The sequence below is a fragment of the Sarcophilus harrisii genome, chromosome 5 (genome assembly GCF_902635505.1).
Source record: "Sarcophilus harrisii chromosome 5, mSarHar1.11, whole genome shotgun sequence".
NCBI classification, from domain to species: Eukaryota; Metazoa; Chordata; class Mammalia; order Dasyuromorphia; family Dasyuridae; genus Sarcophilus; species Sarcophilus harrisii.
The window spans coordinates 241,378,916-241,503,495 of NC_045430.1; the positions used below are offsets into that span (position 1 = coordinate 241,378,916).

A 124,580-nucleotide genomic window follows, 5' to 3' on the forward strand; every position below is an offset into this window, starting at 1 on the left:
CACTTAGCATAGAGCTTGGAAAGTAACAAGTACTTACTAAATGATTATTTATTTAAATTGACATGACCTGAGATTCTTTTTGTTGTTTTATTTTAACAAAACAGAATAAAAAAGAAAATAGAAAATATTGTATTATTTTTTGAATACAAAACAAAATGAAACAGAACAAAAGAGAACATTGTCATGTGCCCAGCACAACTTCAGGGAGGATTCAAAATATATAATAACAAATTATCAGTTCAAGAAAGTATATGGGTGTATCTATTAGAAGAAATTATATTCATGAGCATCCATCTTTTCTTTACTTCCTTGTAAATTATTATTTTGTTCACTTCTATGCATCTTTTAAATTTTATTCCTTTTTCCCTCTTTTATCCCCCCCATCCCCAAGCAGATATACTATTTTAAGAAAGAATAAATGTTTACATAGACAGATATATACATACACATACATATACATTCCCACACATGTCTTTCCTATCCTTGCTGACCTTTTTCTTTAATTCTGCTCCTAACTTGCCTTGCTATTACTTAACCTCCTTCCACCCATGGATCTCTCCCTTGTCTTCTTCCCACATACCCTTAGCTTCCAGGTCAGTCCATACCTTCCCCCTTTGTTTCTGTATAGTTTTTGGAGGGTACTATATCCTTCTATATGTAATGTTGCCTATTTAACCCATTCTGGATGTAAATAGGTTTTCAGAATTACAAGCCCTCCTCCCCCTTGTTATGTCTCTGTGACTATATTTCCTCTGCACCTCATTTGTATAATTATTTAACTCTGCCCCAATCTTTCTTTTGAGCTGCCCTCTTGTTGATGTCAATCTTAAACATATGGTATTCATTTCCATTTATAAAAAAAATAAACAATTTGCCTGTCTTGAGTTTCTTGAAATTGATCTTTGATATTGACTCATATATTAAATTTTCTATTAAGTTTGGGTTTAATGGATAGAAAGTCCTGAAAATCTGCAAGTTCCCTGAATGTCCATTTTTTCTCATTCAATATTATAGATAATTTTGCTGGATATGATGTTTTTGGTTACTGGCCAAATTGTCAGTCAATATGATTCCAGGAACTGCAGTCTTTTATTGTGGCTGCTGATAAGTCCTGTACAATTCTAATTGTAGCTCAGTGTATTTGAATTTTTTTCCTTGTTTCTTGCAAAATTTTCTCTTTATTCTAGGAGGTTTCAAAGTTTGACAATAATATTCCTTTGTGTTTTCCCCAAAGGATCTTATTGAGGTAGTGAATGGTAGATTTTTTTCTATTTCTACTTCCTTCCCCTCTCCCTCATTCTATCATTCCAGAACAATTTTCTTGCATTATTTCTTACATTACTGTGTCAAGGACCTTGTTTTTTTTATCACAACTTTTGGGCATATAATTATTCGTATATTTTCTCTTCTTGATCTGTTCTCCAAATCTGTTGTTTTTCTTAGAAGATATTTCATATTCTGTTCTATTTTTTTTCATTTTTTATAATGTTTTGTTATTTCTTGGTCTCTCATCACTTCACTGGCTTCCCTTGCCCAATTCTAATTTTTAAAGAGTTGTTTTCATCTTTGAGACTCTGTATCTCCTTTTCTAGTTGATTAACATTTTTTCATAATCTTGTTTTTCCTGGATGATTTGTATATTAAGTTTTTCTTCAGTGTCTCTCATTTGATTTTAAAATTCTTTTTTGACTTCCTCTATAAATTCTCTCTGGGCAGAGAGCCATTTCACATTTACTCTTTGGGGTAGAAGCTTTTTGTACTACAATGAACCCTAATCTTTTTAGGATTCTTCTTAGCTGGTTAATTTTTAAGAGATATTAGTGTAAGTACCTCTAATCCTGGGGTGGAGGCATGGTGCCTCAAGCTTCTCCTCAGCTCTCCTCTCTGACCAGGACCCCCAAAACAAGAACTGTCCCCTTCAGCAAGTGCCCATAGCCAGCAGCATCCCTCCCCCTGCCTTTGCATTTCTGGTGTGCTGGTTCCTTCTTACCCAGGGCCCAGCCCAGCCTGGCATTCCTAGTCAGCACAAAGACTCCAGGAGATAAAAGGTTCTGTGGTTTCTGCTGAGGTTCTGGCCATACCCAGCTCACCCAGGGCTCCCCATTTGGTATTTCTGAGAAACTAGCTTGGAAATGTTTGTACTTCACCTGGATTAATCCCCAGATCTTCTTGGATTGTATCAGGATTCCTGTTCTATCCCGAGTCTTCTTGATTTTTCACCAGTCTATTGTCTCCCTGAGACACAAATCTGTTCTATTTGTGGGGAAAATTTGGAGATCTTGAAATTTACCAGCCTACTCCCTCATCTTCCCAGAATCCTTCCTCTGAGGTTTTATTGCATTGATATAGAACCAGAAAATAGAACATCGGTTCTCCAGTTTGAGTACCTGAATTTGGATCCAGCCTCTAACATTACTTAAACAATCCTAGGCAATTCACATTACTTCTTTGGGCCATCATTTCATCATCTGTAAAATGAAGGGGTCAGATGAAATGAACTTGGAGCAATCTTCTAGCTCTACATCAATCATATAAGGATGCAAGGAACTCCTGATGAGGGAATTCCCTTTGCTAATGTATGTCCTCCACAAGTTTTTTTTTCTTAGAAACCTGCTTGTAGAGGACATTGAGTGATTTAGCCATATAAATTACACAACTAAGGTGTATCAGAGACAGAAATTAAACCCACTTTATAATATTATAAATGTTCACCCGTCCACTAGACCACAGTTATTATCACAAGTAAAAATGGCAGCTAGGTGGAGCCTGAAGTCAAGGAACTCATCTTCCTGAGTTCAAATCCAGCCTCACACACATGGTTGTGTGACTCCAGGCAAGTAACTTAATCTTGGTTTCCTCAACTATAAAATAACCCAGAGAAGGAAATGCCAAACTACTCCAATGTCTTTGCCAAGAAAACCCCAAATGGGCCCATGATATAACTGAAAATGACTGAACAAAAGCAATAAAAATGGGTATAAATTGTTCACATACATGAAAAATTCATTATCTACTGTTTACAGTGTACTATTATGAATAATGGGAATACAAGAACCAAAAGAATAAATAAATAAAAGCCTATCCTACTGGCAAAAAAGCTTAGTAGCCTGCACATAAATATGTGTGACCAAAATTAGAATGTGATGAAAAAAAAGGATAGATGCAGATAATAAACTCAAGGCACATTTGTGGAAGGATAGAACACTGCCATCTTAGAGTTGGGGATGAGGCAGCATGAATCACAGTTGGCTTCTTTGTAGATCATTGGAGACAGGAAAATACAACTTTTGGTTAAAGACTTAGATACAAAAAAGTACATGACTGATCAATTGGTATAGTTGCAATATCCTGTCTTTTGCCTAAGGTCTGACACTTTGCAACATCCAGGAGTCAGTTTCTGAACTCTTTCTTTGAGTTTTTGGTAATTCAGTTTACAGTGGATAGAATACTGCATTCTGAGCAAAACTTTTAGCATCAACTCTTAGCTCCTTCACATCTGATCTCTGTCCACTTTGGCCAAGACTCTCATTCTCAGGGCCTCCATTTCCTCATCTTCAAAATCAGAGTACTGAGACCATATCAGGGGTATTTAACCTAAATTCCACTAAATGGGTATGGGACCTGTCCAGTAGCTTAAAAAGGCCACAATCTCCCATTTCCTTCATGACCATCTCCAATATCCCTGATCCAGGGGTCCTCAAACTTTTTAAATAGGGGCCAGTTCACTGTCCCTCAGACTGTTGGAGGGCCAGACTATAGTAAAAACAAAAACTTTGTTTTGTGGGCCTTTAAATAAAGAAACTGCATAGCCCTGGGTGAGGGGGATAAACATCCTCAGCTGCCGCATCTGGCCTGGGGGCCATAGTTTGAGGACCCTTGCCCTGATTTATATTTTGCTACTGGCTCTGGAGGGGAAAATGAGGCAGACAACCTTGCCTAGCCTTTCTTCACGTAAATCCAATTTACTTTCATGTCATAGCATCACCTTCCTGATGTCATGATCCCCTTGGAGAAGGAAGGACAAACAATAATAACTGAGATCTGTGAGCCTGAATAGGGGAAAAACTACATCTTTAATTCCATTAACCTTTAATTAAAGCTTCGTGTTTCATTCAATTTAAAATATATATATATATATATTTATGAGAATGGGCCCAAAGGTTTCACTAGTTCCAGAGAAGAAACTCTTTCACACATACATACACACACTATTTAAGAACCCCTAGCCTACATGACCTCTGTGGCTTCTTCCAACTCCAAAATACTTTAGACTTTTAACTACTCTACAGATATTGCCTGGCTCCTTGCTACCAACTTTCTTCTGATTCCCATTATCCTTTTGCAAATATTTCAGACATTTTATAGCTTATTCACTTTTGAGGACAGATGAGAATAGAATATATTTTTTCCTCTATGTTTATTGGCTCCATCAAATGTTAATTGAAACTATCACTCTTAAAATCTCCAAATTGATAAATCAGCTTTTAATTTGGGCTCCCAATTAAATTGAATTCCCCTTGATGACTTTACCTACCACTGTTTTCATAAGGGAGCACAACTAAGAGCAGGAAGCTTTGGAAAGGTGGGAGAACGTTAATTTTGACACTGGTTTTGAACCTGAAATAGCCTGGGAAGATCGGGCAAATGTGATTCATGTTTGTGAAGCATCCCTTAATGCCCTTCATCTTTCCTTATCTCTCTTGCTACTCTGGCACTTTTCAAGTTCAACTGCTTGCTCTTGGACTATATATCTCTGCCCCTTGCCTTAAGGGGTGCAGAATCTGAAAAGCGCTCCTTCCTTGGGGAGTCACACAGTCAAATTGTGCCCAGTGGGGTCCTACCTCCAAATGACTCGCCTTCAGGCTAAGACATTTTGAGGATGTAGGTTTTTTTTCTTTGCATTTTTGGCTGTCTGTGACTTTACTTCGGATATATTCTCTTGGATAGCTAGGAAATGTGGGGTTCAGCAAAAATCCTTCTACCTGCAGTCCTCAGTCTGCATTAATACTGAGTGAGTAAAAAGATGAAAACTCAGGAAGACTGGCTCCTTAAGAGCAAGGTGTCTTTTAAGAAATACTAAATAAACTATTTGATCAAATGTTTTCATCTAATAATAATTAAATTACTCCTATTTAGAAAAGCTTTAAGCCTTATGACAAAGTTTCTTTAACAACTTAGCAATTATGAATAATCCCATTTTTAAAATGAGAAAAATAAATGCAGAGAATTTAAGCACTTTCTTAATGATTATTCAGCTGCTTAGTATTTGATGTAGAATTCAAACCCTGCTCTCCTAATTCTAAATGCAGTGTTAAGGAATTATAATTTTTACAAGGTTATCAAAGGAAATGATTGATTGAATAGATGCACCCAACCAAATAATGGTATTGTAATGGGCCTCTATTTCCTCATCTTCAAAATCAGACTATTGAGACTATATCAGGGGGATTTAACCTAAATTCCACTGAATGGATGTGGGAACTATTGAATATCTTAGCTTAAAAAGGTCACAATCTCCCATTTTCATTTGGGCATACAAAACTGGATATTGTGGGAATATGTGGTGAATAGCATTATTAATAACATTGTCAATATTATCATAGGCTGGGTGTATATATACTAAGGTAAAAAAAATCCTTAGTCCTGGGGGACTCAGAGAGTAGAATCATGGTTGTTAAATACTTTTGTGAATAATCAACTATTAAATTACATATGGTAAACTTTAAAGATCCTTCCCACCTTGAAATGTTGTGATAGCAAGAGATTTTTTTAAAATTTCAATATTATATAATTGAATAATAAAATTCAACTTAACAAGCATTTATTAAGGCCCTACTGCATACCTGCCATTATGCTAAGCACTAGAAATACAAAAATGAAAAAAAAAGTTCCTGTCATCAAGAAGCATGTATTGTGTTGGTAGGGAGGATGAAACATATACAAAGCTTTAAAAAGTGAGCAATAAAAAGAAAATACAAAATGTGTGTGGTTGAGTGTAGTGCTATTACTAGGGGGACTACGAAAGGTTTCGTTAATGAGCTGGCACTTGAATTGAAGGATTCTGAGAAGTAGTGTTGAGGAGGAGAGCACTGGGGTGGGCATGAAGTGTGAGAGTCTCTGCAGAGGCACTGATGTGGGTGATGAACTCTCGTGTACCAGGACCGGCAAATAGGCAGGTTAAGCGAAACATGGTGGGAATAGTAGAGGAGGGTAATTTGAAGTAAGTTAAAAAGATAGATTAGAGGTAAATTTTGAAAAATTTCAAATGCCAGAGTTTGTATGTTGTAAAGGTGAGAGGGATCCCATGAAGCATTTTGCACTATAAAGTGAGCATATATTTTATGAAATTGATTTTTTTTTAAAGGTTGAGAAAAAAATAGTGAGTAAACACACAAACTAAGTATAAAGGATATATAAAGAAATATACTATCTGCATCCAGAGAAAAAATTGATAAATAGAATTGTGTATGAAATGATTTTACATATATTTACCCAATTGTGTCTAATGGTAGCCATCTCTAAGGTGGGGAGGGTTCTAGAAAAAAGAAATTTATATGATAACTTTATTATATATTTAAAGAGATGGCAAGCTGTACAAAATTGATTTGTAGTTTCATGCACAATCATTTTTTTATTATACTATGGAAATACTTGTTTTATTCCCTAGATTAAAAACAAAATACATTTTTTGAAAATTAAAAAAAAATTCATTTAGCAGCTAGGAGGAGGACAAATTGGAAAGAAGGGAAACTAGAAGCTATTGAAGTAGTCCAAGTGAGGTTATGGGATCATGAAGAAGGGAGGAGGTCATCAGAGTAGAGACAATGGGACAGATATGCAGTTTGTTATGAAGGTAAAGTCAACAAGACTTAGAGAGTACTTAAACATGGAGGATGATGGATAGAAAAGATTAAGATATAATTTCCAGGTTTAAAACCTGAGGGATGATTAAATTGTCCCTGATCTTTTATACTTCTGAATAAGCCTGCTTTTTTAATTTTTGAACCTTTGAGTTAGAATTTTGAATTTTAGAGCTAGAAAAGATGGTCCTAAATCTCACAAGGTTAAGATACTAGTGAGATGAAAGAAAGCAAAACTTTTCTATTCCCACAGTCGAACACTAGAATTTGTTGTTGTTTGGTAGTTTGGGGGATTTTTCAAATGGAGCTGCAGTCAGGTTTATTAAGACCAGGGATATTTTAACCATCACTCGGGTTTTAAAGCTGGAAGTTAAGGCATCACTATCTCCCCCCTAGAAAAGAGTTTCTGAAGCTTCTTTCTACTCATAGCCCCTTTTTACCCTAGAAATATTTAATGATCTCAGGTATATAAGTATATAAGATAGGCATACAAATCAAATGTTTACTGATTAACTCATAATTTCATGACCCCCACATTCAGTTTTGTGAACCCATATTGGGTAGTGACCCACAGCTGAAGAAACTTTGCTCTAGACTTTCTGACTTAGATGAACTTTTTGATGAACTACTTTGCTCATTTGATTCTGTATTATACCTAATCTGTTGCAGTGATCAACACCCCTGTTTCTTAAACCCAGTATAATTTGGGATCTAGCACTGCTGAGCCTTCTTCCTTCCCTTCTCCTTTTTTTCTTCTAATAAGTCCCTTATATATTCTTAATCTTATCTTCATCCAGAAGAATTACGTCATTATTTTTTCTTACTCTATGAAATAATTCTCTGATAGTTTGATTGATCTGGTACTGAGTATATAAATTTATATGACAGCAAGGGCTGTTTTTGCCTTTCTTTTGTTCTTATGGTTTAGTACAATATCTGTAACATATTGAATACATAATTATTTTCTTAGAAAATGTTGAATTGAATCCTATTGGAATCTCTCTGTCTCTCTCTCTGTCTCTTTGTGCCTCTCTGACTGTGTGTACATGTATGCACACATACGTGTGTGTGCCTTTTGGATTCTGTGTGTCTCTCTTTTCAGAGGAAAAAAAAAACATGTCAGATTACTTTGCTATCAAATGACTTTTCTTTTGAAAGTGAATTTCCTGTGAAGATTCTGAGTTTTTGTTTGGGTTTAAGGAAGAAGACACCTGGTGTAAGAATTGGGCTTTTCATTACCTTAGCTAATATCTTTAAGAACATATATCATAAAATCTGTCTGGTTTTCTTCCTTCCAAACATACTTATCTCAAAGTAGGAACTGAAAGTTCGTGCAGGAAAAAAATCTTGGTATTATAGAAGAAAATGCCCAAAGTCAAATACCCTGTAACAAATACTGACCAATTTTCTCCTTTCCTTTGAATTTTTGAGTTTTAAAAGACTTGGTTCATTTATTTCTGTGTTATGTGCTAAGACAAATTGCATCATTTGCTTTTGGGAAGAATTCATGTAAATCGTATGCTAGTTATCCTATCTTGGAACACACAGCTTTCTTACCCATTTCTCATAATTAGTGATCTCTAGTGAAAACAGTAAGGTGTTTAATGGAGACTAAGGCAATCAGAAACACCAGTGAGGAACTGGATTGTTTTATTTCATCAATAAACACATCTTTTGAGAACTCAGAAAATCCCTTTTTTAAAACTGCATTTTGAAAATAATAAGAACTCTTGCAAAATGATCTCTAAGGAATCAATCAGCCCAAGAACCTTGATAGGTAAGCAAAACCTGCAACCCATTGCCTTTCTTATTTAGGTCTTTTAGTAAAGATCTGATAGATTCTGTCAACCTTGATGACTGTCTCAGAATGTAATTCCAAAGTCACTTGTAGCATTTTATTTGCACAAGCACAAATCCCAAAGTCCTTTGATTAAAAAACAAAACAAAACCAAAACCAAAACCAAACAGCCATGAACTCTGTGCTTGACTTTGTTGTGGTGTGGTTGGGACCCCCATTTGAAATGCAAAGGCGTATAATCTCCAATCACCACATTCAATGGGAGCTTGACAGGGAATTAACCTCACCTCTAAGAGTTTAGAATTGATCTTCTCAATTTCCAACTCTTTTAAAAAAAAAAAAAAAAAAAAAAAAAAAAGTCCTAATTTGGGGACATAGGTTTTCACAAACCAGAAAAAGAATCTATTTTCTACCTTAAATTTTCCAAAGGATCATGTGCATCTCACCAGCAGATTGCAAATGTGACAGTGCATTATCTCAATTATTGCTTTTCTTTACTTTGGAGATGCTCTGGGCTGAGAAGGAAGCAAGACAGACTAGACAGACTCATTTTCAGACACTTAAAATGATATCCAGTAGTCTGATTCATTCACTCTGCAAGAGATGCTTAGTTCTTTGGTGGTTATGAATACATTCACTAACAGGATTATGTTCAAAATGTGCTCCACGCCAAAGCCATTGTTTGATGCTTTGCTATGGCATAAAGGGAATCTTGACCTTTTAAGTTTATATGCCAAGTGCAGCAAAAATACTGCAGAATTTACCATGATGGGAAGGCTTTGACTACAGCTTCAGTGATGGTCATTATCTCTGTAATCTTAATAAAAGTGCCTAATCAGTAGTTTATCAGCCTATCATTTCATAAGCATTTTTTCCAGCATCCACTTGTTCTAAGTACTGAGCTAATTGTCAGGGATGCAAAGATAAAAAGTCCGTACCCTCAACAAGCTTATATATTATTAAAGGAGACCATATATCCATGCATGGGAATAAGTGTTACACATATAAAACAAATAGGAGGGAATAGGGATGATGAGGTGGGGGAAGGATCAAGCTGCTGAGAGACAAGAAAAGACTTCCAGGTCATTTTAACAAGATGGCAAATACAATAGGGGCATCTTCTTCCTCCATCTCCCACTGGAAGCTTGGACTCTTCCCTTGGTACTTTGGCCTTTGGTAGGATATTTTTAACCTCATCATTCTCGAAACAAGGCTTTTTGGTTATTTCCTAGACATATCTATATCATATCTCTGCCCCCCCACTTCTCATTCTCCCTCATTTATGGACTTTCACTTTTAGAATATGTCTTTGAAGGCAGTGATTGTTTACTTGCTTATTTTTGTAACTCAATGGTAACTCACACATAGGAAGCACTTAGTGAATATTTTATTATTTATGTAATTGATACTGTTTGAGTCTTGGACAAAAACAGAATCCTGAATGATGGTGGTGAGCACCAGATGATTTTTTGTTATTTCTTTGCACTGGTGGGCCATTGAGCCTCCTTTTCACCCACCTGATTTCTAAATCAGGCATTCACTTCTACAAATCAATAAATAAATTTATATTATGCACTTACTGTATACCAGGCCCTGTGCTGAGCACTGGGGATAAAAAAAAAAAAGAGGCAAAAGATAATCCTTTTTCTCAGTTTATAATCTAATGTGGGATATGACATGCAAACCAATCCATACAAAGTGAAACATCTGTAGGATAAATAGAAGGTAATTATAAAGGGAAAGCACTGGAATTAAGAGAGGTTGGGAAAGACTTTCTATAGAAGGAGGGATTTTTGAGGGAACTTTAAGGGAAACCTGGGAAGTGAGTAATCAGAGTAGAGGAGCTATAGCATTCCAGAGGTAGACTACCAGAAAAGTTGCCCAAAGCTGAGAGGGAGAGAGTTCTTATTCGTTAATCAGGATAAAAGAATATGGGTTGGAAGGGTAAAGTGTGTCAGAGGGCAGGCAAGGAGTCCAGGCTAGGAAGGACTTTGAATGCCAAACGGTTTTGCATTTCGACCTAGAAGCAATAAAAACCCACTGGAGTTCATTGAATAGTGGGGAGGGGGTGTCACGTGATCAGAGCTATCCTAAAGAAAATCACTCGAGTGGCTGAATGAGGGATAGAGGCAGTGAGGAGAGACTGGAGCTGGACAGAGCTCCCTCCCTCTCCTCTAGACTTTTGCCTTAGTCCAGGTGTGAATCAGCTTGCACCAGGAAGCTAGTAATCTCAAAGGAGAGAAGGATTCATATTTGAGAGATGTTGCAAAAGTAAAATTGAAATGCTAGATAGCAGCTTGAATATGGGGGTGTTGGAGACAGTGAAGAATCCAGGATGAGACCTACTATGTGAACCTGAGGGATTGAGAGGATTATACTGTATTCTACAATAAAGAAAGGGAGGGGAAGAGAGGAAGTTACATAAAGGTAATGAGTTTCATGTTGGGTAGACTGAATTTAAGACTTTAACCTCCAGATTTTGTTTTAATTATAGTAAGTTTAATACACATTGTCTTATGAATCATGTTAGGAGAGAAAAATCATAGCGAAAAGAAAAAAAAATACGGGAGAGATTAAACAACAACAACAACAGAAAAAAGAAGTGAACATAGTATGTATTTCCTTATATTTTTTTCTGGATTCAGATTTAGCTCTAGATTTCTAAATGACAACTGGAGATATGAGATTGCAGGTCAGTGGAGAAGTTGGAGCAGGATACAAGTATTTTTGGCAGTTATCATCATGGTAATTAAATCCTTGAGAGCTGATGAGGTGAAGTAGTTTAGAAAGGAGAAGAATAGAAGGTCCAGGAAGAGCAGGAGCAGGCAGGTAGGAAGGGAACCAGGGGAGAGCAGTGTCCTGAAAATATGAAGAGAAGGAAGAGAGAGTCACCATCAATGGCAAAGGCTGCAGAGAGACCAAGGGAAGATAGAACCTAGAACAGAATAAGGGAAACTCAGGGGATACTCAAAGAACTGAAAAACAGAGGAAAACTCATAACGAGAAAAAAAAAAAAGTAAAATTTTGCAATGATTTGTCAGTGAAAGCTGTTAGGAAAGCAAAAGGGTGTGTTTTTTTTTTTTTAATGCCCTGATATATTCATTATCAATCAGTAAAGGAAACTGCTTTATTATTAAACCATTTTGTAAATCATTTTTGATTATCCAGGTTGCAAAAGGTCCACTCTGAAGAGGATCTAGGGCACAAATAAGTACCTCTCCTCTCACAGGGATGTCATATGAACATGTTTAGTCCCTCATCAATGCTGATAAAGTGGGAGCAATTGTCCTCCAAATTAGGAGAGTTTCACCTGAATGCAGAGCACCTCATCAGGTGTCAGAACAATGCCTGCAGGGTATAAATTAACTATCTCATCAACAGCAAAGCTTTTGGGGCTCTTTAGGAAGATTCTAAAGTGGGATGTAGGAAATGAATGAAATTGTTTACCAGAAAAAAACACACACATACACACACACCCCCAGCAACTTCCACTCAGTTACATGAATAAAATTAAGTGGCATTAACATCAACCATTTAAACATTCTCCACTATCTCCAGAAAGATAGATTGAAATGAACAGGCAGCATAAACAGCCCTGCGTGGTACAAGAGAAGAAAGTGCTTGAGGACATTATGCAGATGGCAGAAATTCAAAGAATTGTAACAAGGTGGCAGGAGAAAAATTCTGAAATAAGTGTTCTAAGGATTGCACATAACAACCAGGGGAAAGAACACAGCATGTTTTCTGTATGAAATCTTACCTCCCTCTTGGAAAAGCTTTTCCTGATGTGATTGAAACTTTATCTACAAAATTATTATCTTGAGTTTCCATAAAGTTATGCAGAAGAGATTCATCAGCTGGAGTGGAAAATGAATCTACTTGAAGGAAATAGGAATGGTGTTCTGTGTGAGTCTAATGCCTGTCCAGAGACCTCTCCAAAAAGATGAGAGAGTTAAGGTGTTCATTAGAAGGAAAGGGTGGAATTTGAAAGACAATTCCAATTAGAAAGGTGATTGATCACACCAGGAGTTAATAATGATTATGACAAATCCTTTGTGAAACTATATGCCCCAAGGTTTGTTTCAAAAAATACAATCTTTATAAGAAGAGAATATAGATTAGAAAATCTCAGACATTAAAGTCTGATTAGATTATTTTACAATAACAAATTGTTCATGTAAGAAAGCAGTTTGAATGTTTCCAGTTGTGAGAAATAGGACAATTGATTAAATTTTACTAACCACATCAAATTCCTTGGTTATTATAACATACTGTGAGGAATTGAGCCCACCTATGTAAGCTAAACTGAGAAAGACAGTGAACAGTAGTATAGTGTAGGTAACCCTTGACATAGAACCACAATTCTTTATTCACATAATTGTTTTAATCCTGAAGTTTCTCAGTAAAGACACAATAAAGAATAGATCTCCTCTAAGAGAGGGGTAGTCCTTTCCCTACCCAAGTTTAAAAGAAAAAAAAATCACAAAATTAAAAAGTTTATCTATTTTAATTACTAATCAAATCTGCTGATTGATGAGTACTTTTATGATTTTATCCAAGTCACTGATAAAAATGATTAATCCCTGAGGTATTCCACAGGAGACATCCCACCATGGTAACACTAAACTATTGGCAGTGACCCTTTAATTGCAGGAATACAACCAGTTCTGAATTCTTATGTTTGTATTATGTGAACTTAGGTCACTTCTATTCCACTGCAAAGAGTACTCAGTTCCAGTTCAAGTACTACTCTAACAGGAAGTATTTAAATACAGAACAGGTTTATTAAAACATAAAGGACAGAAATGAGATGCAAATTTGAGCTTGCTAGCCAGGGAAGTTATAGACTTCCTTCTTTAATGCATTCTTGAATGCATTTTCCTTTTTTCTCCCTGCCTTGAGAGGTTCCATTATACTTGCCATCAAACTCAAGGTACCAGGTAATCAAGTCTTTAGTTATAAACCAGTAATCAATGAAGTGATAGTTGCCTGCCTCCTCCTTTCTGAGATCTGGAATGCCCCTTGCTTTTAAGCTTAGTATCCCTTCAAGATAGCTCTCAGTGAAGTTCTTTTTTATCGTATGGGTAGAATACCAGCCATCACAAAAAAATAAGAAAGAAAGAAAGGAAGGAAGGAGGGGAAGGAAGGAAAAAGGGAGGAAGGAAGGAAGGGAGGGAGGGAGGAGGGGTGCACAACAGAGCACCAGCCCTGAAGTCAGGAGGACCTAAGTTCAAATCTAGTCTCAGGAATGTAACACTTCCTAGCTGTGTGACCCCGGGCAAGTCACTTAACCTCATTGCCTCAGGGGACGGAAAAAGAAAAAGAGAATATCAGCCATCATTATATCTGCTACTTCCATAGGTGTCTCCTGTTAACCTCTTAACTTTTCTTGAATCAGAAAAAATGTCCCTCCCTGACCTTTTATTGGCTCTGTCACTCCAACATTGGATTTTAAAATTGTTTGGAAGGAGATATTAAAAGAGTTCAGCCTGGTCGACTTTTCCTAATATTCCATCTTGGCTCCTAGAGCTCTTTTCACTATAAAAATTGTTCTCAATGTGTGATATGTGTGATAGTACTAAGGGTCTTCAGGATCAAAATGTTTTTCGTAAAAATATCAAAATTTTTCATTTTTAATATGATGCATTTATGATAAATACTGATAATATGATCAATATAAATGACAATCTGATAAAACCCACATAAAAATGTTTTAGGAGGGTCGTTAATAATTTTCCAAAAATTTAAAGGGATCCTGTCCTGAGACCAAAAATTTGAAAACTGCTATTCTACACTATACTACTGTTCACTGTCTTTCTCAGTTTAGCTTTAATTTAGTATCAGTGAAACTTAATTCAAATTTACACAAATGGACAGTTCCCCACAGGATTGTATGAAACTCCATAACAGATTTTTAAAAGAAAGTCAAAGGCATTAAAAAATGTCATTTATTCTCAATTTTGTAAATGGTTCTGGACACAGATGGCTATTTTTTTTAGTGTGTCCATGGTATCACTTTCTCTTGTTGAAGTCATGCAAATAAATTTAGACTATGGAAAAGGACAGGCTAGACTGGCTCTACATCTGGTTTGCTGCCATAATAGAGCATTTTAAGAGTTTATTCCATGTATTTGAGCTGCTTGGTGTAGTTTTCTGTTAGATGAAAATCCAAGGTCATTTACATTTGAAGGAATTAGTTGCTAGTTATTGGTCCCTCTCTACAGGTCTACTCACATCATGAACAAAAATCTGAATAATCATCTTTTTTTCTCTCCCTTTTCCTATTACCTTCTGTGAACAGCCACATTTTCAAGAGTTTTCTATTTTATATAACTCTCACAAAGACTAAAAAGAATACTCCAGAAGCATTTAGAGTTTTAATTGCAAAGAAATGGAAATCTGGTCATCTTCAAACCAGTGTATTTGATCACTTGCACATTCATTTGTATTCATAAAGGCATTCAAAGAGGCATTAGCTTAGAACTTTGGTTTTTTGTTCAATAGACCTGTTTCTGAATAGATTATTGAAGCTGGCTTTAATTTAACTAAATGAAAGCATATTTAACTAAATGAAAGCATAAATACTGAGGAAAAATAATGAGGAACCCTCATTTTGCAGGGGTTCAATCAATCGATTTTTCTTAAGAACCTACTGTGTGCCAGGTATCTTGCCTAGCATTAGAGATACAACTGCAATGAATAAAACAATTCCTACTTACATTCTAAGTTTGATACAACAAACATATATAAATGTATACAAAATAAATATAAAAAGAATAAGTACTAAGTGTTTAATTTCAAACTAGTTTTTAGAGAAAACATTAACAATTAGAGGGATAACCTATACTGATACCTAAAGTAGTGTTTCAGTTCCATGAAAACATGTAAATTCTTTATTACACTTATAGTAAAGATCATTCAACAGTGTTAATGAAGAACAGTGCTGTTTGAAATATACAGTACTATCAAGGAAATGTGAGTTTCTATACTACCTCTGATAATTGCTAACTGTGTGACTCTAGGTAAGTATCTTAATTTATCTCAATGTCACTGTGTTTATGTAGAAAGTTCTCATTTTTTTGGTATAGGATTGCAAATATGCTTGTTATAGATCATAATTGGAAGTGTCAATACCCTTGCTAATCATCTACCATCTTTTGCAATTTGCCAATCCTGAGTGGGAAAACAGACATATCTGATTCACTTCAAAAATTCAGTTAAGAATTATTTAGTGCTTTCTCTGTATTCTGGGTTAGGGACTAAGAAAGGAATAAAGATGAGAATTCATGAGCCTGTCCTATTTATGAGTTTCTGTACAATACATAGATAAATTTTTATTTGGATTCTGGTTTGCATTAGGTTTTAATTCTTCATGGAATTAAAGTACCCATTAGTTCTTGAAGGGTGTGAGGGTGAAGTTCAGTCACATATACCCAACCAGACTAATAAAACATTTTCAGGATGGACCTAGTGATTGACTTTTTGTCTCCTATCTAAGAACCAGCTTGGATAAGATATTAAAGATCTGATACCAGGTTGAGTACAAGATTTTGTCCATAGAAGCTCTTAAAGACTACAGCTCCATAGAAGATTATGGACCCCTTTGTATGTTTGGGGAAGCTTGGGAACTGCTTCTCAAATAATCCTTTTTTTCCTTTAATAGTACTTTTTCAATACATGTAAAGATAATTTTCAACATCATTTTTGTAAGATTTTGAGTTCCAAATTTTCCTCCCTCTCTTCTTTCATTACCCAAAAAGCAAGCAATATAATATAGGTCATACTTGTGCAGTCATGTATATCACTCTTAAATGTATGAAATGATACTTGTAAATGCCTAAAACATATACAAATTTAAAGAAACAAAGCAGGTTAAAATACAATTATAAAAAAAAAAAAGGTTTTTTGTATTTTAGGTTAGAAGGCCCAAGCAGGGAAGAATTGCATTGTGCTCCAATAAAAAGAACATATACACCAAAAACAAAAATCAGATTCTTGAAATCTTGAAGTAAATAAGTATATAAGGGTGTAAGTTTTATGGGAATTTAGAGAATGGAAAATCATTTCCAGGAAGGGGAATGGCAGAACACTTCAAGAAATAAATTATATTTTGCTTGAGTTTTGAAGGATGATCAAATTGTAATAGGTCAGTAAAAAATTGTAAAAGAAAATGTATAGGGTACCTAGTTAGTGTAGTGGATAGGGTACCAGCCCTGAAATCAGGAGGACCCGAATTCAAATTTGACCTCAGTCACTTAACGCTTCCTGGCTGTGTGACCCTGGGCAAGTCACTTAACCCCAATTGCCTCAGCAAAAAAAAAAAAAAAAAAGGAGATGCTTTAAATCACTATTGATCAGAGAAATGTAAAATAAGATAACTCTGAGGTACTACTACACACCTCTCAGATTGGCTAAGAGGATAGAAGGGATAATGAATGTTGGAGGGGAAGTGGGAAATGCAGGACACTAATACATTGTTGGTGGAGTTGTGAAGTGATCCAAACATTCTGGAGAACAATTTGGAACTACACCCAAAGGACTATCAAACTGAGCAGTGTCTTTGCTGGGCTTATATCCCAAAGAGATCTTAAAGGAGGAAAGGGGACCCACATGTGCAAAAATGTTTGTTGCAGCCTTTTGTGTAGTGGCAAAGAACTGAGTGGATGCCCATCAATTGGAGAATGGCTGAATAAATTACAGTATATGAATGTTATGGAATATTATTGCTCTGCAACAAATGACCAACAGGAACTGATGCTAAGTGAAATGAGCAGAACCAGGAGATGACTGTACACAGCAACAATAAGACCATAAAATGATCAGTTCTGATGGACAGGGCTCTCTTCAACAATGAGGTGATTAAACCATTTCCAATGATCTTGTGATGAAGAGAGCCATCTACACTAAGAGAGATGACTGTAGGAACTGAGGGTGGATCACAACATAGCAGTTTCACTCTTTTTGTTGTTGTTTCCTTACATTTTGTTTTTTTCTCATTTTTTCCTTTTTGATTTGATTTTTTTGTGTGTTTAGCAAGATAATTATATAAACATGTATGCATATATTAGATTTAACATATATTTTTGCCATGCTTAACATATATTGCATTACTTGCCATCTAGGGGAGGGGGGAAAAGAGAGGGGAGGAAATTGGAACATAAGGTTTAGCAGGGGGTAATTTGAAAAATTATCCATGCATATGTTTTGAAAATTAAAAAGCTTTAAGAAATAAATAAATAGAAACTTTTAGAATAGATTGATTGCATCAGTTTCAGGACTAATACAATAAGATGAATAATGATATACACAAAATAGTTTTTTTAATGCTTTATGGAAACATTATATATATTTGCTGTATTTTATAACTCTTGAGAACATGAGACTCTCCTCTGAGCCATGGCAGAGAAATGAGATTTTTAGATCCATTCAGCAATTACTCAAAGAATGGTTATAATGCACAACTTAATTTATTGCTGGAAATCATGTTGTGTGTTGAGCAAACATTTTCATCAAGCAGCTAGACACTGCAAATTCTAAGAGAGAAGAATATGCTTTTCATCAATAGCTATTAATTGTTAATTTAAGAAAAAGTAGAAGAGGAAAAGTTATTTCTGATAATGAAAGTGCCATTTTGACATTAACTCTTGTGTATGGTAACTTAAGGCATTAAGCTCGGGAAAAGGCATGTCAGGAGGTAGTAGATTCGTTCTATGTGTTAGAAAGCAGAGCCTGTTTATAAAAGTGGAAATGTATGTGTAACATAAGGGGCATTATTTCTAACAAGCATACTTATACCGTGTATGGCACCATGGAGAGTTGGAAAATAAAGGAGTCAGCAGTAAAGGGCACTGGTGCCCTCCTAGTGCTGTGATTAAGTGCCTGGCTGAGGCTTCCACTTGTTTCTGTAGTTGGATTTTTTTTTTTTTTTTGATTCAGTTTGCAACAAAAGACTGGTCCCACAAGAATAAAATCTTGTCAGCTGCCTAGTGTATCACTCAGTTGGACGCAGAAAACTACATCTCTTCCCTGTGGGGAGAAATCTAATAGTATGTGACTTTTTCTAGTTATCTTTTTTTCTTTTTTTTTTTTGCTCATAGTGCATGTTTGCATGTATGGAGGAAAATTTGTTTTTCTGGTGATGATCAGATGAAATTTAAATTCAAATGCCTGGCATTTAAGGTCCTTTCTTAATTTTTCAAATGTTCCCTTCTCCTTCCTTTTCCCCTTCCCTTCTTCCCTAATGCAAATATATTATTAGATATTCTCCATGTGGCCCTTCTGTCTTAACCTAGCTGATTTTTATATTCCCTTTATACTTTTAGTTTACCTCTGCTCCTGTTTTTTTGCTCATGTTGCTAAATATATCTTGAACATTGTCTTGGTATTCCAATAAACATTCATAATCAATCTTTAGTCAACAAGCATTTATTAGGCAGCTATTGTATATCAGACACTGTACAAAGTGTTTAGAATATGAAGAAAAGCAAAATTAAAACAAAAGAAAAACAATCAACAACAAAAAGAATACACAACGTACTCATCCATGCTTTTTTCAGTATCCACTTGCTGATATCATCCCTGATAGTTCTGTTGACAATATTGAGAGGTATGGATGGAATGAGAACATTCATAAGCGATTTATAAATTGATTAACTGGCTAGATTCAAATAATTTTGATTAAAGAATTAATATAAAATGGGAGCCATCTCCCAGGCTTATGAACTTGTCTTACATGACATTTTCTGATGAAGGCATTGTGGTATTACCAAATTTTGGATCTGCAAGAAAGTGAAAATGGAAGCTATAGAGTAGGTGATGGAATTTACATCTAGAAATCTGATTTATCAAAACAATGAAATAAATCTTATAAAACGAAATTAAAAGGAATGAATTTCAAGAACCTCTATTCATTGAAGGATAAGCATTTTTAAATTCTACAAGAATCATAACATGTCCACATTCTTAAAAGTTTTCCCAGAAGGTAATAGTCACTGCCATATGTATGTGTGTGTATACACATATGCATACATACATATTATATATATATATATGCATATACATATACATATATACACACATACACACTATATATATATATATATATGTATATATATATAATGTGTGTTTATGGCTTTGCCAATCTAGGTTAATTTTAACCTTTTTGTATCCTCAATGTTTAGCAAAAATCTCTGACAGTCAATAATTAACAAATGCTTGTTGATTGAGTTTGGAGAGATTTTTAAACCTGGCATAAAAATATTATAAGGAATCATTATATTTATTATTATTGTAAGGATTATAAGGAATATTTATTATTATTATAAGAATTATAAGGAATTTATAGAGTGTCTGTTGTGTGCTAGGCACTGGGAATAAAAATTAAAAGAAGGAAACAAGCCTTATTATGAAGGAGTTTACATTTTCATAGGGAATGGCACTAGAGCTACTGCTCACACATCCAGTTGTCATAAGTAATCCTTTGCCCAGAAACACAGAGCTGGATTTCTGTAGCTCCTGCTTGGGTTCAGTCTCTCAATAATCTCTCTTTGACTTGTGCCTAGATGAATGGCATAATTTGATAAATGTATATTTTAAATTATCTTGAGGGCAAGAATAAGACCAAAAAAAAAAAAAGAATTTCCTTATGATCATGGAAAAATTTTAAAGGTGACTTTAAGGAGGGTGAAGGATTTGGGGCATGTAATATTAAATTGTGTTATAAAATATAAACTTCCCAATAGCTTTTATTATTTTTTCATGTTTATTTTTGTACCTCCAAGAATTAACACAGTGCCTTATTTATAGTATATAGTATATAGTAAATATTTAATAAATAGTTGCTAAGTAGGAAGATATCTTTCAAAATTTTCTAACTGTGATGGACATGATGTCACTAAAAATGACAAAAAAGGCAGAGAGATGGTTATAGAAGAGTAAGAATCAATCAATCAGTTAACAAATATTTGCTAAGCATTTACTGTGTGTTTAGAGCAGGTGTACAAAGAAAAAGAATAATCAGTTAGCAATTAACTTAAGGAATTGACATTTTAATGGGGAGGGAACATGCAAATAAATATCTAGATGTAAGAAATATAGAAAGCAGATGGAAGATAACCTTAGATAGTTAGCTTCTGTAGAAAGTGGCATTTGAACTAAGCCTAGAAGAAAGCCAGGGAAAGCCAAAAGTCAATTGATTATGAAAAAATCAAGATCAAGAAAACAGTGCCATGTTTGTACAGGGGACTTTTAATGGGCTCAAATTTAAAATAAACACAGAAAAAGAAGAGTAAATAACCCAGGTAAAATGTATGATGTGCCTCATGACAGTTAAAAAAAAATCAGCATGACAGAGACTGCAAAAACCAATGGGAACCCAGAGGTATTTTTAAGATACATAATCTCCAAATAATAAGGTAGACTAATATGTTAATATATATTGAATTACTTACCATCTAGGTGGAAGGCTGGAGGGAAAGGAGGGAGAAAAAAATTTGGAATGCAAGGTTTTGCAAGGATGAATGCTGAAAACTATCTATGTGTGTGTTTTGAAAATAAAAAGCTTTATCAATTAATTAATTACAAAAATTTAAAAGGGTAGAGATGGCTTCTGTTTCTCCAGGAGGGCATGACTCTTCAGCAGGAATGGAGGCTCTTTCCCAACATTGTCGTGACCATCTGACTGGCTTGCTGTTTACGGCCACAATCTATTCATCAGTCAAAAAGTATTTGTTAAATGTCGGTTATTTGCCAGGCTTCCCTGTGTCATGATAGTCATGTGGGAAAGGGAGATGCGTTAGCAACTGCTCATGGTCCCTGAAGTGTTCCCTCTTCCTAATCAAGGTTGTGTGACAGCCTTTGATCTCATTTTGGTACCATAGCATAGGCTAACTGGGTAAGTTAGCTGTGAGCAGGGCTGGGCTTCCTTCCTTCTTCACTTCTCACAGTTCCTACCAGCCAACTTCTACCTGTCTCAGAGAAGCCCTACAAGATCATCAGGCTTTTTCTTCAGTCATAATCTACTCCTGTTTCTTCTACTCTCATCTTTTTACTAGTGACACAGGATTATCTCAACTCCCAACACAGATCCAGGGCCATCATATTCTTATCAGAAGAATAATGTTGGTTTCTGAATATCTCTTAATATCTCCCAAATTTCCTGTCCCTGAGGGAATTTTCCTTCCAAAGACAAGACTCCTTATACTATGGTTATGGCTTTAAGTTATGGCTCTCAGAGAAGCATAGTGATAGTCCCATATTACTCTGTCCTAGCCATAAATATTTGGAGCTTTATGCTCAATTGTGGTGCTATTTTAGGTTATACTTTGGGACAGATCCAGAGGAACTAAAGATACTGCATGAAGACTGGCTGAAGTGGAGATAAATTAGCCTGTATTAGTCTAGTTATCTTAATCACTGAGAGAGAGATTGGATTCATTAAGCAACAATTAAGTCTGATCAAACCTATTCTAGCACTTAGCACAGTCCCCGTAACATAAGAGGAATTTAATAAATGGTTATCAATTGATTGATTAACTAACCTTATTTTCTCTTTTAGATGAGATTCTTAGATTGCCACCAGGGGAATGCCTATATGGATTTTAGCAAGGCATTAGATAAAATCTTTCATCATATCCTTATGTAATAAGTTCAGAAATTTATATGAAATAACAGACAGTTGAAAAGTTATTATAAAAAGAATAATGGTTAATGAATCACCATCAACTGTGAGGTGGGTTTCTGAAGGATAGTGAGAAGATGTTAAAAACAGAATCAGGGAAATGTAAATTGAGATCCTGATTTTGAAACTTATTGGCTGCATAACAAGCACCGTTCACTCATCTGTAAAATGAGCATAAGGTATTTATAAAACTTACATTATGTGGTTGTTGTGAAACTTAATTGATATACATAAAAGTGCTTTGTTTCCATTAAAGTGCTATGATATAAATATTAATTATTTCTAATAGTAGTAGTAATAATGATAGAAGTTTATAAGACTCTTCTCATGGTTTTATCCTCCTTGAAAGTTTTATCAAAGTATTCTGATATACAGATATAATCAGTGATGCTGATGAAGGTGAATCATTAGAGCTCAAGAATTCTGAGCTGCAGTGGATTAAAGCCAGGCAGGTATCTGCACTAAATCTGGCACCACTTTGGGTGATCCTAGGGAAAAGGATCATCAATATACCTTACAGATACAAAGCAGCCTAGGTCCAAAATAGAGCAGTTCCCATGATGATCAATAATTAGGTTGGCTTATGAGTGGTGACTTCCATTCCTTCCTGGATTAGTTAGAAAACTACAATATCAATTTCCTCTCCAAAACAAACAAAACAATGACTTAAATGAAAAATGATCATTAAATTTGTGGTTTGAAGCAAGGAAGAATAGTTAATAGATTTATATAGCTAAAATCAGAATTGGTTGAAATGTTGGGTCATGTATAAAAAGATACACTTTAAAAATGATTTTGGTTCTTAAAACTATACAAGCATAGGATAGAAGAGAAATTTAAGTAAATGGCTCTTCATCTAATGAAGTTTGAAGGATTTGATTGATTATAATTTCAATAAGAGTCAATGATGTGATATTTCCATGACTTCAGTCCCCTCCCCAGTGATATAGATGGTCACTCATCCATATCTTTTCTTTCTGTAAGACTCTTGTCCACATCCTTATAGAGATCCTCCACTGGGGATCCACCAACCATCCTGAGGGCCATCCTCCACTTCTCTGGGATACTGAAAAATACAGTTGAGATCTGTCTTTTGTCTATCATTTTTTCTATATGAATTCTTTTTGCTTTTTCCACTCAATTTATATTTGTGATCAAATACCTTTAAGCTAACAAGAAACTTTTTCATTAGAAATATGATGCATCCTAGTTATGTTCATCATGTACCTTATTATTATCCTTCCAGTCCTTCACAACTTCTCATCCACAATTTCAATTCTTCAGAAACAATGGAATTCCATGATTTGTAGCTTTATGATCATTGGAAAATTGCAAATGTAATTAAGATTAGCTTTTTATTTTTAGGGAATTTGGCATTTTTATGGGTTGGTCTTGAAGCCAGGAAGACCTGAAAAATGTGGATATATGATCTTGAACAAGACCCCTAACTTTCTTGGCAGGCTATTCAACTCTTTGTATAAGTTATAGAGAAGCTGACAACTCATATGGGTAGAGAGAATTTCTGCAACATTGAATTGCTTATATCAATAAAATGATAGGTCTAATCCCCTTCATTGTCAATATGCTATTTCTTAAAATTATAAGCAGCATAATCCCTTCCCAAAGGCAATCCATCTTGTTTTTTATTCATTCCAATTCACTGTCCATGCCTAGTGTTGACATGCACAAATGGACTAGTTTTGTAAGTTATCTATGAAAAGGAGGACTTGTCTGGCTTTTCTCATACAGATAAAGTTAGACTGGACTTTTGGAGTAATAAAAAACTCTGTAATGTTCTTGGGCTTGATGCAAGCAGCACAATATTAAAAGGAGCATATGGGGAACCTCACCATCTATAGGGGATCTCTCTCTGACATTTTCTGTCCTGAACATCCTACTTGAGAACAGAAAATGTCTATGTTGAGCATCATTCTCTTTGTGTAATAAAAATCATATTGAAGAAAGATAATTAAAGAAAGAGCTTAAATTGAAGTTTTTGAGGAATTCTTTTTGATTTTAGCATAAGCATGGAAGACATTTTAGTAGAGGACAGTTCTTAAGACTTCTACTTCAAAATTAGTAAGCAATAATAATAAATAATAATTCAAATGTTTTTCATAGTCATCAAATAAAAAGCACATTAAGGTTTTGTATTTATGTAACCTTTAGCTAATTATATTTCTCTGAATATGTACTATGTTTCCATAAATATGACTGAGTAGGGTTTCTTAACCTCAGTCCCTTGTGTTGTCTGATGGAGGTTCCAGGACCTCTTCTCAGAATAATGCTTTGAAAAGCATTAAACTATAGGGCAGTTAGATGGCACAGTGGAAAGAGTGACCTCAGGATCAGGAGGATTTGAGTTCAAATCTGGCCTCAGACACAACACTTTCTAGGCAAGTCATTTAACCCAAATTCCTCAGGAAAAAAAATCAACTATAGTTGAGGAATTAATTCCATCTGCAATACAAGTTAAAGAGAGCTCAGTTATTTAGAGCTGGACAAGATGATAAGCTGGGTTTTAGAAATTTAAGGATGATCTATTTTTTTCTAAATCTTTATATTGCTGCATTATGAATGGAATTTTTAAATTTTAATTTTAAAGAGATGAACTACAGTTTCAAGTTGGATGTACTTATGAATAATTACTGATATCAAAGCCTACATGACTGTAGTGGATTTTGATGTGTAATTGATTTTCTCTTAACTCCAGTATTCTCAGTTGTAGCATGGGAACAGGGGAATAGCTTATATGTTCTCTAGCATTTCCCCTAGCATTATTCTCTAATGTCCCAATAATTTCTCTCTAATTGCTCTCAACTTGGGTATTAAGTATATATAGCTTATAGCTAGTGTGTGGGAAGATAGAAAAAACAAAAACATACCTTACTTAATGAGTAGATTGGACGGATTTTTAGGTGTTGATATAAACTGTTGCAATAGCTATAGAAACATATTTCCCTTATAGATTTGAAGCAGCCATCCATGGGGATTATTTTGGATTTTTCTCTTTACAGCAGTCTTGTGGACTGGGTCTTGTCTCTTTTTCCACTACTAAAACAGTTGGTCTGACATGTCTCCACCTTTTTTTCCTCCATAAGAGATACTTATAAATCTTCAAGACCGACATGCTTTCTACGAGGTCCTCCTATTATAGTAACAGGCTTTTAAAGGACCTACTAGCAATGTGAATAGCTTATGGATGAAGGATAGGTAATACATGTTTTCATTAGGTAACATCAAAATGGGGTCAAGACCTTGAAATGGAGATCATGGAATTGATAGTTTTCATTTTTGCCCCTAGGAATGTCTTTCTGAACAAATAAAGCTCCTACTTTAAATAGGCTTACCCTATTTGGATCCATTTTCTCAGCATGAAGTTAATATTTCAAGATCTGAACCATAGCACTTGCATAGAACACATTTCTTCTACAATTGCTAGTTTTCTCTAAGTCTGAAAGTAAATTACCTATTAGAATTTCAATTGATAGAAGCCTGGAACAGCCAATTAGAAATAATGGGGTGCCTTTGTGAGCACAATAACTTTTTAAACATCCCTTGTTATAGAACAAGCAGACCAAATATAGTGTCTTTATTCTCAGGTCTGATAACCAGCATTCAGGAGAAAAGAGGGAATGCCTGCCCTTGTTTGGCCTTTATCTGTCTTGCCCTTCTCTAAAAGTAAAATCATTGGCTTTTAACTATTTTAACTCATCCGTCACCATAGGGATCTACAACTCATGCTTTGCGTGTTTGACACTGGAAATATAACTCTATAGAAATATAAGAAAATACACATACACATAAATGGAGAATATATTTTCAGTCACTTTTTTCCGACAAAAATTGAACAATGTGTAGGTCAGCTTCCCTAATGGCCACCTGCTCTATTAGATAACTCTTACAAATGTTGGATATAATAAATGGCTCCTAATTGAGTAAGTGTCATCAGTAAGTTTCTTGAAAACTTAGCTGCATGACATTTTTCATTGATTTCCCTTATATTAGAAAATGAAATGTCAGGTACTATTAATTGCATTTTCACAATAAGCAGTTACAGCAGGAGTAACAGCTAAATGAAAGCACTTCCTGTCTAATGCACAATGGATGTATTCATTTAAATGTATTCAATTTAGATGAATGTAACATGTCTATATTCATTACCATTATACAGATCTGTAGGCTGAATTGATGGGGTGGTAATTGCCATCTTTATAAATGAGACAGTATTGCAGGTTTCCGGAAGAAAACCCATTTTGGTTTCACATCTCTCACTCCCACACAGTAGCATATTCTATAAGCTCCCTTTTTTTGCACAGACATTTACCTTGAATTTCTTATTGGCCAAAGCACTGAGGATAGCATCTCTTCACCAGCCCAATATATCGGGTGCATAATTTTGAACAGCAATTTGTTTCTTAAGGCCAGAGAGGAAGTAAAAGGAGAGAGGCTGAATAGTTCCATAACCAATATTTTCTTTGCCAAGGGCAAGTAGTAGATAATTCCTAACACAGTAACTTGTACATAGTAATCAGTAAATAAATATTTGTGGATTATTGAAGTGGAAGTAGTAAGACGTATTTCTGGGATGAAACTGCTATGGAGGGCAAGGAAAGGAGTCCTGAGACACTTGTTGAAGCTCTTGCCATGACTAAAGAGTGGGCAAGATAGGAAATGTTACTGGAGGGATGCTATCAATGAACTTGAAATTATCTGCCATAATCAAAGTTCTGATTGTCCCACCCTAGTTATTCCTCTGTTGCTGAGAGTCTTCACTTCATTCCATCCACTACCTACAGGCTCAGGCTTTTCCTTTAGCCTTCCTGTATTCCAGCTCCTAAGAGTAATCAATTTATTATGGAGCACATTTTCCCAAGCCTGAGACGTTCTTTACCCCCTTGCTACTAATGAAAGAGAATAGAAACTGTCCTCTGATAGGTGAAGTCTCTATCCTGATTAAAAAGTAAAATTGTAAACCAGCTCAAAGCATTTCTGCTCTTTCACTACAAAGTGTGTAATTCAAACCTTCTAAGAGCAGCTCCAATGGAGTGAATCTAACAGCTTTTAACAGAAATCTCAGTTATTCTTTGCAGCTCAAAGGAGATGGTCCTAGTGCCATGGACATGGAAGTTCATTTGCCTATCTACAAGTTATTGTTACATTGCCTGTTAAACAACTTCGGGAAGCAATCCTTGACTTGATAAACTTGTATGATGCAGCATCTGTATTTGATCGATAAGCAAGCAGGAAATTATATCTTTCTCCCCACCCCACATCCACCATGGCAGACAAGCATAATTAAGCAATAAAGCAATAGCTGCTTCTGTGATTATCTTAAAGTACACCTGGGAACTGCCTCACGCCTTTTCTAAAGTGTCTTTCTGGTGGAGGAGCTGCATATTAATTTATGCTGAGGAAGATGATGTTGGTAGGAGAGAATGCTGATGAACAGCGGTTTCAGAGCAATGTATATTTCTCAAAAATAATCTCCTATGTTCACTCTCCACCAATTAGAGAGTACCTCTGATTTATGTGGTTACATAAGCAAATGTTAAGCATTTAATTGTCAGTTCATGGGCAGGGGGTTAAAAAACCAAAGCCCTGGACACTTGCCGAAAAGTCAGCGATCACACTTTCAGTCTCAGAAGGAAAAATAAACTGCCACTAAATCCTGCTATCCACAGAAATCTTCACCTATTCATTATGTGTGTATGTACAATATATATATATATATATATATATATATATAATTGTATTGTATGTATGTAGGTTCAGATTTAGGTATCATGATTTCCCCTACTGTTTAGGGAATCATTATTGCCAGGACAAAGGATTTGTCCCTTTCAAGGCCAGAAAGTCTAGTCAAAGGGGCAAAAGGTAGACCTGGAATAAGTTAGAAAATTAGTGAGTAGTTTCCAGTTCTGTGTCCTCAATTCAAAGCACAAGCAAAGAAGGGAATGTGTGGTTAGAGAAAGAATGCTAAACTGGGAGAAATCTGAAGTCTAACCTTGACCCTATTATTTACTAGCTGTATTCTAATGGCCAAAACCCTTTAGATCTCAAGTTCTGATGTTCCTCATCTATAAAATAAGAGGATTGGTCAGATGTTTTTTAAAATCCCTTCTGGATCTAAAGTTTTATGAATCTGTTGGTTTGAGGGGAAAGCTGCTCATCTGAACAGAGGTTCACCTTCTACCTTGGATGATGGATGGCAACTATAGTCAAGGTAACTTGGGCACCATCATATCAGAGTCAGAAGTAGAAGGAGCTTAGCAATCATGCAGTTCACCCCTTCCAATCGACAGAGACAGTGATATTGAGACTGCAGTAGGGGTGGGACAGTAAATGTTTAACAAGTGACTTTCTGGGGGGGGGGAGTTCAAACAATTTAAAATTTAATTTGAATTATTAACATTTTCATAAGTCTAAGAAGTTTCTTAAGTCTAAGAACTCAATAAAGCAATAAATCAGCCCAGATTTGTAGTGCTTGCCAATTTCTATGGTATAAACACTTATGCTAAAAATTTAACAATGTGTTTTCTGACCCAGCTCCAGTATCCTATTGCTTTAGGTCACAAAGGTAATTAGTTGTAGATTTTAACCTAGTTCTTTTCATCTTCCCCCTCACCAACTTAGACATATCTTATTAGAAATGCACTATTACTTAGTTATGAATATAATATTTTTATTTCAAAACACATGAAAATCATGACAATGTTTCTTAAATTCTTTGAACATTGTTGCATTTTGCTTCTTTTATGACAAATTTTCTTCAGGGTCTGTAGTTTTATGTTCCAAATATTATTTCCAATTTTAAAACTACCATACCCTTGGTGAGAATGTCATAAATTCAAAGTTCTGCCTTCTGTGGTCTTTATTTTTTTAAATAATGCATTGGTTGAGAGCTGTAATTTCCAATTTATTTGATTCCTTATATCTTCTTTTGATTCCTTTCTTTGTTCTTTTATTCTCCCTCCCTTCCTCCTTTTATTCTCCTTTCCTTCCTCTTATTCTCCTTCCTTCCTTCCTTCTTTCTTCTGGAGTTACTTGCTGCTGCTGTCCTACAAGCCTTAGATTACTTAGAATTATTTATTTGATCAGGATATTTGGGTTCATTTTTCTCCTTTTTTCCTTCTAGATTAATGAGTTTGTTTCTCAATTTATCTTCTGATGAGCTAGAATTGTACTTTTTTTTTGCTTGATCTTTAGAACCTTTTCCCAGTTTCCATTGTTTTTCTCTTAGTTTCCTCCAAAATCTTTGACCCCTCCCCTCTGTTCATTGTTGCACTGAGCTCCCTGGGTAGACTTCCTTAGTCTTCTTGAGCTAGTCCCTTCCCAGAGTAAAATGTTGCAGAAGAGAAATTGGTTCTAATTCTAAATTTCTCTCTCTCTCTCTCTCTCTCTCTCTCTCTCTCTCTCTCTCTCTCTCTCTCTCTCTCTCTCTCTCTCTCTCTCTCTCTCCTCCCCCACCTCTGTGTGTATAAGATCAAGCAGTTTTATTGGAGAGCCAAGATAATAGACTAAATTAGATTATGCTCCAATTCTTGAAGTAGTCCCTTGAATATAAGAGTAAAAGGTCAAATTTGGGCTTTTATGTAAGAAATATGAATTCAATCCTCAAAGCTCTGAGCTGGTATTACTATCAAAGAAATATGAAGTACAGAAATTGATTTCCAGTTACTTCAGTTTCATAATCTAAGCACATATTCAGTATCACTGGAAATGATAACTCCACCTTCTATCTCTGAAGGCTCCAAGGGACTCAGGATTTTATAGATTTCATAATTGTTTAGAACAATGTGATTATTCCTCTTTTTCTCTGTGTAAAGAGAAAGGTTGAATCGTATTTATCCTGTTACATACTGAAGAGGCTGAAAAACAGCATTGCAAAGGGGCTTCTGGAGGTCATTCAATGAAATGAGTAGATGGAACAACCCCAAACTAAAACCTGATACTTGGAGCAGTATCAAGACTGTCAGAAATTCTTTCTTTGTTTATGTGACTTGATACTTTGAAGAAAATGTGAATAATTCAGTCAAAGTTCTGTTTACTCAATTAACATGAATTTCTGGTAACAGTTTTTTGTTTCTGTGAGACTGTGGGACAAAAGACTAAATCTTAACTCCATTGATACTGGTCTCAATTTCTTTACCCATTAATTGATAGGATTGTACTAGATGTCTTCTAAGATTCTTTCTCTTTCCGAATGTATGATTGTATAAATATCAAAACCCCTGCATAGAAAAACATACTTTTTCTCTAACCCTACTCTCCCAAACATTAATTGCAAAATATAATGACTAGAGAATTCACACAAAATTGCAATAATGAAAAAGAATCACTATTAACAAATCATTTAAAATTAATTTTATTAAGAAAACTATCAAACTAATTGAATAATCCATTTTTCAACCATTTTATGAGTCATTGAGAATGGTTAACAAGAAATTTTAATTTTAAATGATTTACTTATATTAATATAAGCTACTAAAATTGCTTTTTTAGCAATTAGTGAGAAGAATTATCTAAAAAGAGTAGATTGAAAACAACTCATAGGTTATTAAAATATCAGAGGAATACATGTAAAAATCTCATATTTGTAAAGCATTATTTTATCACTTTGTTTTATATTTTTCAAATAAATGATACAGCCAAAAATTATCATACCCACATCATGATCAAAGCACCATACTAGATATTAATCATGTAGAGGCAAAAATAAAATGATAAAATCATATATTTATGAGAGAACTAAAAGGAACATTTTGTCCAACCCATACATCAAAAGAATTAACAATGATAGTGGTCACCCTTGCCTTATTCTACTGGTAAGGAAAAGGTCAGAGACTTAGATTTTATTTGGGAATATGAAATTCTCTCTCTTTGTTTTTATCACCTTGGAGGTGATAAAAGTCTATCAAAGTCTATCAACGATTGAATATCAGAGTAGGAATTTGTCCACAGAAGAAATATTCTTTTAATTTTTCTAAGATGGGTACCCTAGGGATGAGAAAGACTTGATTCACCAAATATATACTGGTCATGTTACAATGCCAGAGAAACTGAGGCAAGATAGAGATTAGAGAGTTTTTAATATTTTATTTAGAGGGAGATATTGGATCGGAGGCAAAACAGGATCCATGTTACCCCCAGTGGCTAAATTGGTCTCTTGTTTCAAAGTATTCAGCAGGAAGTGAAGAATTCCAGAGATTCTTATAGGGCTCCAGCGATCAGGAGAACAAAGACAGACAGGGGTTGAGCACTGGTGAGCGGGAACTTCCAGGAACAGACCATAAATTCAGTTCTGACAGGTTGGGGGAAAGGAAGGTTCATAAGTTCTGATAAGTTGGGAGACTAGGAACCACTGAGTCTGAGACAGAAGATATACCCTCAGATCTGACATTAACCATCTGCATTTTATGGCTCCATGGAACGTTAATGTTCAGGGTTCCCAGCCCTAATTATATCAGTTCTAATGGTCAGGAAGGGGGGTTGCCATCAGGAAGATCGAGGCAGAACAATTCAGAAAACTGAGGCAGAACAATGTGATCACATGTCAGGTTTACAGTGATCTCTCAGTGGCTGAGAGCATTCTCTGTGAGTCTAAGTTTTAGATGAATTGGCAATATTCATGGGAGAAATGATTCTCAACACAGAGAGTTTTTTATGTTGATAAAATCATAGATACAAATTAAAGCAGATAAATAAATGGATGGATAGACAGATTAGATAGAAACATTAAATAGATGGGTAGATAGAAAGTTAAACAGATATGGACCTGGACAGATTAATGGATGTTTCCTTGCCCTGGTTATCTTGTAAGGCCAGAATACACTTTTTTTCCCTTTGTTTTTCTTAAAATCCTTAGTTCTACCTTTTGTATCAGGGCTGTCTTAATCCTTATCATATAACATCAAATCCTTGTATCTTGTATATAGTTCTAATATTCTTCTACATGAAAATATTTGTCTCCCAATAGAATGTATGCTCTTTGGGGGCAGGAACAATTCCTCGACCCCCCCCCCTTTTTTTTTATTTCCAGTCCCTAACACACTGTCTGGAACAAAGTAGGTACTTAATAAATATAGATAGTCTATTAGAATCTATATTCCAAAAAGTCAGTATGGTATAAAACATCAAAAATTAGCCTTGAGCTAGCTATGTGACCCTGGGCAAGTTACTTAACCCCAATTGCCTCAGCAAAAATAAATAAATAAAATAAAATAAATAAAATTAGCCTTGAACCTAAGACCTGGATTCAAGAGTTACCTTTATTAAATACTGACTATATAAGCCTGGTCAATATTTTCTATTTGTCCTAGCACCTCTGATCTGTATTAATAGAGAGAGGTTCTTTATATTACAGTTTTCTATATTGAATTAACTTGTTAAAATATAGGGGTGAGGGTGGTAAATCAGGTAAAGACTGATCAAAGCATATATATCCTGGAAAGTACAAGTCAAGTATAGAAGCATCATTAAGTGTTTTTACCTATCATATACTGTCATTGGGAATACAAAGGCAAACACCCAATCCCTGCTCCCAAGAAGCTCACAGTCTCACAAAGAAGACTACCTTTAAATAATTAAGACCGATACAGGATAAAGTGGGCAGCCAGGTAGTGCCATAGTGCATAGAGTGGCCAGATCTGGAGATCCACTTTCCTATGTTCAAATCTGGCTTCAGACACTAACTAGCTTTGTGATCCTGGGTAAGTTTAGTCCTCTCTGTCTCAGTTTCCTCATCTGAAAAATGAGCTGGAGAAGTAAATGGCCAGGATCTGTGCAAGGAAAACCTCAAATGGAATCATGAGTAATTGGGCACAACTGAAAAACAACTCAACAACAAATTATGTTTTGGAGATAATCTCAGAGAAAAGATACTTAGATTAAAAAAAAAAAGTAAAAAGACATCTTGCAGAAGGTAGAACTTATCTGAGACTTAAGAAAGCCAGGAGGCAGACATGACAAGGGAGAAAGTTCCAGGAATGATGGATAGCCAATGAATATGCACGGTGACAGAAGAAAAAATATCCTGGGAGAGGAAGAGCAAGTGAGTCAGTGTTACTGACTGGATCATAGGCAAGTAAAGTGTAAGGAGATTGAAAAGCTAGGAGGGAACCAAATTATGGAAAAATTTCAAACTTTATAAAGAACTTTATATTTGATCCTGGAGAAGGTAGGGAGACACTGGATTTTGTTTAATAAGAAGGTAATATGTTTAGATTTGTGTTTTAGGATTATCGATTTGATTGCTAAGTGGGAGATGGAGTGGGATGGATGGAGACTTTAGCTTATTCCACGTGTGAGGAATGGGACCCTTCGTGAGGGTAGAGTCATGCCAGAGAAGAGAAGGGGGCACACAGAAGCAGTGGGACCAAGTGGTGTGAGATAGCTGATTAAGGTGATGATGCGATCTGACCCATTGTCCTGGATTTCCAGAAAAGTGAACTCCAGAAGGTGATTCTCAGGATCCATTGCTTCTCACCACTGTACAAATCCTTATTACAGCTGTTACCCTTCAGCTAATTCATCTGAGATGGGGCTTGTATAAAACTCTATCGAGAACTCTAAGCAGAACCTCTGTCTTTGCAGGATGATGCAGAAAAGGAGAAGACCACGGCCAAAGCTCTGGAAGATGTCAAAGCCAACTTCTACTGTGAGTTGTGTGACAAGCAATACCACAAACACCAGGAGTTTGATAATCACATTAATTCTTACGACCATGCCCACAAGCAGGTAAATTGAAATGGAGTATAACTGTCATGTTTTACTAACCAGGTCAGGCCACCAAAAAAGCCGCCTAACTTTTTAATTACTTGAAAATCTGTGAAGAAAATACTGTCTTTGGGTTTGATTTTTCTAATTGCATGTCAAATGTCTTCAAATAGGTGCTTTTGCTATAAGGTGTGATGTGTGCATAAGAACTCAACAGACCCTATTAAAGAAGTTTAAAAGTTTAAGGGAAGTAGGATTATATTTTAGAACTCTTCTTTAAATCTTGTGAAGCTTTATAACCTGGGTTCATAGCCACATAATGGCTATAAAATATAAGAAAACATGAAATATAAAATATAAGAAAAATCAAATGTTATTATCAAATTATTAAATATGCTAATTGCTTAAAGCAAAAGCTAGAACTTCCAAAAATAAAAATGGTTTCTATGTAACCTCTCCATAATTATTATAAATATATATTACATATAATAAATGCATATATGGTATGTAATATATATAATCCTATATAATATAATGCAAATTATATAATATAAAATTATTTTACACACACACATATATATAATAGCAATTTTGAAGTAAAATCCTTGGAACCCTTGTGCTTAATATGAGTTTATATCCCATTTCTGCCACTACAATTCAATAAATATTTATTAAGTGCCTACTATATGCCAGGCACTGTGCCTGAACCAAAGGAAACAAAATAGTTAAAATTAGTCCCTGACCTCAAGGTGTTTACAATCTACTGGAGGAGATAACATACAAACAAATGTATACAAAGCAAGCTATAAGTGGGATAAACAGGGAAAGCACTAGAATTAAGAGTGTTTAGGGAAAGCTTCCTATGGAAAATGGGATTTTAGTTAGGACTTTAAGGAAACTAGGAAAGTCAGTACTTGGAATGGAGGAGAGAAAACATTCAAAGCATGGGAAACAGCCAGAGAGATGCCCAGAGCTGAGAGATTGAGAGTCTTGTTCATGGAATAGTTAGGAGGCTTTTGTCACTGGATTGAAAAGTATGTATTTGTCTGGGCTGTGAGGGAGTGGGGTCAGAGGTCTAGAAAGGTAGGAGGGGACTAGGTTTGAAAGTCTTTGACGTTCAAGCAGACATTCCAGGAGCATTTATTTGCTCCTGGAGGCAATATTTATTTTATTGAGTTTATTGGGTAGAGAATGATATGATCAAATCTGTGTTTTAGGGAAATCACTTTACCCAGTGAATAGAGGAAGAATTAGAATGGGGAGAGATTTGAGGCAGGCAAACCTATTATCAGATTCTTGTGGTAATTGATACATGAGATGATGAGGGGCTGTATTAAAGGTGTGGAAGTGTCAGAGGAGAAAAGAGAGGAGCATATTTGAGAAAATAATATTATGCTACCTACCTCACACAATTTTAAGTATAACACTTATACTACTGTACTCAAGATGGGCAGAAGTCCCTCATTGCCCTGTACAAAGCCTGGTTCATCTCAAATTAGAAAAACAACTGTCTCAGCTCCCCATTCAATTAGTATATAAAACTGTCTGTCATAATACAAAAGCCATTTGCTTTCAGCTTCTCCACATATGAGGCTAATCCCTATAATCTCCATTTGTCTCACAAAAGGATTTGTTTTCCCCCTCCAGTAGTTCATTTCTGTGTCAGGACTCTCTCAGAATTCAAACAGGTCCATTCTAAAAAATATGTGATTGTGTACTCCCCATGCTGGTCTGCTTGGGATGATTTAGTCTTGTTTCAATGTACTGAATCTAGGGGGCAGTGACCTGTGATCTATAGAAGGAATTCAGTTCCACTAATAGGGATAAGCTGGGTGGGTTGGTTTCAGGTCATGCTTTCTGCTATTATTTATTATAATTTTCTACTGTTCCAGTCATGGCCACATATGGCCATGGGTTGGTGTATGGTTGAGTGTTTGGATCAGAGAGAAATATGAAAAAAAAAATGATATGAACAGACTGGACTATCTTGTCTTTGAATTTCCATTTAAAACATTGGCAGAGGATGAACAATGCCCACTGATACTCAGGTGCCAGATAATGGTTCTGCTTCTAACCTGCTTCCCGGCTCCACATCAGAAACTCACGTTTAATGGCATGTGAAACACAGGACTCTAACAAATCAGAAGTGATGGAGCCATATTCCTTAACTCTACTTTGGGATGCCTCAATTTGTATAATTTTTCTGGTCTTGTGTCTCTATGGCCTCTTAGAGTGAAAGGAAAGAAAGCTTCATCCTAGAAGAAATAAGAACACAAATGGTCTTCTGTCTAAGTTTAGAATGGAATTTCATAAAGGAAATATCTCTACCTGGTACTGTGATTCTTGTTTTTATTCATTCAACAAATATTTATTGATTGGCTACTGAGATCAAGGCACTATAATAAGCAAAGTAAAAATATCTTCTTACATTTGGCTTCTCTTGTACTTTCACATTTGTTGAGTTTTATTGACTTTCATGTAGTTCAAGCTGATAACATGAGTTGAATTATTATTTGTACTAATTGGGTGAAAACCAATCAATGGAATTTTGACATTAAAGATGATCCTTGTGGTTGTAGGAGATAAACTCTCACCTGATACAGGGATTTCCTGTACATCATTTAATTCTGCTTGAATAACTTTCAGCAATGGGCACCTTATCATTTGAAAGCCTAATCCATCTCATTACTGGAATGCTCTAAGCAATATAGGGAATAATTTGTAACTACAAGAAATGCAAATAGAAGGAATAGAGGAAGAAAAAAGGAAGGAAGGAATGAGGAAGTCAAGAAGGGAGAAAGATATGAAGTTCTTTATTTTTATTACTTTAAATAGGGAACCAGTTGAACTTTATTTGATGATTTTTAAAGCCAGTTGTTAAATATCAGATCAACCCAACCAAAATGTTCTCTTAGACAGCAACCTGGAACAGCAATGAAATGACAGATAACAAAAGTAATAACTTACTTTTGTAATGTGTTTTAAGATTTATAAAAGATATATTACAGTAGGATGGAGATAGATGGTGCAAATATTAGTGGCACCATTTTGTAGTTATGGCAATGGAGATTTCAAGAGATGAAATGATTTTTTCAGTGTTACAGGGTTTCTAAGTGTCAGAGCTTGGATTCTAAAGCAGGAGTCCTGACTGCAAATAAAGGGATTTTAGGTGCTTGAGTGGAAAAAGTGTCAGGTCTGGAGTTAGGAAGACTTATCTTCTTCCATTCAAAACCAATCTCAGATACTTACTAGCTTACTGAGCAAGTCACTTCACCCTGTTTACCTCAGTTTCCTCATCTGTAAAATGAACTGGAGAAGGAAATGACAAACTAGTATCTTCTCCACAATGAGGGTCAAAAAGAGTCAAACAACTGAAACACAACTGAACAGCAACATAGATAAAATAGTCTGGAAAGCTCAAAGAAGTTGTGAAGTTTTTATTTTACTTAGCTTACTGTTTTGCAAAAAACTTATACATAGTTATTGATGAAGAAATGAATGAATCGCAATATTAGTTATCAAATCTACTTAGCCTTAAACTAGATTTAGTAGTACTAAATACTATGATTTAAAAGCAGTGGAAATAAGAATCTGCTACTGATATTTGGCCCAGAGTCTATGAACATGTTTCTATTCCCTAACAATTTGGATTTGTTAATTTTAGTTTCTTCTTTATGATTCCTGAGAAATTACCCAATCTAGTTATAAAAATTATAATAAGATCTGTTATTTTTGCTCATGCCCTGAACAATTTATTCTTGTACATAGATAGTTTTACATAAGTTCAGTTTCTTAAAAAAAAAATTCCCCTACATTTTTCTAGGTATAAAAGATGCCATACTGCCATGTTATCTTTGTATTTTATTAGTTTTCTTCTTTTAGTAGCCCAATTCCATCATTAATATCTGCTATATACTTGAACACTTATTATTTTAATTTTTCCCTGATAAAAATTATATAATATCAGTTAGTGACCCTATTGACTTATTTATACAGCATTTTGAATATATTCTCTTTTCCTGTATTCTGAAGATGTTTAAAAAAAAGATCTTTGCCTATGTTTTTTTTTTCTTTCTCTATTCCATTCACCATTGTTTTTAACCCATGCCCAGTTCTCATACCATGATGACTTATATTTTGTTACAGTTCCACAATGCCTGAGTTGAATATTATACCAATCCTTTACCATATAGCAATAGTATTTCTCCTACCATTATTTAAGATTAGTTACTTTTGTATTCTACTTCTAAGATCTTGGTTTCTAACATTTAAATTTTTTGAGTACCTATAGGTGTAAGGATCTGGAAAAGGCCCATGACAATCTATATAAAGTTTAATTAGGGTAATAAATTTATAACAAGGGAATGAACAGAGCCCATATATTAAAAGCCATGGACTTTGCATAAGCTCTTCAGTGATATGCTTTGGTGATAAAAGTGGATGAGGTAATAATAAATGTATTAACACCCAATCACAGAATCTCAGATTCAAAGGGACCAGAGAAACCATTTAACCTGTGACCTACATAGAATCCTTTCTCCAATATCTTCAACAAGCTATCTTCTAATTTAGGTTGAGAGTTTAGTAGAAATTCACTGAATAGTAAGATAGCAATATACTGAGGCCATTTATATGTCATTTCCAAGTCAGTAAGACAATTAATGAGTGACTTTAGTTGAGAGAAATAACAGATCATTGTTGGCTGAAGTAGCATTGGATGACTTCACGGAAAAGATAGAAGTTGAACTCAACTTTGAAGGATGAGTATGATCTGGACAGGTGAAGATTTGGGAAAGAATTCCAGACAGAAAGCAAAATGAACATGCTTCTGACTTCAATATTATAAGCACATCTCTAAGATTAAAGAAATAAATCATCAGTGGATTATTAATAGTATTTTACATTTGATCATCTATTCCTAATTCTGTAGTCATACTCACTTCATTCTCCTGTTGCTTCTGCTGTAAATGGATACATTTTAGGTTCTGATTTTGACTTGCCTTTATAGTAGGTACATTTCTACTGGTTTTTCTGAATTCAGATTCATTTTCTTTCAACTTTAGTATAGATTCACCTGCTTTGGACATCCCTCTAATTTCTTACTATATGATACTCTTGGGAGATGGAGGGCAGTGGCAAAAAAAAAAAAAATAATAATTTCTTGCTTGAATCTTTAAATTTCTGTACTTTGTCCCTCACTGTGGATAGTTTTATCCCACTGGATTTCAGGAAGATAAGTTTTCAGTCTTCTGAAATGCACTTGACAGAATTGCTTTATAGCAAATAATGGGTTTTCCTTTGTTTTGTCCATTTGGATTAGTAACTTTATCTTGATGACAAGTTTGCTTAAATTGCCATTCCTGATCCAGAATGTCATCTTTTTTTTTCCCTTTTCATCAGTTGCCTTTATCTGAGAAGACAATACTAAATTAAAAAACATTCCTTAGTTTATATTTGATTCTTTGATGAGAAAAAGGAAATAAAGTGCTGTGCATTCCCTTCTGCTAAGGATTCATTCCTGAGATAAATTAACTTTACCAAGCTAATCATTCAGTGCCAGGTGAGGGAAAGGAGAAATTATCTTTTGAAGGTAAGTAATTTTCTCTCAGGAGGATTTTCATCTTTTAGCACTAAAAAATTAAGTATTTTTTGACAGCATAGAGGAAAAAGTGTTGGATCTGGAGGCAAGAAGGTATGGGTTTTAGTCTCACCTCAGATGTTTGATAACTATGTGAGTTCAAGAAAGTAATTTAACTTGTTCCTTGCCTCATTTCCTCATATGTAATATGAGGGATCTGAATTCACTGACCTCTAATGCTACTTATAGTTTTGATTATCTGATCCTAAGATTCTAAGTTCCTTTAGGGATTCTTGCACACCCAAAATATATCTTAATCAGTGATTCCTGAAATTCCACAATCAAAGATCCACTTATTGGTGGTCAACCTTTCTACAAAGTTCTTTTAAATAGCCCTGTTGCCCATTCCTCCCTCTACTGGCTTCTGAGACACCACATTCTCCTGATTTTCCTCCTGTTACTTGAACTCCCTCTTTTAGTGTCACCTTTTACAATTCATTTCTTCCTGATTCCATTACAGGGAGACAGCCAAATCTTTGCAGACCCTGGTTGAGTGCATCTTTGTCTACTGAAATAAAATGGCAACTGTAATTGATGAGGCACCTTCAAGGGATCAGACAGAATCAAGAGGTCACATTCCAAAAAAAGACTAAGAGAGAAAGGGATATTTCCATGTCATATTTAAAAATAAATATTTTGTGTTCATGTAAATTAGGATTCCTTCCAAGGCCATTGTTTTCCCTTTTATCCCCATTTATTCTTAGCTTTATTCCATTTTCCTGTATGGGGAAGATTCTCAGTACTATCAGAAAAACTTGAGCCTCAGCTAGAAATAACTTTCTGTAACTTTTTTATCCTCAGAATATAATGTTACCAACTTTACTCCATTCACCCAAATAAAGAAGGTAAATAAGGTTTATTACAGTTAGAGAATATAAGTATAGATTGGGATATTCTACGGTTAGAAAGACAAACTTTAGTTATTTTTTTAATAGTGAGGATGGATTATGCTGCGTCATTCTTTCTCCCACCCGTATCTCTAATGACTGAGGCTTTCTATTGTAAAGAGAAGGGAGTGTGCAGTATATGGTTGGGAAATAGAGTGTGCAGTTTCCTCAACAACAGACCCCTTCTGAGCCTTCATACATCGATTGTCATTATTGAATGACACAGTGATAGCCACTGTAAAAAATATTGTCATCTATACAACTTTTGTGGTAGCTGAGGGGAATCATATAAATTTTTTATCTTTTCATAGCCCTATGTTGCTTGCTGATGTAAATCCAATAACTATATTCGTATATGGACAAGAAGGGGGGAAAAAACCCACTGTTGATGATGCTCTAGTTTTAGTAGCCTGTGAACATAAGCTTTGGTAGTTTTATCTCTGAAAATGAAGAATAGGAGCCTATGCTCCAGATAATGTCAAATCATTGACTAGTGATCAGAATTAACCATTCCTCCTCCAAAATTGTAATGTTCAATGGGAAGAAACATGTGAGAAAACATCCACCTCCAAATATCCTAACTGATTTTTTGATCGTCTCTAGAATCACTGCTTTGATCAATTTTTAAACTGTTTGCATTTCAAGAGAAATTTTCCTGTGTTCTTGACACTCAATATTTGAGTGATAATTAGACATCAACCCATTGTAAAACAATTCTCAGACATATATGCAAATGCCCAGTCATGCATCTCTTTGTGTGTAATATAGTCCTATTGCAATGAGTTCCAAGGCATTTTCCAGATTCTGTAATAGAATGAACATTTACTCTAGACATGTAATATTCAATTAAAGGGGTGATCAGTTGGAGTTTAGATATCTTTTCCCATACAAAGCTTTTAAAAAGTGTATGCTGATAATTTTTGCAATATTATGAATTATACATTAACAAATACATGCTACATTTACATATATGATACACATAAATTAATACCTACCAATTAATTGTATTAATGCACATATATTAAGTTTTAAATACTTTACCATCTTACCACCTCAGATTATTGGAATAATTACACTACAATATATTTATATTTAGGATATTTTAGATAATGAAAGACTACCCTCAATTCCAGTCAAAGGACATCAGAAATTGTCCAACACTGGAAACATTTTCTCTTTGCAATTAGAACAATTATCAACACATAGGAAACCAGAAGACATCAACTGCAGATTGACTATTATCATTCTAGCGCACATTTGTATGTCACTTAAGTGTTTTCCTTGTGAGATGAGATGTAATGATAGAAACTCTGAGGTATTACTCTGATTTACAGAAAAGGAAACTGAGGCATTATTAATATATATATATATTATCATAGAATAATATATAGTTAATAGACAACTTCTCAAAAGTTGAAAGTGGCTTAATAATAATGTCATAATTAGCATGTATATGGCACCTAGTATATGCCAGTCATTCTGCCAAGTACTTTACCAATATTGTTTCTTTTGATCCTCACAATAACCTTGAGATGTAGATGCCATTATGATGTCCAATTTATGATTGAGAAAACTAAAGCATAGATTAAGTGACTTGCCTAGGCCATTCAGCAAGTGAGTATAGAAGGCAGGTTTGAACTCAGGTATTGCTGACTCCAGCCCTGGCTTTCTAGCCACCTCACCTCCCTCTAGATCTGTGTTGTTCAGTCTCTACGTGAACAAGAGTCTTCTTCATGATCTACTTGACCAGTCTTTGCCTGAAGACTTCCCATGAGAACAAAGTCACCACCTGTCCCATAGTGAGCTGACTGACTCCTTTCCAGACTGCACACCCTACTTCCCCCCATTTGGGGTTTTCTTGGCAACAATATTAGAGTGGTTTGCCATTTTCTTCTCCTGCTCATTTTACACCTAAGAAACTGAGGCAAACAGAGATAAATGACTTGCCTGGCAATTAAATTTCTGAACCCAGATTTGGATTTAGGTCTTCCTTACTTCAGATCTGGCACTTTATGCCCTATGTGGTCTGGCTGCTCAAATCCTACTCTTGGACATTACTAGGAAGTTTTTTCTGATACCAAGTTCAGTTTTTCCTATAGTTAAAGCATCAGTATGAATGACTGGTCTTCTCATAGCCCTATACAGTTTGCAAGTAAAATCAAATAATCTTCATATAAGCACAGTGTAGAAAGGGACTATATAAAACACTGACAAAAGTCATTGCCTTGGTGAATAAAGCACAGACTCCAGAGTCAGGAGACCTGGCCTGAATTTTGGCTTTGACGTTTACTAGTCGCATAGCTATGGACAGCTCACTTAAATTCTGTCTCAGTTTCCCCTTATGAAAATCGGAAAAATCTCAAAGTTTCCATTATTATTATCATCACCATTTAAATGACATGCAAATGTGAGATAGGATGATAATATTTAACCTGCAGCTGGTTTCTTCTTGTGTCCTATACATTGCTAATATTACACTTATCCTGGTTGCAAAGAGAAAGTATTGCCAATGCAAGACAATTTCTGACTTCTTTTGACCAAAATTGTGGGTAGAGTCTTTTACTTATCTTAAATAACCCAAACATAAACACACTGTAATGAAAATGTTCCAATATTCCGAGGTAGTTAGATGGTGCAATATTTAGAACACTGGACCCAGAATCAGGAATATATCTGAGTTCAAATCTAGTGTCAGACACTTACTAATTGTGTGACAGGTCATTGACCTCCTTTTGCTTCAGTCTCCTTATCTATAAAATAGAGATAATAACTCCTACCTCACAAGTTGTTATGAGGATTAAATGAGATAGTTGTAAAAGAGTTCTAGCACATATGAGACAAGGTACAAAAACTTATTCCCCTTCCTTTTCCTAGCCCAATAATCCAGTGCATATGTAATTTCATCAGCGTGAGCATTCCTTTCAGTGATACCAATTTCAATCCAACTATTCTTTTCCTGTGAACTCTCCATAATCACCCATGTCTTCTCCACAGGGCTCTGTCCAACGGGCTGTAGAGCTTCCTTGAATTCTCCTCCATCAAAAAGATAGCAATAAAATACGAACACTATGCATCCTCTTTCTCTCTCAACATGACTGGATCATCATCTTTTTCAATCATAAATTTTTTTGATGACATCTTTTTGTAATACTTTTCTGGAGTAATTCTTTTCTTTGTGATATAGTGATGTCTGCTTATGCTTATTTATATGCTCTGTCTTCACCCTTTGGGTGATCCTCAACTGTAGTACTATCCATGAAATTATAACAAATTCAATTTTTAATTAATTCAGTCTTGAAATTAGATTGTATCTCTGTTTAAGGAAAAGGCCCCAAATCACCATATTAGAGGAAAAATCGCTATAGATGTTCTTGCCAAAGCATCTATGATAGGAATTTTGTCATTCTTTTTCTCTTCCCAAGTTATAAAATGTTTGATAGTTTTCTAATATAAGGTACTAATATTCTGAATGTTTGAACTGCAGCTTATTAATTTGATGGTGTTACCTGATGATTTGCTTTCCCATGAAATAATTGTATGTAATATAGCCATGTTTCAGTAGGAGAAACTGAATTATCAAATGCCATTGAACACAGGCTTATGTCTTAAGGCAACAAATTCCAATTTTAAATGTCAACCCAAACAATTCTTTATTTTAATGGCACAAGTCTATGAAGTCCAGTGGGCTTCATTAAAAACTGATAGACCAGGTGCCCCACTGCAGTCTTACTTTCTGATCTCAGTAAGCAAAGATAAATTAGCAGTATTCATCTTTAGAAATTGCATGTTGTTTAGAATAATGAGATTCCTTTAATCATTAGTACTTAAGAAATCTCTAGGAAATAATGTGGAGATTCCTTTAAATTTAATGGTGAGATAAGCTAAATTTGTCATTAAATGTTAGTAGCAAAAGACTTACACTTGCTATTCTTTAAAGTGAATGATAATTAACATGCAAATGAGCAATTTAACCCCCTTTAAATTGGAAAAACCCAGGGGACACTTAATTTCATAGTTGTTAATGATGGCCAAATGATTGTAAGACAATTCTTACCATTTCATTATGCAAGGAATTACAGAAATGTAGGATCAGATTGGAACATTTAAAATAGAGCCTCAATCAGACAGTTCTGTCAGAAGAAAGAATATTTTCTGTTAGTCTTTTTTTTTTCTGCAACAACTTTCTGCTCTGCTCAGAGCCCACCAAGGGCTAGGTTAAGCTGGTGAATTTCTACATCATGGGTATATCATAAGATCCTGCTGGCAGGCTGGGCCTGGTCACAGATTATAATTTTGTTCTCTTTGATAGGTAGAAAGGCAGATAAAGATCATGTCTAGTGTTCTATATACTTGACCAGTTAATTTCTGTTTCAGACCCCATTTCCCTCTTGCCTTGGCCCTGTTCCAGTGATTATAAATCCTAGGATTTAGACCTGGAAGGGCCTTTGGTTCAATTCAAACCAACAAACATTTAACCATTATTATATTATTAAAATAAATGAATACATTTTGTAGATGAATATATAATCCATACATATCATCTATGAATATGTAATTTACACAGTTATTATAATTATCTATATATTATATTAGCTATATAATATATAGATAGTTATAATAATATATAATAATTGCAATTAATTAGAATTTACAATATTACATTATGTTGATTATATATATGTAAGATATTCTGACATAGAAGATAGACAGTTGACCTCAGAGTCAAGATAAAGGAAGTCTTTGAGACAATTACTTTGTGACTGAGGGTTGGTTGAACCCTCAGTACACCCAGATAATGCTACAATATTACATGTTTTAGAAAAGGTACTGAATTGGAATGGTAGAGAGAATTTTCTCACTGAGAGTTCCCTATTCCATTATTGTTCGGTAAGAAATGACCAACAGGATGATTTCAGAAAGGCCTGGAGAGACTTACACGAACTGATGCTGAGTGAAACAAGCAGGACCAGGAGATCATTGTATACTTCAACAACAATACTATATGATGACCAGTTCTGATGGACCTGGCCATCCTCAGCAATGAGATCAACCAAATCATTTCCAATGGAGCAGTAATGAACTGAACCAGCGACGCCCAGAGAAAGAACTCTGGGAAATGACTAAAAACCATTACATTGAATTCCCAATCCCCATATTTATGCCCACCTGCATTTTTGATTTCCTTCACAGGCTAATTGTACAACATTTCAGAGTCCGATTCTTTTTGTACAGCAAAATAACGGTTTGGTCATGTATACTTATTGTGTATCTAATTTATATTTTAATATATTTAACATCTATTGATCATCCTGCCATCTCAGGGAGGGGGTGAGGGGAAGGAGGGGAAAAATTGGAACAAGAGGTTTGGCAATTGTCAGTGCTGTAAAGTTACTCATACATATAACCTGTAAATAAAAAAACTATTAAAAAAAAAAAAAAGAGTGAGTTCCCTATTCCACTGAAATCACAGTTTTTTATAATAATATTTTATTTTTCTCAATTACTGTTATGCCATAGCCTCCTTGAAATCATCCTACCTCAGTTACTCTGCCCCAAAACCCCAGGCTATAATCATTCCTTATTAATGTTTGATGGGATAAAAGTCTATCCATTTTAGACATCATTAAAATAAGAGGAGCCTCTCCTGTACCTCCCTCCATTATATCATCCTAGGTACCTCTCCCCATTAGGTCATCCTCATTAGAAGTACTTCCCCCACTATGTCATTGTTCTTGTTACCCTATAAAAGAGTCTTGTATCAGACATTCTATGTGAGATACTTTGAGATGAGAGTCCAATCCAGTCAATTGATTTACTCTCCAATAAATTAATAATTAAGTTGTTCTCCAATCTCTATCCTGTCTCAGTTTCTCTGGCATTACATTTTGGAGGCTATGGCATAACATTACATGAAAAGACAATTTTTTTTTAACATCCATTTAAAAAAAAAACCCTTAAGTTTTCTGAAACAGTAACAATTTTGATAGAGGTTATACATGTACAATCATGCAAAATATATTTCTATATTATCAATATTAACAGATGTAAAAAAAAAAACAGCATAGTACTGTATTATATGAGGCCCTAGGTTTAAAGTGTTGAAGATATAGTAATTGTCTGCCTTTAGGATGTTATATTCTACCCAGAGAATATGACATATACACAAAAAGGCATTTGTTATTGTTGCTATTCAGTAATGTCAGACTCTTCCTGACCCCATTGGTGCTTTTTTTTTTAGCAGAGATAACAGAATGGTGTCCTTCTCCCACTCAGTTTTATTTATTTATTTTATAGATAATGGAGAAATAGGTTCAAGTGGCTTGAATAGTCACATAACAAGTAAGTATCTGAGGCTGAATCTGAACTTCCTTATTCCTCAGCCTGGTGCTCTTTCCACTGCACAACCTGGCTACTTTCACACACAAAAAAACATAATACGTGGAAAATGGTGATTGGGAAAGAACACTAATGATTGGGGGATGGAGCATTAGGAGTTGAAACTTGAATTAAATTTTGAAGGAAAAAAAATATTTCTGAAGTTCAAGGTCAGGAGAGAACAGATATTTGGCAAGTGCATAGCTCCTGGGAGAGGATACACATGACATTTGTGTGGTTCTGTATAGAGATGGTCCCACAGATCAGCATGCACTTTGGGTGATGAGGAGATAATGTACCCCTCACTGTAGAACTATCCTAGGAGGAAGCCCTATAATATATTGAAAGAATCCCTTTACATTAATATAGAGAGAAATTAAATTGGCCAGAGTCCCATGGCATCTCAGATCTGGGACCATTTCCTCCCTACCCTTCTTGTGGATGAACAGAAAAAAGTGTGAGAATTGTATTTTCAGCTGGCATGGCAGAGGGAAGTCTAGTAATTATTCTCCTCATCATTAATCCCCTTATGTAAACACCTGCTCTTCCACAAAATCCTATATTAACTAATTAGGGCATTTTATCTCATTACTTATAATAAAGTAGAGATTGGTAACACAAGAATAAAAATATTCACTATGAAAGTTAATTGATTTCTACAAGATAAATTTAAGTTAGGAAACACTAAAATTTACTAGTGGTTGCTTTGTAGACTTTTAAAGAATATGTTGGGTGCTTTAAATATCTAGGTTTATCAGACAATTAAGAAACAACAAGAAAAAAAATAAAATTTGTAAGTGAATACAAAATGGTGAGAAGCAGAGTGGTACAGGACAGAGGGTCGATTTTGGTGTGGAGAAAGAGAACCAGGAGGAAAGTCTGAGTTCAAACCCTAGTTCTGATGCAGACTGGGTACAAGCAAGTCACAAATAGTTTCTCAATGCCCCTTGTTGTTAGTCATTTTTTCAGTCATGTCTGACTCTTCATGACCCTCATTTGGGGTTTTCTTGGCAAAAACACTGGAGCAGCTCGTCATTTCTTTCTCCAGCTTATTTTACAAATGGGAACTGAGGCAAACAGGATAAGGGACTTATCCAGGATCACACAATCGTGCTTTTCCCATTGTGCTATCTAGTTGTCCCTCAATTCCCCAAGCAACTTTTTAAGATTATGTGTGATGACTTAGTAGGAGGAAATGGAACACAAGGGAAAGGGTATTCAAAACCTGCCTTTGATGCTATTTGTCTGAACTTGGGAAATCAGTTACCAGTCCTTCATTTCCTTTTTCATAAAATGAGGAGTTAGATGAGATAAACTCTTGGGTCTCTTCCAGTGGTGGATCTAGGATACTAGAATATCCATTGATGGAGTCTCCATAACTGGAGTTCCTCATATTGATTAAAGCAGAAATCTAATCTCTCTTCTCCCTAGAGGAAAAAAAAAAGGGGGGGGGAGAAGAATTATTATAAATAATGTATAAGCAAGCACAATGGGGTGGGGCAATGTGAAATGAAAACATAGGGACTTTTTCTGCTGATCTCCCATTTTCCTACAATCGAAGACAAGGGGCCAAAGTGGAGGGAGGAGATGTCTTTCTGATAATGCTTGCCTGGGGCCTGGGCTCAGTACTGGTCAGTGGGTTAAGCAGATCAGTCCTTAATGCCTTCAAAATAAAAAAATATAATGTACTTGACTTGAGTACCCTAAATTCATAGAGCAACCTTTCCCGTCTGTGTTTATAAACTAAGTTTCAAGAGTTCAAAGTCAAGTTTATTCAGTGTAAAGTGTTATGGGTGCTTTTCATACCATTGAGTTTAAGAGAAATAATTTAGAAAATTTTTCATTTTAACCAGACCCTAGTATGTAATTTCTTTATGTGGAAACATCTCTTGTACTTCTTTTTAATTGCCTCAGTGCATTTTTTAAAATGTATTTGAAATCAGAAAAGGAAAAAAAAGTATTGACAATGATGTCTAGTCAAATCATTTTAATCTGATTGGAAATCTGTAACATTTCCAGATAACTAAACAGCCTACCATACTTGGGAAGGTTGGAGACCAATACATAGCCATATTCCATAACGTACAACATGCCTTGGATCATTACACAGTTTATTTTGCACACAGAATTTTTTTTAATTTAAATTTATTTATTTATTTTTATTATTTTATTTTATTTTTATTTTTATTATACTGCTATAGAAATACTTCTTTTATTCCATGAAATAAAATAATTTTTTTAAAAAAAGACATATGTTGATGTCAAGAAAAAATGTCACTGATGGCCAGATGAATCTGTTTAAGAAGTCGTTGTGATGCATGGCTTAACAATATTTTTAGTGAGGGTTTTGACCACAGAATTCTTTAAGGCAGCTAGGGGGTAGGGTGGATAGAGTTTAAATTTGACCTTAAATACTTGCTAGCTGTGTGACCCAGACAAGTCCCTTACTCTTGTTTGTCTCAGTTTCCTCAACTGTAAAATGAGCTGGAGAAGGAAATGGCAAACTATTCTAATATCTTTACCAAGAAAACCTTAAATGGCATCTTGAAGAATTCAACTGAATTGAACAACAAAATTCTGTCCTCTTCTCTTGCTCCTTGGAAACATATTGAGTTGTCAACAAAGGAATCTGTCTTATTGTAGGAAAGTTTTAGTTATAATAAAGCACTTATTTAATTTGGGATCCCAATGATCTCCCCAAAGTCACAATTTGGTATATCCTGTAATGTGGGAAATTTTGATTTGTGTGTGTGTGTGTGTGTATGTGTTATAGGGTCAGTCCAGAGAAGTTTAAGTACTCCCAGAACAATTTTTAATGCATAAAAGAAAAATAGGATTAGAAAGGAAACTTTTTTTAAAGTTGTAATTTTTTTCCTAAATAAGTTTGTGTGTCATTTTCAGTCATGTCTGACCCTTCCAGAGCCATTTAGGATTTTCTTGGTAAAGGTACTGGAGTGATATTCCATTTCTATCTCTAGCTCATTTTACAGATGAGGAAACTGAGGCAAACAGGTTAAAGAACTTACCCACAGCTAATAAGTGTCTAAGGCTGGATTTTAACTTCAGTCTTCCTGATTCTAGACCTCATATACCCCCTGAAATTCATCACCAAAACCTTGGGAGTATTTGATCTCAAGTTAAATACCTCTGTTCTGATGGATGTAAACACACACACACATACACACACATATATATTTATAAATTCCATCCACCTAGAATAAGATTGTTTTTCAATTGGTGTCTTTTATATTGAATCTTTCTTTCTCATTATCTTTGCCAATTTGTTGTTTTGATTATCATTCCTCCTATTAATAGAGATTTGGTAGGATTAGTAATGCTTCACTGTTCCTGAGAACTTTATTCATATCCTTTGTCTATGACAAGTAATAGAGAAGGGTTCTTGTTCATACATATACACATGTATATATGTATATTGTGTGTGTGTATGTGTGTGTGTGTGTGTGTATGCATTCAAATTCCCTTTGTATCTGGCATATATGCAAAGATTTCTCAGCATTTGACAATTTTCTTTCTTATCATAGATATTTCACTTTTATATGTGCAAAAATACCCTTTTCAATTTCTTGTGATTGAAATGATCTATTTTAACTTTTGTAATTTACTCTGTCCTTTGCTTAAGAAGTTTCCCCCACACGACAGGTATGAAGATTCCTATATTCCTTTTGAGAAATTTCCCCGGCATCTTGTCAACAAAACTCTCCTTCTAAAAGGTTTTTATTCTTCTTACTAGCAAACTAGACTATTGATTTCAATGCTTAGAATGATACTTTCAGAGGAACCTTAGAGAGCATATAGTTCTAAGGTATCAAACACATTGCTCCATATCCCACATTCTTGCCTGGGCCCAAACTAGATTCAGATGTTACAGGGAAATATTGACCAAAACTAATAAAAATACAATAAAATGAATAGTGTGTGTTAAAACTAAGTCAATATGCAGCCTTCAGGGATCCTTCCATATGAAATAATGGCACAGTTTCTGTTTGCCAGCACTGATCCGGTCCAACTGTCTCTATTTACAAATAATAATGACTGGTCTGTCATAGTCTATATAATAAAGAGCCTTTACCCAATGAATTTTTCCTTTGTTGAGCCAAATTCTCTTGAGTGATCCTAGATCTCTTTTTAGAGTACTTGAGTTTGATCCAACTGTTATCTTACACAGAGACATGTAGAGACCCACACCATCTTCATTGGCTTTAATGTGCTTTGTAAATGTCAAAGAATACTTCCATTACATTTGAAGTAATTGTTAACATTTGCATAACACTTTAAAGTTTCCAAAGTTATTTGCATAGATTCTCACAATGAGCGTCTCAGAGAAGCACTACCAATATTTACTGTCCCCATTTAACAAATGAAAAAAATAGGCCCAGAGAGTTTAATTAAACAATTTGCTAATGATAACACAGAACCAGAATCTAATGAGATAACCTATTCAAAGCACCTTACAGAATACTATATAAATATTATTATGATTAGTGACTATCAAGAGGCAATATTCAAATTCTGGCTTCTTCTGACCCTGTTTTCCTACTGAAGGAATACTTAGAGGCCTTTGAGTCTGTAGATATAAAGTAGCTTTCCTATAGTCACATAATGTAGTAAGTATCTGAACCAAGATTCTAATCCAAGTCTTTTGCCCCCCAAATCCTACATAATAGAAGCTTACAAAGTTGATAAGTTGTTTAAAAAAACAAAGTACCATTTAAAAATATTAATTTCGGACTTTCAATGCAGTGCAAGAAACAATAGAGTTCTAGATAACTGAAGCTAAGAGATGCTCCTAGGATTATAGGTAGTTGAGGAAATTTTGGTGTAAAATAGAAGAAAATATGACTATTTTGTGCCAAAAATTTGCTACACAAAATACAAGTTTTTGATGCTTATTCTGAATTTTGTAATAACTATTTTAATATGTAATTCCATATTATTTTAGGGAGAAAAAGAACATTGAAATAGCCTTATGGTTCTATTAGTCATAGTTTACAAAATATTCAACAAAGTTTAAGAAAGGCTAACATAGGTGAAATTGGTCTCTTATCACTGTCCCTTTGTGGTACCTATTCTCTCTTTCTGTTCTGTGTTAACTATTCCAGGGATCTGGTATCTTTATGCTATAGTATTCTAACAAAGTTTGTCCACTTTGGATAATATCAAGTTCCAAGCTTTTCCTCATATCAATTAAACAGTTCTTTGTATCAATATGTAAAAATCTCAATGAGGGGAATGAGGGGAAAAGGGAGGAGATTATGTCTATTCTGATATGCTAATTCAAGCTAAAATGCAAATGAATGCTAACCCTATATAATATATTTTCCCTACAAATCTCCTCTAGGAGTTAATACTGGAAATTTCAGACAGGAGGGTAGGCATATAGATTTCTGTACTAAAAAGACAATTTTTGTTTCTTTTCAGTAACAACATGTAGGCTAGCCCTGGAGGAATGGCAAAAGATAAGGAAAATATCTCTAGAGATTCTTTTGAGTCCAGTAATTATATTCAGTTTAGATTTGAGGGGAAAAAAACATTTTTATCTTATTTTCATTGATGTATTTTGTTTTTGAATATATTTCTGCCCTGTCTCCTCCCAAGGGAGCTGTCTCATAGCAAAGATTAGTCACCATATCAACAGCATCTAAGAGAATATTTGGTATTCCACAACCATAAGGAGCCATAATTCTATACTTGTATAATGATAGGAGAGAGCCTATTTTCTTAACTGTTCTTTGCCTTTTTAATTATCTAGCCTTAAGCTTTTTTTTCTTTTTTGTGGTTATTCTTTCCATTTACAGTATTGTATTCATTGCATGCTTTATTTTCCTGTCTCTGTTTAATTCATCCTGTATTAGTTTGTATTGATCGTCCTAAGCTATTGTGTTATATTAAAATGCCACAGTTTACTTAGCCATTTCTTGACTAATTCATAACTATATTGTTTCCTTTTGTTGTTGTTGTTACTACCAAAAGACCTGCCATGAATATTTTGTTATATGTAGTACCTTGTTTTCCACATTTGACCTCCTTGGAATCTATAAATTACAGTGGGTTCTCTGGGTCATAAAATATAAATATTTGAGTCACTTTTTTTTTTTTTTTTTTTGTTTTTTTTTGTTTTTTTTTCATAAGCAAACACAAATATATTTTTTAATATTTAAAAATCAAAATGCTAAGATTATACAATGGTCAATCCTAATGGACATAGCTATTTTCTTTTTTTTTTTTTTTTTTTTTTTTTTTTTTTATTTAATAGCCTTTAATTTACAGGATATATACATGGGTAACTTTACAGCATTAACAATTGCCAAACCTCTTGTTCCAATTTTTCACCTCTTACCCCCCCTGAGTCACTTTTTTTAAAAGCATTATTTCTGATTATATTTAAATTCTTATATCCGGCCCAAGATAAAGAAAATTTAAGTAAAGTCCAATAATTGAGGATAAAAATGCAACAGAAGAACACACTGGATTCCCTCTTATGACTTCTACCAGATTCTCATATCCAGCACCTCTCTAGTTACCCTGCTACTCATAGGTCTCCAATCCTTTTCCCTGAAATTTCCTCTCCCCAAAAGACACATGCAGGACAATGACAGGTCCCAGGCTTTACTCAAAACTGCATATCTAGCTAAGTAATGTAGAACAATAAAATTTGTCGACAGGACATTACTAAAATACAGGACCTTGCAAAAATCTTCATTCTGTCTCCTTACCTGGTTGGCATCCTGACTCCTTAATTGGTCTTGGTAATTAATATTATGCCACAGTTTCCCTGAATTGTTCTGCCTCAGTCTCCCTGGTTGCAACCCCCCTTCCTGATCATTAGGACTGATATAAATTATGGCTAGGAGGCCTGACCATTAGCATTCCATGGAATTATAAAATTGCATATGGTTAATCTCAGATGGGGGAGATATATCCTATCTCAGACTGAGTGGCTCCTAGCCCTTCCAACTTATCAGGATTTATGTTCCTTCCTTATTCCCAACTTGGCAGAACCGATTTATGGTCTGTTCCTGGAAGTTCCCACTCACCAGAGCTCTAACCCCACCATAGTTTATTCTCCTGATTGCTGGAGCCCCCTAAGAATCCCTGGAACCCATTATTTGCTGCTATTTGCTTTGAGAGAAGAGTCCAATCCAGCCCTGGGGCCAATATGGATCTGATTTTGCCCCCAGCACAATCTCTCCCTGTCAAATAAAATATTAAGAACTCTCTAATCTCTATCTTGCCTCAGTTTCTCCAGAATTACAGTAAAAGCCACATCCTGAAACTTTCACTTGATGACATCCTATCTGGAAGACTACACCCTGATGTATCTATCTCTCTTCTGTACTTGACAATCTTGTGCTTCCACAGATGCTATTATTTTTCCAACAAAAGTCCCAAATTCCACTCTATAAGCTCTCCCAATTTTCTTATATCTTACTAGACTCTCTTAAAATCTAGTCCATTGACTTTTATGTTAATAAAGTCTTTTGTGACTATGATAGAATTTCCTTGAATTCTTTCAAACTTACTGTGAATGGTGATTTTCAGACACTTAGCTACCACCTCAGTTCAGACCCCTGGCCCTTTTATCTCTCATAACTTCCAAAATGGTCTCTTTGCTTTAACTTCTTTCTTTATTGCAGTCCATCCTTCGCATAGCTTCTGGTGAGATTATCCTTATGCACAGATCTGACCCTGCCATTCCTGTAGTTAATACATTCTTGTGGTCCTTCTTGCTTCTACAGAAGCTACGTGATGCAGAGGATAGAGTGCCAGAAGAAGACTCAACTTCAGGAATCCAATCTGGCCTCTGACACTTACTAGCTGGGTGACCCTGGCTAAGTCACTTAAACCTGTTTATCTTAGTTCCTCCTCTGTAAAATGAACTGAAGAAGGAAGTGACAAATCACTTCAGTATTTTTGGGAAAAAAAATTGCCTCATGAATAGTCAGAAATTCCCTCTCTTGTGACTTCTATTACATTTTCATATACAACACTTCTCTATTTACCCTGCTACTGATAGATCTCAGTAGCAATTTGCCTCTGAGATAAAATATAAATGTCTCTGTGTTCCTTTTATAGATTTTTACAGCTCATTCCCAATTTTTTTTCCAATCTTATTATATATTGATTTCATTCATGTATGCTATGATCAAGCAAAATGTGCCTTTTCTGTAGTCTTTAGAACTTTTCACTGGATGTCCATCATTCCTGAAATGTACTTTTTCACCTCTACCCCATAGAACACTTCTCTTCCTTCATGGTTCATTTTAGACACCATCTCCTCCATGAAGCTGTTCCTGACCTTTACAACTGCTACTGTCTTCCTCTCTAGTTATTATATTTCTTTAAATTTATTCTCTATGTACTTAGATATAGACTTATTCCCTCCCTCCCCAATTAAAACATAAGCATTTTGAGAGTAGAGATAATTTCATTCTTTGTATTTGTATTCCCAGGAGCTGGCACATAGTTGGCATTTAATGCTTGTTGGTTAATTGATGATTTTCTCTGAACTCTATTCTCTGTTTCTTTATGAACATTCTTCTCTTATTCCCATGCCTATGGATTCATTTGGCAAATGTTTGCTGTTTGGCCTTGTGCTAGGTCCTGGGGATACAAAAACCAAACATGACAATTTCCTGCTCACAAGAAGCTTCTACAAAGTCGCCTTAAAAACAGGTGTAGGATAATTACCAACTATTGAGCATTTTACAACTGCAATGAAAGTATTAAATCAAGTTAAAATAAATTTTAAACCATTAGCCTATGGTGTCCCTTCTTCCTTGTCATACCTACCTGAATTAGGAAATTAATAGAAAGTTGGGGTGGGGAAAGGTTTATGTCCTATTCAGTCAAATCTCATCAGTCAGATAAATTCCCAGGAGATAAATGGCGTGGATTTTTTTGTATTGTTCCTCCTAATTAGAATGCAAGCTCTTTGAGAGCAAGAATGGGATTGATTACTTTTCTTTTTGTCATTCCTAGGAATTAGCCCAGTTCTTGGTATATAACACAGTACATTTCCTAAATGTTTTCCCATTTTTCATTGCTAAGTAGTAAGAGAGAAAGGAAGAGAAATTCAGCTTTTTAAAAATTAAGAGAAAGCTGAATTTTGGGCTAAGACAATGGAGTTAGGGCCTGAAGCAATATTAAAGATCATTTTACAGCTGGAAAAACTGAGACCAGAAAAATTAAGTCCTTGAAGACCACATAACTGGTAAGCAGAATAGATGAGATTCAAACATAACTCCTCTGATTCCTAATCTTTTTTTTTTTTCCCTTGGAATTCCCATGCAGATTTATATACTTTTTATTTTCTGATTTTTTTTTTTAATTTTGTTTTTTCTCTCTAGGTCAAACTGGAAAGTCAGGTTCGAACTTCTAAACTTCTTTCGCACAAATTACTGTCAGCTTTTCACAATGATTCTTATAGAGTGAAAGGGAGGACTAAAATGCATTAAGTACTAAGTGATAATAGCTGTATGCATAAAAAGATTTTATGAAAACTTGAGCTTATAAAATAAAAGAGGTTCTAAATACTTCTCTCTAGTCCTTTATAGGGACTAGGCTCTATCATACTTCACCAAACTTTTAAAAAGCAATTTGAAATCTCTGACCTGTGAAATGTAACATCTAAATGAACATTCTGAATCTATGTATGTGTGATAAAAAAGAGAGATGAACCCCTTTGGTGATCTGGTCAATCCTGGGTCTTCTGGCTCTTCGAAGAATCTCCTCAACTGACTTACTTCACTTACTCCTTGGAATAATGTTATTAAATGCAAAAATATAATATATCAGATTACAAAGGAAATCAATTATACTGAAATAAAGATGTAATTATTTCTTCTAGTTTAAATTCATGGGCCCCCCAAATCTATCCAAAGAGCCTTGGGGAGTCCTATGGACCACAGGTTAAGAATTGATAATTTAATTGAAGGGTATTATATTTCCTATAATAAAGTTATTGGGGAAAGTCAATCTGCTTCATAAATATAAATCCAGTCCTTGGGGGTGGGGTGGGGAAGGAAAGTGTGTGATGCTGTTGAATGCTGTTTTTGTTTCTAGTGGTTTTAACTAGTTTTCTTTGTTAAAAGAGAGAATTGTGTGTTTGTGTGTATTGTGAGAAAAAGGAGGGAAGAGAGAATGTCATTGTCTATTTATACAGGATAAAAGTAAGAGCCATTATAAAATAAATAAATAAGAAAAATAAAGCTTATGGGGAAGAAATGATATTCAAAGAAATACTTAAAAATTACAAACTAGTGAAGTATCCAGGGAACGTGTTCCTATTCCTATTAAGGATAAGTAAGTTGGAGTTCGTTCAGGTGGTTACTTGCCATACAACTTGTAGGCGGCACCACTGGGAATAGAATACACACTGGAAGGCTTAGTCCAATACACTTGTTACCTCTCCAAGAACAAGAGTTCCTGAAAACTGCCTTCCATCACAATGGCATAATCTCTTCCATTTCATCACTGCTAAGGAAAAAGAAATGGCAGTGATGGAGTGGGGGGAAATGGCAGCATCTCAGATCTGATTGCTCTCTGCAGTATCTCCCTATAACTCATTCCTATAATCGCTGCTGCTGCTGGGGGAAAAATGCTGCTTTTGGAAACTGCGGTTGGTCTAGCATCCCTCAGCCTTAATTATGAAATTGTCGTAGAAGCAGCGATGCATCTTCTGTCTGCAGTGCCATCCACCATCTGTTTGTACGTTGACCTCTGGCAATGGCTACTGGCAAAGACTGAGAAGTCAGCCCCGAAGTGGGAACAGACGCAGTGAATTCTCAGTAGTGCCGAAAACTCAAGTTCTTCCCTTAAGATGCTTTTAGGCAAACGCTGGCTTTCTTTCTGGTCACATCCTGCACAGGAGATTGTGAATCAAGGAAGGGAAGCCACCCAAATCATTACTAACAGGAGGTAATTTAGACATTTTCACCATTGGTTTGTTTTACTCATCTAGCTATTTGTTAGAGATTTGAATTTTTAAAATAGCTTCTTGGTAGTGTCCTTCATAGCATCAATTGATTTCTGGACCAGTATGAATTATGCACCTTATCTGTCAGCCTCCAATGAAGAGGACTGAGATTCTGGGGACTTGCTGCTGCTTTTGTAGTTGTTGTTATTCCAGGGGGCAGCTATTGACATTTTTCCATAAGCTAGGGAAAGGAAACAGCAGGGAAGAAAAGGATTTCCACACCTAAATTGGGACCTTCGCGTTCACTTTTCTTCTAAAGAGGAGGAAAGTTTAGATGCAGAACAGTTAAATGTCCTCAAAATCCCACAGTTCAGAAGTAATATAATTGGCTTATTTGGGTTGTCTTTGAGCTTGAATCCAGTTGGATTTTTGAATTATCATTTGATTCCTGATATATTTTTTTTAACGTTACTAATCTAACATCTTCTGGTGCTGGTTGTTCTCCAAACCTTTATCTTGCCCTCTTCTCTTTCCCATTCTTCAGCTAAGTGTCACAGATGCTAGTCAGGAAGACCTGAGTTCAAATTCCACTCCAAACACTTACTAGCTATGTGACCCTAGACAAATTGCTTAATTTCTGCCTCAGTTTCTTCAGTTGTAAAATGAAGATAGTAACAGTGCTTACCTTCAAGAGTTGTTTGATGAAAAATGAGGTAATATTGCTTACTTGGTACATTTGTTTATCATAATAAAAGGAAATTTTCATTAGATTTTAAAAAAAAGAGTTGTTTGGATCTTATGAGATATTTGTAAAGTGCCTGATACATGTTAAGTACTTTATAGAGATTTCCTTCATTTCTTCTTAATATAATCTTTGCTTTGGCTATCTTTTTCATGTCTGTGCCTTTAATGATCACTTCTATGTACATTTCTTCCAAATCTAAATATTCAGCTCCAAATTTGCTCCTGAGTCCCAATTTTATGTCTCCTATTACCCACTGGACATAGGAGCAAATGCTTAGAGATGTAGGAGACTTCAGCAGTTATTCACTTTAAAGTTCTCATTTAACAGATGAGGAAATTGTAGCTCAGAAAAGTAAAATTACTTGTCCAGTGTCATATAGATAGAAAGCAAGAGAGTCAGGATTCTTGAAAAGGTTAGGTTCTCTGCCTTCAAATTCATCACTCTTGTATTAGCGATTAAATGTCTTATTGAACTTCAAACATAAAAACTAACTTCCCCATTCTCCCTTCCCCCATTCAGAAACAAACCTTCTACCTCTGTCTTTCCAACTTTTACTGTTCTATAGATGAACAACTATAGTACTTAATGCCATTTTATCAGTCTCCTTGGTTTTCAAAGGAGTCATCTTTAATTCTTCCTTCTCCCTCCTGCCATCTCCCTCCTGCCATCCTGCCCAGTCATATTAATCTTATGTTAATACTTACTTGACATCTCTTCTATCCTTTACTCACAAGGTTACCAGCTAACCTCAAGCCCTTATCACCTCTTACCTGTATCCTCACCAAGTCTCATTGACCCTAGGCTCTCTACCCCATTCTTCACAGAGCCCCTCAATGAATTTACCTGGTGCACAGGTGTGAACATATCCTTCCTCTGCTCAAAAAATTCATCGACTCTTGCAGAAAAAAAATACAAAATATTCAGCTTAGCACTTGGAGTTCTCGGCAGTTTGGCTCCAACTTACATCGCTAGTATTATTTCACACTCCTTCTGGAAGTGATTCTATACTGTCTTACAGGACATGTTTACAGATAGTCACCTAGGCTAGGATATGTCCCATTCGCATCCAGGTCTGTTGCAATTCATTTTATCCATCAATAATCAGTACAGGTATCTCATCCTCAGTGAGACTTTCTATTCTTCTGGCAAAAAGTTCTCTCTCTTTCCTTAATTTTTCATAGAAAAATTTTGAAGTTGAATCTTATTCTGCCTTCTACCAAACTTACTTGTGCCTATATTTCCACCCAATGAATTGAAAATGATTTGAGGGCATTGACTGCATAATTTTTCATCTTTTGGTCTGCCATATGGTTCACAGTACTTTATACTTGATAGGTGTTTAATCAATTTTTATTAGATTTCAATTTAATCAATTAGTTATATTTTTAAAAATTAAAATTTTGATTAAATTGTATCTAGTTCAGAAATCAACACTTCCTGTTTCTCACCACTGCTCATCTTTCAATAACAAACACAATTATGGTTATTCTCTCTGATAAGGTTATTTATAAGTCTAGGAACATTTATTGACTGCCTAATGTCAGCATCTGTTGCAATAAGGAAATAGAATTCCCAGGTGGAAAGGAAAAAAAATAAGAAAGAACATGTAGAATCATGAACCCAAGAGCAGGCTATGAAGGTCAGAAACATTGGTAAATACAGACCAAGTCAGAAGATGTTGTTGCTTCTGTTGCAGCCAGTCATGTAACTGTGGCTCATTTTTACATGGTAGTTAAAGGTTTGTGAAACACTTTATTTACAACCTCTCATGATATGTAGGAAAAATAGAGTGTGGGGAATTCTATGGGCATGTGAATTGGCACTTTTTGGAAGGCTCTGGAAACCAGAAGTCTATGATCTCCTTCCATCATAAAGAACCTCATCAGTATGAATGATTTTGACTGCCACCTTTGTAAAGAAAGAAATACCGAAAATGGATCTATAGGTCCGCAGAATTCCATAATCAAAGTGATTGTAGTAAAGAAAAGAAAAAAACCCACAAAAGAACAAAATACCTTTCTAATGTCAACTGTAATTTTACTCATATCCCTATGTTGTCATAGTGGGAGAAATTGGAATACTCTTTGCTCCCCACTGCGACTTTCAGACTTTCTCTCTACTAAAATTATTCAGTAACTCTCCCCTTTCTATAGATAGGTTTAAAAACTATAGTAATAGAATGTTGACTATATGGCCATTACTGTGATAATTGGTTTATCTGTTTTTCTTTTTTTTACAAAGGAGGACTTATGGTAGAAGCTAATGTAGTTGGGGATGGGAAACTTTATATTAAAACATTTGTCACCAATAATTTTTTTTTTAACTCAGAGTCCCTACCAACGTTTCTTTTACCAAACCAACCAGAGGATTCAGCTGTCCAAGCAAAAGACATATAATAGCTTAGAAGTCATCATAATAGAATAAACGAAAAGGAACATTCCTTTCATTGAATTAGTGGATCTGCTATCCCTAGAGATAATCACTCTACTGGTAGGAAAGGGACATTTTTTTAAGAGTAAAAAATGTATGGCAAGAGCAACACATATTCCAAGGAAGTATCACCCCTGGAACATTTCAGTGCTTTTAAAGCTGACGCTGATGTCATCTGCTCCTCTAGTAATGGATGCAAGTTGCTTTCTTCATTGTTATACAATGCAGATTCTCTGCTAGTCTATCCTCTACTCTGCATTTCCATCTGCTGGCACTGGGTATAATTTGTCCTTTTCTATATCTCCTGCTTTCTGCTAGTCCTCCCCTGAATTGTAGCTGCTTGATAGTAATAGGTAGCAGTAATAATTAGCATGCTAATAACACCTACTATGTATCATTTATTCTCTCAACAATCCTCAGAAACAGATGCTTTTAATATCCCATTTTACAGTTGAGGAAATAATGTTAAGTGATTTGCCCAAAGTCACACAACAATGAAGCGCTTGAGGTCAGATTGAGCTCAGGTTTTTCTGACTCCAAGCTTAGGACTCTTGTCTATCTGTCTTATAGACTCTTAAAAAAAAAAAAAAATCATAGCTCCAGAGACTATCTCAGCACTTTTGTCATTTGGCCCCCCAAAGTAATCCAGCCAGAAAAGCCCTTTGAGAACCAGAGCTGGCTTTCATAGAGTCTGGTTTCCAATCCTTGAATTCAGTTAAAATAGAATAAAAAAATTCCTTTCAACCTTTTCCAGCTCCCATGATGCCTTTAGCTATTCCCTGAAAATTATCCTTCAGGAGTGTCATCTAACAAGCTGTCAGTAACTTTTATCCTTCCTGCCAGCCCCAAACTTGATGTAATCACTACACCTTATCCAGTGGTAATCCTGGGAAAAATTAAAAAAAAATGGCATCTTCAATCTGAATTCAAATTTGTATTTAAGCTTTTTTTTTCCCCCAAGAGTTCAATTTGCATTATTCCTGTTTTGCCTGTCAGAAGAGTGACTGTCTGTGTGATTGTGAGCAAATCAAGTAAATTCTTTGCTCATTTGCATCACCATTATACAAGCCTTATGGGAGAAACTACATTATCAGGATACACTAAAATGTAGAAGTTCCCCTGATTCTTACATGACAGGATTGCACCAGCAGTTATGTGAACTACATACTAACATGGTCATATATTCACTTTTGAAAGAGCACAGGGATTCAAGTATCAAAAATAGTTGCAAAATACTTATTTTCTAAGTTGGCATAGAACTATTGGTCAAAGACCCTATAGAAAGATGATAGGAATTAAAATAAATCAGTCTATGTATATGTATTTTTATGTATTGGGAGTGTAGAGATAGCTATTGAGGGAAAATGATAAATGTGATCTACCACACCAGTTCCTACACTTCTTTTTTTATAGCTAACATTTATATGTTTTTTGCTTTTTGCTGAGGCAATTGGGGTTAAGTGATTTGCCCAGGGTCACACAGCTAGGAAGCATTAAGTGTCTGAGGCCAGATTTGATCTCAGGTCCTCCTGACTTGAGGGTTGGTACTCTATCCACTTGGCCAAATAGCTGCCCCTCCTACACTTCTATAATCCTAAATAGAATTATATTAATAACTAACATAGCTATGGCACTTATAATAAGTGCCTTGTGTTATGCTAAACACTTTGCAATTATTTCGTTTGATCCTGACAATCCTGGGAGATAGGTAATGTTTGTACTTCCATTTTATAGATAAGGAAACTGAGGCAGACAAAAATAAAGTGACTTGCCAAGAGTCAAACAGCTAGTAAGTATTTGAAACTAGGTTTAAGATCTATGCTTTTTGTCTCTGGGCCCCATGCTCTCACCACTGTGCCATCTAATTCCTTTACTATCTTCCTCGAGACTCTGTCAAGATTTGTTGACAATTTTATTTTTTCATGAAAAATAATTTTCCAAGCCATTATACTTTATAATTTTATCTCAATGGCTTTTTAAATCACTGCTGGCTGTTGGTATTATTTAGTTTATTAATAATTTATTATTAATAATTAATCTGCTGTACTGATTACAAAGGATTGGTTAAAAGAATTGACATTAACTGCAAATATGAAACCTCCCCACATCTATGCACACATTAGCAATAGGCAATCATAGCCTATTTGGTAGAAGTAAATTTGACTTAATATTTATGAATCCAGGTACTAAAAGTTGTGTATAGAATATATAAAAATCTATATATTCTCTGGGAACACAGTGTGATGTAAAAAAAAAAAAAACAGATTTGTTAGATAAAACCTCAATATGAGTTCTAATTCTGGTGCTTGTTAGCCATCTGTCCACAAGAAGGTCACTTAATTCCTATGAATCTCAGCTTCTTCAATAGTAGGTAACCAGAATTGTGTGCATGGAATAATAAAAAATATAAATAGTCTTCAGTTGATCATTTGTTGATCAACTTTGGCCCAATTTTTTGGCCCCTTTCCTGTCTTTTAAGTGATAGAGGAAGTGATTGTTAAAGTGGGGCTATGTGAGGCAAGATCATCAAATTCTTAGAATTTGTAATATTCATTTCATTGTAAGCATTTTAGTGTAGAATATTTGTCCAATAGCCAATGAGTTGGTAAACTATTTGAGAAGATGGATCTTTCTCATACATATATCTATATATCGATATATTTATATATATATATAGTCACACAAATACATATATATGTGTGTATGTGTCTGTGTTATGTGTGTACATGTTCACATGTATTAAGGAATCAAAGAGCCCTTTGATTGATTTACAGATTTTTTCCTCTCTATTCTCACTGAGTCATCAGCCAGCATGGGTTTCCTTATCACCTTTATGCAGACAATATAGCCAATCCTTGCCTTTCTGCTGAGCCATAATTCCAGATCACTCACTGCCTATTCGACATTTCAAACTGGATTCCTCATAGGAATGTAATAGAATATTATTGTTCTATAAGAAACAATCAGCAAGATGATTTTAGATAGGCCTGGGCAGACTTACGTGAACTAATGCTGAGTGAAACAAGTAGAACCAAGAAAGTATTGTACAACAATAACAAGATTATGCAATAATCAATTCTGATGAACTTGGCTTTTTGCAGCAATGGGGTGATTTAGGCCAATTCCAATAGACTTGTGAAGAAGAAAGCCATCTTCCTCCAGAGAGAGGACGATGGGGACACAATGTGGATCACAACATAGTCTTTTCACCCTTTTCATTATTGTGTGCTTGATTCTTTTTTTTTCTTGTTTTTTCCCCTTTTAAGATGTTTTTTCTTGTGCAGCATGATACATGTAGAAATATGTTTAGGAGAATTTCACATGTTTAACCTATATTGTATTATGTGTTTTATAAGGGGGGGGAGGAGGTAGAAAAATTTGGAACTCAAGGGCTTGCAAGAGTGAATGTTGAAAGCTATCTTTGCATATATTTTCAAAATTAAAAGTCATTATTAAAAATTTAAAAATTAAATATTATCATATGCTACTATATAATCTACTTAGCCAAACTGATTACCATCCATGTATGATATGATCCAGTTAAATTGATCTTCATACTATTTCTCATGTGTGGCCCTCCATCCCATCGCCATACCTTTTTATTGGTTATGCTCCACTCTAGAATGTATTTTCTCCCCATCTCTATGTTTTAGAAAAATTAAATATTATCATATGCTACTATATAATCTACTTAGCCAAGCTGATTACCATCCATGTATGATATGATCCAGTTAAATTGATCTTCATACTATTTCTCATGTGTGGCCCTCCATCCCATCGCCATACCTTTTTATTGGTTATGCTCCACTCTAGAATGTATTTTCTCCCCATCTCTATGTTTTAGAATCTCTACCTTTCTTCAAGAGTCAGTGCAAGCAATCACCATCCTCTTTGTGAAGTCTTTTCTGGTGTCCCTCTCTAACTGATAATATATAACTTATATATGCATAGGCTCATCTGGCTAGATTATAAGGGCAGGTATCATTTGATTTTAGTACTTACATACCTAATGCCTAATATAATGAATTCATAGTTAGCACCTAATAGATACTTGTTGATTGTTTGAATAAAAATTTCACATTTTTATTGCATGCATTCTTGCTTCAGGGAAAGATTCAGAATGTGTTACATATAAAAAGGACAAAACAACATTATAAAAATAATATAAACAATCTCTTAGAAAATGGCTGGTTACTGATGTGAGAAATATCTTAGAATCTATTGACAATCAGATCATTGACTATTTAGAGTAAAGGTCAAAACTAATATAAAACTTGAAGAAAAGATAAAGATGAGGAAAAACATTTTATGCAATTATTGCAGCCCCAAACTGATCTGTTACAAAAGTTATTGACTTCAAGAAAATGGAAAATGGCAAAATTAAAGTCATTGAACCTGACTATTTTATCTCAGAGGCAAAGGGGGCATGGTGGAATATGTGAATAAGAAGATTATTTGGAAATGTGTGTAAGATAGATTCAAGAAGGAAGAAAGTCCAATTAAAAGGCTTTGCAGTTGCGTAGGCAAGCGGTGATGAGGGACCCAACCTCAGTATTGTTGACTATGAAAAAAAGGAAAAAGAGGCCAGATGTAAGATCAGAAAAAATATATACTGTATTGATTAAGGAATGAATTTGGAGGAAAAGCAGTTTGACAAAAAATAGTTTAAACTAAGAGTTGGCAAAGAATGGCCCACTGTCTGTTTTTGCATTGCTTGGAAACTAAGAAAGTTTGTGAGTGTGTGTGTGTGTGTGTCTGTGTGTGCTGATAAATATAAATGTGGAAGGTGGCCTGATTTTTTCTGTGGACAATAGTTTACTGATCCCTGGTTTAAATCATCAATGTATGTGTATAAGTAACAAGAATATAAAAAAGTTATATCTTAAATTAATAGTAGAGAATTTGATCAGGTACTTTTTGCAGCTTGAACTAGGAAGGCAGTTCTTAATCAAAGAAGGCATAGAAGTAATCATTTTGAATTCATGAAATCAAAAACTTTTGCATGAGCAAAATTAATATACACAATTGATGAGAAGGGAAACTATTGTTAAGTAGTGGAGACCTCTTGGTACAAATTACTTCTAATAAGGTCCTGTTATCTAAGATCTATAGTGAATTTGCAGAAACATATAAGACCAAATGTCATCTCTTAATAGATAACAATCAGTTTCTTACACACAAACTCACACACACACATACACACATACATATATGTGATCAGCCTGTTCTCTATTTTATGTATAAATATCCTAGAAAGTTTCTTATCATTATCCTTAAGTAAGTCATCATTGGTAATATGCTTAAAATTATGTGTTGGAATTGCATTGACCATTAGGATGCCAGAACTTTTGATTCTTCTAAGATAATAGTGTTGCCTGACTGTAACCATATAACACACATACACACATATACAGATAAATTCAAAAGAGTTTGGGAGAGCAGGCACTAGCACTAAGGAAGATCAGGAAAAGCTTTGTGTAGAAGATGTTGATTGGGTTATGCCTCGAAAGAAGAGAGGGATTCTGAATGTAAATAAATAAAGTTTTCAAAAGAAGATTTATATTCAAAAAATGATATATATATCAACAACAAAATGGAAAATGCTCCATGTCATTAATAATAAAGGTAAGATAGACAAAACAATGCTAAGGTTTAGATGGCATATGTATTAAATTAGGAAAGAGGACCTAATGTTGGACTTGAGAGTTGGTTCCACTATTCTGAACTCCAATTGTGATTTTGTAAAGAAAGTAACTAAGGTATTCATGCCTTTGACCCAAAGATATCCACGTTAGATATATTCCCAAAGGAAGTCACTGACAAAAAGTCCATTTATACTCCATTTACACCAAAATACTGATGAAGATACATTGGTTATAGCAAAGTATTGAAAACAAAGAATATGTCCATCAATTGGGAGGATAACTAAAGAACTTGGGGTCCATTATGGAATGGATTACTCTGCTAGAAGAATGAATTGAAGAATACAGTAAAATATGGGTAATTTTCACTAAGTGATGAAAAGTAAAGTAAGAATCAGGAAAACAATATAAATGTTGACTATAATTAACATAAATGGAAGCCATCTCCCCATAAAATAATGTATAAGTATATGAACAAGTTTGGGACTAGAGAAGAGTTTAGAAAAAGCCTATTCTTTGTAGAAATGGGACAGTGCTTTTAACCTGTATATTCTGTCAGTGTTGGTTGATGTATTGGCTAGTTGTGCTGAACTGCTTTTATTCAAGTTTCTGTCTGTGTATATGTGTGTGTGTGTGTGTGTGTGTCTTTTTCTCTCTCTTCCTTTCTCCTTTATTCCCTTTCCTTTTTGTTACAAGGTATAGCTCTCAGATAGGAGGATGAAGCACATATTCGGAAATGAAAATGATGAAAAAATATTAATAGAAATTAATATTTAAAAAGAAATTCACTTGAGTATATAAAAAAGAGGACTGGATAAAAGAAAACATTCAGGATAGATTATTATTTGGGAATTTTTGCAACGCTTTCAATGATTTTTTTAAGGTGCTCTCTACTATAAAATCCCATATTTTTAATATTGGTATTCCCTGAATAATTTTATATGGTTACAGTCAGGCAACACTATTATCTTAGAAGAATCAAAAGTTCTGGCATCCTAATGGTCAATGCAATCCCAACATATAATTTTAAGCATATTACCAATGATGGCTTACTTAAGGATAATGATAAGAAACTTTCTAGGATATTTATGCATAAAATAGACAACAGGCTAATCATCTGCTAAGAACAAGGAGGAAAGCCCCAACATCTCATTTGGTATCCCCAAATCGAAAATAGTAGATGGTTTCTAGTGCAATATGTCAGGTGAAAAATTTATGGAAAAGTAAGGACAAGAATCTCTGTTTGGGATAGCCAACGTAGAGGGCTTACAATACATCACAGTGATAGGATACTTACATTTTTTATTAAATCTCAGGTCTTTAAAGTACCAAACTAATTATTCTAACAGTCTGGCTTTTGCCCAAAGTACAAATGACCTAGTTGAATTTTTAAGTTAGTATTCAATGTAGTCATTAATTTGGGAAATGATTCTTTAATCGAATTATTTTCACCATCCGATAGCTAAGGGAGAAGGAAAAGAAGCCTACTTACTCTTTCTATAACCTCTGCATTTTGTTTTTTTAATTTATAAGAAAAAGAATTGTTTCTATGTAGGAGACTTGAAGGCAAATAGCCTGAACCATCATCAGAAAGAACTAATAAGTAGAACCCATGATATAATCAACTTAGACTCTACTTAAACCTCTCTAATATTAGGACCAAATTTCTCTGGCATGTTTTCTGATCATGTTTTAAATGAAATTCTGATAACATTAATAAAGGAAATGAATGCTTTTAGTTGATTCCCAAAGGTTTATATATTCTGCAGCTTTTCAAACCTCTGCTAATCTCATATGAGTCTGGAAAATGGTTTAATGGTTAAATAGACCTCTTCCATGTAAATAATGGCAAAGATGTTCATCACATTTCATTACAATCCTGAAGCCAAGAGTAAACACAAGCTTTTCTATTCCTAGTTCAGTTTAGGAAGAAGTTTTGATTGAAAATAGAGTTTAAAAAGAAAATGTCAGCTTCAAAGGGCACACACTAAAGCAGTGACCCTGAGCTACACAATTACAAATCAGTGCTGTTTCACAAGCAAGCCATCACAGAGCAAATCATGCCATGACTAATGAAAGGAAAGTACGAAGTCTCTTCTCTCTTGGTCAAAGAATGCTTTCATCTGGATTTTTAATGACATCTCCTGGGTTACAGATGAAAGCCAAATATAATCAGCTAGGTGGAGTGAGTGGTTAAAGGCTTTTCTTTGCTATAACCAAAGATCTCCATTTGAACAGCAAGGAGTTTTCAAGCTAGCTTAAAATTATTTAAGGTGGCTGAATAATAATGTTGACTACACAGTATGTTAGAGTTGAAACTATTGTAAAGGGTTTCAGTTAGGACTTTGCTCTTAATTAAGAGTGTGATCTTGGTTAAACTTCAATTTACTCCTCTGGAAATTAAGGCATTTGAACTAAGGATGTCTAAGGTTCCTTCCAGCTCTCACCTTCCCTGATTCTGAGGGACCTAAGGGACAGAGGAATACCAGAATCAAAATTTTGCCTTAGACATTTAATAGTTTAACGGCCATTTGATGACCTTGGATAAGTCTCTTGACCTTTCCAATCATTATAAAATGGGGACAGTAATAACATCTTTCAGAGTTGTGAGGATCAAATCAGATAAGAAAGAAGTGCTTTGTAAATCACAAAGTACTATACAATTGCTAGCTTTGGGGACAGTGATGGTTGATGATGATCATAATTCTATGAACTAAGAAGGTACATTTTCTATTTATTCAATATGGGAACTTTTTTCTTTTTTCTTTTTCTTTTTCTTTTTTTTTAAATATCAGTAACATTAAAGACAATGGTGTTCATTTACAAAAAGAGGGAAGAAAAATACCGATCAGTTATACCTGTCAGAGCAGTAAGATAATTTGAAAGCTTTTATATTGTCAATTCTTGATTGTTGGATATTCATATCATAGAATAAGTCCCATTTGAAAATACCATTGTGTATACAGAGAATGATAAAGTTGCATTAAGTACAATTTATATCAATTATAGTTTGTCAAGATATTTCAAGTATGTATCATGAAAATCCTTGTACATGTGATGAGTTCATCCCTATGGGAAACCCTCAGGGTAGAAACTCCCTCAACTCATATACATTCCCTCAATCCATCTAAGACTAAGTAGTTTGTCCTACAAAGTTGCTTGAGAGGCAGAGTTTAGCGACTTCTTTAGGATCATTTAATTATATAGATGTTGGTATTTTAAATTAGATCTTTTTGAATCCAAGTCCATTCCTCTAACCAGTATGCTCTACTGCCAGAATGGAACTCAATGCATGACTTAGCTATAACTACTTAGTTCAGTCCTGGCTAGAGACCTACCCTTAGTAAGTTATGGAGTCTGTCAATGTGTAGGTAGGTAAGTTAATCTGTATTTTGAACAAAGATTCTATTACCCTTATTGCTGGCTAGGTATTTTCCAGATGTCACAGACTGAGCATCACTAAGACTTGTCAGGAGATCATGGATGACTCAATGTATGCATATATTACCACTCTGATGACCAGGTAATGGTACCTCAATGTTGTCATCTATTTAAAAAAAAAATCTCTCTATATATGTACATACCCATGTATAAAATTTACAATATGATATATATGTGGATAGAGAAATGTACTGCTATCAGGTATGTTTATATCTCTTAACTGTCTCAAACTGCCATCTATGTATCTATTTTTCTATCTATTTCTAGGCACTTTCTCTACCAATACAAGTGTCATGTCTTCTATGCTTTAGTAAGCAGTCATCACAAGTTTCTAAATCCTGAAACTTCATCCTAGGTGCTAGTCTTCCATGATGATTATCTCTTTACTTTGCTAAGCTGTTATTTAGTTAACAAATATATCATCTATCAAGAGCCTGTGGAGCCGTTATTCTTCCTTCTTTCCTAGATAGTCTGATACCTAGTATGTAGTCTTTTTTTTTTTTTTTAAACAGCTCAACCCCATCCCTTATGTTATTTGTGTTCAGTATACATATTGAAATTCTCTTAAGTATTCTGGACACCCAGGTCATGAATTTCAATGACTCCTTTGACTTCCTCTTTCATTTCACTTCAGCCATCAAGGATAGTTACATTCTTGGTCTCACTATTACTTGCAAGTGTTCTACTTCCTTGATCATGAATTTTAATATTCCTCTGCCAACATGAACCTCCCCTCATTCCTCTTTTCCCCATGGCCCAATCATCTTAATTCTAATTCCTCAGTCCCACCATGATCTCCAAGACTTCAATCACTCTTACTTCGGCTTTAATTTCTTATATTCTCTATCTCAGCTATATTCTAATCACTTCAACTTTACACTGCCTTAAATTCTCTAATCCTTTGCTTTGTTGTCCTAACTCTGATCATTGATGCGGATTGTGGTCCCTTTAAGAAACTAGATTGATTTATTCCTTTCTGATGTCCAACCCCTCCTAACTCATGCATTATCAATCCAGGAAGCTAGGACTTTTTGATTCACAAATCCTGGGCAAAAGCACCTCTTTGAATCCCCATAGAAGATCCGGGCCTGTCCCAGCCCCCATCCAGATCTGAGCCAACTTGGGCTGTCCCAGCCCCCCATTCTAATGATCTGCTCAGGTTTCCCAACCCCCACCAAGCAAACTCAAGCCCCCACTGAAACCCAGGGAGGAGCCAATTTGGACTCTACCCACAGGCCCCTTTAGCTGAAACTTTCCTTATAAAAGAATCAAACTGGAGCCCTCTCTTTGCAGAGGGTTGAAACATGCTGCACCCCAAGGACCCTCTGTCCACTGGAATCCTGTTTCCCATGTCCTCTTATCTCTACCTTTACCTATTTCCTTAACTATACTTTAACCTTATTTCCAAACCCCATAATAAACCTCTTTTATCAGTATAGCTTTTCAGGCCTGTAAATTCCTTTACAGGGAACTTTTATACCGCCACTAGACCTCATTTAACTCCATATCCTTGAGCCGAATCCAAAGGAGTTGCAGGGGAGCTCTATTTGACTCCCTGTACCCCAAACCTGCCACTAGACCTCAATTAAACCCTAATTTCATTTAGGTACCCCAGATCTAGACCTCAACATCATGACTTGATAAAATTCAAACCCTGGAGAAAATCAAACAACTGTGTTGATTAGGCCCATTTCTTAATTTAGTTATTGATTATACAATTTCAATTTCACCTATTTTGAGACAATCTTTTTACTGGTCCCTATTTGACTTTATCTTATTTTTCCACTGAAGCTGTTATAAACTTTTTAAAAACTTTCCTTCTCAAAGTTTCTACAAGACCCCATCTCTGCTTTCCTCTGCCAAGGGTTTCATTCCATACTCAACTGAGAAAATAGAGGCCATTTGCCTTGAATTCCCTTTAACTTAACATCTCAAAATACATAATCAACATCTCTAATTCCCTACTCTATTTCTCTAGTGTCAAATGAAAAAGTGACCTTTTTCCTCATCAAGGTCAATCCCATGATTTCCTCTTTTCCCATTCCAATGAGAAATTGCCCATATAATCATTTCTTTCTCTATTATTTTCAACTTTCCCTCTAACTGCTGGCTGTATCCATGCTGCCTGTCTTCATGTCCAGTTATTTTCCATTCTTAAGAAACTTTCACTTGACCCTATTATTTACTCAATCTCTCACCAACCGACAGTTGGTCATTTGCAACTGAATATTACCTACATATCTCAAACTCAGGATGTTCAAAATTGTATAAATTATTCCACAAAAACTCACCCTTTTACCTATCTTTGATTTTTCTATTAAGACAATCACCATCCTTTCAATTACCTACTTTGCAATCTCAGTGTCATTGTCAAGTCTCTACCTGTTCTGATTGAGCTTCATTTCATATCCAATCACTTTCAAGCCTTACAGACACTACCTCCATAAATCTCTCACACTGGTGCCATTCTCTTTACTCACCTAGCCAACCTTAGTTTAGGCCCTCAACTCTCATCTATAAAACTGTAGTAGTTCTCTAACTGGTTTTCCTGTTGCAAATATTTCCCCTCTCCAAACCCTAATCACTATTCATGTCACTAAAAGTTCCAGTGACTCACTTTTGTCTCTAGGATCAAATACATACACTAATGTTTGGCATTTAAATTCCTTACCTTACCCTTCTTTATAAACTCTTTCAAGTGTGATCAAAATGGTTGTCTTGCTGTTTTACATAAATGCTGGTTTTCTTCTATTCATGGCTTTGCATGGGTCATACTGCAGTCCTAAAACACACTCCAACTTTATCTGGTAAACATGTCTTTTCCCTCCAAAGCTCATCTCAAACACCATATCCAGCATGAGGCCTTTTCTCATCACTTCCAATGCTGCTGCTATTTTCCAAATTATTTGACCGCACTTTGCATTTATTTCTATATGTACATATTATTTCCTCTCATGGAATATAAGGTCCTTAAAAGCAAGAATTGACTTGTTTTTGTCTTTATAACACTTTGTCCAATGCCTGGAACCTAGATGGTCTTGGTTGTCTGACTTGATTCTATATAAAAATAACATTTTGGGAGGGAGAAAGTGAGAGCAGAGTATAAGTATACAAGTAAGATCATCCTATAGTTCTCTCTGTGTGTATAAAACTGTTTTCAAATGCTAGTTCCCAGAGAACAGAAATTGTATTGTGTTCATGTTTCATAGAGAATAGAGCACATCACAAACACTCTAAATTTTGGATTCCTATAAGCTTTTATAAAATCATGTATAGTACATGTATAGTTAATTATCTTCAGTTGTTATAAAAGTATGTGCTTTGTGAGTTATTTAAAGGATTTCTCTTTTTTCAAGCATTGTTTCATCTTACTCATGAAATTAACGAAATAATGAAAAAGAATAGAGAAAAGAAAGGAGAAAGGAAAGAAAAGCTTGACAAAGGAAGAGAAAGAAAGAGGGAAAGAGTAAGAAAGGAAGGAAGGAAGGAAGGAGGAAAAGAGGGAAGAAGGGAGAGAAATTGGAAAGAAAAGGAATAGACATTAAAAATACCTGCAAATGGTTTTGCAAATGAAATCACAGCACCCTAATTTTAAATAAATAAATAAATATCTAGAACATTAACTAACCTTACAAAAATAATCAGAAGTAATATTCCACTGGTCATCTGATCATTATTTAAATGCTTTAGGATTTCAGATCCCCAAATAGTTTTGGTATACAAAGGCTGATATGCTCCTAAGGACAAAGTTTTGATTTCAGTATTTTGTTCTTCAACTCTTTAGGTTCAGACATAAGTTCCTGCTTTTTCCTTTCTGGAGCTACATCAGTTCATCATGGTTATTTTTAGGGAAATGGACTGATTCTATGATGAACTGAGGTGTTTATTTTTTTTCTTGTTCAAAGTTTACACAAGTACATGATTGCAAATACAAGTACCTAAGTTCATTTGTCAAAGTCATTGGTGACTTTGGTTTTGCATTTCTTAGGGACAATTTATGAATGAATCCAAGTACATCAAATTCCAGTCATTACTATTGGTTTACATCAGCATTTTCTGTCGTAGACTTCTAATAGGGCCAACTTTAGAGTCACAGGCTACCTTTGACTATATGTGATATATCTAATTTGCCCCCTGCAACTATTGGTGTTTTGTTATTAACTTGAAATAAACCATGTCCAGATGTATCTTTCATCTAGTGATTAATGTTGAAAAGCTGCATAATTGAGTCCTATGGAGCTTTCAAGTAATGCTGATCATAAATCCAGTTCTTGGAAAAATGCTCTCCCTGCTATATTTCTTGTAAGAAGGGTCCCTCATCATTGCCCCACCCCTCCATCTGTCTTATCAAGGTGACTATTAACTATTGGCTTGGTTAGATTTTTTAAAGTTGTTTGCAAATGTTAATAATCATTTAGTTGCCTCCCAGGAATAGCGAGACAACTCAGGACTAATTTTTATTTTACTATGCTAGCAATTTCTGAAAAATTGAATCTCAACAATTCTTATTTCAAATCAGTTGATAATTCATTATGTTGTTCCCAAACTAATACCAAATGACAGTAAGAACACCTAAGGAAATCTAGGCACCATCTATATAAATACCCAGTGATTTCATTATAGCCAAGACTATTTTGGTGGATGGAAGATGAATATATAATGAAGAGACTTCATTCATTAATGTGCCTCTCCCCCCCTTCCCCTTTTAGCAGACCATCAGAAATTTTATACCATGGTAAGAAATACAGCTGTACTAACTGAGTTACTGTAAATATATTAAGACATTATATGGTATTCTGCTCTGGTAATGACTATTTTACCCTTTTTGTGATATTACAGGGATTTTATTTGGGATGAATACTACAATTAGAGGGCTGCAAGGAAGATATATGAGGAATTCCAAGTTAATTCCTATCCCTTTCCTTTCTTTCTGCACCTTCCACTATTGCTGAAGCCAAAAAAAGGACATTTCCATTTGTCTTTGTACTATTAGTAATAAAATGGGTGTTTCTAATACTTGTCACAGGCATTGACTCTCTCCTTGAAGCCTGAAAATAGGCTAGAAATAAATTTTCTTCATTTCAGTCCTGTGTGAGTCTTCATGACCCCATTTGGGGTTTTCTTGGCAAAGATACTGAAGTATTTTGTCATTTCCTTCTCCAGCTCATTTTACAGATGAGGAAATGGCTTGCTAAGAGTTACACACCTATTAAGTGTCAAATTTGAACTCAGGTCCTCCTAATTCCAGGCCCAGCACTGTATCTGCTATGCTACCCAGCTGTTCCATGTGGAGACATAGGAGCATAATTTCCTTTTTGAGTCCATCATGGCTTGCACTAGAGCTTCTTCGTTAAGTGAAACTCCTCCCCAGACTAATGTTCTTTTCCACTCTATTTCTTCTTCAAACTGCTTTGACACAGGTTAAGTTAATCAACATATCTTTGTCTGACATGATTCCTCCAACATGGGGTCCAATGGGAGAGAAGATGCATTTTCTATATATGGAGAAACAATGGAAACAGAAAGAGCCAACGTTTTGCTTAGCAACCAGTCAGGAATTCTAAGTTCTAATTTTGACTTTTGCTATTGATTGGGTCAAATATGTATGTGAAGTTTAAAAAAAAAAAATTATTATTTCTAGACTCCTGACATTTTCATGGTACGTCCAACCATTTGTAAATAATGACATTCACAAGTAATCAGTCAAGGATTTATTAGGCATATATACCAGGCAATATGATATGTGCCTGAGGATACTATTGTACTGATTGCATTATGCCTGGGAGTCTCCTAAATGAGATTCACAATCACTCAAGAGTTAACTATCCACAGAGGGGAAAAATAGAAATAAGTAGATAAAAATATTTTTTTATTGCCGCTAGATGGATAGCACTTAAAATTGGACCATTATTACATATGTCTTGGATAGAAAATGAATTGGAACTAAAATTTAATAGGAGAAAGTGAATATGATAGATGGTTTGGGGCATTTTTTTCTAGCACTTTCAGTGATCTTAACATAGAGCCTGTTATCACAAAAACAATAGCACAGATATTTTTATAACAAAATTCTATGGATGTGGACCGTGGAACATCACAACTTCAAAACATAAAAAAATAAAAATGTGATTCACTTCCAAAGCAGTAGAAAGTTGTATTGTGGATCCAAATAGATTATAGTATATTGTGAATTTTGAACTATAAATGTGCAAAAAAAGGATGAAAACAAGTGTTAATTGAGCATTTACCCTATGTCAGGCACTGTGCTGCTAAACAGGTTTACAAATATTATATCATTTGATCCTCATGACAACCCTGAGAAGTAGGTGCTATTAATATCTCCAGTTTACAATTGAGGAAACTGAGGCATATAACAATTAAATGACTTGCCCATAATTATATAGTTAATACGTTTCTATGACTGAATTTGAACTCACTACTACTCTGCCCACTGTACTATTTCTTGAAAAAGGAAGGGGGCCAGTCACACAATCAGAAAGATAGATGATGGAGAAACTGTCTGTATAGGCATTAATATATTCAGAGGCTGCTCATATGGAAAATTCGTTTGAGACCATGTCAAAAAAATTAAATTAGGTTGAGAAGATAGATATGAGTGGTTTTAACATTTACCAGCTACATGGCCTTCAATAAGTAATTTCAAATCTTTAGACTTGCTTCCTTATTTTTAAAATAAAGGATTTAGACTAAATGACCTTTAAAGTCGCTTTCATCTCTAAGCCATTGATCATGTGATCCCTTATTGTTATTAACCAGGAATATCAAGGACAGATCTACATATTTGTAAACTCAAGATGGAAGTTACGTGAAGGATGGATTAGCAAGCAGTGAGAAAATACTTATGTGAGAAGTGTAGGTTCAGGTGATCCCAGAACTTGTGGTCCAGAAAAGTCATGGCTGCCTCAGCTAAGTAGCCATGTGTTGTGAAAAGGAGGGCAGAAATGCAAGAAATAAGTAGGAGACAGAACAGAAGTGAAGGCTAGATAGAGAGATTTGGAAGTCATCTACTGTGAAGTAGGGGTTGAAGCTATAAGAGTGAATGATATTTCTAAGTGAGGGAAGAGATAAGGAGCCAGCCATTTGGCATTTGGAAGAGGGATTAAACTTGTAAACCTAAAGGCAGAATTCATAAGAAAATTAGACTTGATGTTAAGAAATATTTCTTAACCATTAAATTTGTCAATAATTGGGATGCACTTTCCTAGAGGAAGGTGGATACCTCCTTTTTGAAGGCTAGATTATGGGCATTGGATATACTACTGAGTGATTATCTGAGGGATATTTAGTCTAAATAGTCACTGCCATCTCTTTCACATCTGAATTTCTCTGATTCAGCCATTCTTTGAAAAAGGAGAAGGAAGAATTTGGGTAGGGAGAGAACAACAAAAGTGCTGTTTCTGAAGTCCAGAGATAAAGTATTTCATTAAAAAGAAAAAGAAAGAAAAGAAAAAGTCAACAACATTAAATAGTGGTCTAGGAGGATGAGCACTCAAAAAAAGCAAACAAACAAACATTTCAAACTATTTATGTCTATATTCACTATGAACTCTAGCTAAACTAGCCTAATTCCAGTATGCCATCTCCCATCTACAAGCTTTCCATTGCTCCTGAGGCCAAAAATAAATTATCTCTTTATCTCTATTCTTGTAGAAGTATGTGGCTCTACCTTCCTTCAAGGATTAGTCAATATAACATCTGATCCAGGAAGTTTTTCATGATCTTTTAAATTATTAATCCTTCCTTTTTCTCACATTTTATACACATTGTTTTTCTTTCCACACCCTTCTCATCTTTAAAATGTAAGTCCATGGAAGCCATGGCTCATTTTCTTTTATCTATGCATATTCAGCTTTTAACACACTGCCCTGCACATTATAGGTATAGATAGATAGATGATAGACAGGATAGACAGATACATAGATAGATAGATAGATGGATGATAGACAGACATATAATAAACAGGATAGATAGATAAATAGATAGATACCAATATTCATTGAATGTTGTTGTTTTTTCCCCAAATGAGGGGACTAAAGGTAATGAAGAAAAAGTAGGCAATGAGAAAATAGAGGCAATGAGTATAGACAACTTTTTCAAGATATTTAGCTATGATGAAAAGTAGGATACTGTAATGAAAATGGGCTAAAGGGGAGTTAAGATTCAGTTCTTTTAAAGGCTTTACATTTATATCTTTTTTCTTAATGGTTTAAGATGATCATATTTCAGCAATGCCTGTCACTCTCAGACACTCTACAATAAGAATGTATTGGAATATTGGTCCTGGAAGACTTTCCAGCTGATGGCTTTTGGTTTGATAGTGCTACAGAGAGATCTAATATTTGAAGCACAGCCCACAGAATCCAGATCCCAATTCTCATCAACTATTGACTCTTAGTGTGACATTTGACAAAAGACATGCTCTTCCTTGGGTCTCATTTTCCAGTTTGCAAAATGAAGGAAAAATCATTTTTTGACAAATATTTTAAAAACAGCATTTCAGAGACAGAAAAAAGGGGGAAAAGTCTCCAGTTAGGAGAAAAATTCTGTATCTTTTCTACAGAATAGTCCTATGATTAAATTAGAGGATGAAAGAGAGATTAATGTTTGACTCTGGTGAACAGAGTGGTAACAAGCTGGTAAACATGGACTTGAGAAGAAATCTCTTTATGTTTTGTTTTGTTTTTTTCTGGCTAAATTGAGGCATCTGTTTGCTTTCCCTTGAAATTATAGTAGGATGTGTACGTTATTAATGCAAAAAGTCAAACTGTAGTATTCAGAGAGTATTGGGATGAAGAGATTATACTGATAAGGCTTCTTCAGTCCCCACTTGCTCTGACAGCTCCAAGCTCATTTGGATAATGAAAAATTTTTTTAAAATGCATGTGTATATATCTGTGCCTGTTTGTGTGTGTGTGTGTGTGTGTGTGTGTGTGTGTGTCTGCACATTCCATGTGCACCTGTAATATTCCCCTAATATTGATGGATTTGTATTTGACAATGGATTGATTCCTGTTTAGCTTTCTAACCTTCATGAAGTTTTTATGCCCTTTCTCAAGATGGAGCTGATACTTTGGCATATATTGAAGTTCACTTCATAGCTCAGAGTAGTTTTCAAGCTCTGATATGCAGACGAGGGCAGAGGAACCTTTTTGGGACTTCGTGGCATTGCAGGAGCATCATTCACTCTAAGTGAGAGATGGATTTTTAAAAGATTCCTTAAAAGTCCCAGATCAGGTATAATATTTCACTGGTTTACATATTTCCTAACTTTTTTTCCTGTTTTATTAGATCTAAAGTAGTGATAGTAAGCGAATCTGGCCCTGAGAAAAAGAAATAATGGCATTGCTAATTCTAAGTTCAAAGGAAATCTGTTGTGCAACGTATTGAAATATGCTTCGTTGAAAAAGAGAAGGAGAGAGAGAGAGGAAAGGAAAGGAAATAAGGGTATAGAAACAAGTTTCCAAGATTATTCTACTTCTGATTTAAGACAAGGTTCATTTTAGGGAGAAGGAAGAATTGAGGGAAAGAGAATAATGATAATGAAAAGGAAAAAAAATGACAACTTATAAAAGTAGATGGACTAATTGATAATTAAAAATTTTAATTAAATAACACTATATATGGATCATCTTCTTTGGACCACAGGAAATAAGGACTACAACAGACCCAAGCTATATAGAAATCTAAGTTTTTATTGGGACTAGTGAAGAGTCCTGAGATGGAATCTTCCTTCTGACATTTACTAAGTGAATAACACTGTCACTTGAGCTCCTTGAAATTCATTTTGCTTATGTGTAAAATGTAGTATATCCAGTCAACAAGGATTTATTAAACCCTTATTGAATTCTAGGCAGTAGAAAAGGTTCCTGTAGCAACTCTGATAGATTTCTTTTAGTGTAGGAAGAGCTCAGTGGTATGGTTATTCACATATAAACCTGGATATCCTTGTTTTCAGTTAATAAACACTGAAGAGAACTTGTTCATAACTCCCATTCCTCTGCTGCAGTGCAGAGCAGTGTGAGAAGAAGAAGAAAAACCAAATCTTTGTATCAGACATACATAGTCAAATAAAAGAAATTCCTATATTGGTCAGATCAAAAAATTAATTTCATTTTGAGTCCATTGCCTCCCTGTATCTCTTCATCAATAGCCCTCTAGAATCATTATATGATATATTTCTGCAGGTAGATATCTAATTGTTCACTAACAACCTCTAAAATGATTCAGTCATATACCACTGCCAGGCTTTTTCTCAAAAGAAATCAAAGAAAGAGAAAAAAGGTCCTATCTGTACAAATATTTGTAATAGCTGTTTTTGTGCTGGTGAAATCTGGAAAATAAAAGATACCAATCAATTGAGGAATAGCTGAATAAGTTGTGGTATATGGAAGAGATTATGTAATACTATTATGATATTAGAAAAATGACAGCGTCAAAGAGATGGAAAAATATATATGAGCTGAGGAGAGAGAAGGGAACAGAAATTGAATTACTTATACAAAGCAACTATACCATAAAAACTAAATAAAAATGATCTGTGAAAGAAGTATGAAGTATGATCAATATAAGGATCATTTGTGATTCCAGAGGACTAATTATGAACTTACAATGCAAAGAAAATAGGCATATATAGTGACACATACAAATGTGTAAACACAACTACATGTGCATAAAACACATATACATACATGTGTGTATTTATATGAGCATGTACATATGCAAACATGTATATGTACACAGTCTTCCACAGAGGGATTTTTTCCCCTTAATTACAATGCACGTTTATTACAATTTTTCTGTGGGTTGTTTTTTTTTTATGAAAATGGATAAAAAGAACAAATAATTCTGTTAACTAAACAAAATAGTGTGGAAAGAGACTTCTGGAAGCCAAGATGGCAGAGTAAGCATGTTCACCTCTGGACAACCATAAAACAGTCCTCTAAGACAATTCCTGGAGTAATGGGACCGGATGGTTACATAAATGGAATGAAATGAAACCCAGAAATTTGGCATCCTCCAGCAGCCAGACCTCAAGGAGACTCAGCATAGTCATGGGCAAGTAGGCATCCTCCAGTGGCCAGAATAGCATGTGCTTCAATATAGCACTGAAGAAACTCAGAAACACCCCACTTAGTTTAAGCACATGCCAGATACCACCATTAGTACCCTACCTCAACATTAGGCTAGCTGCCAGAGCCCCAAAGACTCCAGCAGTGCCAGCCACATCCCACCTTCCCCCTAAGGCAGCACCAGACCTGAGGGTCCCTTATGGGTCTCAGGTAACATCAGTGTAGCACCCAACAGTCAGGACCTCCAGGCATTGGAACAAGAAGCCTGTGACAGTATACCTTCTAACTGGGGAACAAAACCAAATTTAAAAGAAAAGCATGAGGCACTAGGGGAGGAAGAGGGGGAAAGAAAAACAAACAACAACATAAAGAGTTTGACCATAGAAAATTATTATGGTGACAGAGAAGACAAAGATACAAACTCAAAAAAAGATAACAATATCAAAACACCTCTGGGCAAAAACCTAAAGATAAATGGAAAGGGATTCTCAAACTCAGAAAGAACTCATGGAAGAATTCAAAATAGAGTAAAAAGTCTTGGAAGATATGTAGAAGAAAGATTGGGAAGAGAAATGAGAGCATCACAAAAAAAATCATGAACAAAAGATTGGACAGATGGAAAAGAGTTACAAAAATCCACTGAAGAAAATAACTTCTTAAAAAAGGCCAAATGAAAAAGAAAGTGCAAAAGCTAATTGATAAAAACAACACCTGAAAAGCAAGAATTGATCAAGTGGAAGCTAATGACTCTATGAGACATCAAGAATCAATCAAACAAATTCAAAAAATTGAAAAATATAAAGAAGCAAATATAAAGTACCTCATAGGAAAAACAATCAGCCTGGAAAAGAGCTCTTGGAGAAACAATATCAGAATAATTGGACAATCTGAAAGTTATAATCATAGGAGAGCATGAACAATACCTTTCAAGAAATTACCAAGGAAAACTGCCTTGATTTCCTGGAACTAAAAGAGGAAATGGGCAATAAAAAAATCCATCTTTCACCTCAGGAAAGAAATCCCAAAAGAAGGACTCCAAGAAACACAATGGCCAAATTTCAGAATGATCAGGTCAAGGGAAAAAAATACAAATGGCTAGAAAGAATTCAAATATTGTAGAGTCACATTCAGGGATTACATAAGATCATCTGACAGTCATAATATTAAAGGACAGGAAATCATGGAACATGATATTTCAGAAGGCAAAGGAGGAATAGAACTATAATCAACTCTCACCCACCTAGTGAAAATAAGCATAATATATTAAGGGGGGAAATGATCATTCAATGAAATAGAAGGATTTCTAAGTTTCATAAAAAAACTGGAAGTAAATAAAAAAAAAAACTGACCTCTAAAAATCTGAACCAAGAGAAGCATAAATAGTTAAAAGGGAAAGGAATAAATAAGGGAATCAACAGAACTAAACTGTTTATATCCCTACAGGGGAAAATGACACTTTTAACCCTTAATAATTGTATCACTATTAGTACAACTAGAAGAAATACACACTGAGAGTAAAATGTGAATATTAGGGAATGACATAAAAGTCAAGTGATGAGAAAGAGGAGTACACTGGTTGCAGAAGGAAGGGAGAGATAGAATGGTATAAAATATTTCACATGAAGAGTTGTAAAAAGCTTATTATAGTGGAAGGAAAGATGGGACAGTGGACAATGGGGATCGATTGAACTATATTCTCATCTGCATTGGTTCACAGAGGGTGTAATCAGTTGAATGTAAATTAGTTAAATGTAAAAATTTACCTTACTCAAGAGGGAAGTAAGAAGGGACAGGGCAGACAGGGAAAAAAATAACACTGATGAAGATGGAAAGGGGAAAGGGAGAAACAGGAAGAAGAATAGGGTAGAGGGAAATATACAGGTAGCATTTATAAAAAGTGAAAATGAATGGGACAAACATAAAATGGAAGTGGATAGCAGAGTGGATCAAAAACTAGAATCCTACAACATATTAGGTTTATAGGAAATACACTTGAAGATAAGACACTGAATAAAAATAAGGAGCCAGAGCAGAATATCTTATGATTCAACTGAAGTTTTTTTTTTTTTTTTTTTTTTTTTTTTTTTTTAAAGCAAGAATAGGAATCTTGATCTCAGACAAAGAAAAAGCAAAAATAGACCTGACCAAACAGATAAGGAAGGAAACTACATCTTGCTAAAATGTACCATGGACACTGAAGTGATATCAATACTAAATATATATGCACCAAGTAGCACAGCATCCAATTTCCTAAAAGAGAAGTTAAGTGAATTATAGGAATAGATTGATAGCTAAACAATACTAGTGGGATACCTCAACTGTCTGCTCTCAAAACTCAATAAATCCAACAGGATAAATAAACAGGAAAAAAACCAAAGAGGTAAATAGAATATTAGAAAAGGTAGATATGATAGACTTTTGGAAGAAATTGAATGAAAACCAAAAGAAATATATCTTTTTGTCAGCAGCATATAGCACCTACACAAAAACTGATCATCTAATAGCACACAGAAACTTCAAAATCAGATGTAAAAAGGCAGAAATATTAAACATATTCCTTTCAGATCATAATGCAACAAAATTTATATTTATCAAAGGAAGTGAAAGGATAGATTTAAAGCTAATCTGAAGCTATCCTAAAAAATCCTAAAGAATAAATGGATTAAAATTGGACAAATCATAGAAATAATCAATAATGTAATTAAAGATAATGACATGAAACAATAGCCCAAAATGTATGGGATGTAGGCAAAGCAGTGTTTAGAGGAAAAATTATTTTTCTGAATCCTTATATCAACAAAATGGGAAAAGAACAGATCAATAAATTAAGCATACACAATCCCCAATTGAGCACCAAATTAGAAATTCTGAAAATGAAAGATGAGATTAATAAGACTGAAAGTTAAAAAAATCAACAAAAATCTATTGAGCTAATAAATGAATCTAGGACCTAATTTTATGAAAAAGCAAATAAGATACATAAGTCATTGACTAATTTCATTTAAAAGAAAAAGAAAACCAAATATCCAGTACCAAAAATAAAAAGGTTGAAATCACTATCAATGAAGAAAATATTAAAGCAATCATTAGGAAATATTTTGTCCAATTACATGCTATTAAATTTGACAATCTGAGCAAAATCAGTGAATATTTACAAAAAATATAAATTAATAATTTAGCAGATCAAGAAATAGCCTAAATAACCCCATCTTGGAAAAGGAAATTGAACAAGCCATTAATGAATCCTCTAGGAAAAAATCCCCAGAGCCAGATAGGTTCATAAGTGAATTTTATCAAGCATTTATAGATCAATTTATTCCAACACTATATGATTATTTGGAAAAATAGGTGAATAAGTCCTACCAAAATCTTTTTATAATATGATGATAATATCCAAAATGGTAGCAGCTAAAACAGAAAGAAAATTATACTTCTATTCCACAAATGAATATTAATGCAAAAATTTCAAACAAAATATCAGCAAGGTGATTACAACAATGTATCACAAAGATTATACACCATGACCAGGTGAGATTTATACCAGGAATGCAGGGTTGGTACAATATTAGGAAAACCATCAACACAATTGACCATATAAATAAGAAAACAGAAATCATATGATTATCTGTACTATAACTGCTAAAAAAAAAAAAAAAAAAAAAAAAGCTTTTTACTGATGCAATACCCATTCTTATTAAAAACAACAACAACAACAACATTAGAAAGCTTAGGAATAAAGGAAATGTTACTTAAAATGATAAGCAGTATCTATCTAAAACCACTAACAAGCATTATCTATAATCTTATTACAAGAAACTGATGACTGAAGTTCAAGTGTTCTATAAATGTTTGTAATGTTAAACACACACACACACACACATACAAATCAAATCAATAAAACATTTTTAAAAATTCAACCAGAACTCATTCAGAGTACCAAAGAGTATTGCTTCATGCAGAATAATTTTCCACTTAAACCAAGAAGCCTCCTTTGAGGAGAGGGCCATGGAGATGAAAGGAAGACATGTTTTCTCCCCTTTCGGAATTTCCTTGTGTGTTCTTCCTTCTATTGCCAGAGAGAATCCTGACACCTTTATATCATTGAGAAAGGGGATATTTAAAACATTGTTTCTAAAAACCAGAACCAATAAAATCATAAGAATAATTCAATGATTTGAATAGTTGGGATTGAGAGAGAGAGAGAGTGTGTGTGTGTGGAATGTTGTGCCACAGTTCCTTTTTGGTGTTCTGACCTAGTTTCCCTAATTGTCCTATTTAGTTATAGGATCTCAGGTTATAACCATTCCTTCTCAATGTTGGACAGGATAAAGGTCTTTATCCATTTTAGACATCATTAGATTATCAGGAGCCTCTCCAGTACCTCCCTCTATTATGTTATCCTAGGTGCCTCCCCCCATTAGATCATCCCCATCTAGGTACTTCCCCCATTATGTCATTGTTCTTGTTACTTTATAAAAGAATCTTGTATTGGACATTCACTGCTGGATTATTAGAGACGATAGTCTCATTCAGCCCTGGGACCAAACCATGGATCCATTTGGTCACAGTAAATCTCTCTCTTTCAAATAAATTATTAAATTGTTCTCTAATCTCTATCTTGCTCAGTTTCTCCAGCATTACATTCAACTGATAAAGTTTACAGTTAGCTTTATGGGATGATAAGATTATTCAGCTACTTTTAATAGGTTCTCAGACTTCCCAAGCCCTTTGTCTTATCCCCATCTTTTGGTTCTTTATTCAGCAGCTCTATTAGACATGGAAAGAAGATGCCATAAAAGTCAAAATCTACCTAATTCTGTTCCAAATGTGATTTACAAATTTAGTCTTGCATTGTTTTTATTTACTTATTTTGGTCTGGATTTACATTTTATTGGTATTGTATTCCTAGTATAGAAAATCCATCCACTGACATGTCAGCAACTGGACTTGATTGCAATTGATTGTACTAAGGAGTTGGAAGTCAGAGCTTGTGATTTGCTCTTGATCATGCAAACGATTACATTACAGAGGCAGAATTTGAAGCCAGTTCTTCCTGTCTCTGTGATTCAGACTTGTGTATCAGCTATCTAATTCTGCATTCAATAAATTTTTGTAACTTCTTGTTTTTATGGATATTTAGTGTTCTGTTTCATTCAATGAAAAAAAAAATCTGACTCAATGACAATTCTGTAACTTAACCAAACATCCTAATATTATTATAATTTTTCCCATTATTGTTGTCCTCAAGCATTAATCATCTAAGAAGGAAAACAAGTGCCAGAAAAGTTGTTTCTAGTAAGTAGATAAAAGGTTTATTTTATCTTCATGTCTCTCCCACACACACACATACACATAGGCATACTTTTCTCCACTCACTAGTCCTCCCCAATCTGTTATCTCTGATGCTTTTTTTTTTTTTTTTGACTCTTCAAGGAAAAGGAGCCATTAGGTGAAGAAACACCAAATGAAGTGCCCACCCCAGGGAGGACAGGAACTATTCTCTGATACTTTGTTTTTCAGCAAATTGTCTGTCTCCATTGATTGTCTGAGAGAAAGGATTTTAATTAAACCATCCATGAAGGTACAGCTAGAAACCATCTGGAACCTCCCCTATGTTGGGCCAAATAGTTGCTTTCTATTTTACAACCCAGTGATTCAGTGATTGTAGAGAGGAGATTTCATCTCTGAAGAAAACCATGAATTTGGGGGAGTAGCAATATCTGCCTTTTCACTACTGGCAAGACCAGCAAGTTTTATGTTTGTTTGTTTTTAAATTTTATTTCTTGACTGTATCAGATTTTTTTCTCTTATTATAATCATTTCATTAATTCTAAGTCCCATTGCTATGCTAGGATCATAATACTTATCTCTCAGAGAATGTGATTTTTTTTTTTTTAAATTGGGTTTCCCATGCAGGGAGAAATTGATGAAATGCCAAGAACGCTTTCACTTCAGCATTGAGTCTTCATTAGTAGGCATGGTTCAGATTAAATACCTTTGCCTGTGATATTCTCAGCAGGTAATACTGACCCTAAACTAGGGCATGAAAGACTGGGAGGATGAAGTAGAAATTGAAAGAGCTTTTAAAAATCAATATAATATTAGACTGTGTGAGAAACTGAAATACAAGAAATTGCTCTTAAAGAAACAGTTGGATAGCTGGGTCAAGGGTGTAGGAGGTCGAGTTCTGTTTTATGGACTGAATGTGGAGGGTGTGTCTATCAAGATCCCTTAGCCTAGCAAGAAAAGTTGCAGAGCAGATAATAACCTTCTAAATATAACTAGCATCATGACAAGAGCTACAAAATCTCCTGGGAGCAAGAGGGATTTTTTTCTAGAATGATTTTTTTTCTTTCTCTCTCTTAAATTTTTGTTCTTAGTGATCACATCTTTCCTATGACTTTTTTCATAAAAGATTGGGGGAGATTACTTTCATTTATACTCTATATATCTTTTATGAACATAATCATTTGTGTGATAGTGATGTCTTGACTTGCAAATGAATTGGATTTAAGTGAGACAACATCAATGACTTAGAGAATCCTAGGAAAAAAACATTAGTTTTAGACTTTTTTTGGGTTCTGAGAGTTGCCTTTTTAATGTAAAACAAATGAAGTCTGCTTAGAAAGATTTAGGACTCAGGAGATGAAATCTTAGTGAATGGAGATAAATTTAGATTCAATATAAAGATGAATTTCCAAACAATAAGAGTGTAACCAAAAGTTCCAGCCAAGACATTTGCATAAAACTCTCCTCTTTAATGAAGAGAATGATTATTCAGTGCTTTATGGTGGATCTAGTAAAAGTTTGAAAGAGGAGAGTCTTTTTCTTCTGTTTTTTCCCCCTGAGGCAATAGGGTTAAGTGACTTGTCCAGGGTCACACAGCTAGAAAGTATTTAGTATCTGAGGCCAGGTTTGAAAACTCAGGTCCTTCTGACTTCAGGGCTAGTGCTTTATCCACTGCACCACCCAGCTGTCCCTTCTGAGTTTTGTGTTTAAAAGAAGACACATGTAAATTCAGGTTCTCAGAAAAGAGTCTCTAGAAAGAGTAAAAGTAAGAAAGCCTTTGGGAAGAAGCCATCATGTAGAGAGTATCTAAAAAGCCTCTCCAAAAAGGAATGGTCTACCTGTGAAAGGAATAACATCCCTGTCACTGGAAATCTTCAAGCATAGGTTAGTAAATGATCATATGCAAAGGGTGCTTAAATGACAGGATTCATGCTTTATATAGATATAAGTTTAAGGGATTGCTCAGGTTCCTCCTAAATCTGCAGCACTGTGATTCTTGGAATCTTGTTTTCCTAGAGACAAGAATTCAATGACAACAGGAAGTGAATATTTTTTTCCCCTAAGGCCTTAAAAATAATGATGTATTTATATGTACTCAAATATTTCTAAGAGTTGGATGACAAACTGTACTTGTTAAAGCATAATTTGTAAAATTTGAGAATGATGACTTATTGATTTATAAATATAATTTTTAGAAGTCATTTCGAGGGACATATATTAGACAAGACATTTTTGATTCAGAAAATAAAAGTCTTTTCAATGTTTGTGCCCTCCAACTCTTTCTTTCCCCTGTTTCAGGATTGGGTTCCTGATTTCATATCAGCTCCCTTGGAGATCTGCCATGTGGCAGTGGACAAATCACTTAACTTTCACATGTTTATTTCCTCATCTATAAAATGGGGTTAATAATACTGACCCCCATCCCCATCAGTGTCCTTTTTTGGTGTGAGAATCAATTAATGCCTGCAAAGCAACTTGAGACCTTTGAAGAAAAGATACAGAGATGGAAACAGTGATTAATTTTAAGAGGTAAGAAATGGATCAGGTGGAGGAAACCCTTTCCACGTGTGCTTTCAGCTTCAGTGATACCAAGCAGAGAAGACAGTATGTGGGCTAGACAGCAGTTCAAGCACTTCCTTGTTCCTAGTAATAAAAATATCAGGAATGCTGCTATTCTAAACACATAGAGACTGAGTGATCCACTCAATTTCCTTTTTTATTTATTCTGAGTTGGATCAGACTTGCAAAATACATGTCATACTTTCTTACTTGAAGGTAATATATTTTTTCTTTAAAATAAAATTTTAGTGTAGCTTCACCTTTCTGATCAGAAACATGGGCAAGGTATAATTCTGCATGAATGATTTTGAAAAATAAAATCAGCAATTTATCATGTAACTTAAGACTACCCTGACTGCTTAGACATATTTTACAAATGTCTGCAATCAAATAGTTTTGCTTTTAAAATTTAATTTAAAAAAATTGATTTGGTGGGGGTTTTTGGCTTTGTGATCTAGAGGTATGATCCTGCTTTTTCAAAGGGATATATCAGCAAGACACAATCGCTGATCTTGCTAATGAGTCAGATTTGGGGCTTTGTGATAGATTCCATATCTGATGTCAGAGGGACCAGTCCAGGAAAAGTCGGAGAAGATCTTCACCAAGGTATGTCCTAGGTCAGGAATCTCATCATAACAAAGACTAACACTATCCTGAATTAAGAATTAATAGGATCAGAAGATCATAGATTTGGAACTAGAAGGAATCTTGGAGATCAATGAGTCCAACCTTCTTATTTTACAGTTGAGATAACTAAGTTCCTCTAAAAGTCACATAGCTAACACTGGGGCAATATTCAAACTCTTGCTAACTCTAAATCCTTCCCTCTATTCCTTAATAATGCTGAATTTTAACACATTGTAAGAAGGAAAGTGGATAGTGAAGAAATTATATATTAGAAGCATTTAAGAAATATCTTCTCATTTCTAACCTTATTACTACATTGATCTTTCGCTGTGTTGACTTTCCCAGATATAGAACAAATGTTTTGCCTCTTGTCTTTGCCAATTTTATCCATCTTTTAGTGTTCAACTGTTTGTTAAACACCTATTATGCCTGCCATAGTGCTTGGTTTGGGGTCTACAAAGAAACAAAATTTAATGGCCCCTGCCCTTAAAAGACTTATATTCCATTAATCTATCTTGCCGCTTTCTTTGAGTTTACTTGAAAAAACAATGGGAAATAGATACCTAATTACTTCAATTAACATGCCAGAACTGGTGTATAAGGTCTCTTTTACTCTTTATTACCATATGATCTGTTTCCACAAAACAGCTCTGATACTGACTACTTTAGTCTTATACCCCTGGGGAAAAAAAGACCCTTTGATATCAATTGTATAAAATCAATTGTCTTCCTGACAAAAAAGGCCTTTATAACATAACTTTACCTTAGTCTTACAAATTTCTCCTATTACTCCCCAATGTAAAAATCTTTGTTTTTCTGGTATCCTATTCTGGTATTCCATTGCAATCAGGTATAACCATTTTTTCTTGGGATTACTTATGATCTACATAATGTCCATGCTTGAAATTGGTTCTTGTCATTATCACAGGAAATATATGGAAAAGCTTTCACAAAGCTATTGAAGAAAATATTGGAATTATTTATTAATAATTATATCTTACATTTACACAGTACTTTACAAATTGTTCATTATGTCCTCATAACAATCCTGGGAGATAGATGTTTTTATTTTCCTCATTTTAAAGGTCATCATTGAACCACACTGTTTCACATTCCATCATGCACTCTGTTCTGGATCCTGATCAATATGTTTGTAGTGGAAACTTCAAGGCAAAAGTTTTCAAGTATTGGTTTTAAAAGATGCCATGAAAAAAGGAGCAAGAAATTGTTATAGGAAACTGAGTCAAGCATATGTAAAGTAACTTTCCCAGGGTCATGCAGCTAATAAAGTGTTTGAGATTTCAACTCAAGTCTTCCTGACTTCAAATCTACCCTATTTCAATTGCCCTACCAATAAAGAAATATTAAAGATTTCTCTTCTACTATATTGCAATAAAAAATAGTTGAGGACACAAGTATGACCATGCAAATCCAGATCTTACGTTTCTAGTGCATAATCTAGAGTTTTATTGATTATAATGTGAAATTTGAGCTACACTTGACAAATTCAAAACCTGAAGTCAGGATAAACTTTTCAGATCCCTGTTTTTGTTTTTGCCCATACTCTTGATAGTCTTTCCCCCAATGTTGTATCTATATCATACTATATTCCAAGTTTTCCATCGGCAAAGAATCCCTAAATATCACAGGATTTTAGAATCTAAAGTTGGAAGGACCTAAGAAATTATCTAGGTTATCACATTTTATTGATGAAGAAATTAATCCCATCCAATTCATGTCCAATAAATAGTACCAATATCAACTTTAGAGTTCAAGGCTAGTGATCATTGGACCACACTGTTTCACATTCCATCATGCCCTCTGTTCTGGATCCTGATCAATATACTGATAGTGGAAACTTCAAGGCAAAAGTTTCCAAGTATTGCTTTTAAAAGATGCCATGAAAAAAGGAGCAAAAAAAATGTTGTTATTTTTAGTTGTATCCAACTCTTTGTGACACCATTTAAGGTTTTCTTGACAAAGATAATAAAGTAGTTTGCCATTTCCTTCTCCAGTTCATATTATAGGTGAGGAAACTGAGGAAATGTATCCAAGGTCAAACAGCCAGTAAGTGTCTGAGGCCACATTTGAACCCAGGAAAGTAAGTCTTCCTGACTCCAAGCTTATTACTCTACCACTATGCCACTTAGCTGACTCATGTAAAAATATTGGTCACCAAGTAGGACTAGATTCCCAAGTTCCCTCTCCCAACTCATATTATACCATATAAGTTAGTTATGTACCATATCTTAAGGGAGCCAGTCTGTAATTTAACTCCCCCATTTCATAGGCTTGAAGGATGGTTCTTATAAGAACCCACTGGGGTCATTCATTTAACGAAGTCTACTAATCAATCTGCATTTGAACAGATGTTTCTTCACTGCTATGCAATTTCTCCTTGCTCCTAGGCTTATCTTCTTGGACCAGGAAGAATGGTTAATCTTGTTTCCATATAATAGCTCTTCAGAATCCTAAAGGCAGATGTCATTGACCTTCCTCTTTTTTGTATGTTAAATATCCTTAAATCTATCATGGTACCAAAGCCCCTTAGCAACCTGATAATTTTGCTGTGAACATGTTATTTCAATGTTCTCCCTAAAATATAGCCCTCCAATTTCAACACCATTGTGGATATGGGATCTGACCAGGGTCCAGGACAACCAGGCAATTATTTTCTTTTTCATGCATAATATTCCTTGTAAGATCATAGTAGCTTTTTGTGATTCCCATGTGATGATTTTGACTGGTTGCAATCCACTAAAATCATGAGGTGTGTGAGTTATTGTGTGTATGTGTTTTATGTCAGGAATACTATCTAAGTAGTCCTCCCTCATATTTGTATTGGGGAGATTTTTTTTTAACCCATGCATAAAATATTATATTTCTTTTTATTACATAGAGATTTATATTTGCCCTATATAAGAAATGGCAGATGAATTGAGCTTTGAGAAAAGAAAGATATTGAGATAAAAAAGTGAGAAGGCATTTTAAGCCTGGGGCATGCTAGGGACACCTTATGTGGACTTTATATTTTAAAATGCAGAGTTTATAGCTAATCTAGAAGAAATGGAATTTAGGGGAAGTAATGTGATTGGACAAAAGATTTAGAAATTGTCTTCTGGGGGAATAAATTGGACCCATGAGGTAGATAGGCAGATTAATTAGGAGGCGATTGCAATATTCTAGGAGAGAAGTAATGAAGATTTCACTTGGATAGTGACTATTTCAAAGGAGAGAAAAGGATGGGATATGAGAAATAGAGTGGAATTTGAACTGACAAATCCTTGACAACATATTGGATATGACATGTAGGTTGAGGCAATTGAAGATGGTTTTGAGTTTGAAATCTGGATAACAGAAGGGAAATAAAAGTAAAAAAGTTGGGCCTTCTCTCCATTGCTCAATATCTATCTCACTCGTCTTAAGGAGTGAGCTTCTTCTAAAAAGCTTCTTCTAACTTTCCACATTACAATAAAATAATTGTAATTTTCTTTATGCTGATGAAAATAACAACTCTCCTAAAAAGAGTGGTAATTTCTAAATGAATTTGGTAAAATGTCAAAATTCAGTTGTTGCATCCACTAATGAAACACTACCATAAGGTCCCATGTTAAGTCAACAAAAGCCAAAGAACCTTCCTACAAGCTGGACATTAGTGGAGTTTTGTCAGATGGGGCAATCGTCCCTGGCCCAACCTTTATTGCCAATAATAGGCCCTGTATAAGAAAACTTTATCAACTCATTACCTCTCTCCACAGTTTCTTTGTGCTTGGGGCAAGCAATAAGATTCCTGAGAGAGCTGGCTAAATTAGCATTTAGACCTTTGGTATTTGAGACTGTGTCTAAACAAAGATGGAGAAGGGATTTAGCCTAAAGGTTTTTGTTTGTTTCTTTTAAAACAGTTTTTTTTTTTAAACTCCCACACATTTGTGTGCCTGCCAAACAAAACTAAGCTAAGTATGATGTGAACCTATAAATCAGTCCTATAAAATTAATCTCTGTTGTTTGTCATTACTTACTTTTTGAGCCACTGACCATAGATGGTCCCAGTGTGACCAAAGTGGTTATGGATAGGGCACTGTAAGATTCATGGCTGGAGACGGCTATTAAAATGTAAAAACTGTATTCCATAACAGCATATTTCAACACTAATAGAACTTTAATAGAATCATCTCTCAATGTTTGTTCTACTCACCTTATTCCAGGAAGTTGGAATGTATCACCTTTATATTTAAAAGAAAAGGAGACAATTTTATATCATTTGGCTTATAATTTCCAATCTCCATGCCTTTGCATCTTCATATTACTTGATCCACTTCTCTACATTTTTTTTTTCTGCCTGGAATATACGTCCTTCTTATCTTTACCACATAAAATCCCTGGTTCCCTTCAAAGATCGTTCAATGTCACCTCCTCCATGAGGTCTTTCTTAACCTTCTCTGTTATTTGTGTTTCTCCCAAAAATATATCTATTTTACTTTGTATATCTTTTTACTTTTATGTGTTCGTGTTTCTTCCTTGAATAGAATGTTTCCTGAGAGCAAGGATTATTTTGCTTTTTACTTTGTATCCAAGTGCCACATAGTAGACATTTAATTAAATATTTGATTGACATTTAGACAGGCTTTGATTGGGAAAGTAAGGAATGGTAAATTTTACATAAAGTTATTCTGTCAGCTATTGAGAATCCACAAGAGGGAATATATATACTAGAAACTAGACACTTTCAAGAATTACTTTTGGCCAGAGTTGGGAATGACTTGGGGGAGTTCTCATAAGGATAACAAAAGTATACACACAGATTATTTGTGGTTTCCCATAACCATGCGATAACATAAAGAAACATTTAGCTATTTCAGGTATAGTTGGTCCTTTGGTTACTAAGTTTTTATTATTATTATTATTTTTTATTTAATAGCCTTTTATTTACAGGTTATATGTATGGGTAACTTTACAGCATTGACAATTGCCAAACCTCTTGTTCCAGTTTTTCCCCTCCTTCCCTCCACCCCATGCCCCAGATGGCAGGATGACCAGTAGATGTTAAATATATTAAAATATAAATTAGATACACAATAAGTATACATGACCAAACCGTTATTTTGCTGTACAAAAAGAATCAGACTCTGAAATATTGTACAATTAGCCTGTGAAGGAAATAAAAAATGTAGGTGGGCAAAAATATAGGGATTGGGAATTCAATGTAATGGTTTTTAGTCATCTCCCAGAATTCTTTCACTGGGCAGTTACTAAGTTTTTAACTCAGACTAGACAATATTATTTTTAATGGTTAACATGGTAGAGTAAAAAAAGCCCAGACTTTGGAGTACAGAGATCTGGGCTTGAGTCAGCACTACATTGGATTATAGATTTAGAGGTAAAAGGAATATTCAAGACCATCTACTCTAATTTAATTTTATAGTCATGTAAGAAAACTGAGACTCATCAAAGTTAAGTAATTGATTCAAGATCTGGATTCTAATTTTAACTCTATCACTACTTAGAATATAAAAGAGGTTGACTAAATGAACACTAAAGGCTCTTATGATTCTGAGAGGCTATGATTCTGGCTTGGTAAAACCTTCCATTTCTGAGATTCTGGATTCTGAACCAATATAAAAATTCACAGAATGGATGATGAGTTTAAACACATAGATCTGTTTCTAGCCTCACAGAATGAATTTGACTTTTTCATCTTTTCCTGGTACATTGTGCCTACTGCTTCTTCCAATTCAAAAACCATATTCCTAGAATGAATGATGAGGATAAGCATGTCGATCTGTTTTTAAACTCATAGAAAGAATGAATTTGACTTTTCCATTTCTTTCCTGGTACATTGTGTCCATTGTTTTTTCTAGCTGATTGGTGTATTTCCATGAGAGTAAGATGTGAAATTGGTGTTAATTTGTAAAGACATGGGGAGAAATTTGGCCTGCCAACAGACTTATTATTTATTAGTTAGGTATTTTTAGCTTGTGAGGAAATGTGGAGAAAGCAAAGCTGCCAATGGGATGTTTTAGAGGGAGAAATTGGAGCTGGCAGGAAATTTATTTACTTTTCATGGGGGATAGTTGAAGAGGAACTGAAGCTTCTCAACGAAACAAGGACAGATATTTCAACTGGGGAAAGTCATAGGGACAAAAAAGATGTTATCAGAATCACCAAAAGTTTTAGTAACTGTTCAAAGAGAGAGAAAGGTATAGAGGAACATGAAGTAGAAGAAGTAGTCAGGTGCTCTGTAGGAGGAAAAGGCAGACATAGATCAGAATAGAGACAAAGCTGACCAAAGGCTGGCATTTGGGCCTAATGTAGTCACAATTGGGATCACAATTTCTGAACTGGAGGGAATTGCCATGACCATTTAGTCAAAAAACTCTCTCCACAAAATGCTTGCTAAGTCTCATCTAACCTTTGCTCAAAGACCTCCAGTGAGGAGGAAATCAATACTCACTACCCTTCCCACTCCTCTCTAGCATGGCACCTTTTAATTTTGAACAATTGTGAAGAAATTTGGTGTTTACTCTTCTACCATCTTTTAAACTTTCATGGTTTGCTTATAGTTCTGTCTTGTGGGGTCAAATCAAATGATGCTGTGATAGCATCATAGATCTCATAATATCAGATCATAGTGTCATGCATTTAGGGCTGAAAGCAATCCTACAAGCCATTGAGACCTCATAAAATAGCTCACTGGTAGAGTACTAGAATGGAGTCTAATCTCAGTTATTTACCAAGCTATATGACCTCAAGCAAATCAGTTAATCTCTTTCATATTCAGTTTCCTTATCAGTAAAATAGAGATAATATTAGCACCTATTCACAGACTATTATCATAAAATGAGGTTCATGTATGTAAAAAATGTACTGAAAATATCTTAAAATGGCATATGTATTATTATTTATTAATATTATTATTCCAAACCCACTCATTTTATAGATAAGACAGTTAAGATGGGAAAGAATAAATGCCTTGCCTAGTCCTTTTATTAATTTACATTTCTGACTTCATTCAGTAGCATCAGATGTATTTTTATTTTTTTAAAATAAGAGAATTAAAATAAAAAAAAAAACCATTTAGTTAGCATTTAACTCATAGGGTTTTTTTTCATTATTTTTATTAATAGTAATTATTGTGCCAGGCATTATACTAGAAAAGGAGGGGGAATGGGGTAGAGGAGAAGGTGTGTATATAGATTAGCCTTCGTTCTTAGAAGGAAACCTAAACAAAGTTTCCAAAGATATAATTGATGTTTCCATTTCTCTTAGAAAAAAAAATGCATGAGGTGTCAAAATGAAAAATGCTACCGAAAGATCCTAGGTAAGGTCTGCCCTCTGGAAAGCTATTTTTGAAGAAAGCATTTAGTTTCTTGGCCTGTTCATAGCTGCCAGTTGTTAAAGAAGAGCCTGCTTCCTCCCTTTCTCCCCCATTAGATAATTAGAACCAAACTGGTGAGGAGTCCTTTGACAGTTTATTTCAAGAAAGTATTAAGGTCATAAAGAAGTAGTCTTGGGGCCAAGAAAAGAGGATTCAATGAAAGAATGCTGGATATAAAGCCATTGGAGTTAGGTTCAAATTCTATATCTATATCTGTGTAGATCTAGATCTCTCTATATTTGGGTCAGTCCCACCCCACTGGTTGGACTCTGGGAGGGGCAGCTGGCAGAGAACAAGAGGAAAGATATACCGTCAACCTGGGTGATCCTCAGCAAATCATCCCATTTTTCCAGGTGTTCTATTTTTCTCAACCCTAAAATGCTAAAATGCGACTATCAGTTATCAAACTCCCTGTTGTTATCACTGGCAAAACTCAAGAGAGCAACCTGAACCAGATCAAAACATAATTGGAAAATGCTTAACAAAATTAAAAAATATATATGCAATATGATATAGCTAATGTGGATTTGTGATTTTCTACATTAATGTTCTCCCTGAAGGATTTTGTTTCTATGTGAATTTGACACCATTGGCTGTATGATTTGAGGGTCTCTTCCATAACTATATCTATCAAGCTGTGTGAAGATACCAACTGTTTTCTGACACTCTTACAGATCAAGTCAAGCCTAGAAAACAGAAGCATGCTTTTCTTTGTTTCTTACATGTTTTACAAGGTTACAGATTGAAGGATTCTAGAGGATATTTAGTCTTATTTAACAGATAAGAAAATTAAGACCCAGTGAATTTACAGACTTGCCCTAAGTCACACAAGTGTTTAGTGGTTATGTTCTTTTCAGCTTCAAGTCCACCATTATCTGTTTGTGAACTTCTGAGTATGATAATTTTTTGGCATTTTTTGGTTCCATTTACTCCTTTAGCATCTTTCCTACATGATTAGAAGAGAGAATGCAGAAGAGAGAATGTTTTTTTCTTTCTATTCTTAAAACAGTTCCCTTTGCTTTGTTGATTACCATTCAAACTGTCAAAAGAAGAAAAGGCATACTTCTTCATGCCCTGCCTCCCCCAATACCCTGCTTACTTTCTACCCTGCTCTCCACAATAAGTAGAAATGCTTTTTCCCTAATGAATGTATGCCCCATAGTACTTCCTGGTGATTACTGATAAGTGTCAATAAATTACATGTTTAAGTCTATGTATTTTTTTTTTAATTGAATGTTTTTGCAAAAAAATTAAATCTTCTTCTAATGGGAAAGAGGTTGCCATCATCATTGTTAAGCAATGGAGTTTTACAGAATCCTGTTTCTGGGCTCAGGTCCGAGTTCTCCTACTTCCTACTTATGTGACCTTGAAAAATTCAATTAAAAAGGTTTTTAAATTTAGACTTAGAGTTGAAAGGGACCTTACAGGCCACCTGTTCTAATACCTTCATTTTATAGATGACAAAAATAAAAAGCAGAAAAGTTAAATGGCTTGCTCAGTTACATAAGTTTGAATACAGGTTGGCTAAGGGATAGGAAGCAGAGAATATCAGATTATGAGTACAATTGCCCTAGATTAAGCGGTCAGTCCAACATTTAATTACCATTAATGATTGGGTGAGGGATGTTACCCTGAAGCAGAACTGACACTCAGCAAGGGAATAATTCCTCTGGGCCTATCCCAGAAGAACACCAGCTCTCCATGTTGGTAGCAATGGAGAGCAAGGGGTCCTCTTAGTGGTCCACTACATGGCTCTAGGTCCACCTACAGATAATAGAATAATGAAATATGCTTTTTAGGCTTTAGATCATATGTGTAGGCAAACTTTTTATTTCTACAAGTTCTCTTTTTCCTGAAGGAGGTGCTAGTATATTTTGTGTTTATATTATACCATTAGGTTGACACCACCATTTCCCCTGTGGCTACTTTCTATTCTCTGTAAACCCTCTTGTCATGAATTCCTACTACCCTTCTCACTTTAAAAGGTTCATATTTATACCTTATTCTTTCCGCTGCTTTAGTAGCAGTCTGGGATTCGGGGCATAATCATTTGACAACAATTCTCCATGAGTTAACTCTCTCAAGGAAGAAGCTAATGTTCTTTAAAGGTTTTGACCTTTGTCCTCCAGGTAGGGAATAAGGCATAGCATGATTATTTCACTTGACAGCCAGGGGATTCTGCTATATCTGGATGCTGTCTATTTTCTTTAAATTTGCCCTTGGAAATGAAGACAGAGTAAATGCTTACAGATTGCAGTGAGAGTTTGAAACCTCTCTGTTTGGGTTAAGATCGACTGACCTTCAAATGCGCTACAAATCTAGGCCTGAGCTCAGAGCTCAGGGGATGTTCATTTGATCTTTGATGGAAACCTGGTGACATTTGGGGTTAAACATGATTATCTATGCTTAGTAGAGGACCAAAAGGTGGAGAGCTGAGCAGGCAAGGAGTGCCCTGGAATGTAAATACCAAGCCATCTTAGCATTACAGAGGAAACAAATCACTTTAAATACTTAGGGGGCTATTTTAACTTGAGCACTGTACAAAGGCCTGTTACCTGGGTTCTGCCACTCAGCTCTACATTTTTTCCTTTCTTAAATCTAGCAATTTATGTTTCTTCCTTTGGCAAAAAGGATTAGAAGGAAGTAGGAAAATATGAGTCCACTGAAGGCAAGAATTATTTTTGGTTTTACTGTTATACCCTTAGCATTTCCTGATAGTTCATATAGAACAATACACTATATACATAATTACACATATATATGCATGTGAAAATACATGTGTATATATAGATTATGTAGCTTATATAATAGATATAGACATAGATATATCTCTATCCATTTACATATAAAATCTATGCTTTTACATGTATGTGTATATATTTGTACTTCATCTGGACCTGTGATTTTATTACTCAGGGAAATAACTGAGTATTTCTTCTAAATTTCTTCTAAAAATGGAAATTAGTATAGATTCTCTGCTCTTAGTTTCCTAAGGCCTTGAGAGGTTAAATGACTTGTTCAGGATAATACAGCTAATATGTCAGAAATGGAATGTGAGCCTGGGCCTTCCTGGCCCTGATGCTGATCAGCTTTCTATCCATTGTTCCACACACCAACCCTCATATAGTACCTTGAACACCAAAGGCACTGTATACATGCTTTCTTAGATTGCTACTTATTGAGAAATGAGGGCTTGTATGAAATTTCATACTTTATTAGAAAACCTTGGTTGCTATCTTTAATGTGAGAGGATTCATATGAAAGAAGGCCAGAATGAAGGAAGGAGGAAGGAGGAAGACAGAGCCCTGAGCTCTTTATAGAGAAAGTTCTTTTGGGTTTCTGGCCAAAGCAGAAATGACTGCTATTTACATTCAATCTGAGTCTAGCAGAACTCAAACAACGACCAAATGGGGCTTGCTTGGCCTAGGACGTATTGGTGACCAATTAGAATCAGATTGGTTTTGATTTAAGGCCTGGTCCTTATGAAAGAAATCTTTTCTTTTTCTTTTCTTTTTCTTTTTTTTTTTTGGCTGAGGCAGTTGGGGTTAAGTGACTTGCCTAGGGTCCACAGCTAGGAAGTATTAAGTGTCTGCGGGTAGATTTGAACTCAGGTCCTCCTGACTTCAGGGTTGGTGCTCTATCCACTGCACCACCTAGCTGCCCCCCTTACGAAAGAAATCTAGCCAGTAAAGTCCAAGATAAATTAAGAGAGTTCAGACATGCAAAAAATACGTGCTTTTAAGAGCATCTGTAGGTCAAGGTATAATACCCTATCTGGACAGAAGGAGAGAAAGAGGCAAGGAAGGAAGAAGGGAAGGAAGGAAGGAAGGGAAGGAGGGAGGGAGGGAAGGGAAGGAGAAAAGGGAGGAAGGGAGGGAGGAGTCTTCTGACTAGTTCTAGACCCACACAAGTGGTTGTTTGTCTTTTGTTCTCCAAGAGGACCATGACATCAGGACACTTACATGATATGCAAGTGTATTGGATTTAAGTGAGAAAGGGCTCAGTAGAGCAAGGGAGATTGGTCTATTAACCTCTGTCTGTACTTGAGAGAGAGGTACTTTCTACTGGAAATAGGAAGAAGGAAAAAACATTGAGAAGAAAGGACAAAAGAAAAACTTTCATCTTCTTCATTCCAAGAAGGCTACAACACATTCGGGTCAAAATGAAGGAGAACAAGACTTTCAGGTTGAAGAACTCACATTATGGTCCTAAATATTTACTCCTTTCATTTTAACTTTTCTTCCCAGAGACTGAAAGAATTGAAACAACGGGAATTTGCTCGAAATGTAGCTTCTAAATCATGGAAAGATGAGAAGAAACAAGAAAAAGCCCTCAAGCGGCTACATCAGCTGGCTGAATTAAGACAGCAGTCTGAATGGTGAGAATGAGAAGCTCATATGATACTTTAGAGAGCTTTGGTTTTCCTTAATGACAACATTATTCAACCCAATATATTTTTTTTATATATTATTCAATATATTTTATATATTATTCAAACCCATATAAAATAATAACAAATAATGAATGCTTCGTGTATATGTATGTGTATGTGTAATAGTCAAGATTTATGTAATATTGATATGCTTACAGGTTTACAGTGCTTTTCAAATATAATTTCACCTTCAAAACAACCCTGAGAAATGTATTATCCCCATTTTATAGATGGGTAAACTGAGGTAGATAGTGGTGAGGTAACTTTCTCAGGATAAAGTAGCGGGTAAGTATCTGAGGCTAGATTTAATTCAGATTTCCCTGATTCCAGGGGTTATATTCACTATATCTCCTAGCCACCTCAAACCTAGTCATCCATTCACATCCATCCATACACACATATGTATATACATGTAAACATCTGTGTGTGTCAATCTTTTGTTTTTATCTCACGTTCATTTTTTTTTTGCTAAGGCAATTGGGGTTAAGTGTCTTGCCCAGGGTCACACAGCTAAGAAGTGTCTGAGGTCACCTCACCTTCATTTCCAATTAGATTGTTCCTATTCCCTTCTTCAGAGATCTCAACAGTATGTGAAGTCTCTTATGCTCACAGACCACTAGCTTTGCAAAAAAGATAGGGAAGAATAATAAATACTTCTAATATTTAAAGTCCCTAAATTAATTACTTGTCATTTTAGGTTTTTCTCTTCTAAAACTATTCATTTGATCCACCCTTTAAGAAGGAACCAAAGAATGATTCTGAAACAACAGCATTTAGCTTATTAATCTGACCTAAATTTATATTTTCTTACTATAAATTGAATACTATAATTTACTTGATTTATTTTATGTCATCAGAAGAAAATTGAATGGTAATATCTCTTTGATTACTCTGTAAATTCTTTAACATCACTTTGTATTCATTCAAACCCTTGAATAAATGTCATTATCAATAGCTGGATGACAAACAGATATGTAATTACTTCATTTACATTTTCTTCTTAGTGCTGGCTAAATTAATAGTTATAAGGAAACAAGAGTTATACTAATAAAACATTGCTACTAAGAAATAGAGATTTTATGACACATGCACTGAATATTTCAGAAGAGGAAGTTGTTCCTCCAAACCCATTTTAATTTACAAGCTGATATGTGTGTACCTATAAATCATTATGCAGAACACTAATGCAGCTAATTAATTTACTGCTATCAGCCTGATAAATTGTAAAATGTATGGCGCTTTCCCAGTAAAAAGTGTTAGTTGCTTAAATGAATGGTAGGCAATCTTTGTAGTAAGTGACTTAATTACATCACCACTAATGAGTAGTCAGATTTCTTTCATAGGAAAAATATCTCTGTTTTGAGGCACTCATTCTATGTGAAATTGTAGTTAGCTTATGCAATGTGTCAACACAATCTGGAACTTTTAGTCAACTTTTTATACACAGGTGTTCATTTCTATTGCCACATATTTAAATGGATCTGGCCTGCATACCAATTTTCAACCAATATCATTAATGGGTTTTGTTTAAATTTTTATTACCCATGCCTTGTTTCATGGTCCTTAACCAGATACATTTCTTTCAACATGATAAAAGCTTAAACGAGACCAACCACTCAATAAAAACAACTGGGGATTTGGGAGAAATGTCCATTTGTAAGATATTGTATAAAAGCAGTGGTATGCTTGTTTCTGGATAGCTAGGAAGAATGATGGTAGATAGAGAGCCCTGAACTTGGACTCAGGAGTGTTCATCTTTATGAGTTCAAATATAGTCTCAGACACTTACTAGCTTGTGACTTCTGAGCAAGTCACTTAATTGTGCTTGCCTCAATTTCCTTATTTGCCAAATGAACTGGAGAAGATATTTGCAAACCCTGCTGGTATCTTTCCTGACAAACATTTCCCCCTTTAGACCAAAAAATAGAATTACATTGAATCAATTGAAACAATTATAAAACAAAACACAAAAAATATGATTGCTTCTATGATGATTATGTATATAACAGTTATATGACCAGATCCAGTTAGTTTTTTCAAGCTAATGTTTCATTTATTGTGGTTCACGTTTTTAAATTCATTCTTTCTTTCAACAACCATTTATTAACCTATGCCAGGAACCATTCTAGGCTCCAGGTACAAAACTAAAAACAAAACAAAACACAAGATAGTATTTTAGTGCTAATACCATCCCTCTAGAAATTACTTTATAATTATTTTGCATATATTTTATTTATTTATATTTATATTCATATTTAACTTTTGTTTACATTGTTTCCTCCCATTAGATAATAAATTCCTCAAGTCCAACGTTTCTAGAGGAAGTAAAATTTGAACTGAGATTTGAATGGAAATTCTAAACAGCAAAGTTTAGGAGGGAGTACTTTATAGGGCTACCTAGGAGGACAGCATATACAAAAGCTTGTAAAAAGAAAATTGAAAGTTTTGAAGGACATAGCAAGCCTGCAAATTTGGACAGATTATAATAATAGTAATAGTCAATAAATATTTAAGTATCAACTGTGGGCTGGACACTGTGCTAAGAGCTAGGGATACAAAAAGAGGGAAAAGACAATAGCAGTAAGAATGACAGTAGGAGTAGTAGTAGGAGTAGTAGTAATAGTAGTAATAGCAGCAGCAGTAGTAGTAGTAGTAGTAATAGCAGCAGCAGCAGTAGTAGTAGTAGCAGCAGCAGCAGCATTTATATCAATTTAAGATTTGCAAAGTACTTTACAAATATCATTTCATTCCATTCTTACAACAACTCTAGGAGAAAGAGAGCATTCTGACATTAAATGGCTTACTCAGAATTGCATAAACAATTTCTAAGTGTCTCAGGGGGAATTTGAACTCCGCTTTTCCTGATTCCAGGTTCAATACTCTATCCACTGAGCCACTTAACTGTCTTGGAGAGTATGGAGAAGTATGTGAAGGATTATGTTCAGTACATCTAGAAAGGAAGGCCTGAATTAAATAATTTGAATCAAGTGAACTAAAGAAATGACTAGGAAGGTAAGACTTGGCAGTTAACAAGCACTGGAGTACATACTATACTCCAGGCACTATGCTAAAGTCTGGGGCAGTAAAGGCCAAGGTACATTTAAATAATGCATCATTTCAAGAGAAAGAACACTGGAATGAACATTTAACATTTAACAAGTGGAAATATTCCAGAAAGAGATATTTCAGATACTGAGATTCCCTCCAGTAGAAGAATATAAGCTTCCTGAAGGCAAAGCATTTGTTATATTTGTGATCTTTGTATTCTCAGGTCCTTATTGGATTTTACCACTATTAGATGGACAATATAATTTCTATTATTTGATTCCCTGGCATGTAAGAAGAAAAGAAAAACATCATCAAAAATGAATCAAAAAAAAAGGGGGGGGGGAAGAAATAGAACTGAGATGCCCCCAAACTTCAAGTTAATGAAATAAGTAGAAAAGAAAAATCAATAACCTTTACATCCTTTAGATGAAATTAAAAGTTCTTTTATTGCTTCTTTCAAAGATAACTTTTTCTAGTTCCCAGGAAATGACTTAAGAGCTCTTTTCAAAGACTTTCTTGTAATTTTGAAGGAGATATTCTATGAAAAAATGGAAATATTTTAGTTTTTCCTTGGAACACTAAGAAAATATAGGGTAGAGACATAGTTATCTTTTGTGTAGTTGGTTATCATTTTTAAAAAGCTTTTAAAGGTGAGAGTAGTGGCCTGATGATAGCTTAGAAGTTGCCATTACAAAGCAGGAAAGTCATGCCTTCTGTTAAACTGAGCAAGGGATCTGTAAGAACAGTTTGGTTACCTGAAATACGAGCAGTACAAAATTTCCCTGAGATGACTGGCACTGTTCAAATTTCTGTGGTGTTGAATTTAATTCCCAAGTCATTGAAACCATATTTGTTTACATTTTCAGTGTTTCTGGAAGTGGACCAGTATTTAAAGCACCAAGAGTGGCCCCAGAGAAGCAGTTCCAACAAGAAGTTATCCCATTTAAAGAAGGCAGAAATGCAGGATATGTGAAGAGCTCTGTTCTCCTTAAAGGTAAAAACATCCCCAGAAGCATTTCTAGCAAACGTCAACTCACACAAAATCAGCGCTCATTTCAAACTGAAAGACATTTTTTGTTTGGAAGTCGGGTCTTACAACCACTTTCTGATGGCAGCAATCCCTGTCACAGGACTGGCGTCTCTTTCTCCTTCTCCAAAAAAACTCATCTAAAATTGGAGTCCTCTGCATCAGTTTTCAATGAAAACACAGAAGAAACATGCGAGTGCACCAAATCACCCACCCACAAAATAAAACAAACAACGGTGAGCTGGAAGGGTTATACTTTTTCAGATGGAGAGAAGCCACACACTGGAGGGAAAGTAACAAATAATCCCCGAAGTCATATTGAAAAAATAATCTCCAACACTGTTCCTCTAAGAACTAAAGTTTTAAAGGACAAAAATGACACTCATGATAGGATACTACAGGACTCCATCAACGTCCATTCTTCCATGTCCAAATCCCATATTCATCTTTCAGGCATAGATTTTAATTCTTCATTTACAGAAAAAGATCGTGGAGAAGCAATGAATGAGGTTGAAGACTCTCCAAAAGGCCATAGCTATCATCTGTATCAGACAAATACCTTTTGCACACCACAGAACACATATAAGCACAGTGAATATAGGTTATTTGAGTGTCTGAATGAGTTCTCACCATCAACGGGAAAAGAACATTCAATTAAGCTAAATCCTAGCTCCAAAATGGACAACAGAATAAAATCTATCGAAGAAGCAGGGACAGCTAAAAGAAATGTGGAAACACTGGTAAAAGATACATTAATCCATGGAGAAGATTCCAAAGCATTGCCTTTCCTCCATGTGCTCAGTAAAGATGGCAGCACCAACCTCCAGTGGCCCACCGAGCTTCTATTATTTACAAAAACAAAACCTTGCCTCTCTTATGGCTGCAACCCATTGTATTTTGACTTCAAACATTCTCAAAACACAAAAGGAGCTAATAAACAGAACGAAGAGAACACAGAATGGTGTATGGAGGCTTCTGGGACTAATACGGAACAGGAGAGTCAAGCCTCGGGATTAATCAAAGACAAAAGGATAGTGATACAAGAAGATAATCAGTCACTGAAACCAAAGAAAATGAAATGTAATCTTGATGAGAAATGTTCCCTGAAAAAGTATCAATCAGGCCTCAATAACTCTGAGCCAAATGTGAATGAACAGGGAGATAGTGGAAAAAATCCTAAAGTGCCTGCTCATCTTGATGCCTCTAAAAAGGTTTGTGTAGTCGAGAGGCATCCATGTGAAACAGAATCCATGGGACCTTTGAAGGACCATTTGCATGGTTGCCAAAGGGTAACTCTGAGCGATACCAGTGAGGTCAAGTGCTTTTCACCCTATGTCTCTAAGACAAAAAAACATAAATCTGCTACATGGGATACTCATTTGAGGTACAAATGTCAAAACCAAGACTCTTGGAAATTCAGCTCCAGTCTAGCAGAATCCATCACTACTTCTGCAAGTGATGGTGGGAAGGACTTCCATGGAAATATGAATGAAAATCACCTTCAAGTAGTCCGAGAGTCGTCAGAATGCAAAAGAAATGGAAGTTCTGATAGATGTTGGAAATCCTCCTCTCCAAAGTCATCACTGGACAGACAGTCTAGCTCTTCTGACATCTCTCTTTATAGCACAAGCAGCCACAGGAGCACTTGCTCAAGTCAAAGATCCAGTGAAAGTGGCAGAGATGTTTTGTCTTATGTGTGTAGAAAAGAATGCCATCTCAAGGAATGGCACAAAGAATGGTCAAGTAAGCACAACTTTCTGTCCTGTTCCAATGAGGATGAAAGGAGTAGCCATTCCCCATCAAAAAGTCAGAGAGGGGGAAACTGCAAACTCTGGAGTGGATGTAGAAATGAAAAACAATCAAAATATAGGTATACTCACAACAGGGATAAGTCAAGGCAGAGCAAGACTAGACACTTATGTCTAGGCCCAAAAGCCAGTAAACTTATGGAGGACCCCAGCACCCACAGTTGTTTCACAAGACATTTTAGAAGTAGTGACGGATCCCCTGAAAATTCAGGAATCTGGAATAGAAATTCAGGCTCTTTTTTAAGGGAGAAAACTGATTATCCAAACAAAGACAGTGAGATTCATGGGGACATAGAAAACCCTTATGGTTCCAACCTGGGAAAAGTAAATCTTGTACCATATACCTCTGACCTGATCAACTGGTCACAGCGAGACGGAGACAGTGGAACTTCATTGATCCCAGAGCCGCACATTTCAGAAGGAGAGAAAACATCATTGACAGCCTTAAGATGTTCAGATGGAGAGCACCCAGAGAAATATCAGGAACAAACAAACAACGGTGAGGTCTTTTCAGATGGCTGCCAGATGGAAGTGGAGGATCCCTCACAAAGTCACTTTGCAATTAAGTTCCCAGCTCCCGTACATAGCCCACCAGTGTTCCCTTTGTTTGAAGAAACGCAGAACATAAATAAAGTTGCCAAGAATAAAGGCAATTTGATTCAAAGAAGTGCTGAGAGAGACAAGGATGAAGGATCACAGACAAAGAACGATGTTGCTTTGTCAGACATCGGTGATGAGAATAATCTTTTTAAAGGTATAATTCAAATAGGAACAGATTATTGGTCCCCAAACATAAAAACGAACACTGCTCCAAAAGAACAATTGAGCTGCTCAATTAGTGGAACTCAATCTTTTATACAAAGCTCTGACCCAGTACCAAATAATTTCCCTGGTGCTCCACCATCTATTAGGTATTCTAATGTTGTTAATTCAACAGAGACCAAAGAGGAACAAAAAAATTTAGAGCGACATGATGTAAGCATGGACATGAATGAAGCAGAAGGGAACATCAGCTCTTACTTTGACAGTACTATGCAGAAGTATGGTGAACCAGAACGGGAAGCCTACCACAAATCCATCTCCCCACCTTTAACACAGCAGCCCATCACCTTTACACCTGATGAAATAGACAAATACAGGCTACTTCAGCTGCAAGCCCAGCAGCATATGCAAAAGCAGTACCTGTCCAAACATCTTAAAGCCACAGGCCCCCCTGCCTTCTCCTCTGCCACTGCGATGCCATCAGTGCCAGTCCATCAGCACACGTCCATTACAACCATCCATCATACTCTTTTGCAACACTTTGCTGTCTCTGCTTCCATGAGTCCTCATGGAGGTCACCTCCCTATAGCTCACCTGCATCCCCTCTCTCAAACACACTTTACCCCTATCTCATTTTCACCTCTGACTCCCGCCATCATCCCTGCACACCCCACGTTCTTGGCTGGGCACCCCCTCCATCTAGTCCCTGCTACCCACATTCACCCATCCCACTTAGCCCTCCAACCATTGCCTCACGCTGCCTTTATTCCAACTTTGTTCAGGCCCCACTTGAATCCAGTGACAGCTTCAATCATTCATCTGAATCCTTTAATTCAACCTGTGTTTCAAGGGCAAGACTTTTGTCATCATTCTTGCTCTGGTCAAATACAGCAGTTCAATCGAGTAAAAGAAGTGTTGAATGTTTCTGCACACTTGAACTAACAGTTACCTCTCTAATGGGGGGGGGGGAAGAGGGTGTGTCTTAAGAAGAGATTGTGTCTCCCTACTAAAAGATGTTTTGGAAATGAGGTATGTGATTGTGGGCAGAATCCAAAGTTGTTGGAACTTGCATTCTAGCAAGATCGGGCTTCATGTAAAATTACTAAGCATTTGATCCACACAAATTTTTAAAAATTAGTTTTTTCACTTGAAAAAACAATATCATTAACTTTAAAATAATTTCTTCAAAATAAGAGGTACAAATGAGGAGGCAATGTTACATTTTGGATAGAAAATATGGCAGCTGGCAAATAACAAACAACATATTTGACATGCGCAAGCAATTTGATTGTTTTAATTGAATAGAATAATCAGTCAAATCAGTTCTTTGACTAAATGGTTCTTTGATTAAAATGCTAAGAGTTGATTGGTCTCAAACTCAAATAGACTGAAGATCTGTCTATAAAGGCAAAGGGAAGTGGTAAAATTTAAAGGCAATTAATTCAGATCAAGGCATGTGTCTTTTGAACAATTGATTGTTTGCATTGACTATATTACTGTTAACTTACCATCTTATGCCTAGGTAGAAAAAGACCATATGCAACTGCTAAAAGTTCAGTCAAGGTAATTACAGATGCCCTACTATTTATCATTTTCTTATGAAACCAAGTATTCACAAATAAGTTATACAAAATAAATTAAAATTGGGATAAAAATCTTTCTTCTATCTAGAATGCCAACAGTACTTATAAAATTACCATCAAGTGTTTTCAAATACAAAGAAAAAATAGTTTAAAGAAACAAAAACTTAATATAGTGTCAAAATAAAGCATTTATGGAGGTAAACCATTAAAATTCTATTTCACTGATTCACAGTAAACATATAAAATTTTTCAGAATCTGGACATGTATCTCAGAATGGTGTAAGTATAAAGCAGACTTTACATATGATTTTCAAAAATAATTGTTTCTAGTTCACAAAATCTAAGTTTTCTCCATATAGGAATTATGTAATGGGAAGAATATATGAAGGTGACATAGATGAAGAAAAAAAGGCAGTATATATCATAAATTTTACAACATGACCCTCTTCCAGTAGGAAGTGAAACTGGAAAAAGCAGTTGCATCCCATGTTCCAGAGAGGGGAAAAAATTCATCAATTCTAGTACATTATGATACTACAAATGTTAATTAAAAGAGCCATGTAATGGTCCTTGTTCATTTCATCAGAGGTACAGAAGTGATTTCATGTGTAAACTTGACTTACTGTGGAAACATATATAATCTTCTGCAATTGGATGGAGATCCTCCATTTACTCTAGCAACACACCACCACCACCCACTTATATTTGATTCATGTAGAAATAGATAACATAGTCAAAAGAAGTCTCAGATGAACTGCTAGTGATTTTAAAGGGCTTATACTTATGGAAAGTGTGTCTTCTTCCTTTCAAAGCTATGTCTCTGGGACACTTAAAGAATTTTAGAACTTGTGAAGTGGAAAAGACTTCAGTGATCACTTGGTCCAACATTCGCTTTTCTCATTTTACAGACAAGAAAATTGAAGTTTAGAAATATAAAGTAATATGTTCTCTAATATATTTCTATTTTCATAAGTCATCAACCATAAAAAACACATTGTGTTCCTCAACACTATATATGGAGTCAACTGTTCACCTTGAAAATACAGTTTTACATTGCTTTGAAACCACAGATATGAGCATAACTAGAAAAATCCTAAAGCATATCTCCTGAAAACTGTTAGGCAAATTTTCCTAATAGTTAGATTTCAATTGGCCTGCATTTCATTTTCTAGATGCTAGATTAAAAGGTAGGAAAATTATTAGAGGTCATATACTCTACCAATTATATTAAACAGTTGAGAAAATTTATTCTAAGAAAGGTTAAATCTGTCATACAAGGTCATACAAAGAGTAAGTGTAAAAATTGGGATTTGAATCCCAGGTTTTCTTCCTCCCAATCTAGGACTTTTTCCTCTCCAGTGTTCTTACCTTAAAGAAAGTATATCAACTAAGGTTTAGTTAGAAGAATTTATTAGTTTGAGGTGAATGAGGATTTTCCCCCATATATATTTTATTGTTTCCAATTTGACAGGTTTGACAAAAGTAGATTATATAATTGACAAAGCACATTATTATAAAGTTGTGCTTTTATGTAGAATTCAAAATTAGGTCTCTTCAGGGAACATTTACCACCTGTGCCCCTGTGTATGTCAGCAGATATAAAAATTGAAACCAGAAATCTTTGAAAGAAGCTTAAGAATTCATTTTACTACCAAAAATGACTAGTTTTTTTTGCAGTCTAAAAGGATCTGAAGTTTCACTCCTCCCAGCAGTAGGAGATTGTATTGTTCCTTTTGGAAGCATAGAAACCTTTAATTAGGATCTGTCCCCAGTTAAAGCTGCTAGAGCACTTTTTTTTTTTTTGTGGGGATGAATGGTTGCTGGTAAATCTGGAAGAATGGCTGCATTAGAAAGTCAACAGTTGCCTACATAGACTATTTCAAAAAATGTGGTATATTTTGATACCCATAACTTAAGACATCTGAAAAAATGGATGACTCAATTTAGGAAGAATGTTTTTGGGTAGAAATTCATTAAAATGATCATAAATCCCAGAATTTAAGACCCAGGAGAAACTTTCATACCTATCTAGTCCATATTATACTCATAAAAGAACCACTATATTGTATTCAATCACTAATTGTCAATTTTCTCATTGAAAATTAGCAATAAGAAAGATGGGTGATCCACCCAATTTCAAGAGATGCTATTCTACTCACCAACAGCTCCATTTATTAGGGAAATTTTTCTGCTGTCAAGTCTAAAGTTGTACTTCTACCTATTGTTCTAGATTCTACTCTCTAGGATCAAAAGAGAAAATTTTCTTTTTTCTTCTTCTACATGGTTCTTCTTTAAATACTCAGACATAGTAATCATATCTGTGTCTCCACTCCCACTCAAGTCTTTTCTTTTCCAGACTAAATATTCTTAAGTTCTTTGACTGATATTCAAATGATATAAATTCAAGGCTCTTCACCATTCTGCCAAGTCTTTACTGGACACTGTACTTGTTAATCAATGTGCTTTCTAAACTGTGGCACCAAAAACTAAACGTATTCTAGATGTAGTCTGACCAAGGCAGAGAAAAAGGAAATTATAACCTTCATAAAAATATATTTTCCTTAATGTAGCTTAAAAATGAATTAATAATTTTGGCTGCCCCATCACTAATTTGTATTGAGCTTGCAATCCATTAAAGCCCCCAGATTTTTCCCAGAAAAAATATGTCTAAACATGCCATAAAGGACAGTTAGGAGAACAAGTGAATATATTGACTGCTGGGCTTGGAGTCAGGAAGCCCTGAGTTCAAATCTGACGTCAGACACCACTTCTGTGATTTGGGACAAGCCATTTAACCTGTTTATCTCAGTTTCTTTACCTATAAAATGAATTGAAGATGAGCAAACTATTCCATTATCTTTGCCAAGATAATTCCAAATGAATACATGGATGGTCAGACAAGCCTGACAAATAGCTAAACAAACAAACAAAACCCCAACAATCATATCTACTTCATCCAATATATGTGAAATTGATTTTTTGAACTCCAGTATAAAACTTTTTTATTGTTCTCTATCAGATTTTTTTTTATATTCATCCCATCAATTTTTGGCCTCCAGACTGTGTGACAGAGTATATTAATTATCTTTCTCAACTTTGATTCATCTGCAAATATGATAAGAAAGGGATGTACACTGTCATCCAAGTCATTAACTAAAATAGTTTCAACACAGGGATATGCACAGATGTTAAGGGATGTTCACTGGATACCTCCTGCCTAGTTAATGCTTAAGCCATTAATGAGTAATGTTTGAGTATAGATATTCATCCATTTTCAAATCCAATAGTATTATCATCCAGTCCATTTTCTTTTTTTATAAGAATAATTTGAGATACTTTATCAAATTTGCTTAAATATGTATATATGAATGTATATATGTATAAATGAGTATATATACATGTTTTGTGTGTGTATATATATATATATATATATAGTGTGTACATATCTTATATATTTTACAATTTTTATATCACATAACCATAAAACACTGACATAAAACAAAATTAGTTTAGTTTGTTGTCACTTTTATATGACTTTTTTATAACCTCTACTTCCTTTTCTAGACTGCATCTCTAATAATGAATTCTAGCTCTTTTCCCCAGGATCAAAGTTAAGATCACCAAGTCTATAGTCTGCAGATTCTTTCCTCCCCCTTCTAAAAACCTATATTCTCCCCCATTTCTGTGGTAACGAGGTAATTCCTCACTCTTTCAATCATGAGGGACAGTGACTCAGGTAATCACATCTACCATTTCTTTTAGTTCCTTGAGAGTATAATTGATCTGGTCAGGAGCATCATTACTATTTCCTTGTTTTCTTGGTTATCAGCTCTGTACTAGTCATTTTGTTTTGTCCTTTGCCATCCAACGTTCATTCTCTTGGTCTGAGGAAAAGAAATAAAATGGTAATTTAGCAGGTGTTATCATCACATTCACACCAACCAGTGATCACATGCCTCCTTTACTCTTTGTATTTTCCACAATATGATTGACCCCATCTTTCTGAACCTTTACTTCCCTCACTATAACCCTGGTGTTATTTTTATCAGACTATGCCATGTAATTCTCTTTTTCTGGGTTCCTTTGTGTATAACTTAAAATTGTTAGTTGTTTTAAAATCTTCATACAACTTCTATGATTTCTTCTCCAAAATGATTATTTTCTTTTTTTGTATCTTAAAAATGTTATTCTTAAAATCCTTCTTCCCTCTGAATTCCATATATATCACAAGGTCTTTTTTTGTGTGTTTTTGTTGTGTTTTGTTTTTTCTTTAGGCAATTGGAATTAAGTGACTTGCTCAAGATCACATAGCTAGTAAGTATCTAGTGTTTCAGGCTGGATTTGAACTCAGGTTCTCCTATTCTATGGCCATCGCTCTTTCCACTGCATTATCTAGCTGCTCACAAAACTTTTTAAGATGAAATTTATGATTGGAACAAAAAGAAATGTCCAAAAAAATCTAAGAAATGGGAGAAAAGCATTGTTAAGAGGGTATATTCCTCTATGAACATGTACAACTTGGTTGAAAATTATAAGTGATATAATTCTTTGGGAGAACCAGTTCAGTTCAACACACATACACACACACATACACATACATACACAAACACTGAGCACCTGCTATGTGCAGAGTAATCTATAAGAGGGGGAAACATACACTAATAATATATGAAGAATCACAGAAACACACAAGTGATATTTATTTACATGACACTTTACAATGGGAAGGGATCACTTCTGCCTGTGGGGTAGGGGTAGGGAACATATAGCCTGTGGGCTATATAAAGCCTACAAAATAACATGGAATGGCCTTGCTAAGGCAACCACAGTTGACAATGATTTCCTACTGCTTGAGTTAAGTTGATAATTTTGAATGTCCTACAAATGATGTTATAAATATTCAAATGGCCCTTGGCAGAATAAAAGGTTTCCCATCCCTGGTCTAGGGTGAATAAGAAAGGTTGGGTTGAAGAAATCATCTTTGTGTTTTGAACTCAAAGCATAGATAGGATTTTAATTCATAATAATGAGGTCAAACACTCCAGTCACTGGAGACTTGAGTAAAACAGAGGAGACTATATAGTTTGCAAGGGGAGAAAGCACTTCTAGTTTGGCCACTTAATGTACTTACTCTGAGTTAAATCTGAAATGGGAGATTAGAAGTAAATTTTAGAGGGCTAAGTGGGATAGGACTTGATTAAATTTTAAATAAAAATAAGACATCCAAACTTTACTTTGATATCCTCTATCCTTCCAAACTTGGTTCTTCTCTATTTGATCAAACCATCTTTCTCCCAGTCACCCATCCTTAAAACCTCAGAGTCATTTTGGACTCCTCTCTCCTTTCATATCCACTCAGTAGACATCCTGTCAATGCTACCTCTGCTATATATCTCACATCTGCCTCTGTGCCTTTGCACAAGCTAGCTTCCATGCCTGGAATGGTGTCCTTTTCTCTGCCTTATGAAATCCTTTTCTTCCTTCATGTCCCAGCTCAGGTGCTACATTCTCCATAGATGCCTTTCTTTATCCCAATATATATCATGAGTAATCTTTCCTTTCTTGAATCTTTCAGACCATTCTGACTTTTCCTATGCTTTAAAAAAAAGCATATTTTATGATATCTTTTTGTTTATCTTATACCCCTATTAGGAATTAAACCTCCTAAAAGAAGAGTATTTATTGTTTAACTTTTATATCTTCAATGCTTATGAACATTACAAGCACTTAATAAATATTATGTTTAATTATCAGTCCTGGGAATTATGGTGATTAATTGGTCATTGGTATGTTATGTGGACAAAGGAACAAAAGTCTAGGGAAACTAATTAGGAGATAATTACAATATTTCATACAAGAAATAATGAGAATTTACATTAAAGTGGTAGTAGTGAAATTCAAAAGGAGGAGGCAGATATAATAAATGTTTCAAATATTTTACAGATATACAGGAAACAGTATATAGTGATAGGTAATGTTTATGGGAGCCAGAAGAAGGGACAGTTCAAAAAAGACTGATTGTATTAGCTTTATTGCTTGTGAGAATGTAGTTAAATAGAAAAATTAGGTGAATTAATAGGTTTGGAGGAGAAAGATGGTGAATTCATTTTGGAAAAGTTAACTTTAAAGAACCTTTATAAAAGGTTCTTTATAAAAGATTTTTCAAATAAAAATATATAGTAGCTATTTGATAATTTGAGTTTAAAGTGCAGAAGAAAGTGATTTAGGTTAGAAATATATTCTTGCTATCTTTTGCATAGAGATGACAGGTAAACGGTGAAAATAGATGATATAAACAAAAAGAAAGTAGACACAGAACAGAAGTTGGTCAAAGATAGAATATTGTGAAATAATTACATTAAGGAGAAAAAGGAGAAACTCAAAGTTAGGATGAATATGAGGAAAATATAGCATCAAAAAAGTTAAGAAAAAAGTATCAGTAAGAAAGTATTGAAGAAGGGTCAAAGAGAAAGAACACTAAGGGAAAAATAATTAATTTGGAAAATGAGGTCACTGATTCTTTAAGATACTGGAATTCTGAGATACATTTCTAGTTCACTATAAGAATTGGTAGAATAATGGTAGGATAATAAATGGAGGGTTAAGAAAGTAGAAGCAGGGGCAGCTAAGTGGCACAGTGGACAGAGCACCAGTCCTGAAGTCAGAAGGACTTGAGCTCAAATCTGGCCTCAGACCTTCACACTTCCAAGCTGTGTGACTCTGGGCAAGTCACTTAACCCCAACTGCCTCAACAACAACAAAACAAAGCAGACATGATTAGGTTATGTGAAATTACTTGCAATATCATAAACCTAGCACAGAAAAAAGAGTTCTAGTAGACATAATGGGCGGGATTTTAATTATTTGGATGTCAATTAAAATTTTTACATGTTCTCAAATAGTACTTTTACAAGTTAACTACTTTCCTCTCTGTAACTCATCTCTTTCAAGGATTAATTAGTGGAACTTCTTTTGAAGGCATCATGACCAATGTGGAAGAACAATTTAATGAAATGGAAGTCATGAGAACTTTAAGAGAAAATGGCTATGTCATTTCAGAGGTCATGAGAGTCTAAGAAGTGAAGGACAGACATAATCAAATATCCAAATCAAAACTTTGGGAATTAGGAAATTAAATTCCAAAACGTTCAGAGAAAATATAATCATGATTCACTGGACAATGTCTCTAAAAGCAGAAGATACCTTGTAATTGATTGAAAATTCTAAACAGCAGTAGTGATTTCAGAATCATAAAAGAACCCAGCAAAGAGAGAAAAGGGACAAGGTATTTAAGTGCGCATAAAAATGCACAGCTTTTAAACAGTACAAAAGATAAAAATATATTATATTATAAAGGGCAAATGTAAATGTTATATATATTCATATGGATAGTTTTATCCTCAAGTTGAGAATGAGCTACAATTTGAATTATTGAAATAATTTTATTTGCAAATTTTAGACCAAAAATGTTTAATCACAAATCAGATTTGACAACTCACATAGAATATTTTTAAGACATTCCTCTCTTTATCTCCTATCAACAATCAATATCTGCAGAGAGTACAAAACTGAAAGTTACTGAGGAAAAGTGAGATTTTTTTTCTTTGAGATTATGTATAGGATCAACAGCATTTCTTCAATTATAGATTTGTTTGGATTCACAGGGATAGACTAGATTAGTTGTTGAAGTCATCCCCACGACTATGTTGAAATGGTAAAAATAAAGTATTTTAAAACACAAAGAAAACACAGGTATGTGTGTGTGTATATATACACACAGTAATGTATGTGAATACATAAATACTTGTATGTGTACAAATATATATATATTTGTATATTATGCATATGTGTCTATGTCTGTGTGTGTATACACACACACACACACACACACACACACACACACACAAGATTTCCCTTTACTGGGTTTGGTTGCAAAGCAGACATTTTATGCACTTATAATCTCACTATCATCTAAAGATTTAAGAAGTCTCTCCATCCCCTCAGTCTTTTCCAGGACTGAATAGGGTCTGTTTTATAATCTCACAGTAAAACTTTTCTAAAGAGATTAATATTGTAAAACACTCTCAATCATAAAACATTTAACAAAAATGACCTATTATCATATCATCAGTTCATGTGATATCTCCTGGGTGTTACTTGTATCATTTAAAGTATCACTTAAGTATAACCTCTTTCAAAATAAATACTACACGATGTTAATAAATACTGTATACTACACTGTTATGGGCGCAATGTGCTAGTGGCTGCTGGGTATTATGGGAGCCATCTACTAATGGCTGCTGAGGACCTAATTCTGATTAGCAGAATAGATCCCTTCATGTGAGAGGAGGGTGATATAAGGAGACTGAGAGGCAGTTGTATTCTCTGACCTCTCTCCTCTCTGCCTCCAATTTATTTCATTCCCAATCCACAAGCAACATCTGAATCAGTTAATACTGATTTGCAATTCCTTCAAGTGTGTTATGATTCACAGTTGTGAGGGCTTTCAGAGAATTGACCTGTCCCTTCACACTTAGGTATGATCCTTAACACTATACCTACTCCCTCCTAATACTATAATTGACATCTTATTAATGGTGAAATTAGGTTCAAAATGATTTTAAATCTCTATAATGCTCTTGGCTTCCTAACACAAGTTCTAATTGATATTCAGAAGGAAAACATATATTATTGATTTTAATTTTTTTAAAGTTCAATATAAGGGACCAAATCTTCAACATCACTATATGCAGCTGAAGTAGCTATGTGTGAAATTGACCTGATGAAGTTCAGAATTTATGGATAGTCTAACAGTCTTCTTGATGAGGTTTAATACCGACTCTTCGAATTGGATGAGCCATTCAAAGTGAAATTTGCCTTCATTAGAAAACATGAATATAATTTAAAAAGCAATCCCAATGCAAGTAGAAATGGTTAATTGGAACTTGATGCTCTCATTGCAACTTCTTCACAATATGGATTCCCCCCCAAAGTAGAATATGAATTTTGCCTCCATCATTTGTATCTAGAGAATTTCAAAAGGTTATAATTGTTGTCTAACAGAATTGATAACAACTACTTTTATTGGTGAAAAACTTGAAGGATATTTTGTGTACTGTATTAAAGAAGCTATGTTAAAAATGGATTCTGTGACTAAATTGGTTTGAGTTCAGAGTACACAAATATTAAGGGTTAAGCCAAAGGGCTTTTCTCCCTTCCCTATCCATTTCTGTATTGGAGTAGCTAAAATAATGCTTTGTACCTAACTTGAGAGATACCTAATTCTTTCTTCCCTTATGCCCCACCCTCTTCTTCTTCCCTTCCCTTACCTCCATGACTCTTACTTTCAGTTTTACTTATATACTTTGACATAAACTTTGAAATGTTCTTCAAACCATATCCACATAGTGATACAATTCACCTCATTTTTAATACAAAGGGTCCCTGTCCATGGTGCTGAAGTGTCCATTTCTTCACTGGGAGAAGGGATTGCTGTAAAATACTTAATATGTAAATTTGTTTTGTGTTCCCCCTCCCCCATTAATTTCTATATGACTCAATTGATTTTAAAATGCTTATTTTGTATATGAACTGGATAATACTCTGGATAGTATAATATATAAACTAGAATTCTGTTTTGTATTCTGTACAAAGTGTTTTATATTCTATAGTAGCTAAGTAAATTGCACTATTGTATATGCAATGCAGCTTTTTTTAGGTTATTCAAGAAAATCTTGGGAATGTAGTTAAATGCAATAATATTTTTTTCAATAAAAAGCTTAATGGTATGAGTGTCAGTCACGTATTTTTAATGTAAAGCATACCAAAATATAAACACAAAGTCAAATGCAAAATGGTGTGGAAGTATTCTGTATTTTAATCTGAAGAATTGAAAATTCATTTAATTTATTACTGTATATATTTATATTACATATATAATATTAAAATTGAATTTTCTTAGACTTTCTTAAAATTTTAGTGTTAAAATTGGGTTGTTTCATGGGATCAAAAATAAAAAAAAAATTACTTAAAAATTCTATGGATGTTTTCCTTAATGAGACATTTTGTGCACACATGTGTAGACTTGCTGATTTTTCCATAACACATGATCAATTGCTTTAAAATCACTCTTAACTGTCTCCTCTAAATCATTTGGAACAAATTTTTTTTCCAACTCTAATGTAGACATGGAAGATTTCAACATCCTCACAGTTTTTTCTTTCTTTCATTTATTTGTTTTTAAACTAAATACAACTTTTTAAATACTTGAGTGAACCATACACCCAGGAACTACTGCTCCTGGAAGAAATCAACTCAGAGTTACTATCTGAAATTAAGAATGATAGACAGGATAGAAAGACAGAATGACTTCTGAACAGACTGGAAAAATAAATGGTAGTTCCATACTATTGCAGTGAAACCCTTTTATTCATGGAAGGATTAATTGAATTCACAAATGTGACTTGTTTATGCTTTGATTCATTGAGAAGAAAGACAGCAGCACTTATTGCAGTTACATAGCAATAAATAAACCAGAGCCACTCAGCAGAACTGGCACATTAATAATAAGGCTGGGCTTTTTATAGGATCCTCATGGGCGCATCTCACAAACAAATTAAGCATTGTCTCATAGCTTTCATTTTTCTGAAAGGAAGATTTAAAGAGTGCAAGGTTAAGTTCTTTACCCTTGGTTGTAGTACTGAAGCTTCAGAATTGAGAATGAAATCCTACCATCTCATTAATTAATTACCTCTTTACTCACTACAGAGAAATTTTAGGAATTCCATTCATTATTCTTTTTCCCATCTGTTCTACTCTGTCAGTTCTCTCAGTATTTTCTTAGAAATTAAAGTGATAAAGTCAAATATTTATACATACTTTGTGTGGAGAAAAATGAAATATATTTTTGCTTAAAAATCAGCAATTGTTTGCATAATTGTCTTGGAGGATAGAGTAAGAAATTCAAACACTGATAAAGCAGAGTGGTAGATTTAGAATCATTCAGTGCCAGCTCTCCACTAGATATTTTGCTCAATTGGATAACTACTTTCTGAGAGAAATTTAACTTTAATAATTTAATAGTGACTTGAAAATACTAGAGTAAGGCAGAGTGGATTGAGTAGGACAGAAATAAATAGGACCAAAGGTAAGAGGTAAAAGAGGTTCATACACAGAGAAAGAGCATTGGTGACAGATGTGCATGTTTCAACTTTCACCAAACAAATTTCTCAGGAGACAGAGCAGAACAATAAAACCACCTTCCCTAAACTCTTGTTGGATTTTTCTCACCGGGATATATTGAAATTCTTTGCTATGCTGAAGAATAAGAGAATTGCTAAATCTTCCAATTCTCAGAAACAGTGAGCAAGCAAGCCAAACATTTTCAGAGAATGTAAGTTCCATTGATCTTTTTTCTGAGCACATCCCCAAGACATAATGCTGTAAAGCATCCTTCTCAAGCAAAAATCTTGCCTTTATTCTCTGGGTTATTTGGGGGTGGGGAAAAGGTGGATATGTATGAGTGTGTATATAAGCATAAAATATACATTATATACATATATTCTATTCTATATGTATATTCTATATACATATTCTAGATGTATATTTATGTGTGTATGTACACATACATATACTCATACATTCAAACTTTAAAACCTTTAGTATTACTGACATTCTTATTTTCTCATCGTAATGATGTATATGATAGTCTTTTTTTTTCTAGAATATCTTTGTGATTTTTACATTTGGATTAAAAGATAAATTCATATCTAGAAGACAGCAAGACCTGGCTAGCCAACAATACACATGAAAGAGATCTGGAGGTTTTGTGTATTGTCACCTCAATTTGAGCCCCAAACTTAATATTGCAGCCCAAGTAGCTAAATTGAGAATAGAGTTCCCAGATTAAAGCAGAGGATTATCTTGCTGTTTTCCAAGTTTGACCCACATCTGGATTGTGATGTTTTGTAGTACATTTTAGTGAAGACCACTGGCAATTTGCCAGGCTTCTGGAAAGCAACCAGGAAGGTGAAGAGTGACAAGATTATGGCATATAAAGATCAGTTGAAATAATTGTGATGATTTATCTGAGAGAAGAGAATATTTTATGAGTATATGATAGTTTTCCTTAAATACTTGAAGAGATAAAATTGGATTAGATGGAAACTTCAGAGAGGAAACTTGAAGCTTTAGATAAAAAAAATATTATCCCAAAGTCACAAGATAGGAGTTCCACTCATGTAAAGTATACATGCCAAGATTAGACAATTATTTTGAAGGTTAAAACCATAAAAGCATATATCTACAGCTAAAAGAAATCAAAGAGGTCATCTAATTCTTATAATCAAGCATATTCTTGGTGATATATGGCTGCTCTCATAACATAAGCCCCTAGATCATCAATTGTAGATTTAGATCTGGGAGGGTACTTAGAAATCATCCAGGCCAAATCCTTCATTTTACAGGTGAAGAAACTGAGACCCAGAGAAGATAAATGACTTATTCAAATTCATACAGATAATAAGTAGCAAAGCCAACAATCAATATCAAGCTCTTTAAGGCCAAATTCAATGTTTTCTAGGGTACCACATTGCTACTCTCTACATAAAATGCCACAGAATGAATTTAAATTTATGAGATTAATACCTTGACTATTTTCCTTATATCTTTAAGATTCTGTCATTATTTAACAATCTGTTGAGGAACTTTGGACTCTGGCCAGTCAGTCATTCAATAATCCATTTGTTAAGTTCATTCTATATGCCAAGTACTGTGTTAAACACCTACAGTACAAAGAAAGGCCAAAGGAAGTTGCAGCTCTCATTCTAGGAACTTACTGTCCAATTTGAAAGACAACATGTAAACAACCATATACAAACAAGGTAGAGATAGGAAAAAGTTGAGATTATTTAATAGATAGAAGAAACCATAATTAAAGAGGATCAGAAAGACATTTCAGAAGCTAAGATTTCACCTGGAACTCAAAGGAATCTGGGACACAAGGAAAGAAAAAAATTACAGGCATGGGGAATGATCAGTGAAAATGCCCACAGTAAAAAGATAGGAATATTTTTCACAAGAAACCACCAATATTCCAATATCATGGTATATGTAAGAAAGAAGCATCAAGTTTAAGAAGAATGAAAAGGTAAGAAAAGACCAGGTTATAAAGAGCTTCAAAGGTCGGAATATTTCATATTTGATCCTGAAGTGAAAAGGAACTACTGGAATTTATTAAAAAGATTTTATTAGTTTAGATGTGAAGTGATAAAATCCTACATCAGAGTGATGGTAATGCCTCAGGAGAGAAGAAGGAATATACGGGAGATGTGCCAAAAATAGAATCTTTTTCCAAATCACATCCAGTAATGTTGAATGTCTCAGTAGCCCTGTCCTGGGACCTCTTTCTCCTTCAAATTTTCTCATTTGGTAACCTTTGATTCACTTATCATTTATATGATGATAATCCTTAAATCTGCTACTAATCATTTTTATGCTGATAGATTTTAAATATATCTATCTCCAACTGTCTATTGGCTATTTCAACCTACTTGTCTTCTGGTCATCTTAAACATAACATCTAAAACTCAACTCATTATCTTTCGTCCTCAAATCTTTCTCTAGTCCTAAAGTTTTTATGATTGTCAAGGGAACCACCCAATCTGTTGCCAAGTCCTATTGAATGGTGGATGGAGTTTCAATCCCCACCAGGGATTCTTCAGACTGACAAAAGCACATGTTGCTCTTCCCCTCTACAATACACAAAATAAAACTTTGTCATTGTATGACTTCCTGTTCTTTTCCAACTCTTTGGGTTGATGCCATTATCAAAAATCACTCTTTTGGGGAGGATTCTGGGAAGATGATAGAATAAGATGATAACTTTCAAGTTTTCCTGATTTCCCCCATAAATAGAACAAATTTGCATCTAAGAGCCAACATAGACTGGTGAAAAATCAAGAAGATTTGGGGCAGAACAAGAGTCTTCCTGATACAACCCAAGAAGATGGGAAGAAAGACTGGAGGCTGGGGATTAACCTGTCTGAAATGCCCATACCTTCAAGCTAGCTCCAAAGAAACATTAAGTGGTGACCTCTCAGGCTAGTTGTGGATGGAGCCTGAGCAGGAATTATAGAGACTTACCTCTCAGATTGTTGAGTGAGGGTTCAAGTCTGGAAAGATTGAGTGAATATCGACGGATTGGGTATGTCAGACCCAGCTGTACTGGTGAGATGAGGGGAGGCACACTCTGTCCAAGAAGGAACCAGCACCTGCTGCATGCAGAGGCAATGGGTAAGGACGCCGCTGACTGTGGGCATTTGCAGGAAGGTAGAACTCATTGTTTGGGGTTCCTGATCAGAGAAGAGAGCTGAGGCACAATCCCCACACACCATGATTAAATATGCTTTCACTAATACCTCCTGTTAAAAAAAATGAATCAGCAAAGAAGAAAGAACCCCACAATTAAAACATATTATGGGAATAGGGAAGACCATCTTAAGAGGAGGACACTTTAGTTAAAAAAAAAAACCTTCTACCCCAAAGAGTAAAATGAAATGACTCCCTGCAACAGAGAAAATTTATAGAAGTCAAAAAAGAATTCAAAAATCAAATGAGAGACACTGAGGAAAAACTAAAAAACAACAACAATAACAACAACAACAAAAACAAAATAAAAACCATCCAAGAAAAACAAGAAGCTTATGAAAAAAATTTAACAATTAGAAAAGGAGGTACAGAGCCTCAAAGATGAAAATAACTCTTTGAAAATTAGAATTGGGAAAGAAGAAGTCAATGAAGCTGTGAGGCACGAAGAAAGAGCAAAACAAATCA

The 124,580-nt window shown here is 34.9% G+C and overlaps 1 protein-coding gene across 1 annotated transcript; it reads left to right on the plus strand.

Moving 5' to 3' along the window:
• The first annotated feature begins 6,790 nt into the window (after positions 1 to 6,790).
• On the plus strand, positions 6,791 to 109,920 carry ZNF804B (zinc finger protein 804B). Its single transcript, XM_031940244.1, has 4 exons — positions 6,791 to 6,853; positions 33,932 to 34,075; positions 101,336 to 101,466; positions 105,435 to 109,920. Exons 1-4 carry the CDS (start codon positions 6,791 to 6,793, stop codon positions 109,105 to 109,107), a joined length of 4,011 nt encoding a protein of 1,336 aa, XP_031796104.1. The 3' UTR covers positions 109,108 to 109,920.
• Positions 109,921 to 124,580: the final 14,660 nt, after the last annotated feature.

Coding starts and splice junctions, on each gene's coding strand:
- ZNF804B (XM_031940244.1), top strand. CDS start 6,791: ATGAAGAAGGGAGGAGGTCATCAGAGTAGAGACAATGGGACAGATATG. Junction 6,854..33,931: donor ATATGCAGTTTGTTATGAAG/GTAAAGTCAACA, acceptor CTGTCTTTGCAG/GATGATGCAGAAAAGGAGAA. Junction 34,076..101,335: donor ACGACCATGCCCACAAGCAG/GTAAATTGAAAT, acceptor TTTTCTTCCCAG/AGACTGAAAGAATTGAAACA.